Here is a 107,500-nt window from a genome sequence, read left to right as displayed (position 1 = left end):
GAGAGGAAGAGTGTGTGTGAGAGAGAGTGTGTAAGAGAGAGTGTGTGTGTGAGAGTGTGTGTGAGAGAGACACTGTGTGAGAGAGAGAGAGAGTGTGTGTGTGAGAGTGTGTGAGAGTGTGTGTGTGTGAGAAAGAGTGTGTGAGAATGTGTGTGTGTGAGAGAGTGTGTGTGTGTGTGAGAGAGTGTGTGAGAGTGTTTGTGTGTGTGGGAGAGTGTGTGTGTGAGAGAGTGTGTGAGAGAGTGTGTGCGTGTAAGAGAGTGTGTGAGAGTGTGTGTGAGAGAATGTGTGTGTGAGAGAGTGTGTGGGAGAGTGTGAGTGTGTGTGAGAGAGTGTGAGAGAGTGTGAGAGAGTGTGTGTGTGTGGGAGAGTGTGTGTGTGTGTGGGAGAGAGAGTGTGTGAAAGAGTGTGTGTGTGTAAGAGAGTGTGTGAGAGTGTGAGAGAGTGTGTGAATGTGTGTGTGAGAGAGAGTGTGTGAGAGAGTGTGTGTGTGTGTGTGAGAGAGTGTGTGTGTGTGTGAGAGAGTGAGAGTGTGAGTGTGTGTGAGAGTGTGTGAGGGAGTATTTATGTGTGTGTTGATGAGAGTGTGTTAAAGCGAGTGTTTCCGAGAGAGTGAATGTGTTTATGAGAGTGAATGTGTGTGTGTTTGAGTGTGTGTGTGTAAGTGTGTAATAGGGAGTGAGTGTACAAAGTGAGTAAGTGTATAAGAGTGAGTGAGTGCCGGCAGGAGAGGGCATGAGTGTTAAGTTTCAGTTTATCTACTAGTCTGACAAGTAGGGTTACATTAACACTGCAATGAAGTTACTGTGAGAATCCCCCAGTTGCCACACTCTGGCGACTGAGGGAGAATTTAGCACGGCCAATGCACCCTAACCAGCACGTCTTTCAGACTGTGGGAGGAAACCGGAGCACCCGGAGGAAACCCACGCAGACACGGGGAGAACGTGCAGACTCCGCACAGACAGTGACCCAAGCTAGGAATCAAACCCGGGTTCCTGGCGCTGTGAGGCAGCAGTGCTAACCACCGGTGATAAGGGGGAGAGTTAACAGAAAGCAGCTGGTGAGAATATACTGGCCGCTTTTAATTTAATCCATATTAATGAATTAGAAACTTTTCACCTAAGGAATTGACATCCGAGGATTTCAGTTTAAAATCCCATTGAAGCTCCCTGTCTCATAATGGGATGTTTTTGCCTGTATTTAGTAATTAGTGACTTCATATCTCACAGGGAGATTAATAAAACTTTTTTCCAATTGATAGGGACAGCTCAATGGACAAAACTGGTGTGAGAAAGGGGCAAATCCTTTGAAAATGGAGGCAGAGAGGAGGCTTTGTTCAACTCCCATTCTTTCCCTGTCTTCAGCAGGCTGGGCAGGAAGTGTGAGCAGAGAGGGGGGGATAGACAGACACACACTGACACAATCCCCCCAATACACTCACTCACACATCCCCATTCCCCCTCCACTCGCTGGGTTGTGGGGAGCGGCTGCAAGGATTTTCAGGGCTGCTGTGGGGGGGTCAGGGGGTTTTTGAAATGGACGAACACGACCTACAGGGGAAAAGAAATAAAGTTTGAAACTAAACTAAAGAAACTAAAGACAGGAACTTGCAGAATCCATTGCCTCCCTGCATTAACATATAAAGAGTCAGTCTGACATTGCCACAAACTCCTCTGGGGTGAGAGGGGGAGGGGGGGTGAATTAGCATCTCAATAGAGAGACAGACATTGTAAACATGTCAGAGACTCAGGGTGGGGTTTGCATCCAGCACACTCAGGATAAATGTGAATCTGAGAGCCTTCAGTCCCCACACCAATAATCCCCCTGCACTGAAAACATTCCCACTCTGATTCAGTGTGTGTGTGTGTCAGTGTGTGTGTCAATCTGCTTTTTGACCTGTGCTTTGCTTGTGTGGACATGATGCTGAATGGACTTGAATGGAAATGCTGGACTCCTCGCTGTGATATGTTGTGTGTCTTATTGTTAAAATGGCCTTGTCTCTTTTTCTCTCTCTTTTTAACCAATTTTTATCTCTCTTTCTCCTGAGGAATTTTGAAAACTGGGGATGTGTCGCGGATCCAAAGGACGGGAATGTTTGTGACCAGGACGAGGGAGAGGAGCTTCTTCCAGAGGGAGGGCTGACTGAGGCTTCACCCGGGTGAGTTGTGTGTGTTTATTACCCTGATCCAGATTTAATGTTTAATATCAGAGGGAGCGAGATCTGAATGAGAGTGGAATAGAGAGACAGAGAGAAACACACAGGATGGAACTCTCTCAATCTCTTTAGTCTCTGCTTTACAACTGACTTGTGTTTGGATGTCACTGAGAGATTGTGTAACTAAGGGGAGATCCTGGGTTTTTGCTGTTGTATTTAATTTAAATAATTTCTTGTATTTTAATTATTTTCTCTCTCTGTCTTTCCCCAAGAATTAATGTTTAGATTTTACTGAGAGATTGTGCAACTGAGAAGGGGGAATCCTGGGCTCTTGTGCTATTTAATTTAAACATTTTCTTGTATTTTAATTAATTATTTTCTCTTCTCCCCAGGAATTTGAATTTTGAAGACTGCAATGGGACTCGGAATCCTTGGACAAGGGGCTTTTCTCCAGAGGAGGAAGGATGGACTGAGGCCTGTTCTATAGGCCGCATGTGAGTTGTTATCTCTTATTACCCCAATCCAGGTTTAATTTTAATCTCGCTTCCTCGGATGAAGCAGTTCTAGTTAGATTGTGGGATGTGGGAGGGCTGGAGTTTGAAACCCTGGGGTTAAAATAACCCGGCTTTGCAATTAGTCACAAACAAGTTAACCCTTTGGTGGGTGGCAAAGAGTAAATTAAATATCTGTAATATGAAACTGTCTAAAAGTTTGATATAAATCCAAAATAACAGGGGTGGGAGAGAGTGATTTACCCGAATGTTAAATACGTTTCACAGAGGACATTACAATTCAATTTTCTGAAGTTCAGCCATGACATTTATCTTCCCCTCTACAGCTTTCTTCCCCATTCTGTCTATTTCTCTCTGCTTTTCTCTCTGTCTCTCCCTCCAGTACTTTTTCCCATCTTCAGCTTTCTCTCCCTTCCTGTCTCTTTCCACTCATCTCTCTCTCTCTCTCGAGCATTCTTCCATATCTGTCTATCACTCTCCAGAATGTCTCTCTCTCTCTGGCTCCATCTTTCTTTGTGTCTCTTTAAATCTTCAATCAATAAAAACTCTCCGTTATTGTAAACAGGGAGACAGGAATTTGGCATCGCTCATTTCAATTCAGAATACATGAGAGACTGCAATGGGACTCAGAATCCTTGGACAAGGGGCTTTTCTCCAGAGGAGGAAAGATGGACTGAGGCCTGTTCTATAGGCCGCATGTGAGTTGTCGTCTCTTTATTACCCCGATCCAGGTTTAATTTTAATCTCGCTTCCTCGGATGAACCAGTCCTGGTTCGATTGTGGGGTGTGAGGGGGGCTGGAGTTTGAAACCCTGGGGTTAAAATATCCCCACTTTGCAATTAGTTACAAACACATTAACCCTTAGGTGGGTGGCAAAGAGTAAATTAAATGTCTGTAATATGAAACTGTCTCAATTTGTTTTAAATCCAAGATAACAGGGATGGGAGACAGAGCGCTGTTCCTAATTGTTGAATAAAATTCACAGAGGCCTTTACAATTCAGTTTTCAGAAGTTTAGAATTTCATTTAGTCCTCTCTGCAACTTTTCTACCATTCTGTCTATTTCTCTCTGCTTTCTCTCTCTCCATCCCTTTCCTTCCTCTATCTGTCTCTCTTTTTTATTCCCTCTCTCTCCCTCTTTTTCCCAGGAAATAATATTTTGTTGGACAATCTCTCAGTAAAATCTAAGAAGGGGGAATCCTGGGCTCTTGTGCTATTTAATTTAAACATTTTCTTATATTTAAATTAATTATATTCTATCTCTCCCAAGGAATTAATATTTAGTTAGACAATGTCTCAGTGAGATCTTAGAAGGGGGAATCCTGGGGCTTTTGTGCTCTTTAATTTAAACATTTTCTTGTACTTTAATTAATTATTTTCTCTGTTCCCCAGGGATTTGAATTTAAGACTGCAACATGACTTGGAATCCTTGGACAAGGGGCTTTTCTCCAGAGGAGGATGGATGGACTGAGGCCTGTTCTATAGGCTGCAAGTGAGTTGTTATCTCTTATTACCCTGATCCAGGTTTAATTTTAATCTCGCTTCCTCGGATGAACCAGTTCTGGTTCAATTGTGGGAAGTGGGGAGGCTGGAGTTTAAAACCCAGGGGTTAAAATATCCCGGCTTTGCAATTCGTTTGGTGGGTGGCAAAGAGTAAATTAAATATCTGTAATATGAAACTTTCTAAAAGTTTGATGCAAATCCAAAGTAACAGGGATGGGAGAGACTGACTTACCCGAATGTTAAATACGTTTCACAGAGGACATTACAATTCAATTTTCTGAAGTTCAGCCTTTACATTTATCTTCCCCTCTACAGCTTTCTTCCCCATTCTATTTCTCTCTGCTTTTCTCTCTGTCTCTCCCTCCAGTATTTTTCCCCTATCTTCAGCTTTCTCTCCCTTCCTGTTTCTTTCCATTCATCTCTCTCTCTCTCGAGCATTCTTCCATATCTATCACTCTCCAGAATCTCTCTCTCTCTCTCTCTCTCGAGCATTCTTCCATATCTGTCCATCACTCACCAGAATCTCTCTCTCTCGAACATTCTTCCATATCTGTCTATCACTCTCCAGAATGTCTCTCTCTCTCTCTCTCTGGCTCCATCTTCCTTTGTGTCTCTTTAAACCTTTAATCAACAAAAACTGTGTTATTATAAACAGGGAGACAGGAATATGGCATCGCTCATTTCAATGCAGAGTACATGAGAGAGAGGGAAAGAAACAGCTATGGACAGAGACAACGAGTGAGAAAGAGAGGGGACAGGGACAAGGATCTAGACAGGGACATCCATCTTTACACTGAGTGAGAGAGACAGGAGCAGAGGGAGAAAAGAGAGGGAGATAGTGAAAGGGAGATGGAGGGAGTTGTAGAAATCAATCCCAGGAGGGCGATTTTAAAAAGTGTCCCGAAGGAATCAGCAGCCCCTTCCCAAACTGAAAGAGGGAGATGAGCAGCTCCTGGAGTCTGAGAGGGAGACAGGGATGGACTGGGGGGTTGTGGATATTTGATTCAGTTTTAGGAGATTCTGTTTGTAGATTTCTCTCTCTCTGTTCATGCCATTCTGATGTTTCTGAGAGATTGTGTAACTGAGAGGGGGGAATCCTGCGTTTCGGTGAGATTTAATTTAAATGGTTTCTTGTATTTAATTAATTTTCTCTCTCTTTTCCCCAATAATTCATATCTAGTTAGACAATCTCTCAGTAAAATCTCAGAAGGGGAATCCTGGCCTCTTGTGCTATTTAATTTAAACAATTTCTTGTATTTTAATTAATTATTTTCTCTCTCTCTTCTTCCCAGGAATTTGAATTTTGAAGACTGCAATGGGACTCGGAATCCTTGGACAAGGGGCTTTTCTCCAGAGGAGGATGGATGGACTGAGGCCTGTTCTATAGGCCGCATGTGAGTTGTCTCTTTCTTACCCTGATCCAGGTTTAATTTTAATCTCGCTTCCTCGGATGAACCAGTTCTGGTTCGATTGTGGGGTGTTTGGGGGGGCTGGAGTTTGAAACCCTGGGGTTAAAATATCCCGGCTTTGCAATTAGTCACAAACAGGTTAACCCTTTGGTGGGTGGCAAAGAGTAAATTATGCATGAAACTGTCTATAAGTTTGTTTTAAATCTAAAATAACAGGGGTCAGAGACAGAGCAATGAACCTAATTGTTGAATAAAATTCACAGAGGCCTTTAAAATTCAGTTTACAGATGTTCAGATTTTCATTTCATCCTCTCCACAGCTTTTCCCCCATTCTGTCTATTTCTCTCTGCTTTTCTCTCCATTTCCTTCCGCTATCTGCCTCTCTTTATTCTCTCTCTCTCCCTCTTTTTCCCAGGAATTAATATTTAGTTGGACAATCTCTCAGTAAAACCTGGAAAGGGGCAATCCTGGGATTTTGTGCTGTGTGATTTTCATTCTGGGTGTCCCGGGGGGTTTGATTTCACTGTCTCAGCCCCTCTCTGCCTCTCTCTCTCTCTGTATAAACTTTTCCCAAATTACAAAACACTCAACACAGCTGACTGCAGCTTGTGGGATGTTGCTGGGGATTTTGTTTTAAAAAGTGTGTTTTCTCAGAGGCAGTTTAAACCTTTCAGGGGACTGTGGGGAAGTCTCCAGACTTGGGACAACACACACACAGGGTTGGGGGCTGAGGGTGGCGGGCGGGGGGGAGGTGGGCAGTCAGGTATACTGGTATTCTGGGAGACTGATATTCCCAACAAGGGCCAGAGGTCTCAGTGCTGAAACATATTAAACTGTTCAAACAGAGGCAGGCAGAAAGCCATGAGGCTTCAGAGCTCCCTGTAGATGCAAAGGTAACTCCCATAGCCAAAAAGTAGCCACATGTGAAGTGGAAACACCTTCCCTCAGCTTGTTACACACTGACCTTTCCACAAACCCAACATGTTTACAAACACTCGCTGCAGTTTCTGCAAACTTTGTATCAAACTGCCTCCCATTCTGCTCAATACTGACCCCCTCTCAACCTGGCACTGAACTGGTGTCTGAATTGAGACAGAGACACACAGACAGAGTTTTTAAAGCTGAAAGTTTTAAAGTTTGATTATTAGTGTCACAAGTAAGGCTTACATTAACACTGCAATGAAGTTACTGAGAGAGAGACAGAGAGACACACAGAGACAGAGATAAAGAGACAGAGAGATAAAGAGACAGAGAGGATGTTTAAAGTTTTAAAGTTTGTTTATTAGTGTCATAAGTAAGGCTCACATTAACGCTGCAGTTACTGAGAGAGACAGAAAGAGACAGGTTTTAAAGTTGAAAGATTTAAAGTTTATTTATTAGTGTCACAAGGCTTACATTAACACTGCAATGAAGTTACTGAGAGAGACAGAGATAGAGGGAGCATCCAGAGTGGGTTCAGTAACACATTTATTGATCAGATACCTCTCTCTGTGACTCTTTAGCGATGAGATATTCAGCCAGGATGGTTTCACTGACCCTCTTCAGCAGGCAGATATTCCCAAATCCAGCCTAGGTCTCAGACACACACACACCACTCACACATTCCCTCTGCTCTGTCCAAGGGAATATTGTAATCCAGGAATTTCTATTTTATATTTACAGGGTGAGGGGGGGGGAGAAACTCAACTCAAAAATCCTGCAGTCTCTCCAAGCTGCTTTTAAATTTCAATTCAAACCCTGGGCCACATGGGAAGCTGCAGAGATTGGGAAACTTACCAAACCCAGTTTGTGTGTGAGAGTGTCTGCAGCTTTTGTGTCTTTGAACTTGCGAGGGTGCCAGGGAGAGAATGTCACTGTCTTCACCTCTCTCTCTGCCTCTCTGTATAAAAAAATCACCAAATTAAACCACACTCAATAATGCGACCATACACAATTAATTATCAAATATCTGTCTCTCTCGCTTTATCTCTGTCTCTCCCCGTCTCTCTCTCTCTCCCTGTTCTCTCTCTCCCTGTCTCTTCTCGAGCAGAAACAGATGGAGACAGAGAGGCAGGGAGAGAGAGGAAGAGGGAGGGATGGAAACAGCTGGAGTTGTGGGTTAGATGCAGGGGGAGAGACACAGGCTGTTAGAGGGAGGGGGGGTTTCAGTGAGGGACAGGGTCTCCAGTTTAATTCTGAGGGTCCTGAGAGAGGGATTTCACTGTCTCAGCCCCTCTCTGGCTCCCTCACTCTGTATAAACAATTCCCAAATTTAAAAAACGCTCAACACAGCTGACTGCACTTTGTGGGATCTTGCTGTGCACCACAGTGATTTTAGTTTTAAAAAGGGTTACTTTTAAGAGGGAGTTCCGGCCTTTCTGGAGATTTGGGATGATGCAGACACACACACACACACACACACAGGGTAGTGAGTGGGGAAGGGGGCTCACAGCAGGCGAGAGAGTGGGGGGTGGGGGGAGGACTGTGTCCCATCTGATTCAGGTTCACATTGCTGCTGCTGCTGTGGGATCTTGCTGTGCACACACTGGGCCTGTGGCCTTTGGCTGCACTGCAACAGCGACCGCACTTTTTATTTTCAAACAAAATCTGGCCCAGGGACCGCAAAGTGGGTTCAAGGAAAAAGCTTGAAAAGGGGTCGGGTAAATTCAAGCACTTTAATCACCGAGGCATCGTAGGCTCTGGAGCAAGTGCTGGGGAATGGGAGGAGGATAGATTGGGATTTGATGGCCAGCATGGAGCTGGTGGGCCGAAGGGCCTGTTTCTGTGCTGTGTGACTCCAGATTCTTTTCTCTCTCTCTTTTCCCAGGAATTTCTATTTGGATGGGGGGTGGGTATAGAATTTCCCTGTCTCTGTCTCTCCAGCGTTCTTACCAATCCCAGCACCCCTCCCCTCTCTCTCTCTCCCCAGACATTCCTGTCCATATTTCATCTTTCAATAAAATGTTTAAGAAAACACCAATGTGAATTGTTGTCAATTTAATTTGGGAAGAGAGAGAGAGAGAGAGAGGAGTGGATCCCATTTCCCACACACTCTCCTGCAGTCCTCACCCACAACATTTATTTAATCTGGCCCTCACCAGGTTGTGTGTGTGGGATCTTGCTGTGCACACAGGTGGGTCTGGCTCCCTATTCCTCGCACTGTGACCGTGAGCAGAACTTTAAACAGGAAAGATGTTGGGGAGGCGGAGGAGGCAGAGAGAGAGACAGAGAAATGGAGGGAGAGCTAAACAGAGAGGGTGTGGGGGGGAGGGGTGTGAGAGGGTCTCAGGAGGGGCAGGGGGAAAGAGACACAGAGTCTGGGGCTGCCCTCCTCCATCGTGGGACTGGCAGTGGGATCTTGCTGTGCAGAATTACCTTCATTGTCATTTGAATCATTCATTCATTGACTAAGGGAGGGTGGGGGTGTGATTGTGGGATTATAAATATTGTTACCACGCTGAGGTGATGTTTCCCTCTGCGCTATTTTGTAACCCCCCCAAAGAGATACACCTTGCCTCGTAATCTTAAGTGTGTGTGAGACAGGAGGAAGCTACTGGTTTTAGACAGATGTGCAGAAGGAGGTCATTCGGCCCATCTAGTCTGTACCGACCACAATCCCAACCAGGCCCTATTCCCATGACCCCACACTTTTAACCTGCTAATCCCCCTGACACTAGGGTCAATTTAACACGGCCAATCCACCGAACCCGCACAGCTTTGTGCTGTCGGAGGAATTGGTAAATTAAAGCAGGATCTGACACTCTCTGTATCAGGAACAACTAACAGGTCTTTAATTTAGACTGGGTGACAACCTTATTAAAACAATGAACAAACTGAATAAACTCCCCAGTAGAATGCTGTTCCAATGACAAGACTCACTCAGGAATAATGAAATAAATCATTACAGAATAGAGTCACTCTCAAATAATATAATACCAGGCGTCTGTTGGAAGTGTGAACTTTCTTCTGCTGCTTGGGTCTGGAATACTTTCTGAGTTGGTTTCTGCTTCTATTTAGATGGTGATGTGATGAAGCTGTATATATTACTGCAGGATTCAGTATCAGACTCTCCCTCCTTCAATCTAAAGAGGCAGCAAGGTCCCGGGTTTAAATACCCAGAATTTCCTCACAGTATTCCTGCAATTTGAGTGGCTTGAGGCTGTCACCAACGCTCCAATTTGAATGCAATTGGTTGTGTGTGTTTGAGAGCTTGTTTTAAAATCATTGACCCAATTCAAAGCCTGTTTTGCTCTGCTGGGACTCTGGCTGCTGCTTTGGACACAAATGTTGTAAAGTTGTCTTCTGCAGCCCTGCTTTCTGCAGTTTAAAATCCCCAGCACAAAGACACAGGCTTTCTAAAGACACAACGCTGGATGGTTCGGTTTGGTTTTCTCAGCATTTCTTTTCAATATTTACATTTGTCAAACACCAGATGTTTTACCCTAGATGCAACTTCATAACAATATTAGAGAGAGACAGAGAGAAAGAAAGGGAGAGAGAAAGACAGAGAGGGAGAGAAAGAGAGAGAGAGAGAAAGGGAGAGAGAGAGACAGAGACGGGAGAGTGAGGGAAAGCAGGAAAGGGCAGCAAGAGGTCAGGGTTGTGGGGGAGTGCAGTGAGGGGGTGGGGGAAGAGACACAGGATCTGGGGGTCTCTCGTGTGGAGGGAGAGAGAGGGAGACGTGTGGTTCCCTCATTTCCCACTCACTTTACCCCAATCCTCATTTAAAAATCACTTTGTATCTGGCCCTGCTCAGACTGTGTGGGATCTTGCTGTGCCCTCATGCTCTCTGTCTCCCCTCCTCCCCTCCCCATATTCCCCGCACCGTGACAGTGCCCCACATTTTAAACATAAAAAGATGGAGGGGAAGGAGGGTGGGGTAGAGAGAGGAACAGAGAAGGGGTGGGGAGTGTCGGGGGCTGAGTGGAGGGGGGTAGGGGGATAGAGACAGAGGCTCTGGGGGTGGGTGGTGTCCTCCTGCAGTGTGGGACTCCCTGTGGGATCCTGATTGCAGCATTCCCAGTCTCTGAGAGAAAGAGAGAGACAGAAAGAGAAAGAGGGGGAAAGACAGAGAGAGAGAGAGAGAGACAGGCAGGGAGAAAGAGAGAGATAAACAGTGTGAGGGAGAGAGAGAGAAAGACAGAGAAAGATGGAGGGAGAGAGAGAGAGAAAGATGGACGGAGAGAGAGAGAAAGGCAGACAGGGAGTGAGAGAGAAAGATGGAGGGAGTGGGAGAGAGAGAGGGGGAGAGTGAGGAGGAAAACAGGAAAAGACAGCAAGAGGTGAGGTTTGTGGGGGTGCAGTGAGGGGGTGGGGGAAGAGACACAGGATCACAGTGACCCGAGCTGGGAATTGAACCCGGGTCCCTGGAGCTGTGAGGCAGCAGCGCCAACCACTGTGCCCCCGTGTGGCCCTACACGTTATGATTCAATTCTGAGGGTCCCGGGGCGAAGGGGGGGGGGGGTGGATTTCACAGCCTCAGCCCCTCTCTGCCTCACTCTCCCTCTGTATAAACATTTCCCAAATTAAAACACACTCAACACAGCGAACTGCACCTTCTGGGATCTTCCAGAGCACCACAGAGATTGTGTTTTAAAAAGGGTTTGGCTTCGTTTTAAGAGGGAGTTCAACCCTTTCTGGGAATTTGGGATGAGACACACAGGGTAGTGAGTGGGGAAGGGGGCTCACAGCAGGCGAGAGTGTTGGGGAGGACTGTGTCCCATTTGATTCAGGTTCACATTGTTGCTGCTGCTGCTGTTGTTGTGGGATCTTGCTGTGCACACACTGGGCCTGTGGCCTTTGCTCGCACTGCAACAGTGACCACACTTTATTAAACAAAATCTCGCTCACGGACCGCAAAGTGGGTTCAAAGGAAGAAGTGTAAACGGGGTCGGGTAAATTAAAGCACTTCAATCGCCGAGGCATCGTAGGCTGTGCAGCGAGTGCTGGGGAATGGGGGGAGTATAGATTGGAATTTGATGGCCAGCATAGACCTGGTGGGCCGAAGGGCCTGTTTCTGTGCTGTGTGACTCCAGATTCTCCTCCCTCTTTTCCCAGGAATTTCTATTTGGATGGGGGGGCGTTCATAATTTCCCTGTCTCTGTCTCTCCAGCGTTCTTACCAATCCCAGCACCCCTCCCCTCTCTCTCTCCCCAGACATTCCTGTCTATATTTCATCTTTCAATAAAATGTGATGGAAAACACCAATGTGAATTTTTTGGATTTAATTTCAGGGAGGGAAAGACAGAGAGAGAGAAAGAGAGAGACAGGGAGGGAGGGAAAGACAGACAGAGACAGAGAAAGACAGGGCGGGGGGGGGGGGGGGGGGGGAAGGAGAGACAGACAGAGAGAGAGAGAAAAGCAGCCGAATAAAACCTGCAGCAGCCGCTTTATTCCATCGGATTGGGGATGTGATTGTGGGTTTTCCTGCTATCTCTCTCTCTCTCCCATCTTTCTCCTTTGATTGTGAGTTATCAGGGAAGGAGAGAGAGAGAAAGGGAGGGTAACAGAGGGAGATCAAAGGCAGAGGGGCAGGGAGAGGAGACACACTGGAGGGGGGCTGGGTTAGGGGTGGGTCCTCTGCTCTGCACTCACAGCCCAGCTCCCCAGTCTCTGGGGAAAAGACCCTCACTCACACCCTCCCAGAAGGTGGGATTTGTAACCAGCGGCTGTGTGACTGAGGCTGAATCTGGGCTGTTGTGTTTGAATAGATTTTTTCCCAATATAAAGATATTGGAATGTGGCTGCTGCCACATTGCAGTGAGAGAGAGATGTGGCTTTGCAGGAGCTTCCCTCCCCATTTCCCCATGGAAATCACTGAGAAATAGCAAACGTGGCTCACAACACGTCATTATTTGAAACGGTCAGACAGAAACTTATCAGAGAGAGCATTTTAATCCCCATTCATCCCCAGACGGAGAAACAGAGCAGAGATCAGGACAGATTATCCAGAGTAAGAGAGACCGGGGCAAAGATGGGGTATTGGATATATATATAGATCTGGGGGGAAAGCAAAAGAGACACAGAGGGGGCTGGACATGTTCAGAGATAGAGGCAGAGAAAGAGAGAAACAGCGAGAGACAGAGGGAATGGGAGAAGGGTGTGACTCTGCTCGAAGTGGAAGGTTCCCTGTTCATATCGAATGTACAAACAGCACCAATGCTGGAGTGACTTATTATTTTCATTTGCGGGGGGGGGAGAGATGGAGGGGAAAGAGAGGGAGACGTGTGGTTCCCTCATTTCCCACTCACTTTACCCCAATCCTCACTTCAAAATCACTTTGTATCTGGCCGTGTTCAAGCTGTGTGTGTGTGGGATCTTGCTGTGCACTCATGCTCCGTCCCCCTGCCCCATATTCCTCACACTATGACAGAGCCCCATGCTTTAAACATAAAAAGATGGAGGGGAAGGAGGGTGGGGTAGAGAGAGAGAAACAGGGTGAACAGAGAAGGGGTGGGGAGTGTTGGGTGCTCAGTGGAGGGGGGTAGGGGGATAGAGACAGAGGCTCTGGGGGTGGGGAGGTGTCCTCCTGCAGTGTGGGGCTCCCTGTGGGATCCTGATTGCAGCATTCCCAGTCTCTCTCCCTCTCACTGTGAAGCACTCGGGAGGGAGAGGGAGCTGAAATTCAAATTCCTGAGCCTGGGGGAAAGGCTTGTTCTCAATCCCAGAGTCCTGCTTGTGTTTTTAGACAGGGCGCTGGGATTTGTGGGTGTGGATGGAGAAGATTGTTCTGTTTAACTGGGGGGTGGGAGAGAGGGGGGTTTGTTCTTTCCACCTGAGGAATAATGCAGCCTCTGTGACTAGGCCGCACTTCACGGCCTAAATCTCAGCAGCACTTTTGCATTCGCTTAATTCCCCAACAGGGTTTAAGTGGCTGAATTCAATGGTTCAATAAAATGTGAAGCAGCCGCTTCAGGGTGGGATTGTGGATTTTCCTGCCCCCCCGCCCCCCTCTCATTTCCCTTTTGATTGTGAGTTTTATTTTAAACGGTCAGACAGAAACTTAGAGAGAGCATTTCAATCCAGATTCACCTCGAGAGAGAGAAACAGAGCAGAGATCAGGACAGGTTATCCAGAGGCGGGGTATTGGACAGATATAGATCTGGGGGAAGTGTGTAGGAGACGGAGAGGGAGAAACAGAGGGGGGGGGGGGGGGGGCGGAGAGAGGTGACTGACAGAAGTGGGAACTTCATTGGGGCCTCCTGTGTTTATTCACTGGCCTGTCTCTGGAGTAAAGCCCCCAGAATGCTTTGATGTGTTTAATAAATTCAATATCGGGACAGTCAGGAGGCAGTTGGAAGTTCATTGCATTTGAAACTTGTTCCCATTTTGTCAGGGTTTAATAATGAGGAGGTGAAAATGAATGTTTCCCCCACCCCCCCCAGTGAGATTGTGAATTTCAGCAAGTCCTGGGATCTTGCTGTGCCTTTTATTGTTTATAATCAGCTTTTGTTTTGTGTTTAATCAAATTTCACTTTATTTTCTCTTTCTCTCTTCCAAGGAGAATTCCTTTGGAAACTTTGGCGATGCAGAGAGCGAATAGTTTTGCCGTGAGGAATCCTCGGACAAGAGCTATAACCAGAGAGAAAAATATTAATAAAAGTCCCCGTGTCTTTGTCGTTCATTTTTATTCACAGATAGACTGGTGGGGCTTTTACACGGAGGGTTAGTGGTCTGTGTGTCAGGGGGAGGGGGCATTCCCAGTGATCCCTGCTCCAATGTAATCCCACAGATTTCAATCCCTCTCCCTGAAGCTCTGTCTGTGCAACTCCCCCATCCTCAGAACTGTTTCTCCACATATTTCCAATCCCTGTCTCTCCCCATCCTTTATACCTCAGCCTCTCACAATGGCAGCATCTTTCCCTTTTTCTCTCCTTCTCTCTATCTTTCACTCTCTCTCTGAAACTTTGTCACTCTGTCTTGCCAAAGCCCCACTTTCTATTTATCTCGACATCTCACTTTGTATCTAAGCCTCTCCCTCTCTCTGTGGATCATTTTATCTCAATCACAGCAGCCTCCTCTCCGTCTCTCTCTCTCTATCTCTGCTCCCCCCTCTGTCTATCTCTGCTCCCTCTCTGTGACTCATTCTGTCTGAAGTACAGCAGCATTCTCTCTCACTCCCCATCTCTATATCTTTTCACAATAACTTCATTGCAGTGTTAATGTAAGCCTACTTGTGATTAACAAATAAAATTTTAACATTAACTCTGCTTTTATTTGTCTCTTATCTCTCTCTCTATCGCTTCCCTCTCTCTATCTGCTTCCCCCTCTCTCTGATCTCTGCTTCCTTCTCTGTGAATCAGTCTGAATTACAGTCGCATCCTCCCCATCTCTCTGATCTCTGCTTCCCCCTCTCTGTGAATCATTCTGTCTGAATTACAGCAGCATTCTCTCTATCTCCATATCTCTACTTCTCTGTCTCTTATATCTCTCTCTCTCTCTGCTCTCTCGTGGGGGACGGGCCAGATCACGGGTTTGCTGTTCACAAGCAGCAAGGGCCCAGGAACGCAGAGGGAGGGAATCGGGGGCAATTCAGAGGGATTCAGCACTGCTGAAAGGGCTGACCAGAGTCAGGGGTTATCAGAGAAAGGGGGCAATGGAGGAGGGGGGAGGGGGAATCAGACAGGGGGTCTGTTGTACAGGATGGGGGTGGGGGATGTTATAACACAGGCTGCTCAGTGTCAAGGGAATTAGTCATTTGAACGTTAATGTTTAAAATGGGCAGAGTTTCCACATCCAACTCCACCAGGAGCTGTTTACAGGGGGGTGGTGGACGGGGATGGACACGCGGAGGGGGGGTACTAATTAGAAAGGGTGGGGATCTGTCAGTCCAGAGGCTGTTCACAGGGAGGGAGTGGGAATTTGCCAGGTTGAGAGGGGCGGGGGGGGAAAGAGGGGAACTTAGAGGGATACGGGGCTCAGAGGGAAGGATCGGGAGATTTAGAGGGATTGTGAGGAGGGACGACAGATTTGGCTGGAGTGAGGGGGGGATTGAGGGGGATTAAAGGGGGAGAGTGGAGAGGGATGTAGGGGTAGACTCAGGGATTGTGGTCGGGAATTAGAGGGATTCAGGGGGATTTAAGGGTCTCATGGGGACTTTGGGATTTAGCGGGGCTGAGAGGGAGGGAATCGGGGGGAATTGAGGGGGATTTGGGAAGAGGGGGCTTAGAGGGGAATTTCTGGGGTTCTGAGGGATACAGGAGGGATTGGGGGGTTTACGGGGATTAAAAGACATGGTTTGGTGCTCAGACAGATTGAAGGGGTGGGATTGGAGAGGGAGCAGGATTCGGGGGCAGAGGAATGTGGCGAGGGTGGGTGCGATCTCGGGAGACATTCAGGGGGGATTCCAGAGGAATCTCAGGGGCTTAGAATCTGGGGAGGGTCTGGATGGGGTAGGGAGTCAGAGGGAGATGGCGGGGGGGCGAGTCGGGGTGGAGGGAAAGGGATTGAGGGCGGGGTGGATTTATAGGGATTTGGGAGGGGGGAAATTCAGAGAGGGATTTAGGGTGGGGCCTTGCATCAGGGTTAGAATTGGGGGGGGTGTCGAGCGATTCGGAGTGGGGGGGTGACTCAGAGGGATTCAGGGGTGGGGAGGACTGAGGAAGGATTGGGTGGCTTGATTTTGGCAGGGGGGGCAAAGGGAGCCTTTGGGGGGGGGCTGAGGATTTGGGGCAGGAACTTGGAGGATTCAGGGGGCTGAGAGTCAGATTGGCAGTGGGTGTCAGAGAGATTGAGCGGGGGGAGGGGGTGCTTACAGAGTCGGATTGAAGCAGATCGGGCAGAGGGACAGGGAATCAGGTGGGGGAAAGGGGAGTTTTGGGGGGGAATTAGTGGAGATTGAGGGCAGCGGGTTGAGAAGGATTGGGAGTGGCTCAGAGGGCTTTGGCGGTGAGTTCCTGAGAGAGAGTGAGTGGGGGGGTGATTAGAGTGGGATTCGGGGGCGGGGCAATTCGGGGGCGGGGCAATTCGGGGGCGGGCAATTCGGGGGCGGGCAATTCGGGGGCGGGCAATTCGGGGGCGGGCAATTCGGGGGCGGGCAATCGGGGGCGGGCAATCGGGGGCGGGCAATCGGGGGCGGGCAATCGGGGGGCGGGCAATCGGGGGGGCGGGCAATCGGGGGGCGGGCAATCGGGGGGCGGGCAATTGGGGGGCGGGCAATGGGGGGCGGGCAATCGGGGGCGGGCAATCGGGGGGCGGGCAATCGGGGGGCGGGCAATCGGGGGGCGGGCAATCGGGGGGCGGGCAATCGGGGGGCGGGCAATCGGGGGCGGGCAATCGGGGGCGGGCAATCGGGGGCGGGCAATCGGGGGCGGGCAATCGGGGGGGGCAATCCGGGGGCGGGCAATCCGGGGGCGGGCAATCCGGGGGCGGGCAATTGGGGGGCGCCAATTCGGGGGCGGGCAATTGGGGGCGGGCAATTGGGGGCGGGCAATTGGGGGGCGGGCAATTGGGGGGGGCCAATTCGGGGGCGGGCAATCGGGGGCGGGCAATCGGGGGGCGGGCAATCGGGGGGCGGGCAATCGGGGGGGGCAATTTGGGGGCGGGCAAATCGGGGACGGGCAATTCGGGGGCGGGCAATCGGGGGGCGGGCAATCGGGGGCGGGCAATTCGGGGGCGGGCAATGCCAGGGGGGGGGCAAAACCCAGGGGGGGCAAAACCCGGGGGGGGGGCAAAACCCAGGGGGGGGGGAAAGCCAGGGGGGGGGGGAAAGCCAGGGGGGGGGGGAAAGCCAGGGGGGGGGGGCAAAACCCAGGGGGGGGGGCAAAACCCAGGGGGGGGGCAAAACCCAGGGGGGGGGGGAAAGCCAGGGGGGGGGGAAACCCAGGGGGGGGGGGGCAAAACCCAGGGGGGGGGGCAAAACCCAGGGGGGGGGCAAAACCCAGGGGGGGGCAAAACCCAGGGTTAGGTACACTATCATAAGTAGGATTCCTATTACGGCCAGTTGTGACAGAATGCGGACCCATGGGTGGATTTGGACATTTGAACCCCAATCCCAGAGGTCCTCCAATGCAGCATGACTGGCCATGATTATTTCCTTTTAGGATTTGTCACTTGAGTATAGGCAAGGTACTAAATTCCTCCCGTAGATTTTACCCAAATTCCCTAGACTGTTCTAGTTCTGACTACACAGTTTGTCCACCTTGTGTTACAGACACCGGGTTTATGGCCCAATTTACTGGTTGAATCTGTATTAGTCCTTCACTCACTTAAGACTGGCCGTCACGTGGGGCATCTGCCCTCTTAATGCAGGCTCAGACGGAGTGTTGGAGAATACCGGGTTGAAGATTCGACTTCGGAGCAACGTATTACTTCTTATCGAAGTCCCATCTGGGGTGCCACTGTTGTACCTGTTAATTCTCAGATACTTTCAACCAGTTTACTTACTCCAAGGTTTTACCCCGGTGCCCTTATTTGCAAGGTGGACAAGGACAAACACAAGTAAAGGTTCAACAAGTTTATTAAATAACACTATTAACCCTTAAATTACCCACATAAAACAAGAGGATACCCCAGCAGATTCAAGTATACTACCCGTAAAGGTGACTTGGTTAAACTGCAGGCCCGATTCTCTGAGTCCCTCTGGTCTGTTGTCACGAAGGTGAGTCTCGATGGCCGCTTCTTCCTTCCTTCCTTGTCTGGTCAGTCTTCCGAATGGTCACGGCTGTCTCCCCTGTCGAGTCTTCGCTCCTGTGTGCCTCTGAATATGTCCCTTTATCCCCAGCCTGCTTGCCTTTCCAGAAACTTCTCTGGCTTCTGACCAATGAAGTCCCAGGAGGGGGTTCCAATACCCAGTGGGTTTCTTGATGTCTGCCTGACAGGACACCAGGGTCCGCCCCCCAGGTGTCCATCTCCATGTTGTTGAACTTGTTATCAGGTAAGGTTTCTACAGGATTTCTTGGTGACAGAAAGTCTGGCCCGATCTGGGCTTCTAACAATAGACCGATGCATTTCAATGAGGTGCCATGATCTCCTGCTAAGTCTCAAGTAGAGTGTAACGACCTTTGATGGGTGGTTGATGGGTCAGGCCCAGACACATTTGTGTATTGTACAATTGGCCTGCCTGCGGTTTGACTGTGTTTGATTTCAATGTGCCCAATTCTTTAATTTAGGATATCCAATTTAATCAGCCTTAAAACTAGGCCCTGTTTATATCACCACATTCCCTCCACTTCTACCATATCCAGCCCTTTCATTATCTTATAGGCCTCTATAAGATCATCCCTCAGCCTTCTAAACTCCAACGAGTACAAACCCAATCTGCTCAATCTCTCCCCATAACACCGTGTGTTACTGACGGTATCTCTACTAATGTTAATTCAGCACCCTCGCACAGTCTCTGAGTCACCCCTCTCCCCGCAGCACCCAGTGTTACTGACTGTATCTGTACTGATGTTAATCCAGCTCCCTCACACTGTCACTCAGTAACCCCTCTCCCCGCAGCACCCTGTGTTACTGACTGTATCTGTACTGATGTTAGTCCAACTCCCTCACACTGTCACTCAGTAATCCCTCTCCCCCAGCACACTGTGTTACTGACTGTATCTGCACTGATGTCAATTCAACTCTCTCACACTGTTACGCTGTAACCCCTCTCCCCCAGCACCCTGTGTTACTGACTGTATCTGTACTGATGTTAATCCAGCTCCCTCACACTGTCACTCAGTAACCCCTCTCCCCCAACACCCTATGTTACTGACTATCTGTACTGATGTTAATCCAGCTCCCTCACACTGTGACTGAGTAAACCCTCTCCCCCAGCACCCTGTGTTACTGACTGTATCTGCACTGATGTTAATCCAACTCCCTCACACTGTCACTCAGTAACCGCTCTCCCCCAACACCCTGTGTTACTGACTGTGTCTGTACTGATGTTAATCCAGCTCCCTCACACTGTCACTCAGTAACCCCTCTCCCCCAGCACCCTGTGTTACTGACTGTGTCTGTACTGATGTTAATCCAGCTCCCTCACACTGTCACTCAGTATCCCCTCTCCCCCAGCACCCTGTGTTACTGACTGAATCTGCACTGATGTTAATCCAGATCCCTCACACTGTGACTGAGTAATCCCTCTCCCCCAGCACCCTGTGTTCCTGACTGTATCTCGACTGATGTCAATCCAGCTCCCTCACACTGTCATTGAGTAACCCTCTTCCCCAGCACCCTGTGTTACTGACTGTATCTGTACTGATGTTAATGCAGCTCCCTCACACTGTCACTCAGTAACCCCTCCCCCCAGCACCCTGTGTTACTGACTGTATCTTGACTGATGTTAGTCCAGCTCCCTCACATTGTCACTCAGTAACCCCTTTTCCCAGCACCCTGTGTTACTGACTGTATCTCTACTGATGTTAGTACAGCTCCCTCACACTGTCACTCAGTCACCCCGCTCCCCCCAGCACCTGTGTTACTGACTGTGTCTCTAATGATGTTAATCCAGCTCCAACACATTGTCACTCAGTAACACCTCTCCCCCCAGCACCCTGTGTTGCTGACTGTATCTGCACTGATGTTAAACCAGCTCCCTCACACTGTCACTCAGTATCCCCTCTCCCCCAGCACCCTGTGTTACTGACTGTATCTGTACTGATGTTAATCCAGCTCCCTCACACTGCCACTCAGTAACCCCTCTCCCCCAGCACCCTGTGTTACTGACTGTATCTGTACTGATGTTAATCCAGCTCCCTCACACTGTCACTCAGTATCCCCTCTCCCCCAGCACCCTGTGTTACTGACTGTATCTGTACTGATGTTAATCCAGCTCCCTCACACTGTCACTCAGTAACCCATCTCCCCCAGACCCCTGTGTTACTGACTGTATCTGCACTGATGTTAATCCAGCTCCCTCACACTGTCACTCAGTAACCCCTCTCCCCCAGCACCCTGTGTTACTGACTGTATCTATACTGATGTTAATCCAGCTCCCTCACACTGTCACTCAGTAACCCCTCTCCCCCAGCACCCTGTGTTACTGACTGTGTCTGTACTGATGTTAATCCAGCTCCCTCACACTGCCACTCAGTAACCCCTCTCCCCCAGCACCCTGTGTTACTGACTGTATCTGTACTGATGTTAATCCAGCTCCCTCACACTGTCACTCTGTAACCCCTCTCCCCCAGCACCCTGTGTTACTGACTGTATCTGTACTGATGTTAATCCAGCTCCCTCACACTGTCACTCAGTAACCCCTCTCCCCCCAGCACCCTGTGTTACTGACTGTATCTCTACTGATGTTAATCCAGCTCCCTCACACTGCCACTCAGTAACCCCTCTCCCCCAGCACCCTGTGTTACTGACTGTATCTGTACTGATGTTAATCCAGCTCCCTCACACTGTCACTCTGTAGCCCCTCTCCCCCCAGCACCCTGTGTTACTGACTGTATCTGTACTGATGTTAATCCAGCTCCCTCACACTGTCACTCAGTAACCCCTCTCCCCCCAGCAACCTGTGTTACTGACTGTATCTGTACTGATGTTAATCCAGCTCCCTCACACTGTCACTGAGTAACCCCTCTCCCCCAGCACCCTGTGTTACTGACTGTATCTGTACTGATGTTAATCCAGCTCCCTCACACTGTCACTCTGTAGCCCCTCTCCCCCCAGCACCCTGTGTTACTGACTGTATCTGTACTGATGTTAATCCAGCTCCCTCACACTGTCACTCAGTAACCCCTCTCCCCCAGCACCCTGTGTTACTGACTGTATCTGTACTGATGTTAATCCAGCTCCCTCACACTGTCACTGAGTAACCCCTCTCCCCCAGCACCCTGTGTTACTGACTGTATCTGTACTGATGTTAATCCAGCTCCCTCACACTGTCACTGAGTAACCCCTCTCCCCCAGCACCCTGTGTTACTGACTGTATCTGTACTGATGTTAATCCAGCTCCCTCACACTGTCACTGAGTAACCCCTCTCCCCCAGCACCCTGTGTTACTGACTGTATCTGTACTGATGTTAATCCAGCTCCCTCACACTGTCACTCAGTAACCCCTCTCCCCCAGCACCCTGTGTTACTGACTGTATCTGTACTGATGTTAATCCAGCTCCCTCACACTGTCACTCTGTAGCCCCTCTCCCCCCAGCACACTGTGTTACTGACTGTGTCTGTACTGATGTTAATCCAGCTCCCTCACACTGTCACTCAGTAACCCCTCTCCCCCAGCACCCTGTGTTACTGACTGTGTCTGTACTGATGTTAATCCAGCTCCCTCACACTGTCACTCAGTAACCCCTCTTCCCCAGCACCCTGTGTTACTGACTGTATCTCTACTGATGTTAATCCAGCTCCCTCACACTGTCACTCAGTAACCCCTCTCCCCCAGCACCCTGTGTTACTGACTGTATCTGTACTGATGTTAATCCAGCTCCCTCACACTGTCACTCAGTAACCCCTCTCCCCGCCGCACCCTGTGTTACTGACTGTATCTTTACTGATGTTAATCCAGCTCCCTCACACTGTCACTCAGTAACCCCTCTTCCCCAGCACCCTGTGTTACTGACTGTATCTGTACTGATGTTAATCCAGCTCCCTCACACTGACACTCAGTCGCCCCCCTACTCCAGCCCCTGTGTTACTGACTGTATCTGCACTGATGTTAATCCAGCTCCCTCACACTGTCACTCAGTAACCCCTCTCCCCCAGCACCCTGTGTTACTGACTGTATCTGTACTGATGTTAATCCAGCTCCCTCACACTGTCACTCAGTAACCCCTCTCCCCCAGCACCCTGTGTTACTGACTGTGTCTCTACTGATGTTAATCCAGCTCCCTCACACTGTCACTCAGTAACCCCTCTCCCCCAGCACCCTGTGTTACTGACTGTATCTGTACTGATGTTAATCCAGCTCCCTCACACTGTCACTCAGTAACCCCTCTCCCCCAGCACCCTGTGTTACTGACTGTATCTGTACTGATGTTAATCCAGCTCCCTCACACTGTCACTCAGTAACCCCTCTCCCCCAGCACCCTGTGTTACTGACTGTATCTGTACTGATGTTAATCCAGCTCCCTCACACTGACACTCAGTCGCCCCCCTACTCCAGCCCCTGTGTTACTGACTGTATCTGTACTGATGTTAATCCAGCTCCCTCACACTGTCACTCAGTAACCCCTCTCCCCCAGCACCCTGTGTTACTGACTGTATCTGTACTAATGTTAATCCAGCTCCCTCACACTGTCACTCAGTCACCCCTCTCCCCCCAGCACCTGTGTTACTGACTGTGTCTCTATTGATGTTAATCCAGCTCCCTCACACTGTCACTCAGTAACCCCTCTCCCCCAGCACCCTGTGTTACTGACTGTATCTGTACTGATGTTAATCCAGCTCCCTCACACTGTCACTCAGTAACCCCTCTCCCCCAGCACCCTGTGTTACTGACTGTATCTGTACTGATGTTAATCCAGCTCCCTCACACTGTCACTCAGTATCCCCTCTCCCCCAGCACCCTGTGTTACTGACTGTATCTGTACTGATGTTAATCCAGCTCCCTCACACTGTCACTCAGTAACCCATCTCCCCCAGACCCCTGTGTTACTGACTGTATCTGCACTGATGTTAATCCAGCTCCCTCACACTGTCACTCAGTAACCCCTCTCCCCCAGCACCCTGTGTTACTGACTGTATCTATACTGATGTTAATCCAGCTCCCTCACACTGTCACTCAGTAACCCCTCTCCCCCAGCACCCTGTGTTACTGACTGTGTCTGTACTGATGTTAATCCAGCTCCCTCACACTGCCACTCAGTAACCCCTCTCCCCCAGCACCCTGTGTTACTGACTGTATCTGTACTGATGTTAATCCAGCTCCCTCACACTGTCACTCTGTAACCCCTCTCCCCCAGCACCCTGTGTTACTGACTGTATCTGTACTGATGTTAATCCAGCTCCCTCACACTGTCACTCAGTAACCCCTCTCCCCCCAGCACCCTGTGTTACTGACTGTATCTCTACTGATGTTAATCCAGCTCCCTCACACTGCCACTCAGTAACCCCTCTCCCCCAGCACCCTGTGTTACTGACTGTATCTGTACTGATGTTAATCCAGCTCCCTCACACTGTCACTCTGTAGCCCCTCTCCCCCCAGCACCCTGTGTTACTGACTGTATCTGTACTGATGTTAATCCAGCTCCCTCACACTGTCACTCAGTAACCCCTCTCCCCCCAGCAACCTGTGTTACTGACTGTATCTGTACTGATGTTAATCCAGCTCCCTCACACTGTCACTGAGTAACCCCTCTCCCCCAGCACCCTGTGTTACTGACTGTATCTGTACTGATGTTAATCCAGCTCCCTCACACTGTCACTCTGTAGCCCCTCTCCCCCCAGCACCCTGTGTTACTGACTGTATCTGTACTGATGTTAATCCAGCTCCCTCACACTGTCACTCAGTAACCCCTCTCCCCCAGCACCCTGTGTTACTGACTGTATCTGTACTGATGTTAATCCAGCTCCCTCACACTGTCACTCAGTAACCCCTCTCCCCCAACACCCTATGTTACTGACTATCTGTACTGATGTTAATCCAGCTCCCTCACACTGTGACTGAGTAAACCCTCTCCCCCAGCACCCTGTGTTACTGACTGTATCTGCACTGATGTTAATCCAACTCCCTCACACTGTCACTCAGTAACCGCTCTCCCCCAACACCCTGTGTTACTGACTGTGTCTGTACTGATGTTAATCCAGCTCCCTCACACTGTCACTCAGTAACCCCTCTCCCCCAGCACCCTGTGTTACTGACTGTGTCTGTACTGATGTTAATCCAGCTCCCTCACACTGTCACTCAGTATCCCCTCTCCCCCAGCACCCTGTGTTACTGACTGAATCTGCACTGATGTTAATCCAGATCCCTCACACTGTGACTGAGTAATCCCTCTCCCCCAGCACCCTGTGTTCCTGACTGTATCTCGACTGATGTCAATCCAGCTCCCTCACACTGTCATTGAGTAACCCTCTTCCCCAGCACCCTGTGTTACTGACTGTATCTGTACTGATGTTAATGCAGCTCCCTCACACTGTCACTCAGTAACCCCTCCCCCCAGCACCCTATGTTACTGACTGTATCTTGACTGATGTTAGTCCAGCTCCCTCACATTGTCACTCAGTAACCCCTTTTCCCAGCACCCTGTGTTACTGACTGTATCTCTACTGATGTTAGTACAGCTCCCTCACACTGTCACTCAGTCACCCCGCTCCCCCCAGCACCTGTGTTACTGACTGTGTCTCTAATGATGTTAATCCAGCTCCAACACATTGTCACTCAGTAACCCCTCTCCCCCCAGCACCCTGTGTTGCTGACTGTATCTGCACTGATGTTAAACCAGCTCCCTCACACTGTCACTCAGTATCCCCTCTCCCCCAGCACCCTGTGTTACTGACTGTATCTGTACTGATGTTAATCCAGCTCCCTCACACTGTCACTCAGTAACCCCTCTCCCCCAGCACCCTGTGTTACTGACTGTATCTGTACTGATGTTAATCCAGCTCCCTCACACTGTCACTCAGTAACCCCTCTCCCCCAGCACCCTGTGTTACTGACTGTATCTGTACTGATGTTAATCCAGCTCCCTCACACTGCCACTCAGTAACCCCTCTCCCCCAGCACCCTGTGTTACTGACTGTATCTGTACTGATGTTAATCCAGCTCCCTCACACTGTCACTCAGGAACCCCTCTCCCCCAGACCCCTGTGTTACTGACTGTATCTGTACTGATGTTAATCCAGCTCCCTCACACTGTCACTCAGTAACCCCTCTCCCCCAGCACCCTGTGTTACTGACTGTATCTGTACTGATGTTAATCCAGCTCCCTCACACTGTCACTCAGTAACCCCTCTCCCCCAGCACCCTGTGTTACTGACTGTATCTGTACTGATGTGAATCCAGCTCCCCATCACTGTCACTCAGTCACCCTCTCCCCCAGCACCCTGTGTTACTGACTGTGTCTGTACTGATGTTAATCCAGCTCCCTCACACTGTCACTCAGTATCCCCTCTCCCCCAGCACCCTGTGTTACTGACTGTATCTGTACTGATGTTAATCCAGCTCCCTCACACTGTCACTCAGTAACCCATCTCCCCCAGACCCCTGTGTTACTGACTGTATCTGCACTGATGTTAATCCAGCTCCCTCACACTGTCACTCAGTAACCCCTCTCCCCCAGCACCCTGTGTTACTGACTGTATCTATACTGATGTTAATCCAGCTCCCTCACACTGTCACTCAGTAACCCCTCTCCCCCAGCACCCTGTGTTACTGACTGTGTCTGTACTGATGTTAATCCAGCTCCCTCACACTGCCACTCAGTAACCCCTCTCCCCCAGCACCCTGTGTTACTGACTGTATCTGTACTGATGTTAATCCAGCTCCCTCACACTGTCACTCTGTAACCCCTCTCCCCCAGCACCCTGTGTTACTGACTGTATCTGTACTGATGTTAATCCAGCTCCCTCACACTGTCACTCAGTAACCCCTCTCCCCCCAGCACCCTGTGTTACTGACTGTATCTCTACTGATGTTAATCCAGCTCCCTCACACTGCCACTCAGTAACCCCTCTCCCCCAGCACCCTGTGTTACTGACTGTATCTGTACTGATGTTAATCCAGCTCCCTCACACTGTCACTCTGTAGCCCCTCTCCCCCCAGCACCCTGTGTTACTGACTGTATCTGTACTGATGTTAATCCAGCTCCCTCACACTGTCACTCAGTAACCCCTCTCCCCCCAGCAACCTGTGTTACTGACTGTATCTGTACTGATGTTAATCCAGCTCCCTCACACTGTCACTGAGTAACCCCTCTCCCCCAGCACCCTGTGTTACTGACTGTATCTGTACTGATGTTAATCCAGCTCCCTCACACTGTCACTCTGTAGCCCCTCTCCCCCCAGCACCCTGTGTTACTGACTGTATCTGTACTGATGTTAATCCAGCTCCCTCACACTGTCACTCAGTAACCCCTCTCCCCCAGCACCCTGTGTTACTGACTGTATCTGTACTGATGTTAATCCAGCTCCCTCACACTGTCACTGAGTAACCCCTCTCCCCCAGCACCCTGTGTTACTGACTGTATCTGTACTGATGTTAATCCAGCTCCCTCACACTGTCACTGAGTAACCCCTCTCCCCCAGCACCCTGTGTTACTGACTGTATCTGTACTGATGTTAATCCAGCTCCCTCACACTGTCACTGAGTAACCCCTCTCCCCCAGCACCCTGTGTTACTGACTGTATCTGTACTGATGTTAATCCAGCTCCCTCACACTGTCACTCAGTAACCCCTCTCCCCCAGCACCCTGTGTTACTGACTGTATCTGTACTGATGTTAATCCAGCTCCCTCACACTGTCACTCTGTAGCCCCTCTCCCCCCAGCACACTGTGTTACTGACTGTGTCTGTACTGATGTTAATCCAGCTCCCTCACACTGTCACTCAGTAACCCCTCTCCCCCAGCACCCTGTGTTACTGACTGTGTCTGTACTGATGTTAATCCAGCTCCCTCACACTGTCACTCAGTAACCCCTCTTCCCCAGCACCCTGTGTTACTGACTGTATCTCTACTGATGTTAATCCAGCTCCCTCACACTGTCACTCAGTAACCCCTCTCCCCCAGCACCCTGTGTTACTGACTGTATCTGTACTGATGTTAATCCAGCTCCCTCACACTGTCACTCAGTAACCCCTCTCCCCGCCGCACCCTGTGTTACTGACTGTATCTTTACTGATGTTAATCCAGCTCCCTCACACTGTCACTCAGTAACCCCTCTTCCCCAGCACCCTGTGTTACTGACTGTATCTGTACTGATGTTAATCCAGCTCCCTCACACTGACACTCAGTCGCCCCCCTACTCCAGCCCCTGTGTTACTGACTGTATCTGCACTGATGTTAATCCAGCTCCCTCACACTGTCACTCAGTAACCCCTCTCCCCCAGCACCCTGTGTTACTGACTGTATCTGTACTGATGTTAATCCAGCTCCCTCACACTGTCACTCAGTAACCCCTCTCCCCCAGCACCCTGTGTTACTGACTGTGTCTCTACTGATGTTAATCCAGCTCCCTCACACTGTCACTCAGTAACCCCTCTCCCCCAGCACCCTGTGTTACTGACTGTATCTGTACTGATGTTAATCCAGCTCCCTCACACTGTCACTCAGTAACCCCTCTCCCCCAGCACCCTGTGTTACTGACTGTATCTGTACTGATGTTAATCCAGCTCCCTCACACTGTCACTCAGTAACCCCTCTCCCCCAGCACCCTGTGTTACTGACTGTATCTGTACTGATGTTAATCCAGCTCCCTCACACTGACACTCAGTCGCCCCCCTACTCCAGCCCCTGTGTTACTGACTGTATCTGTACTGATGTTAATCCAGCTCCCTCACACTGTCACTCAGTAACCCCTCTCCCCCAGCACCCTGTGTTACTGACTGTATCTGTACTAATGTTAATCCAGCTCCCTCACACTGTCACTCAGTCACCCCTCTCCCCCCAGCACCTGTGTTACTGACTGTGTCTCTATTGATGTTAATCCAGCTCCCTCACACTGTCACTCAGTAACCCCTCTCCCCCCAGCACCCTGTGTTACTGACTGTATCTGTACTGATGTTAATCCAGCTCCCTCACACTGTCACTCAGCAACCCCTCTCCCCCCAGCACCCTGTGTTACTGACTGTATCTGCACTGATGTTAAACCAGCTCCCTCACACTGTCACTCAGCAACCCCTCTCCCCCCAGCACCCTGTGTTACTGACTGTATCTGCACTGATGTTAAACCAGCTCCCTCACACTGTCACTCAGTAACCCCTCGCCCCCAGCACACTGTGTTACTGACTGTATCTGTACTGATGTTAATCCAGCTCCCTCACACTGTCACTCAGTAACCCCTCTCCCCCAGCACCCTGTGTTACTGACTGTGTCTTCACTGATGTTAATCCAGCTCCCTCACACTGTCACTCTGTAACCCCTCTCCGCCAGCACCCTGTGTTCCTGACTGTATCTGTACTGATGTTAATCCAGCTCCCTCACACTGGCACTCTGTAACCCCTCTCCCCCAGCACCCTGTGTTACTGACTGTATCTGTACTAATGTTAATCCAGCTCCTTCACACTGTCACTCAGTAACCCCTCTCCCCCAGCACCCTGTGTTACTGACTGTGTCTGTACTGATGTTAGTCCAGCTCCCTCACACTGTCACTCAGTAACCCCTTTTCCCAGCACCCTGTGTTACTGACTGTATCTCTGCTGATGTTAGTAGAGCTCCCTCACACTGTCACCCAGTCACCCCTCTCCCCCAGCACCTGTGTTACTGACTGTGTCTCTAATGATGTTAATCCAGCTCCCACACATTGTCACTCAGTAACCCCTCTCCCCCCAGCACCCTGTGTTACTGACTGTATCTCTACTGATGTTAATCCAGCTCCCTCACACTGTCACTCAGTAACCCCTCTCCCCCCAGCACCCTGTGTTACTGACTGAATCTGCACTGATGTTAATGCAGCTCCCTCACACTGTCATTCAGTAACCCCTCTCCCCCCAGCACCCTGTGTTACTGACTGTGTCTGTACTAATGTTAATGCAGCTCCCTCACACTGTAATTCAGTAACCCCTCTCCCCCAGCACCCTGTGTTACTGACTGTTTCTCTCCTCATGTTTATGCACTTCAGCAGTCACGGGCATTCAGCCTTGGATCTTCAGGTTAGCGTTCTCCAAGGCGGCCTTCACGACACACGACAGCGCAGAGTCGCTGAGCAGAAAACGATAGCCAAGTTCCGCTCACACGAGGACGGTCTCAACCGGGATATTGGGTTCATGTCACACTATTTGTAACCCCCACAGCTTGCCTGGACCTGCAACGTTTCACTGGCTGTCTTGTCTGGAGACAATACACATCTTTTTAGCCTGTCTTGATGCTCTCTCCACTCTCGTTCTTTGTATCTTAAAGACTTGATTAGCTGTAAGTATTCGCATTCCAACCATTATTCATGTAAATAGAGTCTGTGTCTTTATCTGCCCTGTCTGTGAACAGAATTCCCACTCACCTGAAGAAGGGGCTTGGAGCTCCGAAAGCTTGTGTGGCTTTTGCTACCAAATAAACCTGTTGGACTTTAACCTGGTGTTGTTAAACTTCTTACTGTGTTTGGCTTTAGCCAGTGCATTATAACGGTTGGAATGCGAGTCTTTACAGGTAAGCAAGTCTGAAAGGTACAGACAATGTGAGTGGAGAGAGGGTTAAGCAGCGGTGAAAGATGTGTATTGTCTCCAGACAGGACAGTTAGTGAGATTCTGCAAGGCCAGGCAAGTCGTGGGGGTTACAGATAGAAACATAGAAAACTACAGCACAAAACAGGCCCTTCGGCCCCACAAGTTTTGCCGAACATAACCCTACCTTTTAGGCCTACCTATAACCCTCCATCCTATTAAGTCCCATGGACTCAACCAGGAGTCTCTTAAAAGACCCTATTGAGTTTGCCTCCATCACCACTGACGGCAGCCGATTCCACTCACCCACCACCCTCTGTGTGAAAAACTTCCCCCTAACATTTCCCCAGTACCTACCCCCCCCCCCCCCCCCAGCAACTTAAACCTGTGTCCTCTCATAGCAGCCATTTCCACCCTGGGAAAAAGCCTCTCAACATCTTATATACCTCTATTAGGTCTTCTCTCATCCTACGTCTCTCCAAGGAGAAAAGACCGAGCTCCCTCAGCCTATCCTCATAAGGCATGCCACTCAATCCAGGCAACATCCTTGTAAATCTCCTCTGCACCCTTTCAATCTTTTCCACATCCTTCGTGTAATGAGGCGACCAGAACTGAGCACAGTACTCCAAGTGGGGTCTGACGAGGGTCTTATATAGCTGCATCATTATCCCCGGACTCCTGAACTCAATCCCTCGATTGATAAAGGCCAGCACACCATACGCCTTCTTAACCACCTCCTCCACCTGCAGGGCCAATTTTAGAGTCCTATGGACCCGGACCCCAAGGTCCTTCTGATCCTCTACAGTACTAAGAGTCTTTCCCTTAATATTGTACTCCTTCATCCCATTCGACCTGCTAAAATGGACCACGACGCATTTATCTGGGTTGAAGTCCATCTGCCACTTGTCCGCCCAGTCTTGCATCCTATCTATGTCCCTCTGTAACTTCTGACATCCCTCCAGACTATCCACAACCCCACCAACCTTCGTGTCGTCGGCAAACTTACCAACCCATCCCTCCACTTCCTCATCCAGATCATCCAGATAGCGTGACATGAACCCAAGATGGCGGTTGGGGCCGTCCTCATGTGTGTGGAACTTGACTATCAGTCTCTGCTCAGTGACTCTGCGCTGGCGTGTGTGGTGAAGGCAGCCTTGGAGAACGCTTCCCCGAAGACTCACATTCCAACCATTATTGTGTAAATTGAGTGAGTGTCTCTGTCGGCCCTGTTTGTGAACACATCTCCCACTCCCCTGATCAAGGAGCAGTGCTCCGAAAGCTCGTGTCTTGTGCTGCCAAATAGACCTGTTGACCTTTAACCTGGTGCTGTGGCCCCGCCCACCATCTCAAACCGTCACAATGCCCGGCTGATTGACGGCAGCTCCGGACCAATAGGAGGAGAAGGGGGCGAGACTGGAGGACCGAGCGGGAGGGGCTGGTCCTCCAACCAATCGGAGTGAATGAGAGGCGGGGCTGGGAGTGGAGCATGCGCAGTGTGCGGGATGGCAATGGGTATGATGTCAGTGAGTGGAATGGCGGCTCGGGGGGAGCGATGGATCCGGCGGGTGGGCGGAGAGGATTCATAACCAGGTTTGTGTCCAGCGGAAACTCAGAGAATGAAATCCCCGGTTCCCCGTTTGTACCCAGCGGGAGCCCAGTATTGTTCCCCGTTTCTGCCCCGAGTTCACCGCCGCCATGTTTCCAGCGGGGCTGTGCGCCTGCGCCGCCGCCATCTTTGTGAGGGGCAATGTGAAGTGAGCGTATGCCCAGTGCCATGTTTGTGAGGGGCAATGTCAGGAGAGCGCATGCCCAGTGCCATCTTGGTCTGGGTTTGACCAAAGGGCAGAGGTTAAAGGTGAGAGTGTTTCAGAGGGGATGTGGGGACAATGTTGAGGGGGGCTGAAGAAGGGGCTTGCAGCTCCGAAAGCTTGTGTGGCTTTTGCTACCAAATAAACCTGTTGGACTTTAACCTGGTGTTGTTAAACTTCTTACTGTGTTTTCCCCAGTCCAACGCCGGCATCTCCACATCATGACAGATTGTTGAGCAGACTGTGTTGCAAATCTGGAACTCGCTACCTGAGTGGCTGCTGGAGGCAGGGACTCTCTGATTGAAGAAGCTTCTGGACAAACACATCAATACACAAGGTATTGTCGCTGATAGTCCAAGTACATTGATTGGACTCAATTGGTATTGAGGGGGCGAGTTGTGGGGGGACGTGGGGCAAGGGGGAGGGGTTGAAGGGTGCGAGATGTTGTGGGGAGGGGATGAGGGGTTGTGGGGGTGGTTGAAGGTTGTGGGGAGGGGTTGAGGGGTTGCGGGGGGCAAGGGATGAGGGGTGGTGGGGGAAGGTAAGTTTGCTGATGACACAAAGGTTGGTGGATTTGTGGATAGCGATGAGGACCATCAGAGGATACAGCAGGATATCGATCAGTCCAAGACTTGGGCAGAGAGGTGGCAGATGGCGTTTAATCCGGACAAATGTGCAGTAATGCATTTTGGAAGGTCTAACACAGATAGGAAACTTACAGTAAATGGCAGAACCCTTCAGAGTATTGATAGGCAGAGGGATCTGGGTGTACAGGTACACAGGTCACTGAAAGTGGCAATGCAGGGGGAGAAGGTAGTCAAGAAGGCATACGGCATGCTTGCCTTCATCGGCCGGGACATTGAGTTTAAAAATTGGCAAGTCGTGTTGCAGCTTCAAAGAAGCTTAGTTAGACCGCACTTGGAATATAGTGTTCAATTCTGGTCGCCACACTGCCAGAAGGATGTGGAGGCTTTGGAGAGGGAATAGAAAAGATTTACCAGGATGTGGTCTGTTTATTTGTTTATTTCTATGATTCAGGAATCCCAGTGGGTTGTGGCTGAGGCTTTTTTCCAAAGAGTGGGAGCTGAGAACTGAGCTCACACTGGAGACTCTGTGTCTTTTTTCACTGCACCGCCCCCCCCCCCCCCCCCCCTTGCTTTGCTTTGCTTTCAATCAATTTCTTGTGTTCCCTCGCACTCTTTCCTGTCCCCATCACTCTCTTCACTATCACCCCCTCGCACTCTCAATTTCTCTCTCCACACCTTCATCCTCCCCCTGCTTCACTCATGCCCTTCAGAGACGGAAATCTGCTGTCCTTAGCTGGTCTGGTCTACATGCCATTCCAGAGCCAAAGCAACATGTCTGACTCTTAACTGTCCTCCCAAATTGCATAGCAAGCCATTTTGTTCAAGGGCAGTGTGGGTTAACACTGCTGCCTCACACTGGCACGGTGACACAGTGGGTTAACACTGCTGCCTCACGGTGGCACAGTGGGTTAACACTGCTGCCTCACAGTGACACGGGTGACACAGTGGGTTAACACTGCTGCCTCACAGCGACACGGTGACACAGTGGGTTAACACTGCTGCCTCACAGCGACACGGTGACACAATGGGTTAACACTGCTCCCTCACAGTGACACAGTGGGTTAACACTGCTGCCTCACAGTGACACGGTGACACAGTGGGTTAACACTGCTGCCTCACAGCGACACGATGACACAGTGGGTTAACACTGCTCCCTCACAGTGACACAGTGGGTTAACACTGCTGCCTCACAGTGACACGGTGACACAGTGGGATAACACTGCTGCCTCACAGTGACACGGTGACACAATGGGTTAACACTGCTGCCTCACAGCGACACGGTGACACAGTGGGTTAACACTGCTGTCTCACAGCGACACGGTGACACAGTAGGTTAACACTGATGCCTCACAGTGACACGGTGACACAGTGGGTTAACACTGCTGCCTCACAGTGACACGGTGACACAGTGGGTTAACACGGCTGCCTCACAGTGACACGGTGACACAGGGGGTTAACACTGCTGCCTCACAGTGACACGGTGACACAGGGGGTTAACACTGCTGCCTCACAGTGACACGGTGACACAGTGGGTTAACAGTGCTGCCTCACAGTGACACGATGACACAGTGGGTTAACACTGCTGTCTCACAGTGACACGGTGACACAGTGGGTTAACACTGCTGCCTCACAGCGACACGGTGACACTGTGGGTTAACACTGCTCCCTCACAGTGACACAGTGGGTTAACACTGCTGCCTCGCAGTGACACGGTGACACAGTGGGTTAACACTGCTGTCTCACAGTGACACGGTGACACAGTGGGTTAACACTGCTGCCTCACAGCGACACAGTGACACAGTGGGTTAACACTGCTCCCTCACAGTGACACAGCGGGTTAACACTGCTGCCTCACAGTGACACGGTGACACAGTGGGTTAACACTGCTGTCTCACAGTGACACGGTGACACAGTGGGTTAACACTGCTGTCTCACAGTGACACGGTGACACAGTGGGTTGACACGGTGACACAGTGGGTTAACACTGCTGTCTCACAGTGACACGGTGACACAGTGGGTTAACACTGCTGTCTCACAGTGACACGGTGACACAGTGGGTTGACACGGTGACACAGTGGGTTAACACTGCTGCCTCACAGTGACACGGTGACACAGTGGGTTAACACTACTGCCTCACAGTAACACGATGACGCAGTGGGTTAACACTGCTGCCTTACAGTGACACGGTGACACAGTGGGTTAACACTGCTGCCTCACAGTGACAGGGTGAGACAGTGGGTTAACACTGCTCCCTCATAGTGACACGGTGACACAGTGGGTTAACACTGCTGTCTCACAGTGACACGGTGACACAGTGGGTTAATACTGCTGTCTCACAGTGACACGGTGACACAGTGGGTTAACACTGCTGTCTCACAGCGACACGGTGACACAGTGGTTAACACTGCTGCCTCACAGTGACACGGTGACACAGTGGGTTAACACTGCTGCCTCACAGTGACACGGTGACACAGTGGGTTAACACTGCTGCCTCACAGTGACACGGTGACACAGTGGGTTAACACTGCTGCCTCACAGTGACACGGTGACACAATGGGTTAACACTGCTGCCTCACAGTGACACGGTGACACAGTGGGTTAACACTGCTGCCTCACAGTGACACGGTGACACAGTGGGTTGACACGGTGACACAGTGGGTTAACACTGCTGCCTCACAGTGACACGGTGACACAGTGTGTTAACACTGCTGCCTCACAGTGACATAGTGGGTTAACACTGCTGCCTCACAGTGACACGGTGACACAGTGGGTTAACACTGCTGCCTCACAGTGACACGGTGACACAGTGTGTTAACACTGCTGCCTCACAGTGACACAATGGGTTAACACTGCTGCCTCACAGTGACACGGTGACACAGTGGGTTAACACTGCTGCCTCACAGTGACACGGTGACACAGTGGGTTAACACTGCTGCCTCACAGTGACACGGTGACACAGTGGGTTGACACGGTGACACAGTGGGTTAACACTGCTGCCTCACAGTGACACGGTGACACAGTGGGTTAACACTGCTGCCTCACAGTGACACAGTGACACAGTGGGTTGACACGGTGACACAGTGGGTTAACACTGCTGCCTCACAGTGACACGGTGACACAGTGGGTTAACACTGCTGCCTCACAGTGACACGGTGACACAGTGTGTTAACACTGCTGCCTCACAGTGACACAATGGGTTAACACTGCTGCCTCACAGTGACACGGTGACACAGTGGGTTAACACTGCTGCCTCACAGTGACACGGTGACACAGTGTGTTAACACTGCTGCCTCACAGTGACACAATGGGTTAACACTGCTGCCTCACAGTGACACGGTGACACAGTGGGTTAACACTGCTGCCTCACAGTGACACGGTGACACAGTGGGTTGACACGGTGACACAGTGGGTTAACACTGCTGCCTCACAGTGACACGGTGACACAGTGGGTTAACACTGCTGCCTCACAGTGACACGGTGACACAGTGGGTTGACACGGTGACACAGTGGGTTAACACTGCTGCCTCACAGTGACACGGTGACACAGTGTGTTAACACTGCTGCCTCACAGTGACACGGTGACACAGTGGGTTGACACGGTGACACAGTGGGTTAACACTGCTGTCTCACAGTGACACGGTGACACAGTGGGTTGACACGGTGACACAGTGGGTTAACACTGCTGTCTCACAGTGACACGGTGACACAGTGGGTTGACACGGTGACACAGTGGGTTAACACTGCTGTCTCACAGTGACACGGTGACACAGTGGGTTAACACTGCTGTCTCACAGCGACACGGTGACACAGTGGGTTAACACTGCTGCCTCACAGTGACACGGTGACACAGTGGGTTAACACTGCTGCCTCATAGTGACACGGTGACACAGTGGGTTAACACTGCTGCCTCACAGTAACACGATGACGTAGTGGGTTAACACTGCTGCCTTACAGTGACACGGTGACACAGTGGGTTAACACTGCTGCCTCACAGTGACACGGTGACACAGTGGGTTAACACTGCTGCCTCACAGTGACAGGGTGAGACAGTGGGTTAACACTGCTGTCTCACAGTGACACGGTGACACAGTGGGTTAACACTGCTGCCTCACAGTGACACGGTGATACAGTGGGTTAACACTGCTGCCTCACAGTGACACGGTGACACAGTGGGTTAACACTGCTGCCTCACAGTGACACGGTGACACAGTGGGTTAACACTGCTGCCTCACAGTGACACGATGACACAGTTGGTTAACACTGCTGTCTCACAGTGACACGGTGACACAGTGGGTTAACACTGCTGTCTCACAGTGACACGGTGACACAGTGGTTAACACTGCTGTCTCACAGTGATATGGTGACACAGTGGGTTAACACTGCTGCCTCACGGTGACACAGTGAGTTAACACTGCTGCCTCACAGTGACACGGTGACACAATGGGTTAACACTGCTGCCTCACAGTGACACAGTGGGTTAACACTGCTGCCTCACAGTGACACGGTGACACAGTGAGTTAACACTGCTGCCTCACAGTGACACGGTGACACAGTGGGTTAACACTGCTGTCTCACAGTGACACGGTGACACAGTGAGTTAACACTGCTGCCTCACAGTGACACGGTGACACAGTGGGTTAACACTGCTGTCTCACAGCGACACAGTGGGTTAACACTGCTGCCTCACAGTGACACGGTGACACAGTGGGTTAACACTGCTGCCTCACGGCGACACGGTGACACAGTGGGTTAACACTGCTCCCTCACAGTGACACAGTGGGTTAACACTGCTGCCTCACAGTGACACGGTGACACAGTGGGTTAACACTGCTGCCTCACAGCGACACGGTGACACAGTGGGTTAACACTGCTCCCTCAGAGTGACACAGTGGGTTAACACTGCTGCCTCACAGTGACACGGTGACACAGTGGGTTAACACTGCTGTCTCACAGTGACACGGTGACACAGTGGGTTAACACTGCTGTCTCACAGTGACACGGTGACACAGTGGGTTGACACGGTGACACAGAGGGTTAACACTGCTGCCTCACAGTGACACGGTGACACAGTGGGTTAACACTGCTGCCTCACAGCGACATGGTGACACAGTGGGTTACCACTGCTGCGTCACAGTGACCCGGTGACACAGTGGGTTAACACTGCTGCCTCACAGTGACACGATGACACAGTGGGTTAACACTGCTGCCTCACAGTGACACGTGACACAGTGGGTTAACACTGCTGCCTCACAGTGACACGGTGGCACAGTGGGTTAACACTGCTGCCTCACAGTGACACGGTGACACAGTGGGTTAACACTGCTGTCTCACAGTGACACGGTGACACAGTGGGTTAACACTGCTGCCTCACAGTGACACGATGACACAGTGGGTTAACACTGCTGTCTCACAGTGACACGGTGACACAGTGGGTTAACACTGCTGTCTCACAGTGACACGGTGACACAGTGGGTTAACACTGCTGTCTCACAGTGACACGGTGACACAGTGAGTTAACACTGCTGTCTCACAGTGGCACAGTGGGTTAACACTGCTGCCTCACAGTGACACGGTGACACAGTGGTTAACACTGCTGCCTCACAGCGACACGGTGACACAGTGAGTTAACACTGCTGTCTCACAGCGACACGGTGACACAGTGGGTTAACACTGCTGTCTCACAGTGACACGGTGACACAGTGGGTTAACACTGCTGCCTCACAGTGACACGATGACACAGTGGGTTAACACTGCTGCCTCACAGTGACACGGTGACACAGTGGGTTAACACTGCTGCCTCACAGTGACACGGTGACACAGTGGGTTAACACTGCTGCCTCACAGTGACACGGTGACACAGTGTGTTAACACTGCTGTCTCACAGTGACACGGTGACACAGTGGGTTAACACTGCTGCCTCACAGTGACACGATGACACAGTGGGTTAACACTGCTGTCTCACAGTGACACGGTGACACAGTGGGTTAACACTGCTGTCTCACAGTGACACGGTGACACAGTGGGTTAACACTGCTGTCTCACAGTGACACGGTGACACAGTGAGTTAACACTGCTGTCTCACAGTGGCACAGTGGGTTAACACTGCTGCCTCACAGTGACACGGTGACACAGTGGTTAACACTGCTGCCTCACAGCGACACGGTGACACAGTGAGTTAACACTGCTGTCTCACAGCGACACGGTGACACAGTGGGTTAACACTGCTGTCTCACAGTGACACGGTGACACAGTGGGTTAACACTGCTGCCTCACAGTGACACGGTGACACAGTGGGTTAACACTGCTGCCTCACAGTGACACGGTGACACAGTGGGTTAACACTGCTGCCTCACAGTGACACGGTTACACAGTGGGTTAACACTGCTGTCTCACAGTGACACAGTGGCACAGTGGGTTAACACTGCTGCCTCACAGCGCCAGTGTATTGCGTTCGATTCTCGGCTTTGGTCACTGTCTGTGTGGAGTTTTCACGTTCTCCCCGTGTCTGCAGGGGTTTCCTCCTGGTGCAGCGTATAATGTGACCTCAGTATTGTAATTTTGGAATTCTGCAATCACCCTGTGGACACAAAGATCACCAAAATAGTGGGATTTTAAAATTCAGCTTTCTCACAGTGGATCTTTCTCTCTCTCAGTTTCTGCAGGATTGCTGTAATGTCGAAAATGACAGCAGGCATATAAATTGGAAATATTTTATTTTTGAGTAAATGTTTACAGACATCGACAGGCAGAGAGAATGAGGCAGAGAGAAAGAGAATGTGACAGACAGAGATAGAATCAGACTGAGAGAGAGACTGAGACTGACAGAGAATCAGACTGAGAGAGAGACTGAGACTGACAGAGAATCAGACTGAGAAAGAGAGATTGAGACTGACAGAGAATCAGACTGAGAGAGACTGAAACTGACAGAGAATCAGACTGAGAGAGAGACTGAGACTGACAGAGAATCAGACTGAGAGAGAGATTGAGACTGACAGAGAATCAGACTGAGAGAGAGATTGAGACTGACAGAGAATCAGACTGAGAGAGAGACTGCGACTGACAGAGAATCAGACTGAGAAAGAGAGATTGAGACTGACAGAGAATCAGACTGAGAAAGAGAGATTGAGACTGACAGAGAATCAGACTGAGAGAGAGATTGAGACTGACAGAGAATCAGACTGAGAGAGAGACTGAGACTGACAGAGAATCAGACTGAGAGAGAGACTGAGACTGACAGAGAATCAGACTGAGAGAGAGACTGAGACTGACAGAGAATCAGACTGAGAGAGAGACTGAGACTGACAGAGAATCAGATTGAGAGAGAGATTGAGACTGACAGAGAATCAGAGTGAGAGAGAGACTGAGACTGACAGAGAATCAGACTGAGAGAGAGACTGAGACTGACAGAGAATCAGACTGAGAGAGAGACTGAGACTGACAGAGAATCAGACTGAGAGAGACTGAGACTGACAGAGAATCAGACTGAGAGAGACTGAGACTGACAGAGAATCAGACTGAGAGAGAGACTGAGACTGACAGAGAATCAGACTGAGAGAGAGACTGAGACTGACAGAGAATCAGACTGAGAGAGAGACTGAGACTGACAGAGAATCAGACTGAGAGAGAGACTGAGACTGACAGAGAATCAGACTGAGAGAGACTGAGACTGACAGAGAATCAGACTGAGAGAGACTGAGACTGTCAGAGAATCAGACTGAGAGAGAGACTGAGACTGACAGAGAATCAGACGGAGAGAGAGACTGAGACTGACAGAGAATCAGACTGAGAGAGAGACTGAGACTGACAGAGAATCAGACTGAGAGAGAGACTGAGACTGACAGAGAATCAGACTGAGAGAGAGACTGAGACTGACATAGAATCAGACTGAGAGAGAGACTGAGACTGACAGAGAATCAGACTGAGAGAGAGACTGAGACTGACAGAGAATCAGACTGAGAGAGAGACTGAGACTGACAGAGAATCAGACGGAGAGAGAGACTGAGACTGACAGAGAATCAGACTGAGAGAGAGACTGAGACTGACAGAGAATCAGACTGAGAGAGAGACTGAGACTGACAGAGAATCAGACTGAGAGAGAGACTGAGACTGACAGAGAATCAGACTGAGAGAGAGACTGAGACTGACAGAGAATCAGACTGAGAGAGAGACTGAGACTGACAGAGAATCAGACTGAGAGAGAGACTGAGACTGACAGAGAATCAGACTGAGAGAGAGACTGAGACTGACAGAGAATCAGTCTGAGAGAGCGTGGGAAAAAGAGACTGAGACACGATCCCAACACGACCCTCAGAATTAAAATGGAGGGTGTGTCCCTCATTGAAGCCCCCTCCCACTAACAGCCTCAGTTTAACCCACCACATCCAGCTGTTTCCACATCCGCCTCGTTTCTCCTCTCCCTCTCTCTCTCTCTCCACCTGTTTCTGCTGCATTTGTTGTCATGTTGGAATCTGTGAAGAAACCACATTTCCACCACTGTTTTCACAATCTCTCTCTCTGTCACCTTTCCTTCATTTCCTTCAATCACAAAGATACACAAAGGGACGCAGAGAGAGAGAGAGAGAGCGAGTAAAACCCTCAATAACATTCCAAAAGAAGAATTAAAGAGGCTGCTACAGTTTATTGAATCATTCATCCCATCCAATTTAGCACAGACACTGTTTGGGGATGAAGCAAATGGAGGAGGCTTCCTGAGGGCCCTGTGAGATTAGGGCTTGAATTGAGGCCTAGTCACAGAGGCTGCATTAAACCTTGGTGCAAAGAGCAGGAATCGTTCCACTCCAGTGAAACACAACAATCCTGAAAGCTGGAGTGACAGAGGCAGTGATATTAAACCCCTGTCCTGACCCCCTGCCCCTGGCCATTCTCCAATTCACACCACCCCATCTAAAAACACAATCCGGACTCTGGAATTGGGAACAAGCCATTTCCAAGGCCGGGGAATTTTAATTTCATCCCTCCCTCCTCCTTCCCAAGTGTTTTACAGTCACTGAGCCAGTTCCATTTCAAATTTGCATGTTTACAAGTTGGAGTTCAGGAAAGGCAGCTGGTTATTGATGCACAGCCAGATCCCATGGGCAATAATTTGACGATATCCGGATGGGACAAAGGGGAGAAATGTAATTCTCCCAGCTTCATGCCTGGTGTAATCCTCCCACCCAGACACTGAACGCCACGTATATTCCGAGTCTGAATGGACAACATCTCAGTCACAGAAAGAGATAAACTCCCCTCTTTAAACTGGGAACAAGCTGTGTCCATTCCTTGGAGACTTTTTAAAATCAGCCTCCCAACATTTATTTATTTGTTTATTTACTTGATTAATTCTGTCAATCAGGAATCCCAGAGGGCTGTGACTGAGACTTTTCTCCAGAGACAGGGAGCTGGGCACTGAGTCCATAACTCCACAGGTCCTTAAAGGTGACGTCACAGGTGGAGAAGGTAGTGAATACGGCATATGGCATGCTTGCCTTTATTGGACGGGGCAAAGATTATAAAAGTTGGGGTCTGATGTTGCAGATGTATAGAACGTTGGCTAGGCCACATTTGGAATACTGCGTCCAGTTCTGGTCGCCACACTACCAGAAGGACGTGGAGGCTTTGGACAGAGTACAGAGGAGGTTTACCAGGATGTTGCCTGGGATGGAGGGTATTAGCTATGAGGTGAGATTGAGTAAACTGGGATTGTTCTCCCTGGAAAGACGGAGGTTGAGGGGCGACCTAATAGAAGTTTTCAAAATTATGAAGGGCATCGATAGGGTGAACATTTTCCCAGGTCAGAAATGACAAACACAAGGGGTCACAAGTTCAGGTAAGGGGAGCAAAGTTCAAGACAGATATGCGGGGGATGTATTTTACACAGAGGGAGGTGGGGGCCTGGAATGTTCTACCAAGCAAGTTGGTTGAGGCAGACACGCTAGGATCATTTAAGACTTATCTAGATAGCCACATGAACAGCACCACATGATTGCTACCTGTGCCACGTGCCAGTGAGGGTAAGAGTAGGATGCTCGGGCGGATGAACACGTGGCTGAGGAACTGGTGTAGGGGGCAGGGTTTCAGATTTCTAGGTCATTGGGACCTCTTCTGGGGCAGGTGGGACCTGTACAAGAGAGACGGATTACACCTGAACTACAAGGGGACCAATATACTTGCAGGGTGGTTTGCCAGTGTTATTGGGGAGGGTTTAAACTAGATTTGCAAGGGGATGGGAACCAGAGTGCCAGAGCAGATAGTGGAGCTGGGGTGAAAGTAAATGACGTTAATAGTTCATGAAATATCACAAATGGAAGGGTTGTGTGTGGTGGTAATAATCTTCTGAGGTGTGTCTCTTTCAATGCCAGGAGTATTGTGGGGAAGGCAGATGAGCTGAAGGCGTGGAATGACACATGGAAATATGACATTATAGCCATCAGTGAAACTTGGCTACAGGAGGGGCAGGACTGGCAGCTCAATGTTCCAGGGTTCCGATGTTTCAGACGTGATAGAGGCAGAGGGATGAAGGGTGGGGGGGTGGTATTGCTAGTCAGGGAAAATGTTACAGCAGTGTTCAGGCAGGACAGATTAGAGGGTTTGTCGACCGAGGCCATATGGGTGGTATGACCACATTCATGGGGGTGTATTATAGACCACCCAATAGTCAGCAAGAATTGGAGGAGCAAATCTGCAGAGAGATAGCAGACAACTGCAGGAAACATAAAGTTGTGATCGGAGGGGATTTTAATTTTCCACATACAGATTGGGACTCCCAAACTGTTAAAGGTCTAGACGGGTTCGAGCTTGTAAAATGTGTTCAGGAAAATTTTCAAAATCAAGATATAGAGGTACCAATCAGAGAGGATGCAAAATTAGATTTCCTTTTAGGAAACGAGTTAGGACAAGTGACGGAAGTGTGTGCAGGGGAACACTTTGTTTCCAGTGATCATAACGCCATTAGTTTCAACTTGAGATCCTAAATGAATACTTTGCGTCGGTATTCACAAAGGAGAGGGATGTGTTGATTGGGAGTGTCTCGGAGGGGACTGTTGACCCGTTGGAGAGAATCTCCATTACAAGGGAGGAAGTGTTAGGTTTTTTTAGGGAATATAAAGACTGACACTTCCCCAGGGCCTGATGGAATCTATCCAAGGCTGCTCAGGGAGACGAGAGATGAAATCGCTGGGCCTCTGACGCAAATCTTTGTCTCGTCACTGGACACAGGTGAGGTCCCAGAGGATTGGAGGATAGCTAATGTGGTCCCGTTATTTATGAAGGGTAGGAAGGATAACCCAGGATATTATAGGCCGGTGAGCTTGACGTCCGTGGTCGGGAAGTTGTTGGAGAAGATTCTTAGAGATAGGATGTATGCGCATTTAGAAAGGAATAAACTCATTCACGATAGTCAGCATGGTTTTGTGAGAGGGAGGTCATGCCTCACTAACCTGGTGGAGTTTTTTGAACAAGTGACTAGAATGGTTGACGAGGGAAGGGCCGTGGATGTCGTCGATATGGACTTTAGTAAAGCGTTTGAAAAAGGCTCTCATGGCAGGTTGGTGCAAACGATTGGATTTCATGGGATAAAGGGGGAGGTGGCTAGATGGGTGAGAACTGGCTGGGTCACAGAAGACAGAGGGTGGTCGTGGAAGGGTCTTTTTCCGGCTGGAGGCCTGTGACTAGTGGTGTTCCGCAGGGCTCTGTATTGGGACCTCTGCTGTTTGTGATTTATATAAACGATCTGGAAGAAGGTGTAACTGGGGTGATCAGTAAGTTTGCGGACGACACGAAAATAGCTGGACATGCAGACAGTGAGGAACATTGTCATAGGCTACAGAAGGATATAGATAGGCTGGAAATTTGGGCAAAGAAATGGCAGATGGAGTTCAATCCAGATGAATGCGAAGTGATGCATTTTGGTGGAACTAACATAGGGAGGAGCTATACGATAAATGGCAGAACCATAAAGGGTGTAGATGCGCAGAGGGACCTGGGTGTGCAAGTCCACAGATCCTTGAAGGTGATGTCACAGGTGGAGAAGGTAGTGAATAAGGCATATGGCATGCTTGCCTTCATAGGACGGGGCATAGAGTATAAAAGTTGGGGTCTGATGTTGCAGTTGTACAGAACGTTGGTTCAGCCGCATTTGGAGTACTGCGTCCAGTTCTGGTCGCTACACTACCAGAAGGACGTGGAGGCTTTAGAGAGAGTGCAGAGGAGGTTTACCAGAATGTTGCCTGGTATGGAGGGGCTTCGTTATGAGGAGAGATTGGGTAAACTGGGGTTGTTCTCACTGGAAAGATGGAGGATGAGGGGTGAACTGATAGAGGTGTATAAAATTATGAAAGGCATAGAGAGGGTGAACGGTGGGAAGCTTTTTCCCAGGTTGGTGGTGATGTTTGCGAGGGGTCATAGGTTCAAGGTGAGGGGGGGGAGGTTTACCAGGGATATCAGGAGGACGTATTTTACACAGAGGGTTGTGGGGGCCTGGACTGCGCTGCCGGGCAATGTGGTGGAGGCGGACACACTGGGAACGTTTAAGAATTATCTAGATAGCCACCTGAACGGAGTGGGAATGGAGGGATACAAAAGAATGGTCTAGTTTGGACAAGGGAGCGGCGCGGGCTTGGAGGGCCGAAGGGCCTGTTCCTGTGCTGTATCATTCTTTGTTCTTTGTTTTGTTCTTGATCATGGATAAAGATCGATCTGGTCCTCGGGTTGAGGTTCTAAACCGGAAAAAGGACAAATTTGAAGAAATGAGAAAGGATCTAAAAAGTGAGGATTGAGACAGGCTCTTCTCTGGCAAGGGTGTGATTGGTAAGTGGGAGGCCTTCAAAGGAGAAATTTTGAGAGTGCAGAGTTTGTCTGTTTTTGTCAGGATTAAAGGCAAAGTGAATAAGAATAAGGGACCTTGGTTCTCGAGGGATATTGGAACTCTGATGAAGAAGAAGAGAGAGATTTATGACATGTATAGGCAACAGGGAGCAAATAAGATGCTTGAGGAGTATAAAAAGTGCAAGAAACTACTTAAGAAAGAAATCAGGAGGGCGAAAAGAAGATATGAGGTTGCTTTGGCAGACAAGGTGAAGGATAATCCGAAGAACTTCTGCAGGTGTATTATGAGCAAAAGGATAGTAAGGGATAAAATTGGTCCTCTTGAAGATCAGAGTGGTCGGCTATGTACGGAACCAAAAGATATTTACTAAGGAAACGGGCATGGAGTCTATGGAAATAAGGCAAATAAGTAGGGAGGTCATGGAACCTATACGGATTAAAGGGGAGGAGGTGCTTGCTGTCTCGAGGCAAATCAGAGGAGATAAATCCCCAGGACCAGACAGGGTATTCCCTCGGACCTTGAAGGAGTCTAGTGTTGAAATTGCAGGGGCCCTGGAAGATATATTTAAAATGTTGGTATCCATGGGGTGAGTTGCTGGATGATTGGAGGATAACTCATGTTGTTCCGTTGTTTAAAAAAGGCTCAAAACGTAATGCGGGAAATTATAGGCCGGTAAGTTTGACGTCAGCAGGAGGTAAATTAATGGAAGGAGTACTAACAGATAGGATCTACAAATAATTGGATAGACAGGGACTTATTAGGGAGAGTCAACATGGCTTTGTGCGTGGTAGGTCATGTTTGACCAATCTATTAGAGTTTTTCGAGGAGGTTACCAGGAAAGTGGATGAAGGGAAGGCGGTGGATGTTGTCTACATGGAATTCAGTAAGGCCTTTGACAAAGTCCCACATGGGAGGTTACTTCGGAAGGTTCAGTCGCTAGGGAAACATGGAGAGGTCGTAAACTTGCTTAGACACTGGCTCAATGGAATAAGCCAGAGAGTGGTAGTGGATGATTGCTTTTCTGAGTGGAGGCCTGTGACGAGTGGTGTGCCACAGGGATCAGTGTTGGGTCCATTGTTGTTTGTCATCTAAATCAATGATCTGGATGATAATGTGGTAAATTGGATCAGCAAATTTGCTGACGATACAAAGATTGGAGGTGTCGTGGACAGTGAGGAAGGTTTTCAAAGCTTGCAGAGGGATTTGCTCGCAAAATGGGCTGCAAAATGGCAGATGGAGTTTAATGCAGACAAGTGTGAGGTATTGCACTTTGGAAGGACAAACCAAGGTCGAACATACAAGGTAAATGGTAGGACACTGAGGAGTGCAGTAGAACAGAGGGATCTGGGAATACAGATACATAATACATAAAAGTGGGGTCACAGGTAGTTAAGGCCGTAAAGAGTGCTTTTGGTACATTGGCCTTTACAAATCAAAGTATTGAGTATAAGAGTTGGAATGTTATGGTGAGGTTGTATGAGACATTGGTGAGGCTGAATTTAGAGTATTGTGAGCAGTTTTGGGCACCTAATTACAGGAAGGATATTAATCTGAGTGGAGGCCTGTGACTAGTGGTGTGCACAGTAAGAAGTTTAAAAACACCAGGTTAAAGTCCAACAGGTTTATTTGGTAGCAAAAGCCACACAAGCTTTCGGAGCTGCAAGCCCCTTCTTCAGGTGAGTGGGAATTCTGTTCACAAACAGAGCATATAAAGACACAGACTCAATTTACATGAATAATGGTTCGAATGCGAATACTTACAACTAATCAAGTCTTTAAGAAACAAAACAATGTGAGTGGAGAGAGAATCAAGACAGGCTAAAAAGATATGTATTGTCTCCAGACAAGACAGCCAGTGAAACTCTGTGGGGGTTACAAATAGTGTGCCATGAACCCAATATCCCGGTTGAGGCCGTCCTCGTGTGTGTGGAACTTGGCTATCAGTTTCTGCTCAGCGACTCTGCGCCATCGTGTGTCGCGAAGGCCGCCTTGGAGAACGCTTACCCGAATATCAGAGGCCGAATGCCCGTGACCGCTGAAGTGCTCCCCAACAGGAAGAGAACAGTCTTGCCTGGTGATTGTCGAGCGGTGTTCATTCATCCGTTGACGTAGCGTCTGCATGGTTTTCCCAAGGTACCATGCCTCGGGACATCCTTTCTTGCAGCGTATCAGGTAGACTAGTGGTGTGCCGCAGGGATCGGTGTTGGGTCCATTGTTGTTTGTCATCTACATCAATGATCTGGATGATAATGTGGTAAATTGGATCAGCAAGTTTGCTGATGATACAAAGATTGGAGGTGTAGTGGACAGTGAGGAAGGTTTTCAAAGCTTGCAGAGGGATTTGGACCAACTAGAAAAATGGGCTGAAAAATGGCAAATGGAGGTTAACGCGGACAAGTGTGAGATATTGCACTTTGGAGGGACAAACCAAAGTAGAACGTACAGGGTAAATGGTAGGACTCTGAAGAGTGCAGTTGAACAGAGGGATCTGGGAATACAGGTACAGAATTCCCTAAAAGTGACGTCACAGGTGGATAGGGTCGTAAAGAGTGCCTTTGGTACATTGGCCTTTATAAATCGGAGTCTCGAGTATAAAAGTTGGAGTGTTATGGTAAGGTTATATAAGGCATTGGTGAGGCCGAATTTGGAGTATTGTGTACAGTTTTGGTCACCTAGTTACAGGAAGGATGGAAATAAGATTGAAAGAGTGCAGAGAAGGTTCACAAGGATGTTGCCGGGACTTGAGAAGCTGAGTTACAGAGAGAGATTGAATAGGTTGGGACTTTATTCCCTGGAGCGTAGAAGATTGAGGGGAGATTTGATAGAGGTGTATAAGATTTTGATGGGTATAGATAGAGTGAATGCAAGCAGGCTTTTTCCGCTGAGGCTAGGGGAGAAAAAAACCAGAGGGCATGGGTTAAGGGTGAAAGGAGAAAAGTTTAAAGGGAATATTAGGGGGGGGGGGCTTCTTCACACAGAGAGTGGTGGGAGTGTGGAATGAGCTGCCGGATAAAGTAGTAAATGCGGGGTCACTTTTAACATTTAAGAAAAACTTGGACGGGTTCATGGATGAGAGGCGTGTGGAGGGATATGGTCCAAGTGCAGGTCAGTGGGACTAGGCATAAAATGGTTCGGCACAGACAAGAAGGGCCAAAAGGCCTGTTTCTGAGCTGTAATTTTCTATGGTTCTATGGTTCTATAAGGTTGAAAGAGTGCAGAGAAGGTTTACAAGGATGTTGCCGGGACTTGAGAAACTGAGTTACAGAGAAAGGTTGAATAGGTTAGGACTTTATTCCCTGGAGCAGAGACAAATGAGGGGAGATTTGATGGAGGTGTATAAAATTGTGATGGATATAGATAGAGTGAATGGAAGCAGGCTTTTTCCACTGAGGCTCGGGGAGAAAAAAACTAGAGGATGTGGGTTAAGGGTGAAGGGGGAAAAGTTTGAAGGGAACATCAAGGAGGGGGCTTCTTCACACAGAGAGTGGTGGGAGTGTGGAATGAGCTGTCAGATGAAGTGGTGAATGCGGGCTCACTTTTACCATTTAAGAAAAACTTGGACAGGTACATGGATGAGAGGGGTGTGGAGGGATATGGTCCAGGTGCAGGTCAGTGGGACTCGGCAGAAAAACGGTTCGGCACAGGCAAGAAGGACCAAAAGGTCTGTTTCTGTGCTGTAATGTTCTCTGGTTCTCGGTTCTAACAGACTGGGAATAGATTGGGGCAGGCTTGGAGGGCCGGAGGGCCTGTTCCTGTGCTTTATTGTTCTTTGTTCTGAGCCCACACTGGACACCCCCCCGCAGATCCTGTGTCTCATCCCACCATCTCACTTCAACCCACACCTCTGTTTTGCTGTCAATGTCTGTATTTCCCTTACCCCCGCTCGAGATTTCTTTGTTCTGTAACTCTCCCCAACGCCCGACCATTAACTCAGTAAATCCTGCCCTGATTCCATGTACCAAAATGCATCATCTCGCATTTATCTAAATTAAACTTCATCTGCCATTTGTCAGCCCACTGGCCCAATTGATCAAGATCCCGTTGCATTCGGAGATAACCTTCACTGTCCACTATGCCACCAATTCTGATGTCATCTACAAACTTACTAACCATGCCTCCTAAATTCTCACCCAAATCAATGTAACCCGGGACATGGAGAAATCAGACATTGGTATAGTTAATGCTGGTATTTAGCATCATGCTTCAACGCCGCTATCTTTCCCTGACCTGAAATAGATGCTCTATTCAGAAATTATTTAACACTCGGGTATTCCTGGAGGAACAGACGGACGGTGCACAGTGAAACTTTATGCTGTTGATGGCAGCCTAGAATCAGAAAGATTGAAGGAACTCACAAGGTCAATCCTATTTTTGATGTGAGTGGGGTGAGAGAGAGAGTGTTGAGGTGAAGGGGAATTTTGAGGTGAGAGGGTCAGTGTTGAGGTGAAGGGGAATTTTGAGGTGAGAGGGTCAGTGTTGAGGTGAGGGGTGTTGCTGTGGACGGTGGGAGTTGAGGTGAGAGGCGGTTACTGAGGTGAGAGGGAGTGTGTTGATGTGAGGAGGGAGCTTTCAGATGAGAGGGGAACAACATGGTGTGATATCAATACACACTGATCCAACAAACACTCCCAGGATATTTACTGCAGGGATTAGGTGTGAAGTCAGTCTGTCCCCTCACGCTGCCAGCCAGAGTGCGGAGGGAGCGGTGACAGCCCTTAAACACGGAGCAAACATCATCTGCAACATCCCATCAAACACTCCAATGTCAGCGACAGAGGTCCAGTGTCACTCCCACCCCATCTTAACTGTGTGACCAGGTTGTCTCATGGCTGCTAAAGTGAAGGTTCAACTTAGTCAGGCAACCTTCAGGCTCGATATCCGTAAGCTTGCGCCCATCAGACATTTACAAGGATAAGCTGCCTCTACACTCCCATCAAATACCCTCATTGTAGATGCAGCACAGGCCCAGATACACAAACTATCTCCCTCTACACTGTCCAAACACGAATCTCCAGTGCAGGTATAGCAGAGGGTGAGATACACAGTGTGTGCAGGTGAGAGGGGGGGGGGGGGGAGCGTTGAGGTGAGAGGGGGAGAGCGTTGAGGCGAGAGAGGGAGAGTGTTGAGGCGAGAGGGGGAGAGTGTTGAGGCGAGAGGGGGAGAGTGTTGAGGCGAGAGGGGGAGAGTGTTGAGGCGAGAGGGGGAGAGTGTTGAGGCGAGAGGGGGGAGAGGGTTGAGGCGAGAGGGGGAGAGCGTTGAGGCGAGAGGGGGAGAGTGTCGAGGCGAGAGGGGGAGAGTGTCGAGGCGACAGTGGGAGTGTGGAGGCGACAGTGGGAGTGTGGAGGTGAGAGGGGGAATTTTGTGGTGGGGGTGAGGTTCTGTAACACACTGGTTGACGCTGCTGCCTCATGGCGCCAAAGACCCGGGTTTGATTCCAGCCTCGGCTCACTCTCTGTGTGGAGTGTGCACGTTCTCCCCTGTCTGCGTGTGAATCTATCCCAGATTTGGGTAAAGAAAAGTTCAATACAGATACATCTCCTCTTGATACTGCCCTCTGAAACCCTCCCAGAACAGTTACACACGGGATTGCAGACAGAGCAAAGCTCACTCTGCAGTGTCCCATTGAATAGTTCACTGCAAAGGGTGTTTACTCTGTGTCGAACCCCATTCTAAACCATGTTTCTGTATTTGCCATTGGGTTACTGTAAATTGTGCTTCCATTGAACATTTCCAAGGATAGGGACAGCACTGGGTAAAGTATATGGTCTTGCTGCACTGCCAATTCAAACAGGCTGATAAAAGGGACGTGTATCTTCTGTATCAAACACGTTTCCATCACTGTCCATGAAGTCATCCCAGGGCAGCCTCACTGATATTGATATTTTCCATTTGTGCTTTTATAATAACGGTCTTCTGTTCATTTGTTGTTATAGTTTGTGAAATACTCCTTCAGATCTTTCCTAAATACAGTTCAGACATTTGGGAATTCGAATGAATTAATTGCAAACATTTTCTGTTGTATAGAACATAGAAAAACTACAGCACAAACAGGCCCTTCGGCCCACAAGTTGCGCCGGTCATGTCCCTACCCACCTAGGCTTATATATAGGCTTACCTAGAACCCTCAATCCTATTAAGTCCCATGTACTCATCCAGGAGTCTCTTAAAAGACCCCATCGAGTTTGCCTCCACCACCACTGACGGCAGCCGATTCCACTCACCCACCACCCTCTGAGTGAAAAACTTACCCCTCACTTCTCCTCTGTACCTATTCCCCAGCACCTTTAACCTGTGTCCACTCGTAGCAGCTATTTCAGCATTGGGAAAAAGCCTCTGTGAGTCCACCCGATCTATACCACTCAACATCTTGTACACCTCTATCAGGTCACCTCTCATCCTTCGTCTCTCCAAGGAGAAAAGACCGAGCTATCTCAACATATCCTCAGAAGGCATGCCAACCAATCCAGGCAACATCCTTGTAAATCTTCTCTGCACCCTTTCAATAATTTCCACGTCCCTCCTGTAATGAGGCGTCCAGAACTGAGCACAGTACTCCAAGTGGGGTCTGACGAGGGTCTTATATCGCTGCATCATTATCCCCGGACTCCTAAACTCAATCCCTCGATTGATGAAGGCCAGGTGAAAACTGCCCCAGTAAAGTAAATCAGATTGATCAACTGGTTGCAATCAATGCCAAATGGGGAATAATTGTCCTGTGTAGAAGTGAGAACCCGTTCCATATTGTGATTGTTTGCAGTATTGGGACAGTGAAATGACCCGATCCAACACAAGAACACTTTGCAATATCTCCCAGTAACAGTGAGTCTGTGTGTCAGCGTTAACCAAGCGGGATGACATTCCCGGTGGTGCTGACATCTCACGCAGAGTGAAAACCAGAATTCAATTGGTGGGGACTGCCTTGTTAAATTCGGCTGGGGATTTATTGAGGGAATTTGTGAAAATGCATGTGGAGATCTTATACAATCTAATTGAAAAACATTTCGAAATCCGTTTCTCCAACTGACTGTACAGAACAGACGAGGTACATTTATACAGATCTCAAGGTGAATAACATTAGTTCCAGTCACTGAACACCAGCAGTAACTTTTTAATGCATATCATTTTATACATGTTTCACATGCAGTGAATATATTTATTTTAATTCCGGTCTCTGAGCAGTCAGATATTGATACAGATAATTCTGATATTTAGCACCATGCTCCCACACTGCCACCTCTGCTTGACCTGAAATAGATGCTCTGTTCCGCAATTATTTAAACCAAGTGTATTCGTGGAGGAACAAACTTACATTCTGCATTCAAACTTTATGTTGTTGAGATCAGCCCAGGATCAGAATGATTGAAGGAGCGGAAGGTTTTTGAGACAGTTTGTGTGACGCTGCTGCTGTGTTGCCTTTATTCGTTTTGTAACGTGGGGGTCGCAGGGAATCAGGAGCGACAATAAGAGTGAGGTCAGTGATGTATCTGTTTGTCAGTTGGTAATAAGAATGAAGTCGGTGATACACCTGGAAGGTAAAGACAGTAGGGATGAGGTTAGCCATGCACCTGGATGTGTATTGACAATCAGAGCAATTCAGTAATGTATCTGTGCAGGTTGTGAAAGGAGAGTGCGGTCACTGCTGTTCCTAAATACCTGGTTCCAATAAGAATCAGGTTATTTCTGCATCTGCAGGGACAGGTGTAGCATCGGGGAAACACAAGATAAAACTCCATCTGCAATTTCCCCAGCAAACACACCCAGGGCAGGGACAGCGGGCGGATGTTTGGGTTGTGTGGAGTGGGGGGGGCTGTGTGTGTTGGGGGGAGTGGGAGGGGGGATCCTAGAGAATAAAAGTAACGCTACACTGTCCATTTACCTCTCTCCTGGAGCAGGTACAGACCAGTTGGACACAGAAAACTGCCTCGGCACTCTTCCATCAACCTTTACTGCGCAGAGACAATATTAGATCTCTTCGCATTCCCAAAAAAACAGCACGGGGTTATATTCAGAGTGAAGGTCCCTCTACACTGACCTATCAAACACTCCCAGGACACGTACAGCACGGGGTTATATACAGACTAAAGCTCCCTCCACACTGTCCCCCGTCAAACACTCCCTGGGCAGATACAGCATGGAGTTAGATACAGAGTAAAGCTCCCTCTACACTGTCCCCATCAAACAGTCCCAGGACAGGTACAGCACGGGGTTAGATACAGAGTCGAGCTCCCTGAACACTGTGCCCCATCATACACTCCTAGGACAGGTACAGCACGGGGTTAGATACAGAGTAAATCTCTTCTACACTGACCCCATGAAACACTCCCAGGACAGATACAGCATGGGGTTCGATACATTCTAAAGCTCCTCTTGCACTATCTCAACCACATGCTGCCAGGACCAGTAAGGTACATGTATCGGTAGAGTCATAGAGGTTTACTGCATGGAAACAGGCCCTTCGTCCAACTTGTCCATGCCGCCATTTTTTTTTAAACCCCGAAACTTATCCCAATTGCCCGCGTTTGGCCCATATCCCTCTATACCCATCTTACCCATGTAACTATTTCAATGCTTTTTAAAAGACAAAATTGTACACGCCTCTACTACTACCTCTGGCAGCTCGTTCCAGACACTCACCACCCTCTGTGTGAAGAAATTGCCCCTCTGGACACTTTTGTATCTCTCCCCTCTCACCTTAAACCTATGCCCTCTAGTTTTAGACTCCCCTACCTTTGGGAAAAGACATTGGCAATCGAGCTGATCTGTGCCCCTCATTATTTTGTAGACCTCTATAAGATCACCCCTCAGCCTCCTCCGCCCGAGAGAAAAAAGTCCCAGTCTATCCAGCGTCGCCTTGTAACTCAATCCATCAAGTCCCGGTAGCATCCGAGTAAATCTTTTCTGCACTCTTTCTAGTTTAATAAAATCCTTTCCATAATAGGGTGAACAGAATTGCACACAGTATTCCAAGTGTGGCCTTACCAATGTCTTGTACAACTTGAACAAGTCATTCCAACTCCTGTATTCAATGTTCTGACCAATGAAACCAAGCATGCCGAATGCCTTCTTCACCACTCTGTCCACCTGTGACTCCACTTTAAAGAAGCTATGAACATGTACCCCTAGATCTCTTTGTTCTGTAACTCTCCCCAGCGCCCTACCATTAACTGAGTAAGTCCTGCCCTGGTTCAATCTTCCAAAGTGCATGACATCGCATTTGTCTAAATTAAACTCCATCTGCCATTCGTCAGCCCACTGGCCCAATTGATCAAGATCCCATTGCAATTGGAAATAACTTTCTTCACTGTCCACTATGCCACCAATCTTAGTGTCATCTGCAAACGTGCGAACCATACCTCCTATATTCTCATCCAAATCATTAATTTAATGACAAATAACAGTGGGCACAGCACTGATCCCTGAGGCACAGCACTGGTCACAGGTCTCCAGTTTGAAAAACAGTTCTCTGCAACCACTCTCTAGCTTCTGTCAAGAAGCCAGTTTTGTATCTAGTTAGATGGATCACCCGAGATCCCGTGAGGTTTAACCTGATGCCACAACCTTACATGTGGTACCTTGTCAAAGGCCTTGCTGCAGTCCATGTAGACAACATCAACGGCACTGCCCTTATCTACCTTCTTGGGAGAGGGGGGGAGTGCGGGTGCGAGGGGGGGGGTGGAGGGCGGGTGCGAGGGGGGGTGGAGTGCGGTTGCGAGGGGGGCGTGGAGTGTGGGTGCGAGAGGGGTGGAGTGCAATTTCGAGGGGGGGGGTGGAGTGCGGGTGCGAGGGGGGTGGAGTGCGGTTGCGAGGGGGGGTGGAGTGCGGTTGCGAGGGGGGGGTGGAGTGCGGGTGCGAGGGGGGTGGAGTGCGGGTGCGAGGGGGGTGGAGTGCGGGTGCGAGGGGGGGTGGAGTGCGGGTGGAGTGCGGGTGTGAGGGGGGGAGTGCAGGGGGGGTGGAGTGCGGGTGCGAGGGGGGTGGAGTGCGGGTGCGAGGGGGGGTGGAGTGCGGGTGCGAGGGGGGGTGGAGTGCGGGTGCGAGGGGGGGTGGAGTGAGAGGGGGGGGAGTCCGGGTGCGAGGGGGGGTGGAGTGAGAGGTAGGGTGGAGTGCGGGTGCGAGGGGGGGTTGTGGAGTGCGGGTGCGAGGGGGGGGGGGTGGAGTGCGGGTGCGAGGGGGGGTGGAATGCGGGTGCGAGGAGGGGGTGGAGTGCGGGTGCGAGGGGGGGTGGAGCGAGAGGGTGGAGTGCGGGTGCGAGGGGGGGTGGAGTGCGGGTGCGAGGTGGGGGTGGAGTGAGGGGGGAGTGCGGCTGCGAGGGGGGGGGAGTGCGGGTGCGAGGGGGGGTGGAGTGCGGGTGCGGGGGGGTGGAGTGCGGGGGGGGGGGGTGGAGTGCGGGTGCGAGGGGGGGGTGGAGTGCGGGTGCGAGGGGGGGTGGAGTGCGGGTGCGAGGGGGGTGGAGTGCGGGTGCGAGGGGGGGTGGAGTGCGGGTGCGAGGGGGGGTGGAGTGCAGGTGCGAGTGGGGGGTGGAGTGCGGGTGCGAGGGGGGTGAGAGGGTGCGAGGGGGGTGGAGTGCGGGTGCGAGGGGGGGTGGAGTGCGGGTGCGAGGGGGGGTGGAGTGCGGGGGGGTGGAGTGCGGGTGCGAGGTGGGGGTGGAGTGAGGGGGGAGTGCGGGTGCGAGGGGGGGGTGGAGTGCGGGTGCGAGGGGGGTGGTGTGCGGGTGCGAGGTGGGGGTGGAGTGCGGGTGCGAGGGGGGGTGGAGTGAGGGGGGAGTGCGGCTCCGAGGGGGGGTGGAGTGCGGGGGGTGGAGTGCGGGTCCGAGGGGGGTGAAAGGGTGCGAGGAGGGGTGGAGTGCGGGTGCGAGGGGGGGTGGAGTGCGGGTGCGAGGGGAGGTGGAGTGCGGGGGGGTGGAGTGCGGGTGCGAGGGGGGGTGGAGTGCGGGTGCGGGGGGGGGTGGAGTGCGGGTGCGAGGGGGGTGGAGTGCGGGTGCGAGGGGGGGTGGAGTGCGGGTGCGGGGGGGGGTGGAGTGCGGGTGCGAGGGGGGGTGGAATGCGGGTGCGGGAAAGGGGGTGGAGTGCGGGTGCGAGGGGGGGTGGAGTGCGGGTGCGAGGGGGGGTGGAGTGCGGGTGCGGGGGGGGGTGGAGTGCGGGTGCGAGGGGGGTGGAGTGCGGGTGCGAGGGGGGAGTGCAGGGGGGGTGGAGTGCGGGTGCGAGGGGGGGGTGGAGTGCGGGTGCGAGGGGGGGGGTGGAGTGCGGGTGCGAGGGGGGGTGGAATGCGGGTGCGAGGAGGGGGTGGAGTGCGGGTGCGAGGGGGGTAGAGTGCGGGTGCGAGGGGGGGTGGAATGCGGGTGCGAGGAGGGGGTGGAGTGCGGGTGCGAGGGGGGGGTGGAGCGAGAGGGTGGAGTGCGGGTGCGGGGGGTGTGGAGTGCGGGTGCGAGGAGGGGGTGGAGTGCGGGTGCGAGGAGGGGGTGGAGTGCGGGTGCGGGGGGTGTGGAGTGCGGGTGCGAGGAGGGGGTGGAGTGCGGGTGCGAGGGGGGGTGGAGTGCGGGTGCGAGGTGGGGGTGGAGTGAGGGGGGAGTGCGGGTGCGAGGGGGGTGGTGTGCGGGTGCGAGGTGGGGGTGGAGTGCGGGTGCGAGGGGGGGGTGGAGTGAGGGGGGTGTGCGGCTGCGAGGGGGGGTGGAGTGCGGGTGCGAGGTGGGGTGGAGTGCGGGTGCGAGGGGGGGTGGAGTGCGGGTGCGAGGGGGGGGTGGAGTGCGGGTGCGAGGGGGGGGTGGAGTGCGGGTGCGAGGGGGGGGTGGAGTGCGGGTGCGAGCGGGGTTGGAATGCGGGTGCGAGGAGGGGGTGGAGTGCGGGTGCGAGGGGGGGGTGGAGCGAGAGGGTGGAGTGCGGGTGCGGGGGGTGTGGAGTGCGGGTGCGAGGAGGGGGTGGAGTGCAGGTGCGAGGGGGTTGGAGTGCGGGTGCGAGGGGGGGGTGGAGTGCGGGTGCGGGGGCGGGTGGAGTGCGGGTGCGAGTGGGGGTGGAGTGCGGGTGCGAGGGGGGGGTGGAGTGCGGGTGCGAGGGGGGGGTGGAGTGCGGGTGCGAGGGGGGGGTGGAGTGCGGGTGCGAGGGGGGGGTGGAGTGCGGGTGCGAGCGGGGTTGGAATGCGGGTGCGAGGAGGGGGTGGAGTGCGGGTGCGAGGGGGGGGTGGAGCGAGAGGGTGGAGTGCGGGTGCGGGGGGGGGTGGAGTGCGGGTGCGAGGGGGGTGGAGTGCGGGTGCGAGGGGGGTGGAGTGCGGGTGCGGGGGGGGGTGGAGTGCGGGTGCGAGGAGGGGGTGGAGTGCGGGTGCGAGGGGGGGTGGAGTGCGGGTGCGAGGTGGGGGTGGAGTGAGGGGGGAGTGCGGGTGCGAGGGGGGTGGTGTGCGGGTGCGAGGTGGGGGTGGAGTGAGGGGGGTGTGCGGCTGCGAGGGGGGGTGGAGTGCGGGTGCGAGGGGGGGTGGAGTGCGGGTGCGAGGTGGGGGTGGAGTGCGGGTGCGAGGGGGGGTGGAGTGCGGGTGCGAGGGGGGGGTGGAGTGAGAGGGGGTGGAGTGCGGGTGCGAGGTGGGGCTGGAGTGCGGGTGCGAGGGGGGGTGGAGTGCGGGTGCGAGGGGGGGTGGAGTGCGGGTGCGAGGGGGGGTGGAGTGCGGGTGCGAGTGGGGGGTTGAGTGCGCGTGCGAGGGGGGGGTGGAGTGCGGGGGGGGGTGGAGTGCGGGTGCGAGGGGGGGTGAGAGGGTGCGGGGGGGGGTGGAGTGCGGGGGGGGGTGGAGTGCGGGTGCGAGGGGGGGTGAGAGGGTGCGGGGGGGGGTGGAATGCGGGTGCGGGAAAGGGGGTGGAGTGCGGGTGCGATGGGGGTTGGAGTGCGGGGGGGGGGTGGAGTGCGGGGGCGGGTGGAGTGCGGGTGCGAGTGGGGGTGGAGTGCGGGTGCGAGGGGGGGGTGGAGTGCGGGTGCGGGGGCGGGTGGAGTGCGGGTGCGAGGGGGGGTGGAGTGCGGGTGCGAGGGGGGGGTGGAGTGCGGGTGCGAGGGGGGGGTGGAGTGCGGGGGGGGGTGGAGTGCGGGTGCGAGGGGGGGTGAGAGGGTGCGGGGGGGGGTGGAATGCGGGTGCGGGAAAGGGGGTGGAGTGCGGGTGCGATGGGGGTTGGAGTGCGGGGGGGGGGTGGAGTGCGGGGGCGGGTGGAGTGCGGGTGCGAGTGGGGGTGGAGTGCGGGTGCGAGGGGGGGGTGGAGTGCGGGTGCGGGGGCGGGTGGAGTGCGGGTGCGAGTGGGGGTGGAGTGCGGGTGCGAGGGGGGGGTGGAGTGCGGGTGCGAGGGGGGGGTGGAGTGCGGGTGCGGGGGCGGGTGGAGTGCGGGTGCGAGTGGGGGTGGAGTGCGGGTGCGAGGGGGGGGTGGAGTGCGGGTGCGAGGGGAGGGTGGAGTGCGGGTGCGAGGGGGGGGTGGAGTGCGGGTGCGAGGGAGGGGTGGAGTGCGGGTGCGAGCGGGGGGTGGAGTGCGTGTGCGAGGGGGGTGGAGTGCGGGTGCGGGGGGGTGGAGTGCGGGTGCGATGGGGGGGTGGAGTGCGAGGGGGGGGTGAAGTGCGGGTGCGTGAAGGGGGTGGAGTGCGGGTGCGAGGGGGGTGGAGTGCGGGTGCGAGGGGGGGTGGAGTGCGGGTGCGAGGGGGGGTGGAGTGCGGGTGCGAGGCGGGGGGAGAGAGGGTGCGAGGGGGGGTGGAGTGCGGATGGGAGAGAGGGTGCGAGCAGATTGTTGAGGTTGAGGTGAGGAGAGGATTGTTGAGGAGATTGGGCAGCACGGTAGCACAGTGGTTCGCACTGCTGCTTCACAGCTCCAGGGACCCGGGTTCGATTCCCGGCTTGGGTCACTGTCTGTGTGGAGTTTGCACATTCTCCTCGTATCTGCGTGGGTTTCCTCCGGGTGCTCCGGTTTCCTCCCACAGTCGAAAGATGTGCGGGTTAGGTTGATTGGTCATGCTCAAATTGCCCTTACTGTGTCCTGGGATGCATTGCTTAGAGGGATTAGTGGGTAAATATGTCGGGATAAGAGGGTAGGGCCTGGGTGGGATTGTGGTCGGTGCAGGCTCGATGGGCCGAATGGCCTCTTTCTGCACTGTTGGGTTTCTCGGATTTCTAAGAGAGATGGGGAGAGTGCAGGGTAGAGTGAGTGACCTGGAACGGGGGTTGTTGAGGCCTGGGAGTGTGTTGAGGTTGGAGGGGGAATGTTGATGTGAGAGGGGGAGCATCATGTGGAGGGGGATATCTTGAGTGGAGTGTGAGTGATGGGGTGAGGTTGGAAAATGTTGAGGAGTGGGTCAGTGTTGAGATGTGAGGAGACAGTTGAGATGAGAGGTGAGATTGTTGAGGTGTGAAGGAGGAGAGTGGGTCAGAGACAGACAGTGTTGAGGTGATTCTGGGAGTGTTGAGATGAGATGGAGATTGTTGAGGTGTGAAGGAGGAGAGTGGGTCAGAGACAGACAGTGTTGAGGTGAGATGGAGATTGTTGAGTTCGAGGGGGGAGTGTGGATTTGAGAGTGAGACCGGTGACCAGACGGGGGAATGTTAAGATGAGAGGAAATTGTTGATGTGAGAGAGAGATATTGTTGAGGTGAAAGGGGCGTGTGGAAGTGAGAGGGAGAGTGATGACATGAGGGGGTGTATTGAGATGAGGGGGGGGGGGTTGTTGAGGTGAGAGGGGGGAAAGTTGAGTTGAGATGGCGGGAGCTGAGGTGAGGCAATGTGCTGAGATGAGAAGGGAGAGCTGACGTGATGGGGGGAGAATGTTGTGGTGAGTCAGAGGGTGGGATTTATCCCCCGCGCTCACCCCTAAATCGGATAATCCCACCAGGGGTAATGGGATCTTCACACGGTCTGTGCCCGTCTGCTCCGACTCCCATGCGGTGTGGGACGGGAGATTTATCTCCTGGGGATGTTGAGTTGAGAGTGTGAAGCTGAGTGGGGAGTATAGAGATGAGATGGGTAGTGTTGTGATGCGTGGGGTAATGTAGAGGTGAGCGGGAGGATTGATGTGAGGGGGGAATATGTTAAGGTGGGAGGGGGAGAGTTGTGTTGAGTGGGGGAGTGTTGAGCTGAGAGGGGGTGTTCTGGTGAGAGGGAATGATGTTGACCTCAATGGGAGAATATAGATGTGAGAAGTTGAGTGTTGAGGTGAGAATTTGCCTGTTGCGATGAGAGGGGATGTGTTGAGGTGCGGGGATGTGTGTTGGTGTGTGGGGATGTGTTGAGGTGGTGGAGAGTGCTGGGTTGAGGGGAAGTGTTGTTGAGGGGTGAGAGTGTTGAGGTGAGAAGGGGAGTTTTGTCATGAGAGGGACATTGTTCCATTGAGGCACGGCATAGAACATAGAACAGTACAGCACAGAACAGGCCCTTCGGCCCACGATGTTGTGCCGAGCTTTGTCTGAAACCCAGATCAAGCTATTTCCTCCCTATCATCCCGAAGTACTCCATGTGCCTATCCAATAGCTTCTTAAATGTTCCTAAAGTTTCTGACTCCACTATCCCTGCAGGCAGTCCATTCCACACCCCAACCACTCTCTGAGTAAAGAACCTACCTCGGACATTCTTCCTATATCTCCCACCATGAACCCTGTAATTATGCCCCCTAGTGACCGCTCCATTCACCCGAGGAAATAGTCTTTGAACGTTCACTCTATCTATCCCCCTCATCATCTTATAAACCTCTTTCAAGTCTCCTCTCAACCTCCTCCACTCCAAAGAAAAAAGCCCAAGTTCCCTCAACCTTTCCTCATAAGATCTACCCTCCAAACCAGGCAGCATCCTGGTAAATCTCCTTTGCACTCTTTCCAGTGTCTCCACATCCTTCTTGTAGTGAGGTGACCAGAACTGCACACAATAGTGTTAAGGTAATGGGGCATGTCGAGCTGAGGGGAGGGATGTTCATGTGAGAGGGCTGTGTTGATGTGTGAGGGGGAATATTAAGGAGAACGGGGAGTGTTTAGATAGGAGTGGTCGCTGAGATCAGAAGGGGTGGGTTTTGAAATAAGGGAGGTGTGGATCGCAGGCGGTGAATTCGGGTGTGAGAGGGAGAATTTAGAAGCGAGACGGATAGTGTTGAGGAGAAAGGGTGTAATGTCTGTGTGATAGAGATTGTGTCGAGAGGGGAAGGGGAGTATTGAGGTGAGCGGGGGTGAGTTGAGGTGAGGGAGTGTGTTGAAGTGACAGGACAGTGTTGGTGTGAGAGAGAGAGTGTTGGGGTAATGGGGAGTGCTGAGTTGAGAGTGAGAGTGTTAATGTTGTCATGTGAGTGGACCTTGAAGAATTATTGTTTAAATCATGCAGCTTACATGGAGGTGGAGCTAAGATGTGGCAGTCAGGTGGTAGTTTTTTTTGGTATTTTAGTTTAGTTCTGGGAAGCAGTTTAGCAGCAAGCTCAGACGCAATCTCTCTCCCTCTCCCTGTCCTTCTCTTTTGAAAAGGCTGCGTTTTGCCAAATAGACTCGACTGCAAACTCTGCTGAGTTTCTCAAGGGATTTTGAGCATTCAGCCCAGGAGGCTGGACACGTGTAATAATTCGGCATTAACCTCTGCTGTATTGTGGTGATTTGGAGGGTTTTGTGGATTGGATGTTGGCTTTGGTTGGAACATACCAGAGATATGTCCTTCAGAGTTGTACATTATCGTGGTTGTTGTGTTTCTTGTTTGTAATTGTTAAAAGTTCTTGCTAATTGTCTTACTATACATGTCAACAATATTCTTAATTAAACTTTGTATTGAATAAGAGTTCTTCCTGGGTCAGTTCACTCACACCTGAAGTGAAACCTCTCGTGCTCCTTCCAGCCAGATTCAAGGTAAATAGTTACAGGTCACTCGAGCTTCATGAAACACCTGGAAGTATCCAACCTGACTGAGAACAACTGGGGGCTCCGGGATTGAAACCTGTATTTCTTGATTGATTTGGGATTAGTGAACTCAAAGACAGTGAGTGGTGAGCAGATTTGTGTTTTCTTTTCAGGTGTTGTATTACAGTTTAAATAGGGAGTGTCGTTTGGATTAATGTCTCTTTCAGAGGCTCAGAAGTTTCTGCGGGTGGAGGAAGTCACGCAAATTACCTGACAGATAGTGACTAAAGCAAAGCTTTTGGAATTGGAAACACATTGCAGTTGACATTGCCTGACAGAGTACAGAAAGGAGAGATAATTATGGCAATAGCACAACATTTGGAATTGTCAGAAGCTCAGTCAGAATCGTTGGAAATGGCGAGAATTCAGTTACAAATGAAACTGACTCAATATAAAACATAGAAATAAACCCTACAGTACAGAAAGAGGCCATTTGGCCCCTCGAGCCTGCACCGACCACAATCCCACACAGGCCCTTCCCCCACACCCCTACATATTTATCCACTCATCCCTCTAACCTACGCATCTCAGGACACTAAGGGCAATTTTTAGTGTGGCCAATCAACCTAACCCGCACATCTTTGGACTGTGGGAGGAACATAGAACATAGAACATAGAACATTACAGCGCAGAACAGGCCCTTCGGCCCACGATGTTGCACCGACCAGTTACTAAAAAAAAAAAACCTAAACCAATTTCTTTTCGTCCATGAATCTATCTACGGCTCTCTTAAACGCCCCCAAACTAGGCGCATTTACAACTGATGCTGGCAGGGCATTCCAATCCCTCACCACTCTCTGGGTAAAGAACCTACCCCTGACATCGGTCCTATAACTACCCCCCCTCAATTTAAAGCCATGCCCCCTCGTGCTGGATTTCTCCATCAGAGGAAAAAGGCTATCACTATCCACCCTATCTAAACCTCTAATCATCTTATATGTTTCAATAAGATCCCCTCTTAGCCGCCGCCTTTCCAGCGAAAACAATCCCAAGTCCCTCAGCCTCTCCTCATAGGATCTCCCCTCCATACCAGGCAACATCCTGGTAAACCTCCTCTGCACCCTCTCCAAAGCCTCCACATCCTTCCTGTAATGTGGGGACCAGAACTGCACACAGTACTCCAAGTGCGGCCGCACCAGAGTTGTGTACAGTTGCAACATAACGCTACGACTCCTAAATTCAATCCCCCTACCAATAAAAGCCAAGACACCATATGCCTTCTTAACAACCTTATCTACTTGATTCCCAACTTTCAGGGATCTATGTACACATACACCTAGATCCCTCTGCTCCTCCACACTATTCAAAGTCCTCCCGTTAGCCCTATACTCAACACATCTGTTATTCCTACCAAAGTGAATCACCTCACACTTCTCCGCATTAAACTCCATCCGCCACCTCTCGGCCCAACATTGCAACCTGTCTAAGTCTTCCTGCAAACTACGACACCCTTCCTCACTGTCTACCACACCACCGACTTTGGTGTCATCAGCAAATTTGCTAATCCACCCAACTATACCCTCATCCAGGTCATTAATAAATATTACAAACAGCAGTGGCCCCAAAACAGATCCCTGAGGTACACCACTTGTAACCGCACTCCATGATGAATATTTACTATCAACCACCACCCTCTGTTTCCTATCCGCTAGCCAATTCCTGATCCAATTTCCTAGATCACCCCCAATCCCATACATCTGCATTTTCTGCAGAAGCCTACCATGGTGAACCTTATCAAACGCCTTACCAAAATCCATATATACCACGTCCACTGCCTTGCCCCCATCCACCTCCTTGGTCACTTTCTCAAAAAACTCAATAAGGTTAGTAAGGCACGACCTACCTGCCACAAAACCATGCTGACTATCACCTATCAATTCATTACTCTCCAAATAACTATAAATCCTATCCCTTATAATTTTTTCCAACATCTTGCCGACAACAGAAGTGAGACTCACCGGTCTATAATTCCCGGGGAAGTCTCTGTTCCCCTTCTTAAACAATGGGACAACATTCGCTAACCTCCAATCTTCTGGTACTATACCGGAGGCCAACGACGACCTGAAGATCAGAGCCAGAGGCTCTGCAATCACTTCTCTTGCCTCCCAGAGAATCCTTGGATAAATCCCATCCGGACCAGGGGATTTATCTATTTTCAGACCCTCCAGAATATCCTGCACATCCTCCTTATCCACTGTAATACTGCCAATTCTACTCCCCTGCAACCCAGTGTCCTCCTCAGCTATATTCATGTCCCCTTGCGTGAACACCGAAGATAAATATTGGTTCAATGCTTCACCAATCTCCTCCGGTTCCACACATAACTTCCCTCTGCCATCTATAACTGGCCCTAAACTTGCCCTAACCAACCTTCTGTTTTTGACATACCTATAGAACGCCTTAGGATTCTCTTTAACCCTATCCGCCAAAGTCTTCTCATGTCCCCTTTTAGCCCTTCTAAGCTCGCTCTTCAACTCCCTCCTAGCCAATCTAAAGCTTTCTAGTGCACTACCCGAGTGCTCACGTCTCATCCGAACATAAGCCTCCTTTTTCTTTTTAACCAACAAAGAAACTTTTTTGGTGCACCACGGTTCCCTAGCCCTACCAATTCTTCCTTGTCTGACAGGGACATACCTATCACAGACTCGCAGTAGCTGCTCCTTGAAAAAACTCCACATGTCGGACGTTCCCAGTCCCTGTAATCTCCTAGTCCAACCTATGTTTCCTAATTCTCTCCTAATAGCCTCATAATTACCCTTCCCCCAGCTAAAACCACCGGCCCGAGGTTCATGCCTATCCCTTTCCATCACTAAGGTGAACGTAACCGAATTGTGGTCACTATCACCAAAATGCACACCAACTTCCAAGTCTAGCACCTGGTCTGGTTCATTTCCCAGCACCAGATCCAATATAGCCTCACCTCTAGTTCGCCTGTCTACATACTGAGTCAAAAAACCTTCCTGCACGCTTTGAACAAAAACTGACCCCTCTAACGAGCTAGAGCTATAACAATTCCAGTCAATATTCGTAAAGTTAAAATCCCCCATAACAATTACCCTATTACTTTCACTCCTAAGCAGGATTGACTCCGCAATCCTTTCCTCAACCTCTCTAGAACTTTTAGGAGGTCTATAAAAGACTCCCAGCAGGGTGACCTCTCCTCTCCTATTTCTAATCTCCGCCCATACTACCTCAACAGATAAGTCCTCATCAAACCTCCTCTCTGACACTGTGATACAATCTCTGACCAATAATGCTACCCCTCCCCCTCTTCTACCTCCTTCCCTACTTCGACTAAAACATTTGAACCCCGGGACCTGCAGCATCCATTCCTGCCCCTGCTCTATCCATGTCTCTGAAATAGCCACAACATCGAAGTCCCAGGTACTGATCCACGCTGCAAGTTCACCCACTTTATTGCGAATACTCCTGGCATTGAAGTATACACATTTCAAACCCTGCTCCACCTCACCTCTGCAATGCCGTGCATTGCAGTCCCCATCCATGCATCCCTCACTTTCAGCCCCACTACTCAGGATCCCTCCCCCCCCCCCCCGAATCAGTTTAAACCTCCCTGCATGGCCTTAGCAAATTTACCCCCCAGGATATTGGTCCCCTTCCGATTCAGGTGTAGACCATCTTTCTCATAGAGGTCACACCTTCCCCAGTACGAGCCCCAATTGCTTAAGTACCTGAACCCCTCCCTCCTGCACCATCCCCTCAGCCATGAATTCAAACCCTCCCTCTCCCTATTCCTCTCTAAACTATCCCGTGGCACAGGCAAGAGTCCAGAGATAACCACTCTGTCAGTCTTGGCCTTTAGTTTCCACCCCAACTCCATAAATCCCTGCCTGATATCCCCTTCCCCTATCCTCCCTATGTCATGTGTCCCCACATGTACAATAACTTGTGGTTTATCTCCCTCCCCCCTAAGAGTTCTGAATACCCTGTCAGACACATCCCGGACCCCAGCCCCTGGGGAAACCGGAGGAAACCCACGCAGACACGAGGAGAATGTGCAAACTCCACACAGACAGTGACCCGAGCCGGGAATCGAACCCAGGTCCCTGGAGCTGTGAAGCAGCAGTGCTAACCACTGTGCTACCGTGCTGCCCGGTGTAATGTCTGTGTGATAGAGATTGTGTGGAGAGGGGAAGGGGAGTATTGAGGTGAGCGGGAGTGTGTTGAGGTGAGGGTGTGTGTTGAAGTTACAGGATAGTGTTGATGTGAGAGGGAGAGTAGCTAAAAAGTCGTGAATTAAAACTATTTGAATTACAGGGAAAAGAAAAGGAAAGAGAGGAACGGCAAGCAAAATAATTAAATCAATCTGAATTACAGGCAAAAGGGAAAAGGAAAAATAGAAAGACTTTGAACTTCGGAAACTGGCCTTCAAATGTAAACATCGGGTACGATTGACGGAGGTAAAGGGTAAAGTACAGTCTGAGGGTAGGGATGAGGATAGTGAGAGAATGAGGGGCAGAAAATTAATCAGGAGATAGAAAAGGCAACATTACAGTCATCATGGGGGACTTCAATATGCAGGTGGACTGGGAAAATCAGGTAGGTCGTGGATCCCAAGGGAAGGAATTTGTGGAATGTTGAAGAGATGGTTTTTGGAGCAGCTTCTAACAGCCGACTAGGAAACAGGTAATTCTGGATTTGGCGATGTGTAATGAGGCAGAATTGATTAGGGAACTGAAGGTGAAGGAACCCTGAGGGAGCAGTGATCACAATACGATAGAATTTACCCTGCAGTTTGAGAGGGAGAAGCTGGAATCAGATGTAACGGTATTACAATTAAATAAAGGTAATTACAAAGACATGAGGGAGGAGCTGGCCAGAGTTGATTGGAAAGGGAGCCGAGCAGGGGAGACAGTGGAACAGCAATGGCAGGAGTTTTGAGAGTTATTTGGGAGGCACAACAGAAATTCATCCCAAGGAGGAGGAAACATGCCACAGGGAGGACGAGGAATCCATGGCTGACGGGGAAGCCAAGGACAGCAGAAGCACAAAAGGGAAAGCATCCTTAGTGGCAAGGATTAGTGGGAAGGCAGAAGATTGGGAGGCGAGCAGAGGAGAACTTAAAAAAGCAATAAGGGGGGAGAAGATGAAATATGAGTGTCAGCGAGCTCGTATTACAAAAAAAGACAGGAGGAGTTTTTCCAAGATATAAAAGTTAAGAGAGAGGCAAAAATAACCATTGGATCACTGGAAAATGAGGCTGGAGAAGGAATAATAGGAAACAAAGAAATGGCAGAGGAACTGAATCGTTACTTTGCATCAGTCTTCATGGTTGAAGACACCAGTGGGATGCCAGAGCTCCAGGAGAGTCGGGGGGCACAGCTGAGTGTAGCGGCCATCACTCAGGAGAAGGTTCTGGGGAAATTGAAAGGTCTGAAGGTGGATAAATCACCTGGACCGGATGGACTACACCCCAGGGTTCTAAAATAGATAGCTGAGGAAATTGTGGAGATACTGGTGGTGATCTTTCAGGAATCACTGGAGGCAGGGAGGGTACCAGAGGACTGGAAAGTAGCTGATGTAACAGCGCTGTTTAAGAAGGGAGGGAGGCAGCAGATGGGAAATTATCGGCCGGTTAGACTGACCTCGTTCATTGGCAAGATTTTTGAGTCCATTATTAAAGATGAGATCTCAGAGTACTTGGAAGTGCATGATAAAGTAGGACTGAGTCAGCACGGCTTTGTCAAGGGGAGCTCATGTCTGACAAATCTGTTAGAGTTCTTTGAGGAGGTAACAAGGAAGTTAGATAGCGAGAACCTGATTTATTTTGATTTCCAGAAGGCCTTTGATAAGGCGCAGCATAGGAGACTGTTATATAAGTTAAGGGCCAATGGTGTTGAGGGCAAGATCCTGGCATGGATAGAGGATTGTCTGACTGGCAGAAGCAGAGAGTGGGGATGAAGGGATCGTTTTTCAGGATGGCAGCCAGTAACCTAGTGGTGCGCCTCAGGGGTCGGTGCTGGGAACACAACTTTTTACAACACACATTAATAATTTGGAAAAATAAAATGAAGGCACTGTTGCTAAGTTTGGTGATGGTACAATGATATGCAGAGGGACAGGGAGTATTGCGGAAGTGGGAGGGGGAGGGGGAGGGCTGCAGAAGGACTTGGACAGGTTAGGACAGTGGATAAAGAGGGGGCAGATGGAATACAATGAGGAAAAGTGTGAGGTTATGCACTTTGGAAGTTGGAATGGAGGCATAGACTATTTTCTAAATGGGGATATGCTTCGGAAATCAGATGCACAAAGGAATTTGGGAGGCCTTGTTCAAGATTCTCTAAAGGTTAACCTGCAGGTCCAATCGGCAGTTAGGAAGGCAAGTGGAATCCTGGCAATCATGTCGAGAGGCCCCGCACCAGGTTCAGACCCACCCAGGTTCAGACAGAGACGCTGTTCAGATTCGCACAAGGTTCGGACTCGGATCATGTTCAGATTCACACCGTGTACAGACTCACCTCAGCTTCACAATCATAGAAACATTGAAATATAGGAACAGCAGGAGCAGGCCATTCGGCCCTTCGACCCAGCTCCGACATTCAGTTTGATCAGGGATCATCATCAACTTCAATATCCTGACCATCCCTTGCTCCCATATCCCGTGATCACTTTAGCCCCAAGAGCGATACATAATTTATTCCTGAAATCACGAAAGGTTTTAGCCTCAGCTACTTTCTGTGGTAGCGAAGTCCATAGATCATCAGAGTGGAGAAATTTCTCCTCACCTCTGTTCTAAAAGGTTGATGCTTATCCTCAAACCATGAACCCTAGTCCTCAACTCCCTGAGCATCAGGAACATTCTTTCTGAATCTACCCTGTCTAAACCTGTTCCAATATTATATGTTTCACTCTAATGAACTCCAATGAATAAAGCCCTAACCGACTTAGTCTCTCTTCATATCACAGACTTGCCATCCCAGGAATCAGCCTGGTAAACATTCGCTGTACTCCCTCTATAGCGAGGATATCCTTCCTCAGATAAGGACACCAAAACTGCACAGAATACTCGAAGTGTGGCCTCAACAATGCCCTGTACAACTGCAGTGACACATCTCTCTTCCTGTATCCAATCTTATCCCTATGAAGGGCAGCATTACAGTTGTCTTCTTTACTGCCTGTTGTACATGCGCGCTGACTTTCACTTACTGATGCAAACGGACACCAAGGTCTCGCTGAGTATCCACCTCTCTCAATTTACACCCATTCAAATAATAATCTGTCTTCCTATTATTGATGCTAAAGTGGATAACCTCACACTTATCCACATTTTACTGCAACTGCTTTGCACATGCCCACACATTGAGCCTGTTCAAATCACACTGAAGCATAAGAACATAAGAACATAAGAAATAGGAGCAGGAGTAGGCCATCTAGCCCCTTGAGCCTGCCCCGCCATTCAATAAGATCATGGCTGATCTGACGTGGATCAGGACCACTTACCCGCCTGATCCCCATAACCCTTAATTCCCTTACCGATCAGGAATCCATCCATCCGCGCTTTAAACATATTCAGCGAGGTAGCCTCCACCACCTTTGTGGACAGAGAATTCCAGAGATTCACCACCCTCTGGGAGAAGAAGTTCCTCCTCAACTCTGTCTTAAACGGACCCCCCTTTATTTTGAGGCTGTGTCCTCTAGTTTTAACTTCCTTACTAAGTGGAAAGAATCTCTCCGCCTCCACCCTATCCAGCCCCCGCATTATCTTATAAGTCTCCATAAGATCCTCCCTCATCCTTCTAAACTCCAACGAGTACAACCCCAATCTCCTCAGCCTCTCCTCATAATCCAAACCCCTCATCTCCGGTATCAACCTGGTGAACCTTCTCTGCACTCCCTCCAATGCCAATATATCCTTCCTCATATAAGGGGACCTGTACTGCACACAGTATTCCAGCTGCGGCCTCACCAATGCCATGTACAGGTGTATCAAGACATCCCTGCTTTTATATTCTATCCCCCTCGCGATATAGGCCAAGATCCCATTTGCCTTCTTGATCACCTGTTGTACCTGCAGACTGGGCTTTTGCGTCTCATGCACAAGGACCCCCAGGTCCCTTTGCACGGTAGCATGTTTTAATTTGTTTCCATTGAGATAGTAATCCCATTTGTTATTATTTCCTCCAAAGTGTATAACCTCGCATTTCTCAACGTTATACTCCATTTGCCATATCCTCGCCCACTCACTCAGCCTGTCCAAATCTCTCTGCAGATCTTCTCCGTCCTCCACACGATTCACTTTTCCACTTATCTTTGTGTCGTCTGCAAACTTCGTTACCCTACACTCCGTCCCCTCCTCCAGATCATCTATATAAATGGTAAATAGTTGCGGCCCGAGTACCGATCCCTGCGGCACGCCACTAGTTACCTTCCTCCAACCGGAAAAACACCCATTTATTCCGACTCTTTGCTTCCTGTCGGATAGCCAGTCCCCAATCCACTTTAACACACTACCCCCAACTCCGTGTGCCCTAATCTTCTTCAGCAGCCTTTTATGGGGCACCTTATCAAACGCCTTTTGGAAATCCAAAAACACCGCATCCACCGGTTCTCCTCCATCAACCGCCCTAGTCACATCTTCATAAAAATCCAACATGTTCGTCAAGCACGACTTTCCCCTCATGAATCCATGCTGCGTCTGATTGATCGAACCATTTCTATCCAGATGCCCTGCTATCTCCTCTTTAATAATGGATTCCAGCATTTTCCCTCCTACAGACGTTAAGCTGACCGGCCTATAGTTACCCGCCTTTTGTCTCCTTCCTTTTTCAAACAGCGGCGTAACATTAGCCGTTTTCCAATCAACCGGCACTACCCCAGAATGCAACGAGTTTTGATAAATAATCACTAACGCATCCACTATTACCTCTGACATTTCTTTCAATACCCTGGGATGCATTCCATCTGGACCCGGGGACTTGTCCACCTTCAGTCCCATTAGTCTACCCAGCACTGCCTCTCTGGTAACATTAATCGTATTAAGTATTTCTCCTGCTGCCAACCCGCTATCGTTAATATTTGGCAAACTATTTGTGTCCTCGACCGTGAAGACCGACACAAAAAACTTATTTAAAGACTCAGCCATATCCTCATTTCCCACTATTAACTCCCCCCTCTCGTCCTCCAAGGGTCCAACATTCACTCTCGCCACTCTATTCCTTTTTATATATTTATAAAAACTTTTACTATCATTTTTTATATTAATTGCTAGCCTAGCTTCATAGTCTATCCTTCCTTTCTTTATCGCTTTCTTAGTCTCTCTTTGTTGTTTCTTAAACTTTTCCCAATCACTTGTTTCTCCACTATTTTTGGCCACTCTGTACGCAGCTGTTTTTATTTTAATACTCTCCTTTATTTCCTTCGTTATCCACGGCTGGTTCTCCCTTTTCTTACAATCCTTGTTTTTTGCTGGAATATATTTTTGCTGAGAACTGAAAAGGATCTCCTTAAAAATCCTCCACTGTTCCTCAGCTATCCTACCTGCCAGCCTGCTCTCCCAGTCTAACTTAGCCAATTCATCCCTCATCCTATCATATTTCCCTCTGTTCAAAAAGAGGACACTGGTTTGGGACCAAACTTTCTCCTCTTCCATCTGAATCAGAAATTCGACCATATTGTGGTCACTAGACCCAAGAGGGTCCTTCACAATAAGATCTTTAATTCTACCTACCTCGTTACACAATACCAGATCCAAAATAGCTCGTTCCCTCGTCGGTTCCGTAACATGCTGTTCAAGGAAACTATCCCGACAGCATTCTAAGAACTCTTCCTCCATTCCACCCTTACCGACTTGAGTCGGCCAGTCAATGTGCATGTTGAAGTCCCCCATGATTATTGCCGTTCCGTTATTACACGCATCCCTTATCTGCTTGTTTATAGCCCTCCCTACCTCAACATTATTATTTGGGGGCCTATATACCACACCTACTAGTGTCTTTCTCCCTCTACTATTCCTCATCTCTACCCATAATGATTCCACGTTTTGTTCCTCAGAGCCTATGTCATCCCTCAGTACTACCCTGATATTATCTCTTATTAATAGCGCCACCCCACCACCTTTTCCTTCCTGTCTATTCTTCCTAAACGCCTGATACCCCTGGATATTCATCTCCCAGTCCTGGTCACCTTTCAGCCACGTTTCTGTAATGGCCACTAGATCGTACCCACTTGTGCTGATTTGCACCATCAACTCATTTACCTTGTTCCGAATGCTTCGTGCATTCAGGCAAAGTGTCCTTATTCCAGCTTTTATCTGGACCCGCTTTGATGAGTCGCGAACACCGTCTCCCTCTACTCCCTTATCTAAATTACCGCCTTCATTCACTTGCACCCTCTCCTCTACCATTAATTTTGTAATTCCCCTTACCCCTGCACCCTCCCCCCCATCAATTAGTTCCTTGATCCTAGTCAACTCTTCTAGCTCCCCTCCCCCCAACCTATCTCGTTTAAATTCTCCCCAGTAGCCTTAGCCAACCTACCGGCCAGGATATTGGTCCCCCTGTGATTCAAGTTCCACCCGTTTTTTGTATACAGATCACCCCTGCCCCTAAAGAGGTCCCAATGGTCCAGGAACCTGAATCCCTGCCCCCTGCACCAGTCCCTCAGCCACACATTCATCTTCCACCTCACTCCATTCCTGCCCTCACCTTCCCGTGGCACAGGCAGTAATCCTGAGATTACTACCTTTGCTTTCCTCTTTCTCAGCTGTCTCCCTAATTCCCTGTACTCCCTTTTCATGACCCCTTCTCCCTTCCTACCCACATCAGCGGTACCAATATGTACCGCTACCTCAGGCTTCTCTCCCTCCCACCTCAGGATTTCCGGGACGCGACTAGCGACATCCTGGATCCCGGCCCCAGGAAGGCAGACCACAATGCGAGACTCCCGCCTACCTCCGCAGAAACGCCTGTCTGTCCCCTTCACCATCGAGTCCCCGATTAATACCGCCTTCCTCCTCTTTTCCTTAGCCCTCTGAGTTACAGGGCATGTCTGCATGTTTCTCATAGCTCACCCTCACACACCTTTTATCATCTGCAAATTTGGAGATGATACATTTAGTTCCATTTTCGGAATAATTAATATATAATGTGAGCAGTTGGGGTCCGTGCACAGATTCCTGCAGAACCCCACTAGACACTGACTGCTAATCAGAAAAAGGCCCATTTATCGCCAACTCTTTGCTTTCTATCTGTGAACCAGCTTTCTATCCTCTCAAAACATTGCCTGTCATCCCATGTGCTTTCACTTTACATGGCAGTCTGCTATGTGAGAACTTGTCAAAAGTCTTCTGAAAGTCTCAATAAACACATCTGCTCACGTCACTTTCTGAACAGTAATGTCTGGGTGACACCTACCCACCCTGGACCTGGCCGTAAGGGACCGGGCAGTAAGGGACACAAGACACAGCAATACCTCTCCACCCACTTCCCTAAACTCCCACACTTACCCCAGCTCTCAGTGCTTCACTCTCTGCAGCTTGCACTCTGTGGAGCTCCCTGAGTGGGCACATTTCACAGGCCTCAGTTTGGTAGTTTATATTTGCCCGTGTCCAACTCATGAACCTGATTGAAGTCACTGCCCCCCCCCTCCCCCTCTAGGTCTGAGTAATCGCCGAGGGCTGACCACCTTGGAAGCCTTTTTTGGAGTTCAATGCTGGGTCTGGTTCCTGCTGCTCAGCCTCGGAAGTGAGTGGGGTTCAGCAGACCGGAGCTCGCCTCTTCCACCATGAGCGTGTGGCCCGAGTTCCCTTTATCGGGTGACAATGTGATCGAGAGGCTAAACCCACTGTGTCCAATTCAGACTCCGAGGTTCCCACTGGCGGAGATGGGGAACAGGAGCCGGAGTGCCTGGAATTCTTTCCAAAGTCCCCGGTCTGCTGGGAATTGCTTTTTCCTGCACGGCCTGGGACTTCATGGCTTGTAGATGATTGAAGCATTCCCACAGGATGGTATCTCCCAAGCGGACTTGATAGGAAACTGGCCCTGTTCCAGACTCGACCGTGCCTCATAACCACGTGGATCCATTGCCATGATTCTTTACCAATAACCTATCACCTGCCTTTAGGTGCCTCTCCCGGCTGGTGGGAACGGCACTGGGTGTCAGCTCCCGCCCTCAGAAGGTCAGACTTAACATTGGGCGGAGTGAACTTCCCATCAACAACTCTGCTGGGGCTATTCCAGTTGTTGAAGAGGGGAGGTCGGGGGGAGGTTGGAGGGTGTCATTCTGTAATTGAAGATGAAATCTGGATGGTTTGGTGTCCAAAGAGACTGAGGGATGGTATTTTGAACCTGCTTTTACTGTTTGGGCCGCTCTTTCTGCCAGGCCGTTGGATGATGGGTAATATGACACTGCCCTAACGTGTTAAATTCTGTCCAACTTCATCGAATGCACAAATTCCTGACTGATGAAGGGTGGTCCATTTTCAGAAACTAACACCTGCGGGATCCAGGGTGTCATGAAAGAGGTGTGAAGTTTCTCCACTCTTGTCCTTGTGTTTGAGTAACTCACCCTGTGTACGGCCATCCATTTTGAATCAGCATCTACCATTACCAGGAACATCGACCCCATGAACGGACCGGCACTCTCCGTGTGCAGCCACGTCTACGGATGTCCTGGCCATTCCCAAGTGTGAAGAGTAGTAATTGGTGGTACTTCTGCCCTTGTTGATATTGCCAACACTGACCCATGGGCAAATATCCGTCCCCATACCTGGCCACCAGACAGGGCAACTTGGAGGATCTTCAGTTTGCCACTCCTGGGTGGCCATGGTAAAGTTCACCATGGGATGGTGACCCTGGCTCAGGATGACACTCTTGAACCCCAAAGGCGTGTGCCATCTTCAACAGTCAGCTGCTGTCTGCCACTCCAATATGGGTGTAATTCAGGCTGTAACGGCCATTTGGATTCCCCCATCAGCACTCGCTGCTTCAATTCATTCAGGAATGGGGAATCTTACGTCCACAGCCGAATCTTATTGGCTGCCACTGGGAGAGTTTTGAGAAAGTTCAGGATTACCGTCTCTTCCATTGGGAATATGACAAGTGTCTGTTAACCGTAGCCAACTCAAGGCACCGACCTGAACGACTCGGCCTCCTGGAAGGTGTTCCAATCAATAATGGTAGGCGGACAGTAATAAAGCCCACAGCTGGATGTGGGCCAATATTATGGGCCGCACCGTCATGCAGGTCCTTCTGGAATTTCTTTGCCCAAACTATCACCGTAGACGAGGTGTCACAGTGGTTAGCGCTGCTGCCTCATAACGCCAGAGACGTGGGTTCAATTCCTGGCTTGGGTCATTGTCTGTGCGGAGTCTGCATATTCTCTCTGTATCTGCGTGGGTTTACTCTGGTTTCTCTGGTTGCCTCCCACTGTCTGAAAGACGTGCTGTTTAGGTGCAGTGTCCATGCTAAATTCTCCCTCAGTGTTACCCGGACAGGCACCAGTGTGTGGCGACTCGGCGATTTTCGCATTAACTTCATTGCAGTGTTAATGTAAGCCTACATTTGACACTTTATAAATGTTAAACTTCCTCTGAGTATGAATTGTTGAATATCGCTGGGAAACTTCATCGAGCTGTCAGTATAAGTGCACGTGAATAAGTTCATAATTGGAAACAACAATCCTCCTGCCAGCTTTGAAGCTAAGTCCTCGATCAGAGGGATTGGGTATTTATCCAGCTGTGAGAAACAGTTTACCGTTTGTTTACAATTTCCCAGTACAAAGTATTTGTATTCACTCTTGGGACTTGGGTGTCACTGGCCGGCCAGCACTTATTGCCCATCCCTAGTTGCCCATGTTCAGAGGACCATTAAGTGTCAACCACTTGGAGTCACATTTAGTCCTGACCACATAAGGACGACAGATTTCCTTCCCTGGGACATTGGTGAACCAGAGGTGTTTTTCCGAAAATCGACAATGCTTTTATGGTCACCAGCTGATTCTGAATTCCAGATATATTTATTCAAATTCCACCATCTGCTGTGACGGGATTCGAACCCGGATGCACAGAACTTTAGCTGAGTTTCTGTATTAATAGTGTCGTGATAAAACCACCAGTCCATCACATGCACACCCAGAGTGTACACACCCTGACTTCCGGTAACCGAGACACACCATATTATATACGTCTGCAGGGCTCCCGGATTGGACAGCATTAACTGTCTCATACAGGGACCTCATATTGCAATAACTCCACCTGATGGTTATCGTTAAAGTCATTAAGTATGTCTCTCTCTCTCTGTCTCTTTCTGTCTTTCTGTGCATGCCTCTCTCTGTATCTCTCACTCACTCTCTCTCTCTCTCTCTGCCTGTTTCTCTGTGTCTCTTACTGTCTCTCTGCATCTCCCTCATTCACCTCTTTACACTCTTCCTCCGTGTCCCCTCCTCCCTCTCAGTCTCACTCTCCTCCTCCCTCTCCTTTTCTGTCACCCTTTTCTTATTTCTCTGTCTTTCTCTCTCTCTACCTCGCTCTGTCTTTTGCTCTTGCTGTGTCCATTGTATTCATTCAGTCTCACTGTTTCAAATTCGCTGACGCTCTCTGTCTCTGTTTCTCTCTGCCTCTCTTTCTATCTCCCTTTCCGTTTTAGTCTCCCTCTCTCGTTACATCCTTCCATCTGTCTCCCTTTCTCATTCCCTGTCCATCTCCCTCCCCATTTCCCCCAATCTCTATCCCTGTTTTTCTCGCTCTGGGAGAGTCCCTATCTGTCTCTGTTCTTTCTCTCTCTCTCTCTCTCTCTCGCTCTCTCTGTTTCTCTCCCTGTATCTGTTAGAAACTCTTTCAAACTGTGTCACGCTCCATGTATTTGTACCCTTCCCTCTCTCTGTCAACCTCCGTCTCTCTATCACTCCCAGTTTTGCTCTCACTGCCCTCTCTCTCTCTTTATCTGTCACTCTCTCTGTCTCTGTGAGGCTGTTTGTTATTTATATTTGAAAGTCCAATAGGAAGATTCAGGGGTCTTGTAGCTGTAGTTTCCTCTCAGGGTCTAATGAGTTGAAGAATTGCAGTAAGGGGAGCTTTCAGCAGATTGATTAGCTGCTGCCTGAAGTGAGTCTGTGTCACAGCATAAATGGCAGTGTTTGTACAACAACTTGTGAGTTGCAGCATGAAACCAAGTTCCATAACATAGGAATCTAACCATACCGACTCATAGCCCAAATCATACATCCGACGCCATATTGAAAAAACCATTAATGTCGACCATAAGAGGATGAAATTGGCTGAGATAACAAACAGTAAAATGATGGATTTCCTGCGACTCTCCATCTCTGGGTCTCTGGGATTCTCCCCACTGCTGTGAGTCCGGAGTCTCCTGCGGGCTCTGCTGCTCATTAAAATGTGTCTGACGGTGAAAACGTTGAGCAGCAGAATCAGGACGAACGGGACAGCCGGGGTTAGAATGTTGTGGAGGAACTCGATTGTTGTCCAGACCGGAGATTCCACAACATCCACTGTGACATCACAAAACCAGGGGTTGTTCCCCAGCCGATATCTATTTAATAACATAAAATACCAGAAGATGTTCTTTAAACAGCTCAGCACCGTCACTGTTCCCAGAACCACAGCCGCCGGTTTCTCACTGCAATATTTACTCTTCAGCTTGGGGCAGCAAATGGCCACAAATCGATCAAAGGTGAAAGTGACGGTGAACCAGACAGAACAGTCAGTGGCTGCATAAAGCAGGACGGCGTGGATGTTACACACGGGGAGCGAGTACAGGAAATCAAACTGTTCCCAATAAAGAATGGGAATGTGTCTGAATATCAGGTCGAGGATAACGACCAGCAGATCCCCCGCTGACATAGCCACCAGGTAACGAGTCACACATTTGGACAGACCACAGTTTCTGCTCGTCAGAGTCACAATTGTGATCATGTTCACTGTCAGGAAGGGAAATAAAGAATAAAATTAGACAGGATTCAGGGAAAGAAGTTACCATTTGGACTGAGGATGGGTTGAAATAAAAAAGAATGTATACACATAAAATCACTTATTTTTTTTAAACCAGCACGTCTTTTGCAGTGTGAGAGGAAAGTGGAGCATCCGGAGGAAACCCTCACAGACACGGGGAGAAGGTCCAAACTCCACACAGACAGTGACCCAAGCCTGGAATTGAACCCAGGTCCCTGACGCTGTGAATCAGCAGTGCTAACCACTGTGTCACCGTGCTGCTCCATGGTAGCAACACAGTGGTATATATTTGGGAGTGAGATTTCCGGGGAGTCCACGACATTGACCCTAACTCAGCTCCAAGTAAATAGCCGCCCTCCCTTGTGGGGGATTTGGAGGGTAAGAAGGATGAGGGAGTAAACCCTGACAGAAAATCCAGACTGGAGTCCTGTGGATGGTAATCTGTCGTCTCTCAGACAGTTTACTGACAACCTCTGCAACAGAGCTGGTACCAAAGAGGGCTGGTTTGACCCTTGCCTCTGGACAATACTAACAATTGGCAGAGGGAGATCCTGATGCCCTGACAGCACAGAATCTCTATTATATTTACACAGAACTGTACCCTGGAGAGGAGATCACAGCATTGTGGCCACTGTTAGCGCAACACAGGAAAAAATAGTAATCTCACACTCGATTGACACAGAACACAACTTCCAGTGTTTGCTCTGAAGAGTGGGAGAAAGCTTCAGGGTTCAGCGAATCGCTATCGTCCATAATGCTCAGTGCGATTACTGCTGTCCCACATTGGTCTACTGGAACAGTGCAGCTGCATCAGTCCTCTCTCGGCAGGAAGGTTGCCAATCTATGCACCAGGTAAAACTCAAACGAAGGCCAGTACCAAAGGAAAAGCCAAGCAGGCTGCCTTAATGCCTATCGTCCGGTGACTCTGATGTCCAATATTATGAAATGCATCAAAAGCTTAGTCATGGCATGAATCAGTTCCGGCTTCCCAGATTGCCTGGATCCACAACAGATCACCGACATCCACCACAGGTCCACAATGCCATCTCCCTGGCCCGACAGTGAACCCTGGAACACAGACTCGTGTTTATCAACTACAGCTCAGCCTGCAACACCATTAGTCCTACGAAACTCATGTCCAAAGTCCGTGGCCCTGGGCTTGGCTCCTGCCTCTGCAATTCGATCCTCAACTTCCTAATCCATAGACAGCAAAATTAAGGACAGTTAACAACATCTCCTTCACAATCATCCTGAACAGCGGTGCCCCGTAAGGCTGCGTCCTTATCCCCTTACTATACTCCTTATACACTGGTGACTGTGTGGCCAAATTCCCCTCCAACTCGATTCCCAAGTTTGCTGATGACACCTGCAGTGGGTCGGAGGAAGAGACAGAGAATCTGGTGAACTGGGGCGACAACAATAATCTCCTCCTCAATGTCAACAAAGCAAATTGACTTCTGGAAGCCTCGTGGAGTACATGCCCCTATCTACATCAATGGGATGAAGTTGAAATAGTCGAGAGCTTCACGTTTTAGGGTCCACATCACGAAAAACCTTTCCTGGTTCCTCCATGACGTCCCTATAATTAAAAAAGTCTCCGAACGCCTCTATTTTCTCAGAGGTTTACTGACATTTGGCAAGTCAGCTGTGACTACACCAACTTTTACAGATGCACCATAAATAACATTCTAGCTTGGTATGGCTCCTGCTCTGTCCAAGACTGCGAGAAACTTCAAAGCTTGATGAATGCAGACCAGTCCATCACTCAAACCAACCTCCCACTCATTAACTCTGTCTAAACTTCCCGTTGCCTCACAAAAGCAACCAGCCTAATTCAGGAATAGCGCACCACAGACATCAACTCTTCCCACTTGTTCCATTGGAGAAAAAGATAAAAAGTGTGTGAGGACATGGACCAACCGACTCATAGAATCATAGAAACACGACAGTGCAGAAGGGGGCCATTTGACCCATCGAGTCAACACCGACAACAATCCCACCCAGGCCCTATCCCCGAAATCCCACATATGTAGCCTGCTAATCCCCCAAACATACATATCCCAGGACGCTACTGGGCAGTTAACATGGCCAATCAACCTAACCTGCACATTTTGGACTGTGGGTGAAAACCGCAGCATCCGGAGCAAACCCATGCCGACACGGGTAGAATGTGCAAATTCCACACACACAGTGATCCAAGCCGGGAATCGAACTCAGGTTCCTGTGAGACAGCAGCGCTAACCATTGTGCCACCATGCTGCCGACTCAGGAACAGCTTATCTGCTGCCATCTGACGTTTGAATGGACCCACATTGCATTAGGATGATCTTTTAGTACACCCGAGCTATGACTGCAACATTACATTCTGCCCTCTCTCCCTCTCTATGTACAGTATGCTTTGTCTGTATGGCACTCAAGCAACAACACTTTTCACTGTATATCCAATGTTATGAAATGCATCAAAAGGTTAGTCATGACATGAATCAATTCCGGCCTCCCAGATTGCCTGGATACACTACAGTTCACCTACCTCCCCAACAGGTCCACAGACACCATCTCCCTGGCCCAACACTGAACTCTGTAACACTGTAACCCCGACCATAGAGAAGGAGAGAGTGCAGAATGTAATGTTGGACTCAGAGCTGGGGTGTAGAATAAGATCATCTGAATGCGATGTGGGTCCATTAAAACGTCAGATGGCAGCAGAGAAGCTGTTCTTGAGTCGGCAACATGGTGGCACAATGGTTAGCACTGCTGTCTCACAGGGACCTGAGTTCGATTCCCGCCTTGGATCACATATTTATTATATGTGAAAATAATAAACCAAATCAATTCAAATCAAATCAGTCTTTCGCATCTCAAGCTGAAACATCAGCACGATGTGCCCTGACCTTACCAATGAACTTATGCAGGTTGATGATGCACACGGGACGGCTGTGATCGAGACTGAATTTACAAGGCTGAATGTGGACATTGGGGAGCTGCGAGAAACTGGACTTGCTCACAGTGGACTCTTTCCAGAGGAATACCACACGTTCTTGTAATAGGAGAAATCCCAACAGGCGAGATGTGAGAATGGAACAAAGTTTTAAAAAGAAGCTTCACTGGTGCTGATGGAATCCCAGGAATTGAAATGGGATCCCTGATGCTGTGAGGCAGCAGTGCTAACCACTGTGCCATAGTGCCATCCTGCAAGGTGCCCTGGAGATATCCAAGATCACGGCCAGGACACCATCATCACCATATCCGTGGTAGGGAAATGATTGGAAAACAATCTGAGGGACAGAATTAATCTCCACTTCGAGAGGTAAGGATTTATGAACAATAGTCAGCGTGCCTTTGACAGGGGGAGATCATGTCTAACAATTCGCTGGAATATATTGAGGAGGTGACTGGATGAGGAGATGAGGGAAGTGCAGTCGATGGAGTCTACGTGTTCTTCAGAAAAGCTTTTGACAAATATGGAAGACTGAACAAGGAAGTGATTCCGATTGGAACCAGGTCAATTTGGTAAATTATATTCAAAATGGCTGAGTGGCAGAGGGTGATGGTGGAAGGTTGTTTTTGTGACTGCAAGCCTGTGTTCAGTGGGGTTCCACAGGGATCGATGCTGGGTCCCTTGCTGTTTGTAGTGTACATTGATGGTCTGGACATGAATGTGTGAGGTGTGATCAGTAAGTTTGCAGATGATACAAAAATTGGTGGTGTGGTAAATATTGAGGAGGAAAGCCTTAGATTACAGGAATCATAGAATCCTACAGTGCAGAAGGAGGCCATTCAGCCCATCGAGTCTGGACTGAGCACAATCCCAACCAGGCGATATCCCCTGAACCACATGCATTTACCTAAGCAATTCTCCCTGACAGTAAGTCCAGTATATCCTGGCCAATCCACCTAACCCACACGTCTTTGGACTGTGGGCGGAAACTGGAGCACCCAGAGGAAACCCATGAAGACACGTGGAGAATGTGCAAACTCCACACAGATGTGGTCCAAGCCAGAAATGGAACACACGTCCCTGGCGCTGTGGGGCAGCAGTGCCAACCACTGTGCCACCGTGCTGAGGAAACTGAAAGGCTGGGCAAATGGGCAAATGTAATTTACACCTGACCAATGTGAGGCCATGCATTTGGGACGACTATCCGGGCAAGGAAATGTACCATGTCCGGTCGAGTCTGAGGAAGTGCAGAAAACCAGAATGAATTTGGGGTGCAGATATGTGGATCCCTAAAAGCAGCAAGACGGGTAGATGAGGTGGTGAAGACGACATGTAGGATACTTGCCTTTAGCAGCCGCAGCACAGAATATAAGAGCTGGGAGGTGATGATGGAAGTGTATAAAACGCTGGTTCGACCAGAGCAAGAGAACTGTGTACAGCTCTGGTCATCACACTACAGGAAGGATTTGATTACACTGGAGACGGTGGAGAGGAGATTCACCAGGATGCTGCCTGGGCTGGAGAGTTTCAGCTATGAGGAGAGGCTGGTTAGGCTGGGTTTTCTACCTTAGAGCAGAGACGGCTGGAGTTGGAGTGGGTGTAGTGGGTGGTGGTGGGGAATGCTTTCAGGTGGGGGCGGGGGGGGGGGCGGGGGGAACAGAGTGATATGTACAAGATTATGTGGCACACGGATAGGAAGAAACCTTTTCCCTTTAGTAGAGGCGTCAATAACCAGAGGGGCGTGGAGGTAAGGTAAAGGGCAGATTTTTGTGTGGATTTGAGGGAAAATGTTTCCATCCACAGGGTGCTGGGATCTGCAGCTCACGGCGTGAAAGGATGGTAGAAGCGGGAACAACCACAAGAGGCATTTAGATCAGCAACTCAAACGCCAGAGTATATAATTATTAAACTAGTAAGAGTGCAGAAAATATTTAATCGGATGCTACTGGGACTTGATGGATTGAGTTATAAGGAGAGGCTGGATAGACTGGGACTTTTTCCCCTGGAGCGTAGGAGGCTGAGGGGTTAACTTATAGAGGTCTATAAAATAATGAGGGGCACAGATCAGCTCGATAGTCAATATCTTTTCCCAAAGGTAGGGGAGTCTAAAACGAGAGGGCACAGGTTTAAGGTGAGAGGGGAAAGATACAAAATGGTCCAGAGGGGCAATTTTATCACACAGAGGGTGGTGAGTGTCTGGAACGAGCTGCCAGATGTAGCAGTAGAGGCGGGTCCAATTTTATTCTTTAAAAAGCGTTTAGATAGTTAAATGGGCACGATGGGTATAGAGGGATATGGGGCAAATGTGGGCAATTGGGATTAGTTTAGGGGTTTAAAAAGAAAGGGCAGCATGGATAAGATGGGCCGAAGGGCCTGTTTCCATTCTGTAAACTCTATGACAAGGCTGTGGATCGAGTGCTGGAAAATGGGATTCGATTGGATAGGTGTTTGATGACCAGTTCAGACATAATGGCCGAATGGCCTCATTTCGTGCTGTTAAAACTCGATGGCTGTTAGGCCACCCACAGCAGTGGCCCCATCACTTGCAGCTCTCACAGCGCTGGCTGGGATACGCACCACCTCCCAAACCTATCTGGTTGCAAATACGCAATTGCAGCCAGCAGTGAGCTGCCTGGTTTGAGAGAGACAGCGGTCAGCTCTCTGCTGCTGCAGCTCGCTTCAACACAGCAGCTGTCCCCAGGTAGTCCGGGGGTGCTCAGCTCTTTCTGAGCAGCCCCCGACCAGATATAGACCCAGCCCCCTCCCCACCACCTGGACCAATCACCGCCCCTTCCCCCACACCAATTGCATGCAGAGTGTCAGCAGGGCACGTCTCCCTACCCCACTGTGCATGCAGAGAGGCAGCGAAACCCGCTCCCTACCCCACTGTGCATGCAGAGTGGCAGCGAGACCCCCTCCCTACCCCACTGTGCATGCAGAGTGGCAGCGAGACCCCCTCCCTACCCCACTGTGCATGCAGAGAGGCAGCAAGACCCCCTCCCTACCCCACTGTGCATGCAGAGAGGCAGTGATGTCCACCTCCCTCCCAACACCAATCACGTGCAGAGTGGCAGCGGGGACCACCCCACCCCACAGTCAGCGGGCAGAGTGGTAACGGGACCCTCTCCGACCCAGCAACTACGTTCAGAGTCGGCCCCGCTACCTTCAGGCTCCGCCCCTGTAGACCCCGCCACCTCATGCCCCACTCCCTGGTAATGCCCGGTGGGCATTGCCCAAGGGGCACCTACCTTTGCCCTCGACCTTGCCCGGTGCCCTCAATGGCCTTCAGTACTCCCGGCGTGGTCATCATGACTCGTCCTCATACATGTGGCCAGCTGTTTTCCTCACCGGACCCAACCTCTCCCGGTGAGGCTGCAAAGGCAAGTGTGGCGCACAATTCCATCCCAGGCTCGCTAATTTCATTTCAATTTGTTTTAAAATAAATTGAAATAATTTATTCAGCCTCTTGCCGGAAATGGGCAGGAGACTGAATCCGCTGTTTATCCATTGCCGGTGAAGGTTGCAAGAGGTGAGAAATGGGACGTGGACCTGAGTTCCAGGCTGTCACGCGGTTTTACTTGATCACCCCACCATCAATGGACAGGGAGGAGCTGTTATCCTGCCCCCCTACCGTGTGTGTGTTGCGTGTGTCTATATTGTCTGTACCAGTATGCATGTGTGTGTGTGCGTGTTTGTGTGTGAGCAACAGAGTACCTGACGAGTGTTCCTAAGTGTGCGTTATTCTGGAGTGTTACAGCAATTTTGCTTCTTGAATTTGTGTGTGAGTGGGAGTAAGTGTCTAAATCTGATTGCTTCTATCAACAAATGTGTGTATTAATGTATGTGTGTTTGGGTGTGTCTGTGTGTTTGTGTTCCTGTTGCTCTCGGAGAACTTCTGGTGGCACAGGGGATAGCGTTGTTGCCTGACAGCTAGCATCAGGAGCCTAAATGAAGTGGATTTGGGAATCTCAATCCAGTTCCTCACGTACAGCACTGATCGCAATCTCAAGGAAATCACAATATATTTGGTGTGCGAAAAACAATGTCACATTACTAAGTAGTCTCAACTGAGGCACATGGCTGAGAAAGTACTGGGACCTCAGTCAACATTTGGGGTGTTCTGTGCAGATTCTGCATGTTCTCCCCATGTCTGTGTGGGTTTCCTCCGGGTGCTCCAGTTTCCTCCCACTATCTGAAAGTTGTGCTGGTTGGGTGCGTTGGCCGTGCTAAATTGTCCCTCAGTGTACCTGAACAGGAGCTGGAGTGTGGTGACTCGGGGATTTTTATAGTAACTTCATTGCAATGTTATTGTTCGCATACTTGTGACACTGATGAATAAATTTCAAATTTAATGAAATATGTTCTCTCTCTGTGAGATCCTGCTGTGCAGATATGACCAATAAAATTGATTCTGCGGCCTGGTGATTGGGTGGGTGAACTGGTGTTATCTGCAGAGGGTGAAAAGGATTCTGTCTCAATATTTTACGCACGGTGGAATAGTGTTTGAGGTCACATGTCTATGGAAAGTCACAGCACACAGAAGACATCCCAGCCCATAGACCCTGAGACAATTGTCAGTGGCTGAAAGAATTAATAACCGGATACAGAGATTCAACAAGAGCAGCAAACCCAGTACAGTAAATGACAAGAAAATCAATACAGTTAAACAGCCTTTCTAGAATTAGGAACTGGACACAGGGGACGGGACTTTCCAGCCTCACTCTTCCCCAAGCTGCAAAATCCCACCCGTGTTCAACAGACCTTCCCATTCTCCGCCCCTCGCCTGCTCCGATTCCCGTGGCGGTCGGGCCGGTCCAATTCCAGCCAGAGACTTACCCGGAACACCAACAATCGCCAGGAGGGGATAGTAAAAACATTGAATCACCCTCAGTAGATATTCAATCCGATGAGCTGATGTCATCCAATAATAATCAGCAGTAAACCAAGAAATCCAATAGAATAAACTCCTGTCCTTGGGTGGAACATTCCGGTTCATTGTTCCCAGATTCTGATCCATTGTTGTAACATTCCAATCCATTGTTCCCAGATTCTGATCCATTGTTGGAAGACTCCAATCCATTGCTCCCAGATTCTGATCTCTCCTCTCCCTCCCTCTCTCTCCACAGCCGCTGATCTCTGTTGGTGTCGGAGTTGCCGCTCCCGCTGACTCAATGGGACAACACATTGAACGGAATCCCTTATTAATAGAAGAGGGGAATCCCTCCACGCACACTAATCGGATCCATGGAGACTCACATCAATTCCAGTCACTAAACAAACAGCTTCACTTAACCCCCTTCAATCCAACACTTTTTATCCCCAACGTAGAACAGTTACAGCCTCGATGGGGTGTTGAGGGTCAGGGAGGGATGGAAAGTTGGAAATAATGTAGGGTCAATATTAATTCGATATATCCAATTCTCGGTCCATACTCGTTGCAGTTTGGAAGTATGAGGAAGGGGATCACATTGAAACTTACAGAATAATGAAAGGCCTGGATCGAGTGCACTTGGGGAAGATGTTTCCATGAGTAGGGGAGACTTGGACCCGAGGGCACAGACTCAGAGGAAAGGGACGGCCCTTTAGAAATGTGATGTGGAGATGGCGGTGTTGGACTGGGGTGTGCGCAGTAAGAAGTCTCACAACACCAGTTTCCCACTCACCTGATGAAGGAGCAGCGTTCCGAAATCTCGTGATTCCAAATAAACCTGTGGGACTTTAACCTGCTGTTGTGAGACTTCTTACTTCAGAACTGAGACGAGGAGGAATTTCTTCAGCCAGAGGGTGGTGAATCTGTGGAATTCATTGCCACACAAGGCTGTGGAGGCCAGATCATTGAATGTATTTAATAAAGAGATAAATAGGTTCTTGACTGGTACAGCGATCAAGGGTTACAGGGAGAAAGCAGGAGAATGGGTTTGAGAAACCTATCAGCCAGAATTGAATGGTGGAGGCAGCTCGACGGGCCAAATGGCCTCAACCTGCTCTTATATCTTATTGTCTGATGGGTATCATGGTCGTGGTTTTTAGATGATGTTAACGTCAATCAGGGTTGATATAGTCTGCTTAATCCAGGTTGTAGCAGATCTTATGTACAGCTCATGGACAGAACAATCTTAGTATAGGACTTCACACGGATCAATCTCTCAGCATTACGTACAGTACAGTCTTAGCTCGAGTCATCAGATAGAACTATCTCTCAGTGTTATGTACAGTACAATCTGAGGCTTCAGATCGAACTATCTCTCAGTGTTATGTACAGTACAATCTGAGGCTTCAGATCGAACTATCTCTCAGTGTTATGTACAGTACAATCTGACGCTTCAGATCGAACTATCTCTCAGTGTTATGTACAGTACAATCTGACGCTTCAGATCGAACTATCCCTCAGTGTTATGTACAATACAATCTGAGGCTTCAGATAGAACTATCTCTCAGTGTTATGCACAGTACAATCTTTGGCTTCAGATAGAACTATCTCTCAGTGTTATGTACAGTACAATCTGAGGCTTCAGATAGAACTATCTCTCAGTGTTATGAACAGTACAATCTGAGGCTTCAGATAGAACTATCTCTCAGTGTTATGAACGGTACAATCTGAGGCTTCAGATAGAACTATCTCTCAGTGTTATGAACAGTACAATCTGAGGCTTCAGATAGAACTATCTCTCAGTGTTATGAACAGTACAATCTGAGGCTTCAGGTAGAACTATCTCTCAGTGTTATGAACAGTACAATCTGAGGCTTCAGATAGAACTATCTCTCAGTGTTATGAACAGTACAATCTGAGGCTTCAGATTGAACTATCTCTCAGTGTTATGCACAGTACAATCTGAGGCTTCAGATAGAACTATCTCTTAGTGTTATGCACAGTACAATCTGAGGCTTCAGATAGAACTATCTCTCAGTGTTATGTACAGTACAATCTGAGGCTTCAGATAGAACTAGCTCTCAGTGTTATGTACAGTAGAATCAGAGGCGTCAGATAGAACTATCTCTCAGTGTTACGTATTTTATTATTAAATCTATCATTTTATTGCCCAGAACTGAAGAGTCCCTTCTGCTGGATGAACATGGAATACCGAGGGGGGTGGGGTGTTTATTTGGGGTGGGGGTGAGGGTAGGGCGTGTGGGGCTGTCCCATACGGGGCACCGTCTGCGCCTTTAAAATAAAATCCAAAGTTACAAGAGTTTTCTCCCCCTCCTATTGTTTTCATTGTAACTATGATCTGATGTCAGTGATTGAAATCAGTTTGTCAGATGATAGCAGGCACAGCACAATTCTCCAGTAGAATAGGCCTTCTGGACAATCGCCGGGTAAACCCTTAACTATCAGGGGCGCAACAAGTACGATAATACCCAGCCCCCCCCGCCCCCTTCCCATTGCCAGACAGCACCGCCCCCCCCCCCTACACCGCCCTCCAGCCCATGCTCCAATCCATTACTAATTAAAACTCTGTCTCCTCAAATTTTCCATGTCCCAGCATCCACCGCACTCCGAGGTAATGGATTCCACAGATTCACCACCCATTGAGAGAAGTAATTTCTCCCCATGTCTGTTTTAAATCTGCTGCCCCTTTCCCGGAAGATGCCCTACATTGCTCTACACTGTGATTCTCAATAGGCTGCTTTATACCACTCCAACTACAGTGGCACAGTGGTTAGCACTGCTGCAGAAAGGCACTTCGAGGGGGATCTGTATACTGAGGTAATATGGGCTGAAGTTAGAAATAGGAAAGGAGCGGTCACGTTGTTAGGAGTTTTCTATAGGCCCCCAAATAGTAATAGAGATGTGGAGGAAGAAATTGCTAAGCAGATTACGGTTAGGTGTGGGGGTCACAGGGTCGTTGTCATGGGGGACTTTAACTTTCCAAATATTGATTGGAACCTTTGTATGTCGAATAGTTCAGATGGGGCAGTTTTTGTGCAGTGTGTGCAGGAGGGTTTCCTGACACAATATGTGGATAGGCCGACAAGAGGTGAGGCCACATTGGATTTGGTAGTGGATACACACAGGGACACAGAGAGATAGAATCTCAGATACACACAGGGACAGAGAGAGAGAATCACAGATACACACAGGGACACAGAGAGAGAACCACAGATACACACAGGGACACACAGAGAGAATCACAGACACACACAGGGACACAGAGAGAGAATCACAGATACACATAGGGACACAGAGAGAGAATCACAGATACACACAGGAACACAGATAGAGAATCACAGATCCACAATGGAACACAGAGAGAGAATCACAGATACACACAGGGACACATAGAGAGAGAATCACAGATACACACAGGGACACAGATAGAGAATCACAGATCCACAATGGAACACAGAGAGAGAATCACAGATACACACAGGGACACACAGAGAGAGAATCACAGATACACACAGGGACACAGAGAGAGAGAATCATAGATACACACAGGGACAGAAACAAGAATCACATATTTACAAAGGAACAATGCTTGGGTATTATATTTACACACAGAGTAATGACGTGTGGCAGAATCACAGACTGAGAATCACAGACTGCCGTGCATATCACCAACAAGATCCACTGCAGGAACTCACCAAGACTCTTTCAACAGCACCTTCCTAACCAGTAAACACTATTCCTAGACAGAGCAGAAACTGAGAACATCACCATCAGCAACATCACCTCCAATACACACACCATGCTGACTTGGAACGCTATCACTGTTCCATTGCTGTCACTGAGTCAAACCCAGGCACTTCCTCCCCAACACCCAATGGACAGCAGCAATGTCAAAAAGCAGCTCACCATCACATTCTCAAGGGCAACATGTGATGGCTCATTCCTGCTGGCCTTGCAGTTCCGGAGGGAGCTACTGGATTTGACTCAGCGACAGTGAAGCAATGACTACATAGATTCCAAGTCAGGATGCTGTGTGACTCGGAGATGAACTTTCAGGTGGTGATTTTGTAATCGATCCAATGTCCTTGTCCTTCCGGGTTACTCATTGGAGGTGTGTAAGGAGCCGTCACAGGAGGGAAAATGCTCCTTCACTGAAAGAACACTCAGTTGGAAAACTGCACAGAGGTGGACAGAGTGAATGCTTCAGGTGATATCCGAGAGGTGCACTAAGTTATATTTGTTTTCAAAGATACTATACATGGACAGAGAGATGGGAAATTAAATAGAGAAACACACAAGAACACACAGTCACAGGAACACACAGGGACACAGAGAGAGAATCACAGACACACACAGGGACACAGAGAGAGAATCACAGACACACACAGGGACACAGAGAGAGAATCACCGATACACACAGGGACACAGAGAGAGAATCACAGATACACACAGGGACACAGAGAGAGAATCACAGATACACACTGGGGCATCGGGAGAATCGGAGGCAAACAAAGTGATTGTGAAATAGAATCACAATTCAACACAGATATTGTGAAAGATTAGCATGAATAGACACCACAACAGAAATGTTCACCCATACACACTGAGACATTGAAATAGACCTTCAGAGGGACACAGATTTGGATTTCCACAGTGCTTTGGAAGAGTTTCAGAATTCATGTGTTTTGCCCTTTATATAGTGATAGCAGTTTTGCCTTGAGTATTATTTCTGGCATTTGATCGATCAACATCTGTAAGAGATAATTGACAAGAAACTAGCAGGGGGGTAGCAGGGTAAATATGTGGGGTTATGGGGATAGGGCCTGGGTGGGAATGTGGTCAGTGCGGACTCGATGGGCCAAATAACCTCCTTCTGCACTGCAGGGATTCTATGAATACTATGGAATACAGAGTACTGGGCTAATGGTAAGATCCTTGGTCGTGTGGATGAACAGAGGGATCTGGGTGTCCATGTGCATAGATCCCTGAAAGTTGGCACCCAGGTTGATAGGGTTGTTAAGAAGGCGGACGGTGTGTTAGCTTTTATTGGGAGAGGGATTGAGTTTCGGAGCCAGGAGGTCATGCTGCAACTGTACAAAACTCTGGTGCGGCCGCATTTGGTGTATTGCGTACAGTTCCGGTCGCCATATTATAGGAAAGATGTGGAAGTGTTGGAAAGGGTGCAGAGGACATTTCCCAGGATGTTGCCTGGTATGGGGGGAAAATCGTATGAAGAAAGGCTGAGGGGCTTGAGGTTGTTTTCGTTAGAGAGAAGGAGGTTAAGAGATGACTTAATAGAGGCATACAAGATGATCAGAGGATTAGATAGGGTGGACAGTGGGAGCCTTTTTCCTTGGATGGTGATGGCTAGCACGAGGGGACATAGCTTTAAATTGAGGGGTGAGAGATATAGGACAGATGTTAGAGGTAGGTTCTTTACTCAGAGAGTACTAAGGGCGTGGAATGCCTGCCTGCAGCAGTGGTGGACTCGTCAACGTTGAGAGCGTTCAAGTGGTTATTGGATAAACATATGGATGATATTGGAATAGTGTAGATTAGAGGGGCTTTAGATTGGTACCACTGGTCGGCGCAACATCGAGGGCCGAATGGCCTGTACTGCGCTGTAATATTCTATGTTCTATGATTCTATGAAAGTGCTTATAAGACAATTCTCACCAACTGGAATTTGAATAAGTCTGTTGATAGAATCCTGACAGTGCAGAAGGAGGCCATTCGGCCCATGGAGTCTGCACGACAACAATCCCACCTGGACACTATCCCCGCAACTCCATGCATTTACCCTACTGATTCCCCTGACACTAACCGGCAATTAACCATGGCCAATCCAAATAACCTACACATCTTTGGAGTGTGGGAGGAAACTGCAGCACCTGGAGGAATTCCACACGGACATGGGAAAAACATGCAGACTCTGCACAGACAGTGTCCCAAGCCGGGAATTGAAACCAGGTCTCTCGCAACAGTGCTGCCCACTGTGCCGCCCCCGGTGTAACTGTGTAGCTGTATTCTTCAGAGTCTCAGCTTTCTGTTCCCCTTTTTACTGAATTCTTACTTACGTCCAAAAGGTTAAAATTAAATTATTTCCACGCTGTTTTTGTATAAAAGATAATGGAAAAGTCGACACAGATTCCAGCCTTCATCCGAACAGGTCTGGCTGAAAACCAAGGTGACGCGATGTTTCTGTTATGCAGCGTCTGAGCCAAAGGCTGCTCAGAGAACTGATTAACGTTTGACGCACTCCACCTCACGTCGGCCTCCTCAGCCTTGGATGGAATATTACACACATGCAGCAGAAAGATAATGGGGTTCACCCTGTCAATTCTGAGAATTTACAGTCTCTGTACTCTGGCCCTTTACCAAATAAACCTGTTGGACTTTAACCTGGTGTTGTGAGACTTCTTACTGCCTTTATTGGACCCATTCACTGAGTTCTCCACAGTCTCTGTACTCTGGCCCTTTACTGGACCCATTCACTGAGTTCTCCACAGTCTCTGTACTCTGTACTCTGGCCCTTTACTGGACCCATTCACTGAGTTATCCACAGTCTCTGTACTCTGTACTCTGGCCCTTTACTGGACCCATTCACTGAGTTCTCCACAGTCTCTGTACTCTGTACTCTGGCCCTTTACTGGAGCCAATCACTGAGTTCCCCACAGTCTCTGTACTCTGTACACTGGCACTTTACTGGACCCATTCACTGAGTTGTCCCCAGTCTCTGTACTCTGTACTCTGGCCCTTTACTGGAGCCATTCACTGAATTCTCCACAGTCTCTGTACTCTGTACTCTGACCCTTTACTGGAGCCAATCACTGAGTTCTCCACAGTCTCTGTACTCTGTACTCTGGCCCTTTACAGGACCCATTCACTGAGTTCTCCACAGTCTCTGTACTCTGTACTCTGGCCCTTTACAGAACCCATTCACTGAATTCTACACACTCTCTGTACTGTGTACTCTGGCCCTTTACTCAGCCATTCACTGAGTTCTCCACAGTCTCTGTACTCTGTACTCTGGCCCTTTACTGGACCCATTCACTGAGTTCTCCACAGTCTCTGTACTCTTTACTCTGGCCCTTTACTGGAGCCATTCACTGAGTTCTACACAGTCTCTGTACTCTGGCCCTTTACAGGACCCATTCACTGAGTTCTCCACAGTCTCTGTACTCTGTACTCTGGCCCTTTACTGGACCCATTCACTGAGTTCTCCACAGTCTCTGTACTCTTTACTCTGGCCCTTTACTGGAGCCATTCACTGAGTTCTCCACAGTCTCTGTACTCTGGCCCTTTACTGGAGCCATTCACTGAGTTCTACACAGTCTCTTTACTCTGGCCCTTTACTGGAACCATTCACTGGGTTCTCCACAGTCTCTGTACTCTGTACTCTGGCCCTTTAGTGGACCCATTCACTGAGTTCTCCACAGTCTCTGTACTCTGGCCCTTTACTGGACCCATTCACTGAGTTCTCCACAGTCTCTGTACTCTGGCCCTTTACGGGACCCATTCACTGAGTTCTCCACAGTCTCTGTACTCTTTACTCTGGCCCTTTACTGGCCCATTCACTGCGTTCTCCACAGTCTCTGTGCTCTGTACTCTGGCCCTTTACTGGACACATTCACTGAGTTCTCCACAGTCTCTGTACTCTGTACTCTGGCCCTTTACTGGACCCATTCACTGAGTTCTCCACAGTCTCTGTACTCTTTACTCTGGCCCTTTACTGGAGCCATTCACTGAGTTCTCCACAGTCTCTGTACTCTGGCCCTTTACTGGAGCCATTCACTGAGTTCTACACAGTCTCTTTACTCTGGCCCTTTACTGGAACCATTCACTGGGTTCTCCACAGTCTCTGTACTCTGTACTCTGGCCCTTTAGTGGACCCATTCACTGAGTTCTCCACAGTCTCTGTACTCTGGCCCTTTACTGGACCCATTCACTGAGTTCTCCACAGTCTCTGTACTCTGGCCCTTTACGGGACCCATTCACTGAGTTCTCCACAGTCTCTGTACTCTTTACTCTGGCCCTTTACTGGCCCATTCACTGCGTTCTCCACAGTCTCTGTGCTCTGTACTCTGGCCCTTTACTGGACACATTCACTGAGTTCTCCACAGTCTCTGTACTCTGTACTCTGGCCCTTTACTGGACCCATTCACTGAGTTCTCCACAGTCTCTGTACTCTGGTCCTTTACTGGACCCATTCACTGAGTTCTCCACAGTCTCTGTACTCTGTTCTCTGGCCCTTTACTGGACCCATTCACTGAGATCTCCACAGTCTCTGTACTCTGTACTCTGACCCTTTACGGGACCCATTCACTGTGTTCTCCACAGTCTCTGTACTCTGTACTCTGGCCCTTTACGGGACCCATTCACTGAGTTCTCCACAGTCTCTGTACTCTGTACTCTGGCCCTTTACTGGACACATTCACTGAGTTCTCCACAGTCTCTGTACTCTGGCCCTTTACTGGACCCATTCACTGAGTTCTACACAGTCTCTGTACTCTGGCCCTTTACTGGACACATTCACTGTGTTCTCCACAGTCTCTGTACTCTGGCCCTTTACTGGACCCATTCACTGAGTTCTCCACAGTCTCTGTACTCTGTACTCTGGCCCGTTACTGGACCCATTCACTGAGTTCTCCACAGTCTCTGTACTCTGTACTCTGGCCCTTTACTGGACCCATTCACTGAGTTCTCCACAGTCTCTGTACTCTGTACTCTGGCCCTTTACTGGACCCATTCACTGAGTTCTCCACAGTCACTGTACTCTGTACTCTGTCCCTTTACTGGACCAATTCACTGAGTTCTCCACAGTCTCTGTACTCTGTACTCTGGCTCTTTACTGGACCCATTCACTGAGTTCTCCACAGTCTCTGTACTCTGTACTCTGTCCCTTTACTGGACACATTCACTGAGTTCTCCACAGTCTCTGTACTCTGGCCCTTTACTGGACCCATTCACTGAGTTCTCCACAGTCTCTGTACTCTGTACTCTGTCCCTTTACTGGACCAATTCACTGAGTTCTCCACAGTCTCTGTACTCTGTACTCTGGCTCTTTACTGGACCCATTCACTGAGTTCTCCACAGTCTCTGTACTCTGTACTCTGTCCCTTTACTGGACACATTCACTGAGTTCTCCACAGTCTCTGTACTCTGGCCCTTTACTGGACCCATTCACTGAGTTCTCCACAGTCTCTGTACTCTGTACTCTGGCTCTTTACTGGACCCATTCACTGAGTTCCCCACAGTCTCTGTACTCTGTACTCTGGCCCTTTACAGGACCCATTCACTGAGTTCTCCACAGTCTCTGTACTCTGTACACTGGCCCTTTACTGGACCCATTAACTGAGTTCTCCACAGTCTCTGTACTCTGGCCCTTTACTGGACCCGTTCACTGAGTTCTCCACAGTCTCTGTACTCTGTACTCTGGCCCTTTACTGGAGCCAATCACTGAGTTCTCCACAGTCTCTGTACTCTGTACTCTGGCCCTTTACTGGACCCATTCACTGAGATCTCCACAGTCTCTGTACTCTGTACTCTGGCCCTTTACTGGACCCATTCACTGAGTTCTACACAGTCTCTGTACTCTGTACTCTGGCCCTTTACTGGAGCCAATCACTGAGTTCTCCATAGTCTCTGTACTCTGTACTCTGGCCCTTTTTAATTTTTGTCTTCGGTTTTTCTGTCTTCCACTTTTCCTTTTGCTGCCTTTAGTTTCTGTCCCCACTTTACTTCCCTCTGACTTCCTGCGTCGGTCCCCATCCCCGCGCCACATTAATTTAAAGCCTCCCCAACCGCACGAGCAAACACTCCCCTCAGGACATTGGTTCCAGTCCTGCCCAGGTGCAGACCGTCTGTTTTGTACTGGTCCCATCTCCTTCAGAACCGGTTCCAATGTCCCAGGAATTTGAATCCCTCCATCTTGCACCATCTCTCAAGCCACATATTCATCTTGGCTCTCCTGACATTCCTACTCTGACTAACACGTGGCACTGGAAGTAATCCTGAGATTACTACCTTTGAGCTCCTACATTTTAGTTTAACTCCTAACTCCTTAAATTCAGCTTGTCGGACTTCATCCCATTTTTTACCTACAGTGTTGGTGCCGATATGCCCCACGACAGCTGGTTGTTCACCCTCCCCCCTCCAGAATGTCCTGCAGCTGCTCCGAGACACCCTTGATCCTTGCAGCAGGGAGGGAACATACCATCCTGGAGTCTTGTTTGCATCCACAGAAACACCCGTCTATTCCCCTTACAATTGAGTCCCCTATCACTGTCGCTCTGCCACTCTTTTTCCTGCCCTCCTGTCCAGCAGAGCCAGCCAGGGTGCCATGAACCTGGCTGCTGCCACCTTCCCCCGGTGAGCCATCTCCCCCAACAGTATCCAAAATTGTATATCTGCTTTGGAGGGAGATGATTGCAGGGGACCCCTACACTGCCTTCCGACTCTTCCTCTGTCTGGTGGTCACCCATTCTCTATCTCCCTCAGTAACTGTTATCTGCGGTGTCACCAACTCACTGAACGTGATATCCACGACTTCTTCAGCATCGTGGATGCTCCAAAGTGAATTCACCCACCGCTCCAGAGCTGTCAAGCCGTCTAACATGTGCGTCAGTTGGACACACATGATGTGACTGACTGTGGCACTGTGGTATAGGAAGCTGTTCAGTGGGCCGTGGGGGGAGGTGAGGGGCTGGGTTGGGAGAGGCACAGAGTAAATTAGTGGGAGTAAGTGACAGTATAGTGAGAGGCATTGATGATGTGAAGATGCCGGCGTTGGATTGGGGTAGGCAACGTAAGAATTCTCACAACACCAGGTTCAAGTCCAGCAGGTTTATTTGGTAGCACGAGCTTTCGGAGTGCTGCTCCTTCATCAGAGGGATTGACAATTTTCTCTGTAACAAGGAGTCAGAGTGCAGTTGACTGTGTTGCCTGCCCCATGCCAGAGTTCAGGACATCTGGCTGGAGATGACCGTGGTTGTGAGGAGGATCCCACTGTTGTGGACCATGTCGGTACCAGTGACATAGGTAGAATGAAGAAGCAGCTTCTGCACAGACATTATCAGGAAATGGACACTGAATTAAGCAACAGAACACACAAGGTTATAATCTGGAGATGAGTACCTCAGCCGCGTGCAAATTAGCATAGTGCACATCACATTAGAGAGATGAATACATGGTTTGAACGACTGGTGGAAGAGGTAGGTTTCAGCTTGTGGGACATTAAAATCAGTTCTGGAGAAAGTGGGGGCTGTACCGTTGGGATGATCTACATCTCAACCTGCTGCCAGCAACGTTCTTGCAAACTACACAACTAGGGAAGGAGAGAGGGCTTTAAACTCAATAGAGGAAGGGATGCTTCTGGAGCGGAGGATATGCTCACCACACCAACCTAACACATATTTTAATGAATTAGTTATCCTTTAACTGTTCCACAATTAAGGCTGTCTGTTGAACTAATCTGTCTGCTTTCCAATGATGTGGAGATGCCGGCGTTGGACTGGGATAAACACAGTAAGAAGTTTAACAACACCAGGTTAAAGTCCAACATGTTTATTTGGTCGCAAAAGCCGAAAGCTTGTGTGGCTTTTGCTACTAAATAAACCTGTTGGACTTTAACCTGGTGTTGTTAAACTGCTTTCCAATATGGCAGGTGTCGTTTTTGTTTTAAATGGCTTTTGTTAATTCAGCTACAATATGTAGTACCATTAATTCAAACTACATGAAGATAGTCACACTAAAACAACTGATTTTGAAACTACCAACAATGGTGAAATATGATTCAAGCATAAAAACTTCTTCAGGTCAATAGACGGCGGTGAGGAATCCCATTGCTGTCATTGTCCGCACTCGCTGTTCTCTGCGACGTGACCACATGGACACCTTGCGCTGCAGCACGGGGAAGTCATTGTCATTTAAATGCAGCCCAAGGATTTGCCAAACAAAATGTCACCACTCACTTCATTAGTCCCCATCGGGAGTTTTGAGTTCCAGCCTGAACATCACAACTCAGGATATATTGGCCCTGGAGGGGGGTGCAGGAGGATATCAGAGAACTAACAGGTCAAATTATCACAACATATGTTGCATAGATGATTAGTCTGGTGTTTAAAATGTTTTTTCAAGACGATAGATTCGACAGGGAGAATTTGTTCCCTCTGTTGAAGGAATCCAGTAAATGGGCATTTTTTTAAAATTAGAGGGACACGGATCGAAGATGGGGGATGTGTTCTTTGATTTATTTCATTGGATGTGGGTGTCAGTGGCAAACCCAGAACTGTTGCTCACCCCTCATTTCCCAGTCGCTTGCCTCGGCCATTTCACACAGCAGTTGAGAGTCAACCACATTGCTTTGAGTCTGGATTCACATTGGACAGATCAAGATAAGACCAGGTTGATGGCAAATTTCCTTCCCTGAAGGGAATTGGTGAACCCAATGGAACTTGTAGCAGCCGGCGACTGCTCGAGTAAAGTAGAATCATTGGAAGGGAACCCGCTGCAGACAGCCATGAGGCCAGAAACACAAGCACAGGGAGCTGACATAAAAACTGACACAAGGGCACAGAAAGTGACCTGAATGAAAGGTAGAGTCATAGAGGTTTACAGCATGGAAAGAGGCCCTTCGGCCCAACTTGTCTATGCCGCCCGTTTTTTAAAAACCCCTAAGGACAGGAGTGGGAACTTGTACATGGAGTCAGAAAAGATAGGAGAGGTTTTGAATGAATACTCTTCTTCAGTGTTCACCAAGGAGAGGGGCCATGTTTTTGAGAATGAGAGTGTGATACAGGCTGATAGGCTGGAGGAGGTAGATGTTCTGAGGGAAGATGCATTAGCAATTTTGAAAACACTGAGGGTCGATAAGTCCCCTGGGCCAGCAGAGAAATATCCTAGGATTATTTGGGAGGCAAGGGATGAGATTGCAGAGCCTTTGGCTTTGATCTTTGGGTCCTCACTGTGCACGGGGATATTGTCAGAGGACTGGAGAGTGGCGAATGTCGTTGCTCTGTTCAAGAAAGGAAATAGGAATGACCATGGTAATTATCGGACGGTTAGTCTTACTTCAGTGGTCGGTAAGCTCATGGAAAATGTCCTGAGGGATAGGATTTATGACCATTTGGAAAGATGCAGCTTAATCCGGGATAGTCAACACGGATTCGTGAAGGGTAAGTCTTGACTCACAAACTTGATTGAATTCTTTGAGGAGGTAACTAAGTGTGTTGATGAAGATAGAGCAATTGATGTCATATACATGGATTTTAGTAAGGCGTTTAATAAGCTCCACCACGGTCGGCTCATGAAGAAAATAAGGAGGTGTGGGATAGAGGGGAATTTGGCCGATTGTATACGTAACTGGCTATCTCATAGAAGACAGAGGGTGGTGGCGGATGGCAAATTTTCAGACTGGAGACCAGTTACCAGCGGAGTACCACAGGGATCAGTGCTGGGTCCCCTGCTTATTGTGATTTTTATCAATGACTTGGAGGAGGGGGCTGAAGGGTGGATCAGTAAATTTTCTGATGACACCAAGATTGGTGGAGTAGTGGATGAGGTGGAGGGCCGTTGTAGGCTGCAAAGAGACATAGATAGGATGCAAAGCTGGGCTGAAAAATGGCAGATGTAGTTTAACCCTGACAAATGCGAGGTGATTCATTTTGGTAGGACAAATTTGAATGCGGATTACAGGGTCAACGGTAGGGTTCTGAGGAACGTGGAGGAACAGAGAGATCTTCGGGGTCATATCCACAGATCTCTGAAGGTTGCCACTCAAGTGGGTAGAGCCGTGAAGAAGGCCTATCGTGTGTTAGCGTTTATTAACAGGGGGTTTGAGTTTAAGAGCCGTGGAGCTATGCTGCAACTGTACAGGACCTTGGTGAGACCACATTTGGAATATTGTGTGCAGTTCTGATCACCTCACTATAAGAAGGATAGAAACATAGAAAACTAAAGCATAAAACAGGCCCTTCGGCCCCACAAGTTGTGCCGAACATATCCCCACCCTTCAGGCCTACCTATAACCCTCCAACCTATTAAGTCCCATGTACTCATCCAGGAGTCTCTTAAAAGACCCGATTGAGTTTGCCTCCACCACCACTGACGGCAGTCGATTCCACTCGCCCACCACCCTCTGTGTGAAAAACTTCCCCCTAACATCTCCCCTGTACTTACCCCCCAGCACCTTAAACCTGTGTCCTCTCGCAGCAGACATTTCCACCCTGGGAAAAAGCCTCTGAGAGTCCACCCAATCTATGCCTCTCAACATCTTATATACCTCTATTAGGTCTCCTCTCATCCTACGGCTCTCCAAGGAGAAAAGACCGAGCTCCCTCAGCCTATCCTCATAAGGCATGCCACTCAATCCAGGCAACATCCTTGTAAATCTCCTCTGCACCCTTTCAATCTTTTCCACATCCTTCCTGTAATGAGGCGACCAGAACTGAGCACAGTACTCCAAGTGGGGTCTGACGAGGGTCTTATATAGCTGCATCATTATCCCCGGACTCCTCAACTCAATCCCTCGATTGATAAAGGCCAGCACACCGTACGCCTTCTTAACCACCTCCTCCACCTGCGGGGCCGATTTTAGAATCCTATGGACCCGGACCCTAAGGTCCTTCTGATCCTCTACGGTACTAAGAGTCTTTCCCTTTATATTGTACTCCTTCATCCCATTCGACCTGCCAAAATGGACCACGACGCATTTATCTGGGTTGAAGTCCATCTGCCACTTCTCCGCCCCGTCTTGCATCCTATCTATGTCCCTCTGTAACTTCTGACATCCCTCCAGACTATCCACAACCCCACCAACCTTCGTGTCGTCAGCAAACTTACCAACCCATCCCTCCACTTCCTCATCCAGGTCATTTATGAAAATGACAACCAGTAAGGGTCCCAGAACAGATCCCTGGGGCACACCACTGGTGACCGACCTCCAATTAGAAAAAGACCCATCTATAGACACTCTCTGCCTCCTTTTGGCAAGCCAGTTCTGGATCCACTGGGCAGCAGCCCCTTGGATCCCATGCCCTCTCACTTTTTCGAGAAGCCTTGCATGGGGGACCTTATCGAACGCCTTGCTAAAATCCATATAAACCACATCTACCGCTTTCACTTCGTCAATGCGTTTAGTCACATTTTCAAAGAACTCCACCAGGCTCGTAAGGCACGATCTGCCTTTGACAAAGCCATGCTGAGTATTCTTGAGCATACTAAACCCCTCTTAATGCTCATAAATCTTGTCCCTCAGGATGTGGAAGCTTTGGAGAGGGTGCAAAGGAGGTTTACCAGGATGCTGCCTGGTTTGGAGGTTAGGTCTCATGAGGAAAGGTTGAGGGTGCTGGGGCTTTTCTTTTTATAGAGGAGGAGGTTGAGAGGCGACTTAATAGAGGTTTATAAGATGATCAGGGGGATAGATAGAGTGGACTTTCAGAGACCATTTCCTCGGATGGATGTAGCTGTTACGAGGGGGCATAACTATAAGGTTCATGGTGGGAGATATAGGAGGGATGTCCGAGGTAGGTTCTTTACGCAGAGAGTGGTTGAGATGTGGAATTGACTGCCTGCTGTGATAGTGGAGTCGGACACTTTAGCAACTTTCAAGCTGTTCTTGAATAGGCACGTGGATCACACCAGAATGATAGGGAGTGGGATAGCTTGATCTTGGTTTCGGGGAAAGCTCGGCACAACATCGAGGGCCTAAGGGCCTGTACTGTGCTGTACTGTTCCATGTTCTCAGCTCATCCCAATTGCCCGCATTTGGCCCATATCCCTCTATGCCCATCTTAACCATGTAACTGTCTAAATGCTTTTTAAAACACAAAATTGTACCCGCCTCTACTACTACCTCTGGCAGCTTGTTCCAGACACTCACCACTGTCTGTGTAAAAAAAATTGCCCCTCTGGACACTTTAGATCTTTCGTCTCTCACCTTAAACCTGTGCCCTCTAGTTTTAGACCACCTCCCCCCCCCCCCCCCCCGCCCCCCATCAGCTTTGGAAAAAGATATTGACTATCAAGCTGATCTGTGCCCCTCATCACCCCTCAGCCTTCTACGCTCCCGAGAAAAAAGTCCCAGTCTATCCAGCCTCTCCTTATAACTCAAACCATCAAATCCGGGTCGCATCCTCGTAAATCTTTCCTGCACTCTTTCTTGTTTAATAATATTCTTTCTACAATAGGGTGACCAGAAGTGTACACAGTATTCCAAGTGTGGTTTTGTCAATGTCTTGTACAACTTCAACAAGACGTCCCAAATCCTTTATTCAATGTTCTGACCAATGAAACCAAGCATGCCGAATGCCTTCTTCACCACTCTGTCCACCTGTGACTCCACTTTCAAGGAGCTATGAACATGTACCCCTAGACCTCTTTGTTCTGTAACTCTTCCCAGTGCCCTACCATTAACTGAGTAAGTCCTGCCCTGGTTCAGTCTACCAAAATGCATCACCTCGCATTTATCTAAATTAAAATCCATCTGCCATTTGACAGCCCAATTGATCAAAATCCTGTTGCAATCGGAGATAACTTCCTTCACTGTCCAATATGCCACCAATCTTGGTATCATCTACAAACTTACTAACCATGCCTCCTATATTCTCATCCAAATCATTAATATAAATGACAAATAACAGTGGACCCAGCACTGATCTGAGAGGCACACCGCTGGTCACAGGCCTCCAGTTTGAAAAACAACCCTCTACAACCACCCTCTGGCTTCTGTCATCAAGCCAATTTTATATCCATTGAGACACCTCACCCTGGATCCCGTGAGATTTAACCTTATGCAACAACCTACCATGCCTGGTACCTTTTCAAAGGCCTTGCTAAAATCCATGTAGACAACATCAACTGCACTGCCATCGTCTACCTTCTTGGTTACCCATTCAAAAAAACTGAATCAAATTTGTGAGACATGATTTTCCTCTCACAAAGCCATGCTGACTGTCCCTAATCAGTCCTTGCGTCTCTAAATGCCTGTCGGTCCTGTCTCTCAAAATGCTTTCCAACAACTTACCCACCACAGATGTGAGTCTCACTGGCCTCGGTAAGCTGCGATTACCTCAGTCCAAATGCACAGAGGCAAGTCTGCCGAGAGACAGGCTTTTTACAAAATTCAAGATCAGACAATTAGAAACCAGAGATGCACCAGGACACATTATCAAGTGTAAAAGGGCAGTTATACATTTCCCGACAAACAAATCACCACTAGATACATGGGGCAGACGTGTTTCAGTCAAACAAAATACTTGATGCCTATATATGGCTGAAACTAGACATTTTGGCGTACAGTACACAAACACAAAGGGTCCACAATTAAAACACATGAACACCCATTGAAACCCATCAAAAATGCTGTGAAACAAATCAGACCAAAGCACATGATAGACTGAATCTTCAGAAGCTTCGAGAAGGTAGCCAGAAAGGTATAGTTGTATTTTAATTTTAATTTTCTTATTGACCCAACAAATTCAGTTAAACGGCTGCAAGATGAAATAGTTGTGTTTTGTTGCCTTGTTCTGTATTGGATTCATCTCCTATAGGATTGGCTGGGAGATTTCTAGAGCTTGGCAGAAATGTTCAATGTTTGCTCGATTCACTGTAAAGTTCCAGCTGGATACCTGTCCCCTGCTCACTGCATCTACACAATGGAGCTCAATGGAAATGATTCATCTTCCACAGCCTTTCTCTCGGGTTGAACTCGTTGTGAATCCTCGGCTACAACAACACATATATTCCAGCAAGATTTTGGTTCAGCTTCTCCCAACAGCACTGATTGGTTCCTCTGCCCCTGGTACCAAGCCAGCACCAATGGATCATGGTCTATGTTAACTGGCACCACTGATTATCCCGAGTATTCTGCCCTACAGTGCTCCAAATCCCAGAAACCACAAACACTGATTGAAAGGATATAGAATCAATTTTAAACATGGTTTACCCAGCAGGAGGACATGGAGAAGGCCATCAATCCCATCACCATTGCTCTACCTGCCATGTCCAATGGGTTGTATCCATATGGAAAGGTTTTATTTTAGCTGATACCAACATATGAATTAGGAGTAGAAGTGGCCCATTCGAGCGCTCGAGCCTGTTCCGCCGCCATTCAGTAAGATCGCAGCTGATTTGAATGTGCCTCATCTCTGCCGACCTCTGAGAACCATTGACTCCCTTGTTAGTCAGGAATCTATCTACTTCTGTCTTCAAAATGTTCATTGACCCTGTCCTCCACCACTTTCTGGGGAAGAGAGTTCCAAACATTGCGCAATCTGTCGGACAGAATATATCGGATAATCTTCTCACTCTGATTGTGACCCAAATGAAACCCAAGGGCGTTTGTCCATCAAGCCAAGGCCTTTGATTGGTTGATATTTCATGATATTACAGAGCAAGCCTCGCTCTCACACTGAGCATCACCTTGAGATTAAACATCAGAGTCGGTTCATCAGCACAACCAGTTCCAGTGGAACTCACAGACTCTTACTCACGGCCTGATCTATCTCGGACTGGAGGTGGGCGGTTAAGAAGTGATTGGTTTGTCTCAATATCATTACCTTGTAATGTAATGTGTGAACATGATAATGAGCAATGTGATGATTATAACAGAGCCAGTAATATTGATGCAGAGTAGGATGGAACAGCTGAAGTTGCGGTTGCGAATAAATCTTCAATATTGTTGCTCATGGATTGTCTGGGTCCTGGAACTTGGGTAAAGATGGTCACACAGCCCAACTCTCAGGTATGTCTCTCACTGACTGGCTGCTACCTGTCCTTGAATTTGGTGCTCACTCCGTGCTGTGTAAATGTTTGCAGCTGTATTACTGGCGTCAGTCTGAAGTGTGGGCAGGAGTATCTTCCTTTACTGTGCCTCACACTAAAGGTTCAGGAAGACATTTACCACCTTCTCCACTCTCCCCTCCACTTGTACACAATAAATCTGAACAGAAGCGGTTCATCAACTATTGCCCTTCTCTTGGGCAGCGACTTATTGAAAAGTCTGGATCGAAACAGCATGTATAGTGCAGTCTGAATTGGAATCGGCTCCATGTAAACCTTCCCATTGGCAGCAATCAATTCCCCAGCCAATGATTAAAGCCCAGCCTCAGTGGGTCCTGATCAATGTCTCCGGCATCATTGATGATCTGGAGCATTCAGCTCTACAAACTCAACAGAATGTTGGAACATTGGGTTCATCCTTCACTCGGGGAATGTGGCAGGGAGAAGGCTGATATTCTCATTAAGGCCAGTCCCTCCTCTTATTCACTGAGTTTGTTTTTACATTCTAGCTCCTTCTATCATGACGGCCAAAGTGAAACCCAGGGATGTTTCCCCAAGACCCGCATCAGGATGAGGCCCTTTAACTGGATGAGGGAAACTGTGGTATCACAGTGAGATCACACATTTCATTGGGTTTGTAAACTGGATAAATTAGAGACAGGAGATTTCACACCCCGTTCCAGTGACAGAAATGGAACTGCACTGACCCTTACTCTCTGGTTGATCCCTTTAGGAGTGAAAGCGGATGTGCAGAAGGTCTGCACATCTTTGTTTTGCGAAGGGAGCTTGAACAATGGAACATTGGTAGCCAGCTGGCACTCACAAGGTTGGTGCTGTAAAATGTTTATTTTTACAGGGAGTTGAGAACCTTCCTCTTGAGGCGACTGATTGATATTGAATGCAGTGTCGGGATGGAAGGAATGACTAAATAAGGGCAGAGTGAACACATCAACATTCAGCTGCTCAATTTTTCCACCAACACCGAGCACTCAGACGTGAGAAAGCGAAGTGTGGAGAGTTGAAGAAATTCTTCATTAAGACACTTAGCACGAAACGTTTTGGAGGCAGAAACTGAGAAATAGTTTGAAGAAGTTGGATGTTGTTCAACTCCAGACCTTATGGAATCTTCTGCTTTTCGTGCTAAGCTGACACCAGTAAAATTACAAGAAATGTAACAAACCAGTCAGTTTTACACTCAGAATCTTCAGTATTTATGGGGCGAATGGTTTTACTATTTGAGGGAAGCTATAAAATACCTGTTGTTATACTTGTTACTGTCCAGCATTTTCTGTGTCTAATTTCTTCTTCTGCTACAGGTACATGGTTCGTGTCAGGATGCGTGCGAAGAAATGGGGTTTTAACCAAACTGCCACAGAGTGAAATCATGAGAAATGAAGTATCAAAGGCAAGTGGATTAATTAGAAGAGAGATCGAATCCCAACCCAAGACCAATCATTGTCTGTAAAAAGCTAAGGAGGAATGGAGGACAATTGAAATTCTCCTCACGTCATCATCCTCTGTGTCCCAGTCTTTTTCTCAGTGCAGCTCTACATCCTTTAATTTATTTATAATTGACGGTCTGTAGCTACCTTCCCACCGACCTCTATCTAAATGCTGTGTCACTGGGAATGGTTGAGGGATGAGAACATTGCAAATTTTACAGGAAAGTTAGATAAATATGTGAAGTAGGAGAACTTGTTAGCCAAACTGAAAGGGATGGAAATAGAGAATTGTGAGAGTGAGAAATGCATTGAGTGGAGTGAAAACAAAGTCAGTTGTTAGTGCAGGGTGAGAGTGAGACATGGCTGTGATGACACAATGATGTGGCTGGGTGGGCACTTGGCTTTTCAGATTAGGATGTGAGGAAGTGTCTGGAGAGACAGGAATGAATGCAGGTGTAAGGGGTGTTGTTTTGTGGAGTTCATAGAATCATGGAAACCCTACAGCACAGAAAGAGGCCATTTGGCCCATCGAATCTGCACCGACCACAATCCCACCCAGGTCCTACCCCCATATCCCTACACATTTACCCACTAATCCCTCTAACCTACGCTTCTCAGGACACGAAGGGCAATTTTAGCGTGGTCAATCAAACTAACCCACACATCTTTGGACTGTGGGAGGAAACCGGAGCACCCGGAGGAAACCCATGCAGACACGAGGAGAATGTGCAAACTCACACACAGACAGTGACCCAAGCCGGGAATCGAACCCAGGTCCTTGGAGCTGTGAAGCAGCAGTGCTAACCACTGTGCTACCGTGCCGCCCTGCTATCCAGTTGTGCTGGGAAATGCTGGGAAAATAAGAGTGTGAGTCTCGGCTCCTGAGCGAGTTACGTCACGCACTTTCCTGACCTCCTGATGTCCATGAACGTCTTGAAACACTTTTCCCATGTCCCACAATGTTCCTGCTCACTTTCTCAGCCCCTTCCATTCATGCCTGCTGGTTTTACGAGGCTGGCCGTTTCCTTCCATCCTTGGCAAATGTGACCTCATTTCAATCACCAGATCCCACAGCAAGAGCTCCATCTGAGTGTCTGAGCCATGCGGGATGTGAGGGGAAATGTGGACACGGCTTTTCCAGCTCTCCTCTCCATTGCTGTAGTTGCTGAAGCCTCAGGAGAGGATTGTACAATTCAGCCATCAGAACCTCTCGCTGGTCAAACGTTATCCAGCTGATGCAGATCTCAGCAATGACCTGCTGTGAAATCCAAATCCTCTTGAGAAATGTTTCCTTTCAAAGATTCAGTGAATCAATGCCAGACTCAGAATCAGGGTGCTGATGCCTTGGTTGAATTAAATGTGTTAAATGCTGCCATTCTGACCTCAGAGACATCATCGAGAATCCCAATTCATTTCAAGAATAAGGACAACCCTCCTTTAATTTAGGGAATCATAATTTTCCCAAACACGATCCAATTGTTACTCTGGGTAATGAAGCTTGATACTGCGAGGCCAAGTATATCAATGGAGTGTTGTTGATGGACAACCCTCCTTTAATTTAGGGAATCATAATTTTCCCAAACACTGGGCTGGATGTTGAGGTAGAATTCTCATCAGATTATTGTTCACCAGCAGTGCAATAACAGGAAAACTACAGACACTCCATCTGCTGCAAATACACCGGCAGCATGT

General features: G+C 49.4%; 1 long non-coding RNA gene across 2 annotated transcripts; it reads left to right on the top strand.

Annotated features, from left to right (window-relative positions):
• Positions 1-31,210: 31,210 nt before the first annotated feature.
• LOC144487908 (uncharacterized) lies at positions 31,211-91,985 on the top strand. Of its 2 annotated transcripts, none has more exons than XR_013496478.1 (3): positions 31,211-31,336; positions 31,753-31,891; positions 91,713-91,985. It is a non-coding gene; the product is annotated as an uncharacterized LOC144487908 (long non-coding RNA). The 2 variants fall into 2 exon arrangements; XR_013496479.1 differs by lacking the exon at positions 91,713-91,985 and adding an exon at positions 44,832-44,948 and having other exon boundaries at positions 31,259-31,336.
• Positions 91,986-107,500: the final 15,515 nt, after the last annotated feature.

Source organism: Mustelus asterias, unplaced genomic scaffold, assembly GCF_964213995.1.
Source record: "Mustelus asterias unplaced genomic scaffold, sMusAst1.hap1.1 HAP1_SCAFFOLD_1121, whole genome shotgun sequence".
Taxonomy (NCBI): Eukaryota; Metazoa; Chordata; class Chondrichthyes; order Carcharhiniformes; family Triakidae; genus Mustelus; species Mustelus asterias.
This window is presented reverse-complemented; position numbering and strand designations above follow the sequence as displayed.